This window comes from Ananas comosus, linkage group 15, assembly GCF_001540865.1.
Source record: "Ananas comosus cultivar F153 linkage group 15, ASM154086v1, whole genome shotgun sequence".
In the NCBI taxonomy this organism is placed as follows: domain Eukaryota; kingdom Viridiplantae; phylum Streptophyta; class Magnoliopsida; order Poales; family Bromeliaceae; genus Ananas; species Ananas comosus.
In genome coordinates this window covers 2,294,668-2,428,754 of record NC_033635.1, presented here as the reverse complement: position 1 = coordinate 2,428,754, position 134,087 = coordinate 2,294,668, and the positions used below count along the sequence as shown (strand labels likewise).

The 134,087-nt window shown below is 37.3% G+C and overlaps 19 protein-coding genes across 30 annotated transcripts; 11 read left to right on the top strand and 8 right to left on the bottom strand.

The window, feature by feature from the left end:
- Positions 862-14,461, top strand: LOC109721325 (glycine-rich domain-containing protein 1). Of its 3 annotated transcripts, XR_002219190.1 has the most exons (10): positions 862-1,012; positions 1,131-1,302; positions 2,656-2,773; positions 2,864-3,118; positions 3,629-4,084; positions 4,951-5,492; positions 5,671-5,869; positions 6,606-6,758; positions 6,844-7,554; positions 14,354-14,461. XR_002219190.1 is itself a non-coding variant. In XM_020248880.1 (9 exons), exons 2-9 carry the CDS (start codon positions 1,145-1,147, stop codon positions 7,468-7,470), a joined length of 2,508 nt encoding a protein of 835 aa, XP_020104469.1. In that variant the 5' UTR covers positions 862-1,012; positions 1,131-1,144; the 3' UTR covers positions 7,471-7,613. The 3 variants fall into 3 exon arrangements, 1 of the variants encoding a protein (XP_020104469.1); XM_020248880.1 differs by lacking the exon at positions 14,354-14,461 and having other exon boundaries at positions 6,844-7,613; XR_002219191.1 differs by lacking the exon at positions 862-1,012 and having other exon boundaries at positions 1,028-1,302.
- On the bottom strand, positions 8,221-10,460 carry LOC109721497. Its single transcript, XM_020249148.1, has 5 exons — positions 9,765-10,460; positions 9,585-9,675; positions 9,072-9,503; positions 8,569-8,997; positions 8,221-8,505 (listed from the first exon to the last, which is right to left on the bottom strand). Exons 2-5 carry the CDS (start codon positions 9,666-9,668, stop codon positions 8,221-8,223), a joined length of 1,230 nt encoding a protein of 409 aa, XP_020104737.1. The 5' UTR covers positions 9,669-9,675; positions 9,765-10,460.
- Positions 14,747-20,840, bottom strand: LOC109721454 (guanine nucleotide-binding protein alpha-1 subunit). 4 transcript variants are annotated; one of them, XM_020249104.1, is made up of 14 exons: positions 20,705-20,840; positions 19,694-19,864; positions 19,541-19,613; positions 18,998-19,035; positions 18,822-18,911; positions 18,541-18,669; positions 18,264-18,371; positions 18,042-18,143; positions 17,262-17,317; positions 16,726-16,860; positions 15,947-16,040; positions 15,800-15,859; positions 15,649-15,728; positions 14,747-15,209 (listed from the first exon to the last, which is right to left on the bottom strand). In XM_020249104.1, the coding sequence occupies exons 2-14, from the start codon at positions 19,787-19,789 to the stop codon at positions 15,032-15,034; spliced, it is 1,239 nt and encodes a 412-aa protein (XP_020104693.1). In that variant the 5' UTR covers positions 19,790-19,864; positions 20,705-20,840; the 3' UTR covers positions 14,747-15,031. The 4 variants fall into 4 exon arrangements, with proteins under 4 accessions (XP_020104693.1, XP_020104694.1, XP_020104695.1 ...); XM_020249105.1 differs by lacking the exon at positions 16,726-16,860; XM_020249106.1 differs by lacking the exons at positions 19,694-19,864; positions 20,705-20,840 and having other exon boundaries at positions 15,032-15,209; positions 18,803-18,911; positions 19,541-19,618.
- Positions 21,656-24,150, bottom strand: LOC109720960 (dihydrolipoyllysine-residue acetyltransferase component of acetoin cleaving system-like). Its single transcript, XM_020248337.1, has 4 exons — positions 23,434-24,150; positions 22,525-22,617; positions 22,346-22,413; positions 21,656-22,075 (listed from the first exon to the last, which is right to left on the bottom strand). Exons 1-4 carry the CDS (start codon positions 24,067-24,069, stop codon positions 21,946-21,948), a joined length of 927 nt encoding a protein of 308 aa, XP_020103926.1. The 5' UTR covers positions 24,070-24,150; the 3' UTR covers positions 21,656-21,945.
- On the top strand, positions 25,765-31,939 carry LOC109721597 (tubulin--tyrosine ligase-like protein 12). The gene is made up of 15 exons (XM_020249289.1): positions 25,765-26,104; positions 26,191-26,454; positions 26,634-26,758; positions 26,985-27,195; positions 27,407-27,532; positions 27,619-27,875; positions 28,568-28,675; positions 28,956-29,097; positions 29,171-29,342; positions 29,675-29,832; positions 30,289-30,612; positions 30,748-30,822; positions 31,074-31,143; positions 31,222-31,379; positions 31,593-31,939. Exons 1-15 carry the CDS (start codon positions 25,823-25,825, stop codon positions 31,740-31,742), a joined length of 2,622 nt encoding a protein of 873 aa, XP_020104878.1. The 5' UTR covers positions 25,765-25,822; the 3' UTR covers positions 31,743-31,939.
- LOC109721603 (germin-like protein 3-1) lies at positions 32,649-33,705 on the top strand. Its single transcript, XM_020249296.1, has 2 exons — positions 32,649-33,037; positions 33,169-33,705. The coding sequence occupies exons 1-2, from the start codon at positions 32,744-32,746 to the stop codon at positions 33,553-33,555; spliced, it is 681 nt and encodes a 226-aa protein (XP_020104885.1). The 5' UTR covers positions 32,649-32,743; the 3' UTR covers positions 33,556-33,705.
- Positions 33,812-37,060, top strand: LOC109721602 (pentatricopeptide repeat-containing protein At5g65570). The gene has a single exon (XM_020249295.1). The coding sequence runs from the start codon at positions 33,931-33,933 to the stop codon at positions 36,085-36,087; it is 2,157 nt and encodes a 718-aa protein (XP_020104884.1). The 5' UTR covers positions 33,812-33,930; the 3' UTR covers positions 36,088-37,060.
- Positions 37,420-38,224, bottom strand: LOC109721604 (60S ribosomal protein L27a-3-like). Its single transcript, XM_020249297.1, has one exon. It carries the CDS (start codon positions 38,124-38,126, stop codon positions 37,680-37,682), a length of 447 nt encoding a protein of 148 aa, XP_020104886.1. The 5' UTR covers positions 38,127-38,224; the 3' UTR covers positions 37,420-37,679.
- Positions 39,111-49,012, top strand: LOC109721387 (exportin-T). The gene is given in 16 exon segments (XM_020248982.1): positions 39,111-39,754; positions 39,757-41,178; positions 41,277-41,369; positions 41,460-41,549; positions 41,636-41,740; positions 41,991-42,050; positions 42,272-42,334; positions 42,694-42,789; positions 43,719-43,883; positions 44,691-44,864; positions 44,957-45,022; positions 45,111-45,209; positions 46,363-46,509; positions 46,798-46,986; positions 47,057-47,106; positions 48,407-49,012. Coding segments are annotated over 14 exon segments (2,952 nt in total). The 5' UTR covers positions 39,111-39,472; the 3' UTR covers positions 46,888-46,986; positions 47,057-47,106; positions 48,407-49,012.
- On the top strand, positions 64,900-71,318 carry LOC109721824 (serine/threonine-protein kinase RIPK-like). The gene is made up of 5 exons (XM_020249620.1): positions 64,900-65,461; positions 65,588-65,723; positions 68,500-68,636; positions 70,197-70,320; positions 70,540-71,318. Exons 1-5 carry the CDS (start codon positions 65,063-65,065, stop codon positions 71,052-71,054), a joined length of 1,311 nt encoding a protein of 436 aa, XP_020105209.1. The 5' UTR covers positions 64,900-65,062; the 3' UTR covers positions 71,055-71,318.
- On the bottom strand, positions 71,775-72,916 carry LOC109721825 (protein LURP-one-related 6-like). Its single transcript, XM_020249621.1, has 3 exons — positions 72,521-72,916; positions 72,189-72,431; positions 71,775-72,053 (listed from the first exon to the last, which is right to left on the bottom strand). Exons 1-3 carry the CDS (start codon positions 72,752-72,754, stop codon positions 71,922-71,924), a joined length of 609 nt encoding a protein of 202 aa, XP_020105210.1. The 5' UTR covers positions 72,755-72,916; the 3' UTR covers positions 71,775-71,921.
- Positions 77,644-80,622, top strand: LOC109721662 (guanine nucleotide-binding protein subunit gamma 3-like). 4 transcript variants are annotated; one of them, XM_020249384.1, is made up of 5 exons: positions 77,644-77,870; positions 78,801-78,853; positions 79,281-79,325; positions 79,402-79,446; positions 80,142-80,622. In XM_020249384.1, the coding sequence occupies exons 1-5, from the start codon at positions 77,712-77,714 to the stop codon at positions 80,434-80,436; spliced, it is 597 nt and encodes a 198-aa protein (XP_020104973.1). In that variant the 5' UTR covers positions 77,644-77,711; the 3' UTR covers positions 80,437-80,622. The 4 variants fall into 4 exon arrangements, with proteins under 4 accessions (XP_020104973.1, XP_020104975.1, XP_020104972.1 ...); XM_020249386.1 differs by having other exon boundaries at positions 79,398-79,446; XM_020249383.1 differs by having other exon boundaries at positions 78,801-78,862.
- Positions 80,950-84,899, bottom strand: LOC109720904 (subtilisin-like protease SBT1.8). Its single transcript, XM_020248255.1, has 2 exons — positions 82,737-84,899; positions 80,950-81,956 (listed from the first exon to the last, which is right to left on the bottom strand). Exons 1-2 carry the CDS (start codon positions 84,370-84,372, stop codon positions 81,292-81,294), a joined length of 2,301 nt encoding a protein of 766 aa, XP_020103844.1. The 5' UTR covers positions 84,373-84,899; the 3' UTR covers positions 80,950-81,291.
- On the top strand, positions 96,870-103,627 carry LOC109721175 (probable lipoxygenase 6). The gene is made up of 9 exons (XM_020248624.1): positions 96,870-97,415; positions 98,297-98,580; positions 99,655-99,892; positions 100,946-101,269; positions 101,361-101,446; positions 101,529-101,636; positions 101,738-102,042; positions 102,217-102,483; positions 102,564-103,627. Exons 1-9 carry the CDS (start codon positions 97,025-97,027, stop codon positions 103,327-103,329), a joined length of 2,769 nt encoding a protein of 922 aa, XP_020104213.1. The 5' UTR covers positions 96,870-97,024; the 3' UTR covers positions 103,330-103,627.
- On the bottom strand, positions 104,480-106,847 carry LOC109721176 (cation/calcium exchanger 4-like). Its single transcript, XM_020248625.1, has 2 exons — positions 106,766-106,847; positions 104,480-106,647 (listed from the first exon to the last, which is right to left on the bottom strand). Exon 2 carries the CDS (start codon positions 106,537-106,539, stop codon positions 104,605-104,607), a length of 1,935 nt encoding a protein of 644 aa, XP_020104214.1. The 5' UTR covers positions 106,540-106,647; positions 106,766-106,847; the 3' UTR covers positions 104,480-104,604.
- On the top strand, positions 107,707-111,181 carry LOC109721844 (protein STRICTOSIDINE SYNTHASE-LIKE 6-like). Its single transcript, XM_020249653.1, has 6 exons — positions 107,707-108,022; positions 108,539-108,754; positions 109,139-109,209; positions 110,093-110,329; positions 110,534-110,666; positions 110,752-111,181. Exons 1-6 carry the CDS (start codon positions 107,876-107,878, stop codon positions 111,016-111,018), a joined length of 1,071 nt encoding a protein of 356 aa, XP_020105242.1. The 5' UTR covers positions 107,707-107,875; the 3' UTR covers positions 111,019-111,181.
- Positions 119,763-121,658, top strand: LOC109720914. Its single transcript, XM_020248269.1, has 6 exons — positions 119,763-119,840; positions 120,074-120,152; positions 120,444-120,970; positions 121,067-121,229; positions 121,328-121,372; positions 121,473-121,658. The coding sequence occupies exons 1-5, from the start codon at positions 119,835-119,837 to the stop codon at positions 121,345-121,347; spliced, it is 795 nt and encodes a 264-aa protein (XP_020103858.1). The 5' UTR covers positions 119,763-119,834; the 3' UTR covers positions 121,348-121,372; positions 121,473-121,658.
- LOC109721691 (translation initiation factor eIF-2B subunit beta) lies at positions 122,675-128,273 on the top strand. 4 transcript variants are annotated; one of them, XM_020249430.1, is made up of 9 exons: positions 122,675-122,869; positions 122,997-123,151; positions 123,892-124,173; positions 124,378-124,504; positions 125,679-125,786; positions 125,933-126,035; positions 126,110-126,235; positions 127,018-127,211; positions 127,632-128,273. In XM_020249430.1, the coding sequence occupies exons 1-9, from the start codon at positions 122,817-122,819 to the stop codon at positions 127,720-127,722; spliced, it is 1,239 nt and encodes a 412-aa protein (XP_020105019.1). In that variant the 5' UTR covers positions 122,675-122,816; the 3' UTR covers positions 127,723-128,273. The 4 variants fall into 4 exon arrangements, with proteins under 4 accessions (XP_020105019.1, XP_020105021.1, XP_020105018.1 ...); XM_020249432.1 differs by having other exon boundaries at positions 124,375-124,504; positions 127,018-127,129; XM_020249429.1 differs by having other exon boundaries at positions 122,676-122,869; positions 124,375-124,504.
- LOC109720990 (SPX domain-containing protein 5) lies at positions 129,269-132,213 on the bottom strand. The gene is made up of 3 exons (XM_020248370.1): positions 131,816-132,213; positions 131,357-131,522; positions 129,269-129,905 (listed from the first exon to the last, which is right to left on the bottom strand). The coding sequence occupies exons 1-3, from the start codon at positions 132,038-132,040 to the stop codon at positions 129,517-129,519; spliced, it is 780 nt and encodes a 259-aa protein (XP_020103959.1). The 5' UTR covers positions 132,041-132,213; the 3' UTR covers positions 129,269-129,516.

Here is a 134,087-nt window from a genome sequence, read left to right as displayed (position 1 = left end):
CATCTGAAGCGTTTTGTATATTTAACGGAAAGTTAATTAAGATGCTGACAGAAAGAAAAAAATAAATCATAAAATACTAAAATAATATATTTATTTTAAACTATAGGATATAAAACTACAGTATTTGAATTTATTTTATAAAATATAATATTTTATTTTTCCAAAAAATAATTTACAAAATTTTAAAAATATACTATTTTCATAAAATTCAAAGAATTAGCCTTCTACAAAAGCATGAAAGTGCCACGGGAGGATTTTTTTCGAAAATAATCCTGTAAAATTTTGTATTTGCCAAACTAACCTCGTGAAATTTTTATTTATGAAACTAGCCCTCCTCTCGCCACGTGGGTGCCACGTCAGAAATTTATCAAAAAAATAATCGTTCACCGTCTTTGATATTTGTTGTGAAGGCGGTGAATGGTTCACCGTCTTCATAAGACGGTGAACCATTCACCGTCTTTAGTACAAATCTCTATACTGCGCAAATCTTTCCAAATCCATAATATGGTGTCCTTCATAGAAACGGCGGATTTGAGAGGCGGAAAGGAGAAAGGCTAAAGGCGGTGAATGGTTCACCGTCTTCTAAAGGCGGTGAACCGTTTACCGCTTTTACAATAAAAATTATAAAAACGGTGAACGATTTACCGTCTTTTTGAGGAATTCCTGACGTGATACCCACGTGGCGAAAGAAGGGTTAATTTTACAAATAAAAATTTCAATATGATTTAGTTTGGTAAATACGAAATTTTACAGGGTTATTTTCACGAGAAGATAAATCAGCCTAGTTGATTACTTCCCACTAAAAAAAAATAAAAAAATAAAAAATAAATAAAAAAAAGGGGAAAAAATAAAAAAAAAAAAGGGAAACGTGTTCCTACGACGAATCTCCGATAAAAGCACCAGGAGAGTCCCGTAGAAACCCATAAAAACGGAAAAGTCGAGTCAAGGACTACAACAAAGAAAAAAAAAAAAAAAAAATCTCCATTTCTCTGTTAAATCTCCGCCCAAAAAGGTTGATCATATCTATAAGATCGGTTTCTTTTTCAGATCTTCGTATATTATGTTAAAAATAAAAATGACGATGACGATGGTGTTATAGATTAAGCGACGCATTTGATCTAACATCGCAGGAAACGATCCAAAGATGAACGAGGAGCAAGAGACGGAGTGGGTCGAGGCGCAGAAGATCGTCGTCGGCGAAGATCTCGTCGCGGCGGCGCAGCAGCAGTTGGCGTTCTTGGCCGCCGTCGATCGCCGCCGGTGGCTCTACGACGGCCACATGCTGGAGCGGGCCATCCACAGGTATTAAGAATACATCCGATCTGATCTGCGAGCTCAATCTAAGTTCGAAATCGTTTGCTACTGTGATTTTAAGCATACGGTGAATTGCGACGAAGTTACAATTCAGACTATTAAGTTTTTGCGTTTTTAAACGGACTTTTTTCAAAAATAACCCTGTGAAAGTTCGTATTTGCCAAACAAACCCCGTGAAATTTTTATTTGTAAAACTAACCCTCCTTTCGCCACGTGGGCGCCACGTCAGGGATTCCTAAAAAAGGCGGTGAATCGTTCACCGTCTTTATAATTTGTTATAAAAGCGGTGAATGGTTCACCGTCTTTAGAAGACGGTAAATCATTCACCGCCTTTAGTGCAAAATTCTCCTTTCCGCCCTTTTCCCTTTCCGCTCTCTCAAGTCCGCCTTTTCTGTGCCCTCGAGAAGACGGGGATAGATTCACCGTCTTATCAAGGACACCATATTATGGACTTGGAAAGATTTGCGCAGTGTAGGGATTTGTACTAAAGATGGTGAATGGTTTACCGTCTTATGAAGACGGTGAACCATTCACCGGCTTCACAACAAATATCAAAGACGGTGAACGATTCACCGTCTTTTTGAGGAATGCCTGACGTGGCGCCCACGTGGCGAGAGGAGAGTTAGTTTCACAAATAAAAATTTCACAGGGTTAGTTTGGCAAATACGAAATTTTACAGGGTTATTTTCGAAAAAAGTCCTTTTTAAACTACAAACAAAAGATTAAGGAGAGTTGAGGTGGAATAATATTAGAAGCATAAACTATTCACTTGTTTCTCACTCTTCAACCCTTGAATTAGAAGCATATACTATTCACTTGTTTCTCACTCTTCGACCCTCGAATCCATATTAGTACAACCATCAACTAGTAAAACGTATCGCGCGCCCGCTAATTTTACCTCATACAAGAATTCATTAAGTTTTTTTTTTTTTTAAGATTAGAATCTAAAAATGATTTTTTAAACTCTAGAGTGACGGATTATAATAACCCTTGGATAGAGGCGATACTGACACATGACAGCTGATCGGGAGCTCCCCACTGATGTTTTTCTTTTTTCTAGTAAATTTGAGACGTCCGAGGACTATAAAGTATAAAGTTGGAAGCAAGTGAATAGTAAATGCTTCTAAAAGCATTCCAGCTTAGTTTTATAATTCCATGTATATTTTGCCGACCGTACTTTAAATCGCGAAAACTTATCATCTGAAAGCTATTTTGAAATTAGTAGAGTAGTAGATCAGTATTTGTAAGATCCCAGCCATTAAATTGAAGCTCTTTCTTTTTCATGGTTTCAATCTATCCTTTTTATTTCTTTTTTTGACATTGGATACTGTTGTATGTAAGGTATAAGGCTTGTTGGCTTCCACTGCTTGCTAAACATACTGAATCTGGGTTTCCGGAAGGCCCTTTGGTCGTTCCTCTCGATTGCGAATGGATATGGCATTGCCATCGGCTTAATCCGGTAGATACATCGTATTCTTATTTTACACTTCTTTTTTTCATTTAAGGGTGTAGAATGGTCCAGATCATGTTTTTGTCTCCTCTATTTTAGGTTCAATACAAAAAGGATTGCGAAGAAGTCTTTGGCAGGATCCTAGACAATAAGAATGTTTTATCTTCATTGCAAGCGAAATCGAAAGAAGAGGCTGCGGAAATGTGGGCTAAATTATATCCAGAGGAACCCTTTGAGCTCGAGTATGCCAGTCTTTCATCCGACAAGAGTTTCGATATGTATTCTGGAGCTGCAGGGAGTATCAAATATGATTTGGTGTCTGCCGTTAAAAGGCAGTCTTCTTTCTACTACCAGGTAAATAAGCAATAAGTTTGATACTTCCAAATATCTTGACAATTAGCTCTTAAATAACTTAATAGTCCACAGTTTTTCCCCATTTTAGAGCAGAGAAGCTTGTAGAGACGATTCTTATTTTTTTACAACGTCGTATTTAGAAAATATTTTGCTAGAACTTGAAAAAAAAAAGTTTATGTGGTGTGTACAAGTGAGAATCAAGTAGGGCTGTGAACTAAAAGAACTTTGAAAGGAGGCCAGCAACTTCCTGACAGATTATTTGTTATATTGATGAGTATGAGTTGGTAATTGGTTTTTGAATTATTCTTTTGTACTAGAGAATCAGATGATAACCATTTTCAATCAGTTCTACGTGTATGATTTATTCCATTATATTTCTATTTACTATCTATATGGATTGTAGTGTTGTTATACGTTATTAGTTATTATCTCTTATTCTTGAATTCTTCAATTTTCTCATATCAGCCTAGTCTAGGATCATCAGATACAATGCTCTTATTTTCTTGACAGGTTTCAAAACCAACCATGCGTGACCCTCGCTTTCTTAAAGCAGCAGTAGCCAGATATAAAGGGTTCTTATATTTAATCAAGAGAAACCAGGACAGTTCAATGAAACGCTTCTGTGTGCCGACTTATGATGTTGATGTCATGTGGCACTCGCACCAATTGCACCCTCTTTCTTACTGCAATGATATGAAACAACTTCTTGGGAGGATTTTGGAGCATGACGATACGGACTCCGATAGATCCAAGGGACAGAAACTTGATGTTAGTTTCTCTGAAACAACTAAGCAGTATGAGGACACTTTTGGTTTGAGATACTGGCGAGCAGGGGCGATGTACAGAGGCAGCTTGCCTTCTCCCTTAACGGAGATTCCGTACTTTCCAATTAATAATATAAAAAATGAAACAAATACTAAGAAATCCCAGATGGAGCTTCCCCTTCCTCGTTCACTGTTTGTAGAGGTACACTAAATACGCCTCTTCAGTTCTTTCCCTGCATTTCTATTGGCAATTTTTTAAGTTGACTTTGCCATGTACTTCACCCATGAAGAGAAAAGATACAGCAAAAGAAGCAAAATTTTCCTTTCTTATCTTTTGCAATATATTTGAACATCACCAAAGCAATAGTTCTGGTGATGTCTAATTCTAATGAAATGACATATACTTCCCTAAGGTTTGTTTTTGACAAGTCTTATGCTTCAGATTGTACAGCATGTAACATTTGAACTTGAAATTTTCTAATGCTTTTTTTTTTCTAACTTTTTTTTTAACACTGAAATTTTAAAGCTTTTAAATGTAGCTGGTTAATATAATAACTTAATTTTGTGGGGATAGAAAGTCTTGCATTCTCTAAATGCAAAATGCTTACTTATATTATATTAGAAATCTTCAAATAATATGTGTTTCTTCCATTAGATTTTTGGAGAGTTCTAATGAAATTCATCAAGCATTTTGGTTATAAGTATATATTTCTTCACGACAACATTACTCATATACATATTGATTTCTAATTTTGTGTTACACTCCTTTTTATACTCTTCTCTCTCATTCTCTAAATGCAAAATGCTTACTTATATTATATTAGAAATCTTCAAATAATATGTGTTTCTTCCATTATTGTGAAGGAGAGTTCTAATGAAATTCATCAAGCATTTTGGTTATAAGTATATATTTCTTCACGACAACATTACTCATATACATATTGATTTCTAATTTTGTGTTACACTCCTTTTTATACTCTTCTCTCTCCTTCACAATATATAATTTTCATCAATATATACCAGCTGCACATCCCGAATAACCTTAGAATTAATCAATTTATTTTACAGGTCCTTTTAGAGATTGTAGGAGTGAAAAATTTGCCAGACGGTCAGAAGGGAAACTTGTTTGTATCTTTTAGCAAGAAACAACCAGATTTGTTTTTCAGTGGTGGCGGCACTTTAGGTATATTATCTGAAACAGGAAACAGACATGTTGCAGGGTTCGAATGTGAACCTACTGGCGAGCTGGTTTTGGCTCTGATGTCCAACAATGGAACCTCCCACAAAGCCACCTCAAGGCCAGCAAAAACTATTGGAACAACATCAATTTCACTTCAAGAATTATTAAACGCGGATTCGAATCTCTCCATGGAGAAGTGGTTTGAATTGAATACAAACACTCGAAATTTAGATTCTGCTCCAATTTGTCTTCGTGTTGCTGTCTCTTCTACTGTTCCAGTCCCGGCACCTCTTGTGCTCAACATGTCTAGATCAAATCCCCTCTCTCTAAGAACATGTTTCTTTCCACTTGGTGGAGGGGGACACCAGGTCAGTTCTTGGACTCGTTTTGAGGATGATAATGGTAAGGAGGTCATCAGTCTTCATATTAGGTATGCATTACTTATTCAAACTTCAATGAACATTTTCTTGCATTCCTGTCACTTAAGCATACATCAGGAAAAAGACTTTGCTTATTTTTTATATTGAGAAGTATCTTGCTAGTATTACTGCCACTTATCATAGTCTTTGAGTTCTTTTGTTCATACTTCATACGTTTATTCACTGCAGAAATGCAAGGAAAGATGTGCATAGGAACAACTCTGTTTTAAAGGAGATACTTGGCATAACCAGATTATCAAGAAAACCACGCATCCTAGCCGAGCATGCAGAAAATGAATGGATCCTGAAGGACACTAACTTCTCCATCAATACCAATATTAAGCCAAGTCATGATGGATCTTTGTTAGGACTCAAAGGCGACCACCAGGTAAACAAAGTTTTAATTATATGTTACTGAAAAGTTTTATACATGATTTCCCGAAAATAAAAGGAATAGTAATCTTCCTGACAAAAAGTTGGCTTTTTGGGATAGCAACATACCGCCCGTCACTGGCTCTTTTAATGATTATTCTTAAGTTCATTCACACCCTCAGTGAAAAATGGCATAATCTTCTGTCTTTTGTCGAGAATTATTAATTTTGACAAAAGAACAGAAAAAATCTACGCTACAGGAGCAATATTAATTGATACACTTAAGGGGAAGCTACTTTTCAAGATTGCAAGGCTGTGAATTTAAATGTAGAAGCTTGTAACAAAGGATAGAGATAAACCATGGGAAATTGTAGAGACATTCATACTAGGCCATTGTTTGAATCACCGCCTACTCGTGGAAAGGAGAATTTTATTTAAATGATAGTGATCCAATCTGCAGTCTCTGTAAATACATATCTAGTACATTTGTAAGCAGGAATGATACAGATAAATAAATAAAAGAGAGAAAATTAGAGATTGGTTCCGTGAAATTGGCTTCCCCCTTTAGAATTGGAAATGCTGGACGGTTGAATGAAGAATATGAATACATAGACACATCGATTTGTGAAATTTTCAAAACCTAGTTTTGCATTTGATTTTTCTATATCCCTTGATTTGCTTTAGTTATACGTTTAACTCTTCTGGCCCTGTCTTCACCTTATGATCATTCTTATTTTTGTGATTGGATTCAGATCAAATTGTATTGGGGAAAAAAGCTGGAATATGAACGCAAATGCTGCAAGGAGCACAGAGAGGGTGCCTGCATGACCGTCGTTGAGTTCTCCACCGAGAACCCATATGGAAAAGCTTTGGCATTATTTGACCTGAAATCCAGATATATCAAGGTAGCAAGATACCGTTACTCTTTTCAAAGATTTTTTTTTTTTTCTGTCCTGCAAATTTGTATTGTAATGTTGCCTTTTTATTTAGGTTGATGAGGAGTGGTTTGTTTTACCTGGAATTGTGTTGGCATATATAATCACAACCTTGTTCCAGAAAGAACAAGAAAGATTTTTCACTCCCACTGATGAGGATGTCAAAGAGGTTATCAGTCCAAATGATGAAGCTGGCGAAAACATTTCAAAAGTGACCATCACAGATTCCTCTGTGCCAGTCGAAATTGTTACAGTTGGCGTAGCCAGTACAGCAATCACCAAAAAAAGTAGCCATGGCCATGAAAATGTTTCAAGTAATGCTAACTCTGGCGGCTGCGGGGGCGGCTGTGGCAGTGGATGTGGCGGTGGTTTGATGAAGACTGAAGAATCCGGTGGGTGCGGTGGCGGGTGTGGTGGTGGGTGTGGCGGCGGGTGCGGTTCAATGAAGACTGATGGATCTGGCGGTTGCGGCGGTGGTTGTGGCGGGGGGTGCGGTTCAATGAAGACTGACAGATCTGGTGGTTGCGGCGGTGGTTGCGGTGGGGGGTGTGGAAGCAATATGAAGAGCTCTCACTCTGGTGGCTGTGGTGGCGGGTGCGGCGGTGGCTGTGGCGGCTGTGGCGTGATGGTTACTCCCAGTGGTGCAAATGTAGTTACTCATCAAGATTTAGTCAGTGCTTGAATGAATTGCTAGCTGTGAGCTGCTTTGTGGTGTTGTATAGTAATAAAGGAGCTTTTGCTCTTCTTGGGCTTTAGCTCTTTGTAGGGAGTTTTTACCCAACTAGTCTCCTTCAACACTTTTATTTTAAAAATAGGCCTCTGAAATTTGAATTTGTAAAAATAGGCTCAAAACTGTCAGGTAGGCGGTGAGGTGGCGGGACTCCTTAAAAGCGGTGAACCATATACCGCATTCATGTGAAAGCGGTAAATGGTTCATCGCTTTCATGAGGATTTATATATCCCATGAAGGCGGTGAACCATTCACCGCCTTCATGGGCACCCACCCTGCCAAAGTTTATTAAAAGCGGACAAGGAATTCACTAAAAGCGGTGAACTATTCACCGCTTATAAATACGGTGAATAGTTCACCGCTTTTAAATGCGGTGAATAGTTCACCGCTTTTAAAAGCGGTGAATGGTTCACCGCTTTTAAATGCGGTGAATGGTTCACCGCTTTCAAGCTGTACTACAACAAAACAGCAGCAATAATGCAAAATTCTCACATTATACAAAAAAGCAATGTTTTCAAGCATTTCAATTACAAAAATAATTACATAAAATCATCTATACCAACTTCAACCACACTTTAATCAGATAAAATAAGCAATATCAACACATTTCAATATGGATAAATTTAGATAATACTACAAAAATCAATATAGAAAGATCTGAATATCAAATATACATAATAATCTCAAAAATGATAAAAAACATCAAGTCCCCTCCATCCCCCTCCTATGCTCTCGCCCTCGTCCCCTGCCACGTCCACGTCCGCGTCCACGACCGCGTCCTCGACTCCGTCCTCGAATATGTATGTCATGCTCCATCTCAGGCTGCACGGGCTCAATGACATGCATCTCATCAATATGCTCGATGGCGATGCCCTCGACAATCTGCTCCATCCCTTGCTCAACAGCTGATGGTAGTATCCCTTCCTGCGTCCCAATATGACCTCGTCGTCGTCGCCTACGTTGATATACAATATCATCGCGACGAACCTGCAACGTGGATGAAACGTTAGAAAGATGGATAGACGTGAATGAAATATCAAAATATAATACCTCTGACGTAGATGGAATCTCAAATGGAGGGATGGACGCCGACGGAATATCAAACTGCACTTCCGATGTCGAAGCGACATCAGAAGTCGAAGGGACATCAGATGGATGAATTGGGACAGATGTCGATGGAAAATCATACGCAGGCATCGAGGTGGAGGGAATATCATCGAAACCATATGTAGGCGCGGACGTGGAGGGAATATCACCGAAATCATATGCAGGTGTAGAGGTGGAGGGAATATCACCGTGAGCACCAAATGTCGGAGAAGAAACATCCGAATGTCCTGTCACGGGTAATGTCGGAAGGCTCTCTAACACGCTCTCGAGATCCCACCTTACATGTGCTAGAGCATCGATCATTCTAGTGGGCTCCGGAGGATCATCCATCAAATGACCGATACCGCTAACAGCATGCCGGATAGCATACACCTGTATAAACATATATGATTATATATAATGAATATCCTTATATTAAAATAAACTATAAAATAAAATAATCTTACCAATCGTCGCTCGACATTCCCACGCGGCAGAAAAGTAAGTGGAGGCCGCTGTACAGGACGAGAAATCCACCTCCGTGTGATCCCCCAATACCACTGCATGTATACAGAGGTAGCTCGTATCGGATCTGGATCGACGAAAGGACTCTGCTCCGCAATATGCTCAAGACGATCTGCCCAACGCTGAATATATGGAGCATGAAATGCTGCCCAGTCCTCGCCTGATCTACCCTGCGAGGTGATCCTCTGTATAGCTTCTACAGGATCCGGTATATGCTGCAGCAATCCAAACTGACGCAGAACTCTATCAGGTAAATGTAGCTCGACAATATGATAGCATATCAAACTAGTTCTCGAACGCCAGATTGCTGAGCCCTCAAGACAAAATGCAGGAAGACCGATCAAAACATCCTCCGTATAGGGCATCCATATAACCTGTACAAGTGTATTAAAAAAAATGAATGTAAGATTTTATAATGTTTATGCATGTATTTAATTTATGAAATCTATAAGTACTTGTGACTCTCTTTGCTGATCTAGCTCATTGCGATAAAACTCAATATCGGTCGCCCTGACATTTCCACGAAATCGCAATCCCATGTTCCACCTGCAGAAGTGATTAATAGTATATTAAATTATTTATCAAAATTTATTATTTTATTATATTATATTTTAAATACATTGATCTCGGACGACCTTTCTTTCTCCTGATTGGTGGTGGTGCCAGCGGTGGTCCTTGAGGGCGTGGCCAGCTTCTTTTGTCTGGGACAGGGTGAAATTGCGGGAAGTAAGCACGACGGTAATTCTCACATGTATACCATTCAGAACACAAACTATAGTAGTCAATGTTCATTTGACCATTACTGCATACAGCTAGAAGATGTGAGCATGGCAACCTAGTGAGCTCAAACTCATGGCATGAACAAGTCGAGCTTCTCCCGTCAAGAACCACCTTAAATTGTCCATTTCCGGTAGTAATTTGAAACTCGTTTACTCCGTAACGATCCACACGGTGTCCTCTTGCGATTATCATATAACTCTTAATTAACGCCTCATGTTTTGGTGTCAATACTGTAGTGTATGTCTCACCTTTATCACGCCGCTTAACAAAATAATTGTTCACCTTATAAAATGTAGCGGCCACAAATGCTGTGATAGGTAAACCACGTACACCCTTAAGCACTCCATTTAAACTCTCCGACCGATTTGTCGTCATTGTCCCAAAACGCCGTCCTCCATCAAATGCTCTCGCCCAATATTCCCTTTCCCCTTGGAGCTCGTGCACCCAAAGCCATGCCGCTGGATCCATTTCTTTCAACTGATCCTTATGCTCATAATATTCTTTTGCAGTTGCAGCACATCCTATGCCTGTATAAAATTTATTTAGCACTGTTTTATTTTTAAAACCGGCTTTTTTCATATTAGCCTGCATATGGCGGAGGCACCAACGGTGAGCATGTCCCTCGCTTCTCGGAAACTCCTCTGCAACAATCTCCTTTAACCCAGGAAAGCGGTCTGAAATGAAACAAATAGATCGATCACGTGTCACTAAAACCTTTAAATGTCGTAAAAACCAACGCCAACTAGCCGTATTTTCTCCCTCACAAATAGCAAACGCCAATGGGTATAACCCATTATTAGCATCTACACCTGTCGCAATCAACGCATGCCTTGATACTTTCCGTACATATGGGTTCCATCAATGCTCAACAATGGTCGACAATAAGAAAACCCATTAATTGACGGCCCGAAGGCCCAAAACACTCGCCCAAACTGCCTAACGCCATTTGGCAGGATTTTAGGATCAAGACGCCATTGAGTCCCGGGATTCACGCGCTGTAGTATAGATAGGAAGCGACCAAGGTCGGTGTATGACTCTTCCCAACCACCATAAATGATCTGTAGTGCTTTACTTCTAGCCTGCCACGCTTTCGAATAAGGTATGTCTACATGCAATTCATTACGCACCTTTTCTTTAATTTCCGCCGGTGTCAAAGTAAGCTTTACTCTCAATGATGAGAGAATATGTCGACATATAAGAGATGAAGTACAGTTTCGATGTACAGTGTTAAGCACCGGCACTAAACATGTATGTTGCCCGGCGTATTTTTTAACTCTAAAATAACTCACATCCTTTGGTACCGATGCATGTAATCTCCAAGGACATGAATCTACCATGCATTTAACTGTATACGCCTTTGTCGTCGATTTTATTACTTTCATTTGCACGTTGTGAGCAATATGCCATTCCCCCAGAGTGTGCAATAAACTTGCTTTATCAGGAAATACCCGACCAACCCATAAGTCATCAATAGTAGGAGGGGGTTGTTCAATCTGCGGACGATCATGCACATCGTTATCAGCCACATACTGGTCAATCCAATCATCATTTTCTACAAATTGGTCTGGATGATCTATATACTCTGCACCTTCATCTGGATAATCAACATATTCATTATTGACAATTGGATCATCACCCTCAGTATATATGATATCTGCGAGAACACCCAGTCCACCATCATGATCTGCATCATGATGATGAACTTCTGCCACAATGTTCTCATTTACGGCCAAATTTGAAGATTCATGTCCAACACCCTCATGATCAGTAGTGTAACCGTCTTCAGCTACTTCTTGTTGCACTTCCGCCCGATTTCCTATACCATCATTTTCGGTGCCCAATGGATACGATCCAAAGTCATGCACATCATGAGAGGTATGAAATCTGCAATATTTCGTAGTTAATCACTTTCTAACCAAATAAAATAGTGAATGATTAAATTAATTGTAGCGTATTCTAACCCTTCTTCACATGAGACGCCTTGCTCTCTACCCAGTGGGGCATGAGAACTAAAATCCGTGGCATGATGAATAGTACGTGGGAGGGGAGGAGGATCACCAACAACTACATTTGAAAAATCGTACTCCCTACAATTGATGGGAGAAGGCAATATAAATATTTTAATATTAATAAAATCTATATACAAAAGTTAAATTTTGCAATACTAACCTAGGTGCATTAGCTCCTCCTCGAATATCAGCACGAAAAGATTCTCTTTCAGGGCCAGGGGATAATACATCCACATTAAAGTCACTGTTTAACATTCTAGAATAATACCCCTGAGAAAGAACTAACTCTTTTTCAACGAAAATTATCAAACACGGAGGGTTTCCCGACAATGCCATCGCACCACACAGTGAGTCATCATCCGTAACTTCAACCACATCGAATTGATTCATCCCGGTCGAATATCGGACTTTAATAATTAGGCGATACTCATCTCTCGAAGTATCGGTCAATCTATATATTTTTCTCTCGAATTCTGTAAATGTAATATCCACTGGAATACTACTTAATTTCTTACGACCGCCAACGTACTTTGGATTGCTATCATGCGCAAATATTTCTCCATTCCAATGAACAACAATAGCCACATTACTACGCGACATCCTAACTTAAACAAAATATAAAATTTATAAACAAACATAATCATACCAAATTAAAGTGCTGAATTGAACAATTAGATTTTTCTCAAATACTTCATAAATCAACTATGCTTTATAAATCATACATAGGATGGTAATTAAACAATAGCATTTTACCATCCGATCGTTTGTTCGGAAAACTAAAACTGAAACTATAGGAGGGTAAAGAGCTATACTTTTGAATCAGAGTAGTACGCTGTAAATTTTTCTATATTAAGAGAGGCTATTCGAAAATGAGAAATGCTAATATATATTATTCCATTAATTGATAATTAATTGATTATTCATTTAACAAGCCCAAGAGGAGGATAACATTACTAACCTAATGGAACAATATCGTTGCAATGCTGAGGAGAGAAGGCACGGCAGAAGCAGTACAGTCAGCGCCGGCGACGGCGGCAGCGACGGCGGCGTCCGCGGCGACGGCGGCAGCGACGGCGGCGTCCGCAGAGTGAGTGAGATAGAGAGGAGTGAGGGAGCGTGCGGGAGACAGAGAGGAGAAGCTCCGGAGACACAGGAACTCGCTCGCGGGTACAGTCGGCGCCGGCGACGGCGGCAGCGACGGCGGCGTCCGCAGCGACGGCGGCCTCGGACTCGGGTCGGAGTGAGTGAGAGAGAGAGGAGTGAGGGAGCGTGCGGGAGACAGAGAGGAGAAGCTCCAGAGACACAGGAGCTCGCTCGCGGGTACAGTCGGCGCCGGCGACGGCGGCAGCGACGGCGGCGTCCGCAGCGACGGCGGCCTCGGACTCGGTCGGAGTGGGTGAGAGAGAGAGGAGTGAGGGAGCGTGCGGGAGACAGAGAGAAGCTCGCGCGCGGGTGAGAGAGAGAGAAAAGAAAGGGGCTCGGGCGGGTTATTTGGCTGATTGAAGGCGGTGAATGGTTCACCGTATTTAAAGACGGTGAACCATTCACCGTCTTTAAAGAGGGTAAACTGTTGACCGCATTTAAAAGCGGTGAATGATTCACCGCTTTCTGGCATTCCTACAGTTCGTAACTAAATATTTTTGGGGTCCCAGAAATGCGGTGAATGGTTTACCGCCTCTATATGCGGTAAACCATTCACCGTATATGTCGATTTCTACACCAAACGCTGACCTGGCCGATTTGGAGACTATTTTTACAAGGGGTTTTTTTGCAAATAGCCCCCTGACAATATTTTTTTTTTAAAATTGGCCCTGTGTAAAAATTATTTGCAAAAATGGCCCTGGCCCCGCCCCGTCAGCGCCACATCAGCGCCACGCGGGCGGGGCTGGGCCAAGTGTTTAAATTGAACACGGTGAACCATTCACCGTGTTCAATACAAAATTTTTGTATTGGACACGGTGAATGGTTCACCGTGTCCAATACAAAATGGCTAAGTGGGATATATTTGTATTGGACACGGTGAATCATTCACCGTGTCCAATACAAATAATTGGACACTGTGAATGGTTCACCATGTCCAATACAAACACCTACAACTTAGCCATTTTTGGCTAAGTCGGATGTATTTGTATTGGACACGGTGAACCATTCACCGTGTCCAATACAAAAATCTTGTATTGAACACGGTGAATGGTTCACCGTGTTCAACTTATACAATTGGCCCAGCCCCGCCCGCGTGGCGCTGACGTGGCGCTGACGGGGCGGGGCCAGGGCCATTTTTGCAAATAATTTTTACACAGGGCTATTTTCGAAAATAAAATTTTTTAGGGGGCTATTTGCAAAAAAAGCCCTTTTTACAAAAAAATTTTAAAGAGGCCTATTTTTGTAAATAAAAGTTTCAATAAGACTATTTATAAAAAAAATTCTCTTTGTAGTATATATTCCCAATCGGTGCATGATAAGACACTTTCTACAAAGCGTGTAATAACGTGTAAGAAGATGTTTCAATGTTTTACCTGCATTATCATCTCAGCTTTGAAGAAGCCAATGTGTACCGCATTCTCCAGTTACTTGATCTGTTAGGTGTTTCAATTAATCTCACACACCAGACGTGCGCTCACAAGAAAAATTGCTACGGACCCTAGGACAGCATTTGACTTTTAACTTTTTCGATCAAATTAAATTGCATTGTGAGCAATGCAAGTTAGGCTAATTGTGTGCTGTACTGACTCAGAGCCAAATGAATTTCTGGTCACCGATGCACAGTGACTGTATAAGAAATTAAAATTGATTCAGAAAATAGGACCCCTGCTTCCAATGAACAAACAGACGCAATCCACGACAAATCTAAAATATGCATGCTGGTTTAAGCTACAATGAAGTGGGAGAACCATCCAGCTGGTAAATAGTAGTAACAATCCTTTGCTGCAGCTGGAAAAATGGTCAAGTTCATTCAACAACTTAAACCAGTAAGAATCTGCAATCTGTGTAACAGTTACAGCTAAAGACATCTTTCCTCGATCAGAATGCACAAAATAAGGCAAAACAAGTTAAAAGAATTACAACTGCTTGCAAAAATGCAATCATATCTCATTATCTGAAAGATCCTGTGCTCACAACAATCCAGCCTCAATTAGGTTTCTCCTCCTCAGGGTCTCATCGACCAATTTGAATGTCTTCTTTACAAGTTTCTGATCCAAGGCGGTTGTCCTGTAGATCTTGAATACACGATCAACGCGGTCGGGCTTGCTGCTCTGGAAGTATAGCTCTTCAAACTTCTTTTTCACAAACCTGTTCAACAGGCACTTGCGAGTGAGAATTTTGTTATGCGGATTTCAAGTTAAACATAAGAAAGTCAGAAAAGAAGAATTGGACATGTCAAGAAATTTGTTATGTGATTACGATCTGCCAACTATGCCATTATAATCGGCCTCTGGATGACCATACTTGCAATGATGCCCCGAAAATCTCTAGAGTTGAGAAGGTAAAAAATTCTTTCTAAATATTCATAATATTATGATCAATATCTGGTAACGGGGGCATCGATATGTAGTACAGGGGTATCTAATCCAGATAATTAATGCAATAGAATGGATAAGATTCATATGCAGACCTCACTTCTACAGTTTTTGCCCACATTTGTTCATACGTATTTAGATGAATGTAACAGTTAGATTTATGAGTTTTTCCTAGTTCTGCATCACTGCTAATAGGAGCAAAAGGCACTCACTCGTATGCATGCTCAACCTCTTGCTTACCGGACGCCATTGGCTGGTAATCTTTAAACCACTCACAGACACTCAAAGGTACCTGCATAACACAGATAATCAGAAATTGTGTGTAAAGAAGTTTTTGATTATCGCATACTTCAAAAGACTCACTTTTTGAACTTTCTTCTCGAATATATCAAACTTGTTTAGGAACAACATGAACGATGTCTTCTGCTCAAGACAAGGAGCACGAGTTTAGACAGGCAGGCAAGAGAATTCAAAGCAACAAAATAAGATTTCCAAGAGCTACATATAGACCTCAAAGCATGCTTGATTCAAGACCCACTCAAATAGTTCTTTGGTATCCATCATTCGGTTCTTTTTCTCATCCTCGAAAGCCATCTGATCATACCTGAAACAACAGAAGTAATTCAAATTACGCAGAGAGTTAGGGAACAACGATCCTCAAAACTAACGAAAAAACAAAGATAGACTGCAATGCAAAATTGCCTCATTTGCTGACCTAGAGGTATACAAATTGCAAATTTATTTCCAAATGAAAATAAAGCTTAAATACAAGTACCTCCTCTGCACTTTCTCCTCTTTGTCAATTTCCCCCCCAACTACAATCTAAATTGCTTCAATTTCATACTGGCGCTTTATTCTCATTCAAAATAGGCCCAACGATTTGATTTAACCACTGAATTCGGAATGAAAACTTTACATAGATGAGTTGGCATATAGAGAGTGGGTTTTACATCTGAGCATCTAGGTTGTAGATGAAATAGTGGATCTAAAGCCAGAAAAAGAATAAATCTCCTCCAGTTAAGCTGCTTAAATTGGAAGCTTATTGGACAATTTATACAATTTGTGTGATTCGTTTCCATCAAGTATGATCAGTTTCATTTGCTAGATTCTTTTCATTAAGTTTGCAAAGGAATTTGACAATTGTCCGAAATTTTTGGGCCTACTCGAGAAAGAGTAAAACGGAAGGTTGAAATGAAAGCAACTTATAATCTAAGAGGTAATTTAGATGGGGATAAACAGTCAAGAGATCACCTTAGTCATATAACATCACAGGGGAATTTAAGACTTACTCGCTAATGGCAGCACAAAATATTACAGCTGTAACACCTTCAAATAGATGGATCCATTTTCTTCTCTCATTTCTCTGCCCGCCCACGTCATACAACCTATATACCTCGCCACTTTTTCTATTCTCGCCAACTGGGCTGCAGAACCAATTTTCCCTTATTAGATCTCATATCTTAACTGGTAAACTCTTTAATCAAGAATACACCGTTCAAAGAGCAAGAAAAGAAGATAACTATTTTACTTTGTGGGCAAATAAAAGGAAAATAGGCATTAAGAGGATGAAATACAGAGATAATGGAGCGGATAAGGTAAATAGGTTGACAGAGGACATAGTAACCAAACAGATTGACTTCATAATCCTGTTCTCTTCTCAGCCTTCATTAACTAACAGCTTGAATCATATATAGAGAGGCATCGACTAAAGAAATGAGGATGTCAACAACCAAAGTAAAATGTGAGGTGACTGTAGTTTGTAGAACATAAACAAGCCCAACACATAAAACACGTGTTTGAAAGTTACATCAACATGAAATGTCACCTGAATTGAATCTCTACAACACCAGTTGTTCGCACTCTTGCATTAAGAACATCATCCTGATGACATCCAAAATAGTGTTAGCAAAAAAGAAAATCAACAATTTGTATAAAAATATATAACAAGAATCATTAAGAAGCATACCAAAATTACATTGTTAGCAAACTAAGCTATGGAACCCACAACATTCGGGTAAAACTCAAGGGAAAAAAAAAAGGAGAAAAGACCAACTCAAAAGCCATAGCCTGATTGCTGTAACCGCAAAAGCTTCATACACGCAACAAGAAGGAAGGGATTTCTCAAAAGTAAAAGGCAAGATTAGTAGCTAAGAAGTGACTAAAACGTTAAAAACAACAGTCCTCAGTTTCAGAATCTAGCCGAAATTCATAAAAGCCTATACATCAAAATTACAAAAGTATCTATTTTATCCACCTTTTTATCAATGGAAAGGACCAGTAATGATAAAAGCCAGCAAATTCGTCACCTGGCAACTCTTTACTGCCTTACATCAATCAACACTCCCATCATACACTAAAGACTACTGCAGTATGCAAATCTGAATGGCTTCATTTAAATAATCCTACACAGAAGTGACAGGATTGGTAGATTCGGTAGAATGATAGTAATTTCTCACCCACACAGGGTAGAATGACAGTAATTTCTGACCCACAGGCTTTTGGGAACACGAACTAGAAGTTTTAGTGTCTGAATATAATGATCTGGCAAACATAGTGGAGTAAAATGGTGTAGAGGAGAATACAGGTCTAATAGGCAGACAGCAACCTTAGTTGGAACATAATCAACTTCGGATAATCGCTCCAAATTCTCCATGAAGTATTGAGCACAGTCAGGGACTTGCAGTATATTTCCATGAGAATAAGTTTCCTGAAACGGCATGTACAAGGATGAAACAGAATCACTTAGTCCACAGTCCTTGCAAATCAACAACATATACTCAAATATTAATTTAACATGGTTGGACGATCAACTCAATACAGAGCGAACCTGAATAGCAGCATCTTCCCATAGAATCTTTATCTCATTTGCAAGCTCCTTAGTAAGTAATGGATAATCCAATCTGCTTCCAATCTCTGATAGTTTTTCTCCTATCTCCTGGATTCAAGGATTAAAATTTACAAGGCATCAAACGGAAAGAAACTGCAGCAAAGCCGAGACAATTAAATTCTTAACCACTTGGTAAATCCTATATCCTAAACAGTACAAGACAACAAAAAAGCTGCATAAAAGAGATAAGAAGTTAGAAATACGCAAAGTTGCAAACCTTGTTCTCGGGAGATATTTCATACTTTGATGAGTTTGACTCGCTTTGTGGCAATTCCTTTGCTTCATCATACAATATTGATGAGTTTGACTCACTTTGTGCCAATTCCTTTGCCCCATCATACAATATCTGTTAATATTAAACCAGTTTAGCACCAGACGCAAAAGAAATATATGAAAGTCACAATAAAAGGAATCAATTCTTCCAAGTTTCTAACACTAAGAAATCCACACTATAAAAATAAGAGAAACAACAGACACACCCTTTTCAGTATTGCGTACTTTAATTGTCTGATAAACATTAGCATGGATAACTGATGTATAACTTCGAAGTTCAGCCGCATCAAAGCCATTTTGGAAAAGAAGCTTTATCTGAAGATAGATAACGAAAATATTAGGAGCGTTTGTGGGAGAACTATTTGCGAATCAGCAAAATACAATGAAGTAAATTACTTCACCTGCTTAAATATTGTAGATTTTCCTGATTCGCCCGCACCTTCAAATGAAAAGGTAATTAAGACCAGATAAATATTAGTAAAGTTTTTAAATTTCTAGACAGGATGAAGACATGGACACCAGAGCAAAATTTTCATTTAGTTTCAATTTATTCATCTTTTTAGGCAATCTACTAATACCTGATGATGCTTTCAACACTGAAAAGTTTAAATTGCCAGCATTATCGAGAATTTTCAAGAAATATAGCAAGAATTCTGACACAGGAATCAAGCATATATTTAATACAAACTGTGCTGGAAACATGATTCAAATAATAATGAACTCATAATCAGTCAAAAACAAAAGTTGTATCGGAAAAATCAAAACCAACAACTCGCGGATTGTTAGTAATACCTAAGAAGACCAAAGGAATGACACCAATCATATGGCATATACTTGCCAGTTCTTGAATACCTCTTCTAATTGAGACTTTGCTAATATTGTCCTCCAGATAAGAGGAATACGAGGTAAAAATAAAAATGAACAATTATTATGGGTAGGCATACCAAGAAGTAAAAGCTTATGGATGTGTTGCTCAGCCTTTGTTTCCTGAGCAATTCGGCGCTCAATTTCTGCAGCCTGCATATATTCAAAGAGCAAGAAGCATGAAATCAGTACTCACTTTTGGTTCTCTTGATACCAGGGGTTAAAGAGCATACCTGCACATTCTCTTCGGTATCAGCCTCGTTGAAAGAGTGTGGTCTGCTGCAGGAACAGCCCATGTTTTCCAGCAAAACGGCAAGAATAGACATCATACTATAAATACTTCATTTGATCTTCTACACGAGCCCGTAATGGATGACTCCATTTCTTTGAAATTCAGATGCCGCCTATTAATAGAACTCTAACTGTTACAAAAATGAAAGAGGCTCCGAATATGCATGTTCGGCGCTGTTTCTACCTCTGTTTCCATATCTGTAGCCACTCTGGTAGAGCATGTGGCTCTAAACATATAAACTAAAATAAAATAAAATCTAAGCCTTGTTTGGTGTTGCTCGTCTTTCTCTTTCTTTTTTCTTTTTCTTTTTCTTTTTTTGGTGTAAACACAAATTCTATGTGACTATAAAATATGTTAGAAAAAAAAATAAAATCAAACAATGGCACCAAACAAGGCCTAAAGCTTCTGTTGTGCAGGAAGCAAGAAGCTGCAATGAGATTCTGAGCTCGGAAAACAACTCCAAATTGGAGCTTCTACTTCTGCTGCTGAGAGAAGCTACACACTGCTTCTCCCAAAAGCACTTCTTCGAATAGCACTACACTCCACAGCAGGGCTAATATAACTTCATCTACAGCAGATCCGTGGAAGCAAGAAGCTGCGATGAGATTCTGAGCTCGGAAAAAAAAAAAAAAAAAAACTATAAATGGGAGCTTCTACTTCTACTGCAGAGAAGAGCTACACAGTGCTACTTAAATGGCACTTAATCGAACAGCACTACACTCTGAAGTAGGGTTAATACAACTCCATCTACTGTAGATCCGCGCATTCCCAAAAAGATCTAACGAAACAATGAATGCAAGCTAAAAAATGATCAGTAACACTACAACCTCAAGAAAAATTGAAGGAAAAAGAAGTGATTAGATCTACTAAATTGCCCAAAAATAAACTGTAAAGATCGGATAGGAGAGTAAAGCAAGAGCCGATCTGATATCGAGGGAGAGATCTGCTTCACCTGCTCGGAGAATTGAGAGGAGGAGAGCGCACGAAGAGGCGAGGAATCGAGTGGAGAGCGCTAGAGATAGATAGAGAGTGAGAGTGAGAGTGGGAAGGGTTCGGCGAGAGAGAGAGTTGGTTAGGGTTTGTCGTGGGCCGTAGTCGAGTCCAACCGGCCTATTTACGACTCATCTCGCTCGTTCGGATCGGATCGAATCGGACCCGGAAAGCAGGGGGTTGCATCGTACGGTTTGGTTCGATTTTAGCAGGCCAAGGTTTCTTACATATTTATGATTTTTTTTTTTCTTTTCCTATTTTAGTTTGGCTTCTATCATGATTCATGAACCTTCTCAGTATTTATTACATTATTTTATATTAGTTTTATCTTTTTAAATTTAGAATATTGAGGTATTTTAATAATAAAAATATTTATTTATCGATTGTCTCTAGTGCAAGTGGCAAAAAATTTTGATTCACATTTCCAGCTAAATTTATTTCTAAATAAAAATGATTCGGCGTGGAATTAAATTTGTAATTTTAGCCAAATTTATTTTATAACCATACAATTAAAAAGCACAAATTATAAAATAATAAAGTATTTCTTTTCACCATCCATGGTTTATTATTAAATATAGCACTACTTTATTACTCTTCCTAAGAGCGAATCCTTTTTAGAAAACAAAGGACCTTTTCGTAGTGGGCGACCAAATGTGCCCCATTAGCAATCTCTACGTTATGGAAAAGCGCTTTTGAGATTATGATAAACATGCCAGCAGTATAAAAAGGCGCGAAAAGATAAACTATAAGATGACAAATTACTGCACTTTGACCCACCCAATCCCAAACTAGAAACACACTCTACCTCATAAAAGCATTTTGGAATTTCTTCTCAAAAAAAAAAGATCTCGAAAATTTTGAAAAAATAATCACCAATTCAAAATTTCGACATCTAGCTGTAGCAAACTAAGAATAAGATAATTTAAAAATTAAACTGCTATAATTACTTCACACAGGTTTATTCAAACACCGGAGACAAACACTCCATTCAGGTGTGAATATACTAACATTTTCTTTTTTCTCCATTTTTGTTTGAAGTTTTTCATAAACTTCGTGCCTCAAAACCCTACGAAAGAGTTTGATACAATATATAATTCTAAAAGCAGATCCCTTTTCTTAACACGCACGATGAGAATTCGAATCCTTGACCTTTATAATTCCGACAGAGAAATAATTATTCAAGCATAAAATTTGTGTCGCAGTTCACAATGAAGGTCTCGGAGAACCCAGCAAGAAGTTGAGCAGAACCTTGTTAAATTTATTTGGACGCTCCATCTGCGGCACATGCCCTGTTCTATCCAAAATTTCCAACCTAGCCTTCTCTCCCAGGCATCTGCACTCGTATTTTTTAAGGGAAAAAAATCAAATACAAAAAATAGAGAGTGTTATCACTCGCAGAGTTAAAGGTTGTTTGCGAGTGGAAAGTCAGAGAGCGAGTAATTCGTGAGTTCTGCAAACTCGACTGTGCTCTCTATTAAACAAGCTTTAGATGAAATCGCGACTTCGGAGCCGAACAAACACCCAGGCCTATAACTTCCGAAGTTACGAATTCAACCTCCGAGATTATTAAAAAAAAAAAAAGAAAAATAAGATAGATCCTCACCTTTTCAACTCGAACGCCTTCTCCACCGGAAAAATTTGGTCGTGCTCCCCCCAGATGATCAGAACCTCCTAATAATAAATAAAAGAGGAGGATTTGGGGAGCGAAATAAAGACTCAAAATGAGGGAATTATAGCAAATAACTTAACGAGTAATCAGTAGTTATGCACGCAAATGGTCACCTGAGAGAGAGGAGTAAGCTGAAACTCATCTTTGCCGAGAGTTAGTCCCTTTATGAGTTCCATCTTTTCTTTGAGTCTGTCGCTCAAAAGATTCTGCACGATCGTCGAACGAATCAGCTACTCTTCGTTAGGAGTAACAAATGATTTTCTTTTTCTGTTTCCTTTTTGTAGACAAGTGATATTTATGTACTAAATTAAGAATTTTATACAACCAGATTAAGAAACTAACTAATAAATTAAAATTTTAATAAAAAGAATAAAATTGCTAGCTCCATGTCACAGTGTCCCGTAGTTGATCGTGGTTCTGGTCTCTGTACATTTTTAGCTCGTTAAAATGCCTGTCCAGATTAAGAGCTAAAATCTCGAGTTTTTTTTTTTTTTAAAAATAGGTACCATACTACCCGCTTCGTTTATTTTATTTAGAAATAAATTTAATTTTAAAATGTGAATTAATTAGGATTCGAATTTGGAACTTCGAATATCAACATAAAATACTTTGCCATTTACGCTAGGGATGATAGGTTACTCGATTCATTTTTATACTCAATGTTATGCTTAGTATAGCACAATAAGTCGATTATTATATATAAAAATATATATATTTGCATATGTTTTCACCTTAACTCTACTTATGTTTGGCATTGATGTTGACGGTTGGCTAATGATATTAAACGATAAAATAAATAATTAAGACAAAGGTATATGACAATATCGATTAATTGCAACGCAATACTTTTTTTATATAAAATAAAAAAAAATGATTCTTTAATTAATTGTTTTTTTTTTTTTCGGTTTTGTGTTGTTTAATCTACAATTCCAAATGTAGACTAATAAATAAGTAGGTAAGAATAATTACAAAGAACGAGCTTGTCAGAGAGCGGTGTCACGCGCGAGATCGGACGGACCTACCCGAATGACGTCGCGCAGCACGAACTCCGGCACGAATCTCGGCGCGCGGTAGAAGGCGAGGCCGACGAGGGCGCGGAGGCTCGCCGCGTCCCGCGGGAGCATGAGCTCCGCCACGCCGCCGACGCCGCCGCGCCGCGCCAGCTCGCGGTCGTCCGCCTCGGCCTTGAGCACGTCGGAGCTCGCGATGACGACCCGCTCCACCCGCTCCGCCCCGAGCGCCCGCGCCAGGTGGTACGCCACGAACCCCCCGTAGCTCGTCCCCGCCACGGCCACGCGCCCCGCGCCGCCCAGCAGCCCCAGCGCCTCCAGGAGCCGCGCGACCGCCGCCGCCTGGAACGCCTCGGACCGGAGCGGCGACCGCGTCGACGACCCGCCGAAGAATAGGAGGTCGGGGACGACGAGGTGGAAGTGCGGCGCCAGCGCCCCCACCTGCCACCGCCACTGCCACGTCGCCCGCGGCCCGAACCCGTGGATGAGCACGAGAGCCGGCTTAGGGTTAGGGTTAGGGTTAGCGCTGGGGATCCAGCAGTGGATCGTGGTTTCGTCGTCGATGGCGACGGAGCTGGGGCGGAGACCCGCGGAGACGTAGCATCGGCGGATGTAGGCGTCGATCAAGGGGACGAAGCTCAAACCCATTTTACTCGTTCGGTAAAGTGAACGTCGCAAATTGCGAAGAGCACCAAGCAATTTTACAATGTTACCAAAAAAATATATAAATAACAGTTATAATTAAGAGGCAAAGTTGCCTCGCTTACTTTATAGTAGTTAATAATATATTAGGTAGGTGAGACTTAGCGTGGACTTAATTAATTACATGCCTCTGTCTTTTTTGCATTAAATTAAATAAATGTGCTAAGATGTGAATGCCGTGAGGTAGCTAGCTTACTATCTACCTAAGTGTTGAAAATTTTCAAAGTGGATCAACGAAAATAGATGACCTATTCGTGCCTTTGTTTAATGTTCTATCAAATGAAAGCTCTAGAAAAACTCGGCGTTGCTGATTGCATGGGATGTTGGATTTGCGTCGGTCCATGATTTTGAAAGAGAGTTTTAGATCTACTTTGGTAAATATCTGTAGTGAAATGTTTAAGTTTTACTATAGCTTGTAATGCGATGCTCTTTCTTTAGCAACTAATTTGCTCAGGTAGTGACATCGCACCGTCCAATTAATAAGATTCTGGGGACAACAAGCGCAATTGGGAGACGCAGAAACGCACGAGAATGGGAGCCAAACGAAGATTATACGGGGCATTAAATTATCATAGAGTAAGTTTCATAGTACAAAGTCACGTAAAATACTTAAAACTGACAACGATCGGTTTGGTTTAAGGCATAACGAGAGATATTATCTATACACTTGTACGGAGTGAAAATTTTATATTTTCTCAACTTAGATTTAAAAAAGTTTTTTAGATATTTAATTTTTTGAATAGAAAAATGACAAAATTCAATATGAGCTTTTATATAAGAGAGCGTCAAAAATACTTTTTTATTTTTGCTGTACAAGATAATATTGTCTCAATTAAGAAATTAGTTCTCAAAATAGTAATAATAATGATAGATCGAGTAGGGGAGAGTGAAGAGAGGTATATGCTTAGTCAGCCGTTCGCATTTTTTACTGAATAAATTAGCAAAAATAATCAATATATTTTCTTTTTCTAAAACACCTATTTCGTTTTGGGCTTAATTACATATTAGTATACCATACTTTGGGGCTTTGCAATTTGTGTTCCACAGAAAGAGACTCCTCAACTACTATTTTCTCATCAATGTCTATAATATACTTTATGTTATTTAATTTTTACATTTTATTATTTATTTTTAAATGTATTACTAAGTTATTATCTTTTGACCGTCTCTATAAAAAATAAAGACTAATAGTTCAGTAATATAGCAGTGAAGTACAGGGTAGGCCCAATTTAGCGGGAGAGAAATAAATCCATTAAATTCTTTTGTCATATTATTCTGAATCAAATTGTTTTGGTATTTTAGATATTTTATTTTTATAGAGACGGTCAAAAGATAATAACTTAGTATCTAAAAAAGAGTTTATTAATTAATAATGGTGCAGAGATCGAAATATATAATAATTTAGTAATAGTTTTTTTGAAAGAAAATTAATCGAGCGTATCAAATGAAAAAAACGTCCCAAAGTAATATAGCAGTGAAGTATAATCAAAGTCTTTTTTTTTTTCTTTTTTTTTTTTATGGAATCAGACCAGACCAAACATGGACCGAACCCGAGCTCGAACTACACATAGCTAATGAACCGTTCATAGCTTTCCCGCTTCGACCCTAAACCCTCCTTTCTCCCCCATTCCACACAATAGTGACACTCTTACTCGCCCCTTCCCCGTCCTCCTCCTCCTCCTCTTCTTCTTCCTCCGCCATGGCGTCGTCTCCTTCCTCGCGAATCCGCACCTTCGAGGACTTCGCGAGGGTCCACGCCATCCTCCTCGCCGCCTCCGGCCTCCCTCCGTCGCTCCACCGCCGCCTCTTCCTCAAGCTCTCCTCCGACACCTTCGACGGCGGCGACTTCTTCGCCGTCGAGCCCTGCGACGGCGGGAGGCGGCGCCGCCTCGTCCTCTCCGCCGCCTCCCTCCCCGAGCACTCCGACGTCTTCCTCGTCGACCACGCCTGGTCCTTTCGCCTCCCCGATGCCCTCAAACAGGTCCATTTATCTTCCACGTAACTTCGCTTCTAGGGTTACGCGTTGTGGTTTGGGAGCTCGCTGTCGAGTTGTGTTTGCGTCTGCAGTTGCGGGAAGTGCCGGGATTGGTCGAGCGCATGGCGGCGTTGATGTGCGTCGATGTTGATACGGAGCCCGAGATCGAAGGGTCCGAAGCTGAAGATGAAGCGGAGGCGGAGAACGGAACCCGTGAGAGCATGTTGGAGATAGTGCAAAGAGAAGTGAGCAGAGTGAAGGAGAGGGGGAGCAACTCTGCGGCATGGTTGGAACTTGAGGAGCTCGGAATCGACGATGAGATGCTGCTGTCTCTGGATCTCTCTGCGAAACTTCCGGTTGAGTACTCTTTGGAAGTATATATGTTTGAATTAAAGGCCCGCATTATATTGTCTTTGTAATGCTTGTAGATGGATTTTATCGTACTTTAGATGTTAATTCTTAATAACAATTATTCTGTAATAAAATATTTTAGCTGTCATTTTACTGAGTTTATTTATTCTGCTTGTTGCATTAGAACCTTGTTGCCCTTAATTTGTGGGGAAACAAGCTTCGGGACGCAGATACAGTGGTGCAGGAAATTACCAAATGCGGAAGGTTAAGAGCTCTATGGTTGAACGATAACCCAGTTCTGCAAAGTGGGTAAGTTTCGTTTACTGTCAGATGCATTATATCTGCTTCTAGGGTGTTATCTTTTATTCGTTCTGGCATTAATTTTCCAGTATATCAATTATTTTTTGACAAATTCATCTATAGAAACACTTGTTATTTAAATTTTCAAAATGAAAGTTGAAATAACAAAAATATGCATTGTTGCTCTTTCTCTTTTCATTTCCGTCATCTGACATGCATCATGTGTTTTCTGCAGTGATCATTTTGGTAAAGCAATTCTTGATGGTATTCCGGGTTTGGAGATATTCAATTCGTGTTTCACTCGCAACTATGGCGAGTGGGCCTTAGGTTTTTGTGGGGGCATCATTGGAGCAGATAATCCTGATTCCTTTGAAGAGGGTTCTCTTTCATTCGAGAGCATTACCACTCTTGACCTTTCAAATAGATCTATCCACAACTTACATAAGGTGAAGTCTAGCTGAAACTGTTTATTCTGATACCTTAATGTCTGTTTTTCCCTTGTTCTGTGGACCTTATATTTTGTCAAATCGTATTTTATTTTATATATATGTTTAGACAACTCTCATATTCTATTTGAGCGACTTATTCTTTATCAACCAGAAAGAGAAAGTTTAGATTTTGATGGCTTTGTTAACACTTTTCCTCTGAACTTTTTAGGTATTTTCTCCTGCTAAAATGCCTGCCCTTTCACATCTGAATCTACGAGGGAATCCATTAGACGAAATACCTGTTGGTGAGCTTTTGAAGTTATTAGGTGGATTTAGCTGTCTGCAAGAGTTGGAGGTAATATTGAGCAGTTGGCTTCTTAAATGAGAATCTGCATATTTAGGCTCGTTGTTTAAATAAATAAATATATGTTTAATTTGCAGGTTGATATTCCTGGTCCTCTCGGAAACAGTGCAGTTAAAATTCTCGAATCTCTTCCAAATATTTCTTTGCTAAATGGTGTTAGTGCATCCATTATAGTTGAAAGTGGCAAGCATATAATTGATTCCGCACTTCAACCACGTCTTCCGGAATGGACACCTGCAGAACCTCTTGTTGACAGGGTCATTAGTGCAATGTGGTTGTATTTGATGACATATAGGCTTGCAGATGAGGAAAAGATTGATGAAACATCTGTCTGGTATGTAAGTTCCTTGTCAACTTGTTAAATTTTCTACCATAAAAAAATATTATATTTTTTGAGTCAATTAAAGGTACTCTTGATATGCAATGTACCGTGATGTGAATTTCTTATTATGTTGAGTATGGAGTTGCGTTTCAGAGTGACGGCGAATTTTAAATTTATGTTTCAAAATTTGATTGCTTCAAGTTTCTTCTCCAACATCTAGTCTTCTCTATAAATTTTACGCTATGAACTTCACTAAAGAACAGCTTAAGCATCTATTCTCAAACACCTGGCATCAAGAGCACTAAATGCTTCTTTGTCTTTGTGCGTGCTTTAATCATCATTGCTGTTAAAAAGATAATGAAAGATGTTACATACTGTGAGTGATAAAAGGACTGATAAATTTACAGATTTATACTGAAATATGTGGTGAAAAAGGGTTGCTTACTTGCCTCATTTTGTGCGAGGACATGTGCTAATAAGAGGTAAAAAGTTTATCGTATTATAAATTTAGGCTTTTCGCAACCATTTTTATCAGGAATGATAGGTTAAATTACAGGTTCATCCTTGTTGATCAATTGAGAGCCACAAGTTATTTCTATAAGTCAAGACAAAGTTGTAGAAGACAATAGAGGCAAATTTGTGTGTGTCCTTAGTAAATTTTACTTGGTTTGTCTCGTTAATTTCTTATTTGCTGCGATATGCAGGTATGTTATGGATGAATTGGGATCAGCTTTGAGGCATAGTGATGATGCAAACTTTAGGGTAGCTCCTTTCCTGTATATGCCGGAGGGGAAACTGGCTTCAGCTGTAAGGTGTGTCCTATTGCACCTTCCATAATAGCATCTAGAGTTTGTCACTTGTACATTGTATTTTCTTATTTTGTACCATTATTGGAGTTCGGTAAGGCATCAGAGTGAGTTTTTCTTCTCTTCTGAAGAAAAAAAAAACGAAGAGATTAATTAGTATTAAACTGTTAAATCATTGGTTAACACTTTTCAACCTTTGACTACTTTTTGAAGGTTGAGGATGCGTAATCTTTGTACTTCATATTCTTCTTGGTGATTTTATGACACTCTAGCACAATAATTTCAGTTTTTCAATTTTATGGCCAACTCGAGATGTTCACTGTGGAGAAGAATGTACTCGTGATTACTTGTTTGGTATTGGAGAGGATAAACAACGTTCTGCCCGGCTTACAGCTTGGTTCCATACACCGGAGAACTACTTTATCCAGGTACTGTTATTTCTTTTTCCTCCATCGTAAGTATGACTTGTTCAGTCTCTTACTTCTACACTTCTGCCTGCAGGAATTCAGAAAATACAAGCAACAACTGGAATCAAAAAGCTTTTGTCCTCCTACTCCTACTATAGAGGCCCCTGCAACCAAAAGTATACTTCCAAGTGATGGACGTGCTCTCCGGGTTTTTACCGATATACCCCAAGTAGAAGAATTTTTAAGACGACCTGAGTTTGTTCTCAGTAAGTTGCTTTTCTTTTATGTACATGCTTACTTTAGCATGGCCAGTATAATCTTCCCATTCATCAAAGTTCTAGACCTATAACTTATTCAACCCTTCCAGGGACATAGACCTTATCTCATGTATTAGCTCTCCACATCTGTCCCTCGTCTATTATATACTTATTCTTCATTTGCCTTTTTTGAAAGGTAAATTTGGAGAAAGTTTGTTTTTCTTTTCTTTTTTCCCCCTCGATATTAATCAATTTATCATTTTATTATCCAATGAAATTGTTGCTTCTGATTGCTGTGAATATTCAGCTTCCTCAGCATTACATTTTCATTCTGCTTGCAGCAACTGATCCAAAGGATGCAGACATCATCTGGACAAGTTTGCAAGTGGATCAAGAAGTGAGGAATGCTCTTGGACTAAACGACCATCAATATGTAAATCAATTCCCTTTTGAAGCTTGCCTTGTAATGAAGCACCATTTGGCAGAGACCATCCACAAGGTGACTATTTAAATTCTTCTAATAGTTGTCGTTGCTTCTTAAGTTATTATATCAATTTGTCCTTGTACATCCAATAACCTGTTTGAGAAATTAGTGTGATACTACTTATATACACTTTTATAAGATAAATTATGCATCTTGAACCACCGTATTCAGTATATCCATCTTCAATATATCATATGTTGGGGAAAACAGTGTGTTAGCAATTGTAATAGAATTTTGTTGTGGTTACCTTTAAATTTCTGATTGTTTTCATATCAGACTTGTTTCTTTGGTTCTAACCTTTTCAATCAGCAATGCCTCATTGGGCCACCATATTGCAATAGGAAAGCTATATGATCAGCAGAAGGAACTGGTTACCTTTAAATATCTGATTTTTTTTCGCTTGAATTTATAAAGCCACATGTGAGTTTATTCTGTTAGCTTGTTACCTATGAATATTTCATCTATCTGCAGGCTCAAGGCTCTCCTGAATGGCTCCAGCCTACTTATAACCTAGAAACACAGTTGTCATACCTTATTGGGGATTATTTTGTGCGCAAACGTGATGGACTTAATAATTTATGGATACTAAAACCATGGAATATGGCACGAACAATTGACACAACAGTTACAGGTGATTTGACGGCTATTATCAGACTTATGGAGACTGGTCCTAAGATATGCCAAAAGTATATCGAATGCCCTGCATTGTTTCGAGGGAAGAAGTTTGATCTTCGCTACATAGTCTTACTTCGCAGTTTGCAGCCTTTTGAGTTATTTCTTTCTCATGTGTTTTGGGTATGCTTTAGAATGTTGCAATCTTTCTTCTACTTTGAACCTTTTTCCAATTACAGTCTCTAGCTTGTTAATATCTTTTGACTTCGAGATACTTTGGCTTCTGACAGTTCTGGTGGATCTGACTGCTTCTTGTAGGTTAGGTTGGCAAACAATCCATACACCTTGGAAAAGAACAGCTTTTTTGAGTATGAAACTCATTTCACTGTGATGGTAAGTCAACTGTTTACATTATGAGGACCTATATACTTATTTCAGGTTGGTTTTGAGTAGAACTTGCAGTCAACACCTTGACTGCAAGCTCAGCTCATCTACCTTCTTGTTAAAATGACTGCATAAAAGAGCCTAAAGTTTTATCTCCAAGAACTTTTACTATTTACTTGGAAATTTTCTTTCGTGCTTCGGGTTTTCTTAGTCATCAACTCATCTTTATATTTAGCAGTTTCTCGGCCATTTTTTTTCAGAATTATATTGGAAGGCTGAATCATATGAACACACCAGATTTCGTGAGGGAGTTCGAGGAGGAGCATAAAGGTATTATAACCTATTAAGACTTTTCATCTTGTATTGGAAATATTAGCATACTTAATAATTAATGCTACTGTTCTGTAGTGAAATGGCGAGACATCCATCAACGAATCCAGGAGATGATCCGACGTGTATTTGAGTCAGCTGCAGCAGTCCATCCCGAGATGCATAATCCATATGCTAGGGCCATGTATGGGGTGGATGTTATGCTGGATCATCAGTTCATGCCGAAAATTTTGGAGGTAATTCATTTTCCCCTTTCCTTTTTCAGTTGTCTCGGAAGTGCTATTCAGCTGAATATTCTTTGCCTTTTCTTTTGTGGCTTAATCTGACATTCTTTTTGAATGAAGATATCACCTGATCTAGAATTTGAGTTCCGATTGAGTTGCGAAACATCTTAGGATTTGAACTGAAAACTTAATGTAGTTATAGCTTGACCTTCCTACTTCATGCAGGTAACATATTGTCCTGACTGCACTAGAGCGTGTAAATATGATACAGAAGCTATCTTAGGAAATCAGGATGTCATTAAAGGCCGCGATTTTATTAATATGGTGTTTGGTTGTCTCTTTCTCGACGAGTTAAAACATGTAACACCTCTGTAAACTAAGTTTGATCTCTGTAAAATGTAGTGTATACTTTCATATGAGCATTTGTTGTGAAGAGGCATTTTTGTGTTGAATTTTGTTGAGCACATTCACTTTGTTCGATCATACCCAAGAAGTTATTTTCGTATGTATCTTCGGATTTGGTTCTTAATGTTGTTGCAGATGATCCTCAGCTCACGCTTTTCCAAGTAGCATACACATAGTTACAAAAATTCCTCTCCTTCCTGAAATAACCAATTTTCTGATTGAATTCTTTTTGAGTTTCTCATTTTTAATATTCTGTTGCAGTTTGCTCAAACAAAAAAGGAAAAAAAAAATGCTCGAGTCTATAAATTCTCTTGTATTTTTCCGATCGTTTCTTCAGTATACAGTATCCTTAATCTTATGGACATGATATCTTTATTCTCTGTTTGTGGTTGGTATTGTGGCCCTGCTTGGACGCCGGACGGTAACTTATTCTGTATGAAAACTTGTTTTGTGGTTGGAAGTAAAAGAGTTTGACTTTTGTTTCTTGAAAAATTGACATTAATAATTTAATAAGATAACATATTTTATCTATAAAGTAATTTATCTTATTTAAAAAAAAAAGACTGCTTGCCAGAATAAGTATTCTATTTTCGACATTTGATTACAATTCTTCGTCAACTAAATACCATATGCTTGTTAAGTAAATCAAAATGATGTGATGAACATGATATTCATGCATCCAATGTGGACTCATATATTAACCCAACATATAAAGTGTAAAAACAAAGCAAGGTTAAAAAGTGAAAAATATAGCTCATGCTTAAAGATAACCCATTAGCCATTACTTTGCGCATATAGATTCAAACCAACCACATTAGCATGTCTTCAAGCAATCACCCAACCTCAGACCCTATTGCATCACTACGTATTCCCAACCAACTCAACACTACACACTTATAATCCCCAATTCTGGTTTCTTCTTACATCTTCTCCAAAACAATGCATTTCTCTTTCCCGCCAAAATCAAACTGATGAGAGCCAATCTCACCACCCTCCTCTTCCCAACCATCCTCTTCTTCCGCTTCCTCTCCCCTTCGAAACCCGACCCCGATCTCCTCCACGACTACTGCATCGCCGACACCTCTGCGGCCGCCGCTCAGTCCTTCCACCTCAATGGCCTGCCGTGCCTCGACCCCGCCCTTGCCCAGCCCTCCCACTTTGCCACTTCCGCACTTTCCAAATCTACCAACCCCGCCGCCACCCTTTTCGGCTTCAACGTAACCCTCACCAATCCTGCCACCTCCTTCCCGGGCGCCAACGCACAGGTCCAGTCACTCCGTTCTCCGATGTATCGAAAACGTCGCAAATATTTCACAAACTTTTGATTGCTCGAATAACTTGGAATCTGATCACTGAATTTATCTGGAATGCTGAACTCTGTGACTATACGCACTAGGGCTTATCCATGGCGCGCATCGACCTGGCGCCGGGGGGGCTCGCGCCGCCCCACGCGCATCCGCGCGCCTCCGAAGTGACTCTCCTCCTCCAGGGCACGTTGGTCCTTGTCGGCTTTGTCGACACGTCCTACCGCCTCTACACGCAGCAGCTGCGCCCCGGCGATGCCTTCGTCTTCCCGAAAGGTCTAGTCCACTTCTTGTACAACTTCGATCCAGTGGCTCCTGCAGTGCTGCTTTCAGGGCTGAGCAGCCAGAGCCCCGGCGCGCAGCTCGCGCCCCTCGCGACGTTCCGGACGGAGCCGCAGATAATCGAGGACGTGCTCAAGAAGGCGTTCAAGATCAACGGTCAGGACGTGCAGCGGATTCAGAGGAATCTTGGAGGGTAATAATAGTAAACATGTCAAGGATTGATCATTTGTTAGTTATACTTTATTAACTAATATTTGTATAAACTCTTTTTTTTTATTTAATAATAATAATAAGCATGAATGCATAAAAGAATCTATTGGCTACGATTCTAATTTCTTTTTTCCCAACTTTCCCAGAGTGGGATGTAAAGTTTTTTGTGACGTTCTTTTCCATCAGCTCTATACTTTGGATCGTGTTTGGATAGGATTTGACAAAGAACATTTTTCCCCATTACTTAAACATCAACACTGTTTTCAACACAGCACCAAACATAAAACTATATGAAGGTCCCTCTCTCCACTTGTTGCAAAGCACTTTTCTAGTGATGGTAAACGAAGCAGCAACAAAGCGCCATGGCCGCGTCGTCTCCCTTCAAAGGGAAACCCTTCTCTCTCCCCTCCTTCAACCTCCTCAAAACCCTAAAACCAACGTCTCCATCGTCGTCGTCGTCCCCACGCGCCTTCCGCTTCTCCTCTGCCGACGCTTACGCCTCCCTCCTCCGCCGCGTCGCCATGGATGGGTCTGTACAAGAAGCGCGGCGCATCCACCTCCACATGAAGCGCTCCTCCTTCCCCTACCTCGCCCTCGGCAACAAGCTCGTGGACGCCTACCTCAAATGCGGTGCCGTGGACGACGCCCGCGACGTGTTCGACGAAATGCCGAAGCCGCACGTAGTGTCCTGGAACGGTATGATATCGTCTTACTCGCGTCTCCGGAGGAGTAGAGACGCTGTGGCTTTGTATAGGAGGATGGGCCTTGAGGGTGTCGCCGCCGACGAGTTCACGTTCTCGAGCGTTTTCAGGGCGTTCGCCGATTTGGGTCTTGTGAAAGAAGGCCGGGGAGCTCACGGGCACATGGTGGTTTTGGGATTGGAGGCTAATAATGCCTTCGTGGGTAGTGCATTGGTCGATATGTATGCTAAATTTCGGAGATTGAAGGAGGCTCGAGCTGTGTATGATAGTATAAGCGATAAAGATGTCGTCTTGGCGACGGCGTTGATCGTCGGATACACCCAAAATGGAGAAGATGGTGCGGCGATCATGCTCTTTGCAGATATCATCGGCGGCGGCATTAAACCGAACGAGTTCACGTTCGCAAGCGTTCTGATCGCGTGCGGGAACTTGAGGGAGTTGATGAAAGGGAAATCGATTCACGGGGTTATAGTTAAATTGGGATTGGAGTTTCGGAATTCTTCGCAGACCTCGCTTCTTAGTATGTATTCAAAGTGCGGCCTCGTCGATGACTCGCTGAAGGTCTTCGAACGAATCGTGAACCCTAGTATGGTAACGTGGACGGCTGTCATCGGATGTTTAGTATGCAATCGCAGAGAAGAGCATGCTCTCTCGGTGCTTCGCGACATGATTCGTGGTTCAGTTGGTCTCAATGCGTTCACTTTGTCGACGGCTCTTCGAGGGTGTTCATCCCTCGCTTTGTTTGAGCAAGGGAAGCAAATCCATGCCTATGCTACAAAAATTGGATTGGATGGTAACCTTTATGTCGGTGCAGCTCTAATCGATACGTACGGAAAATGCGGACGCGTTAGGATGGCTCGGTCAGTTTTCGATGATCTTCCGAGTCGTGATTTGGTTTCGGTGAACACCATGATCAGTTCGTATGCACAAAATGGGCACAGCCTCGAAGCTCTTAGAATGTTCGATAGTATGAAGGGCTTAGGGTTGGAACCGAATGACGCAACTTTCATCGGCGTTCTTTCCGCTTGTAGTAATGCAGGACTAGTCGAAGAGGGTCGTCAACTATTCTCTCTTCTCGGCAATTCCTATACGTTCGGACCATCTCCTGATCATTATGCACGCATGGTTGACCTACTAGGGCGAGTGGGGAGATTGGAAGAAGCCGAAGCACTGGTAAGTGAAGCTAAAACCCCAGATAAAGTTTTGTGGCGGACGCTTCTAAGTGCGTGCAAACTACATGGTAAAGTAGATATTGCAAAGAGGGCTGCGACAAAGGTACTTGAGCTCGACCCAGAAGACGATGCGACTTACATTCTTTTATCGAACATTTATGCGTCTTCAGGGCAATGGAACAAAGTCTTAAGCATGAAATGTAGAATGAGGGGGATGAAAGTGAAAATAGATCCGGCCATGACATGGGTTGAGGTGAATAGAGAGATGCATACTTTCATGGCAGGAGACAAGTCCCACCCGAAGGCGGCGGAAATATACGAGGAATTGGATGGATTAATTGGGAAAACCAAAGAGACAGGTTATGCTCCAGATACAAGGTATGTGCTCCAAGAATTGGATGAGTTGGAGAAAGAAAGATCCCTATATTACCACAGTGAGAAGCTGGCTATTGCATTTGCCCTACTGTGCAGCAAAAGGAAGGAGATCGAATGCATCGCAATTTTCAAAAATCTTAGGGTTTGCGGCGATTGCCATTCCTGGATAAAGCATGTCACAAAGTCGGTAGGGAAGGAGATTATTGCTAGAGATGCTAAGAGGTTTCACCATTTCAAAGATGGAATATGTTCCTGCGGGGACTACTGGTGATTGCGAGATTAAATTTTAAAACCATTAACTGGATGTTGGGCCAATTTTTTGTGGAACATATCTATGCAACGATACACCGTCTCAAGATGACAAACTTTGGGTCCATCCGTTGCCGATGGCGATAAAGCTGTTGGATGACGATATAAGACATTTTCATTAAAACTACTGAAGCACAGACTCCCCGTTTTGCCATGCTATTCATCAAATGTGTTACTCTTCTAAGGTGGCATGTCAGAAAATTTATACAGAGAAATCACTGGGGATCAGAAAACACCATTTTGGGACCCGACCGAATAAGCAACAGAGCCCTTAGCATAGGCTGATGATGGAAACGATTGATTTCGATCTGATAGGCACATTGGCACATCGAAAAGCTTGGAATATATTGAAGTATACGACAGACGAGCATCAATCGATGTTGTAAAGTTTGGATGTTGGGATGCTACGTTTTGCTCTAATACTACGACTCAAAGTAAAACACTTTGAATAGCTCTGAGCATTATTGATACGATTGCTTCACTAAGACACTGCGTTCTGTTCATAATATCAAGTAGAAAACTGAACTACTATAAGTAGCAGGATTGGAGAAACTGAACTACTTTAAGTAGCAGGATAGGAGAGAAGCAATCGGTCGTCATCAGAAAGAATACAAACAATAACTTCCGAATGAACGAACAAAGTGATTTTCCGCACACACATTTATGATTATAACTAACAAAAACATGAAACGAAAACACAGAGATGAAGCAAAGAAGAGACTCTTCGAAGATAACATAAGCAAAGACTGCCTTCACCGTAACCATGAATGTACATGAGAAGCCACCCCTACTTACTTTCAACTTCTGCTGTAAACAACAAGTGAAGGGCATGTTTGTATGCCTTTAGTTGAGCACACGAAAGTTGCGACTCTCACAAATTCGACTTTGCACCCGACCAGCGCCGTACAAGAACTCAGAGACTTCCTCTCAGCGCACTTGGTTTAAGTCCGGCTTTTGCCGACCAACCAAGTTCGGAGCACGTGGTGCGGGATCCAAATGTCCCAGATAAACAAAGAGATAATCAATAAACTGCTAAGTAATAACTACTAAAATATACCCAATATGAAGTAGCCTACATCCTTAAAGGAAATGTATTGTATTCTTCGTGGTCCCGAAAAATTTATCAAATCCCTCAATTTCTAAACATTGTAATATTGAGGGGTGAGATGCGAGAAGTTGAAATTCACCAGCTTATTGTATCTTATCATTTCTTTAAGATGTTTCCCCACATCATAAAAGCGAACCTCCGTGCAGAGAACCACGTCTGGGATTAGTAATTCAGAGCATGATAATATGTAGAACACAAATAATAGTATTCCATGCCAAAAAAAAAACGATAGCAAATATCATAAAGCACAAACTAATTCAAACTAAAACCTATCTTCGAGTAAATAATTGACGACAGAATCCGAATTTTAAGCTGATCGATTCAAAAAATAGTCGTTCGACAACCAAAAAGAGAGTCCACATGATCGAGATCAAATGAAGCATAACCGAGCATCAAATTAAAAAACCTAATTTACCGGATCTAGATCTGGACGGATCGAGGTGAGATCAGGCGGTGAGGACGACGGCGCCGCCCGCGGCCTTGATCTTCTTCTCGGCGATCTTGGAGATGAGCTTGGCCTTGACGACGACGGGGCGATTGGAGGGAAGAGCGCCCTTGCCGAGCACCTTGAAGTACCCGAACTGCGTGACGTCGACGACGGGGGCGGCGCCGTCGGAGGCCGCGGCCTTGGACTTGGCGTCGTCGGGGACGAGGGACCAGAGGCGCTCGACGTTGACGACGGGGCAGTGGAACTTGTTGCGGAGGCGGTGGAAGTAGCGCATCCCGACCTTGCCGAAGTAGCCGGGGTGGTACTTGTCGAAGAGGATGCGGTGGTGGTGCATCCCACCGGCGTTACCGCGGCCCCCGGGATGCTTGCGGTGCTTGCCGATGCGCCCGTGCCCCGCGCTCACGTGCCCGCGCTTTTTCCGGTTCTTCTTGAAGCGGGTCGTCATCGCTCTCTCTCTCTCTCTCTCTCTCTCTCTCTCGCTCGCTCGCGCGCCTAGGGTTAGGGTTTTTGGCGGAGGGGGAGAGGAGGAAGATGAAATGGGGCGGGATAGGAGAAGCCCTAGCGCTGGAGCTCGTTTTATAGGGAGAAGGGATGAACAGTGGCCGTGCGATTGAGATTCAACGGATCGGATACGGTTAGTTGCTTTTCTGGTTTAGGCCGGTTCCGGCCCACCAGAAAATTTATATGCTGGACCATCTTAGAATTGTATGGGCTAAGCCCAATCAATTACAACTACGCGTAAACCCGTTTGCGTGTTGGTTGGGCCGTATACGGGCTGGGCCAATCTGAACCGGATCGAATCAGGTCGGAGTAGGTGAGCAACTGATTAAAATTTGGGTTAGATTAATGAATTTGAATTTTCTCAAACAAATTTGGAAACAAATTTGAATATCAATTCGAAATTGACATTCTAGTTTATGCCTTTATTTTGGTGCGGTTATGCACTCTTCAGGCAGAAACTTGAAGTTAATTTTAGAAAAGATCATAATTATTGAACAAACAGCTCAAAATAATAATAATAAATTACTTCCCAAATCAAACTCTTTCTAACAGTAAAATAATAAAAATAACTTAATAAATAAATAAAAATTGTGAAAAACAAAAAATGATAGTTATTATCAAATAGTCTCTGTTCGTTTTACAGCCCCGGGAATTGTGGCCACATGCTTCGCTGCACGTGCCCCACCCCCACGCACCAAATGCAGAGTCCCCCCACTCCCCTATCTCTCTACTCGGCCCACTAATTAAATCGCTAATTGATTGATTAAACTGACATGCGGGGCCCACACGTCAGCGCACCGACTCTCATAACAAAATTTTATCTCGCTAATTTGAAGATAATTATTATTAAATATAATAACTATTATTATAATTATAAATATAAATCCCTCCTCCGCTGTATATATAAATTATAAACCCTCCCTCTTCCCCTATTGTGTCGTCTGTTTCTTCTATCTCATATATCCGCAGCCTCCTAACAAATCAAAAAAATAACCAAATCTAAATAAAAAAATAAAAATAAAAAATAGAAAATAAAAGAACGTGCTCATCTCCCTTCTCCGATCTCTTCTCCGCCACGGCCGATCGTGAATGCGAGCGAAATCTTATAACTCACCGATCTCAGCAGCGGACGTTTTTATATTTATATTCGAAAAATATAGATAAAGAAGATTTATTAATAATCTTGTTAGGGTTTCTAGGGTTTCTCGTCTAGGGTTTTTCCCCGTCCCTTCGATCGTCGTCGTCGTCGTCGTCGTCCTTCTAGGGTTTTGCGGGTGTCACCGGGGCGCCATGGACGACCTGGAGAAGGCGATCCTCATCGCCTACGACCCCGACGCCGGCGCCGCCGCCGACCCGGCGCTCCGCGCGCAGGCGCTCGCCTACTGCGAGGGCGCCCGCTCGGCCGCCGACGCCTCCGCCGTGCTCCGGCTCTGCTTCGACCGCCTCGCCCGCTCCCCCCTCCCCCCAGTCCACTTCTGGTGCCTCCAAACCCTACACGACGCCGTCGCCCTCCGCTACCCCGCCATCCCCGCCTCCGACCTCCCCTTCCTCCGCTCCTCCCTCCTCGNCAGTCCGCCCCCCCCCCCCCCCCCCCCCCCCCCGCCTCGTCCCCGCCCTTCCTCAAGAACAAGCTCGCCCAGGCCCTCGCCGCCCTCATCCGCCGCGAGTACCCCGATCCCTGGCCCTCGCCCTTCCTCCACCTCCTCCCCCGCCTCCCTTCCGCGGGCCCGCACGCCGTCGACATGTTCGCCCGCGTCCTCTCCGCCCTCGACGACGATCTCCTCAGCCTCGACTACCCCCGCTCCCAGGACGACGCCGCCGCCGCCGCCCGCGTCAAGGACGCCATGCGCCTCCAGTGCGTCCCCCAGATCGCCCGCCACTGGTTCGACGCCGCCGCCCTCTACCGCGCCTCCGAGCCCGCCGCCGCCGCCGCCGCCCTCGATGCCGCACGCCGCTACATCACCTGGATTGACATCACCCTCATTGCCAATGACACATTCCTCCCTCTCCTCTTCGACATCGCCCTTGGCCCCGCCGACTCCCCCGACCCTCTACGAGCTGCCGCCGCCGGGTGCATTCAGGCCGTCGTCGCCAAGCGGATGGACCCCCGGATGAAGCTTGCTCTCCTTCGCAGCCTGGGCATCGGAGGCCGCCTCTTCTCAGCCGACCCGGAGGTGGTGCTGAAGCTCTCGGCCTTGGTTATCGGCTATGCGGCGGAAGTGCTCGAATGCTACAAGAAGCTGGGCGCCGATGGGGCCCGCGCGCTAGACCTACTGGAGGAATCCTTTCCGTCGGTGTTCTTCGTAATGGAAAGCTGCCACGAGGATGTGGATACGTGTAATGTGGTCGAGTTCCTCTCAGATTATGTCTCCACCATGAAGTCGCCGGCTGAGAAGCAGCTCGGCTATCTGGGTCAGATATTGCAGGTGATTCATGCACAGATATCGTACGATCCGGCCTACAGAGCCAATCTTGACATCCCAGATAAGATCGGGAAGGATGAGGAGGATGAGATGGGCGAACACCGCAAGGATTTTCTCGCTCTCTTCCGCAGCATATGCAGGGTGGCTCCCGATGTGGCTCAGTTGTTTATAAAAAACCTGTTAGTCGCTTCTCTCTCTTCACCTGAGTCGAATGTGGAAGACGTGGAGGCTTCATTAACTTTATTCTATCGGTTGGGTGAGACGGTGAGCGACGAGGCAATGAGGTTAGGAACTGGGCTGCTTGGCGAGTTGGTCCCGATGCTTTTATCGGCGCGGTTCTCATGCCATTCTCATCGGGTGGTAGCTCTAGTTTACTTGGAGAGTATTACAAGGTACATGAAGTTTGTGCAGGAAAATACTCAGTACGTGCCTCATTTACTGGCCGCCTTTCTCGATGAAAGGGGAGTCCACCACCCAAACGTCAATGTGAGCCGAAGAGCCAGTTATCTGTTCATGAGAGCTGTGAAGCTATTAAAATCTAAGCTAGTGCCCTTTTTAGATACCATTCTGCAGGTATTCCGCTTGGTTACTCCTCTCCCTCATATTTTTTTTTTGTTGACCTTTTACTTTGTCTGTATAGGGCTCATGCTGTTTATTTTATGCTTTAGCAGAGCCTACAAGATACGGTAGTCCAATTTGGTTCAAGTTGGACAAACAAAGAGTTGAAGTTCTCCAGCTCTGAAGATGGAAGCCAGACATTTGAGGTATAACTTCTTTATGTTTGTAAATTGATTTTGCACTTATATGAGCCAGTTGTGATGTAAATATTGCATGCTTATCCCGTGCAATTCCAGGCGATTGGTTTATTAATTGGTATGGAGGATGTGTCACCAGAGAAACAGTCTGATTATTTAGCGGCATTGCTGAACCCTCTCTGTCAACAGGTGAGGTTGTTTTTGTTAAGCTCTTTTGCCTTTTCAGCTTTCCTCCTTCCCAGAAGATTAATTAAAATTCGGCTTGAAATGCCCAGATCAAGTCACTTCTCTTAGATGCCAAACTACGAGGGCTAGAAGAATCTTCCCCAAAAGCTATCGCACTTCAGCGGATTATTGTTGCATTAAATGCACTTAGCAAGGTTTGATCTTCGCCTTAAAGCAATGCAAATTCCATTTTGTTATGTTAAAATTACTCCTTTATTGGCTTTTCAGAAATCTCAGTCAATTTGCACATATTACATTGACAACTTTTAGCAAGTGTTTTACTGTCACTTCCTGTCTTCAATGATTCAAGCATAACTTGGAATTTATATTTCTGAATAAGTGATGTTATAATTGGATGATATGGTCAAACTTTTTATTCTTATTTATTTCTGTTTCATGCATTAGGGCTTCAGCGAGCGGCTAGTCACAAGTAGTCGTCCAGCAATTGGTATTATGTTTAAGCAGGCAAGTTATGCCATCATTATTTTTTTTTAATTTCTTAAAAACTTAATAATACATATGGTTGCTTGGCTTGTGAGTTCTTGAATGCTCATTTAGGCATATATGAGGTGATTTTGAACCCAACATCTTTTAGACTTGTTAAACTTCATGAGAACTTGAAGGATTTGATAATTATATTCTATTTTAAAATTATCTAAAATATTCTTTTCCTACTGGAGTTTCAGACCTTGGATGCAGTTCTGCAAGTTCTTGGAATGTTTTCTGCAATCAAGCCTCTACGAAGTAAGGTGATGTCTCAGCTATTGTCTCGTTTTCGAAATTTGTTTTTCAGATATACAATTTGAAAACATTTAGTTGCATATATTCCTCTTAGGAAGTGAAAAGTGGGATTCTTTGACTACTTTTTTTTTAATTCTCCATGTAAACCCACCCAAAAGTCTGAAAGATGTGTACAAGATACATAATACTTGAGATCTTGAAATTTGCATCAACAAACTTGTGATTATGCCAGATCTTCTGTAAGAAAGTGATATTGTTTCAAAGGGGTATATATTAAGGAAAATATTTTTTCCCTGCCGATCTCTTTTTAGCTTATTTGCTTTAGCTGTAACTTTTCATTTTTTTTTTATCACTTGCACACCTGCAGATCACATCATTTCTTCATCGCATGATTGAAATCTTAGGGACATCTATATTTCCTTGCCTTCCAGTCGCACTAAAGCAGTTGCTTGTGGAGAATGAGGTACTTTTTATTTTGTGCAATTCTTGTTATCTATCTGTTGCTGCTATATTTATATCAATGCCACATTGAAAAGAGCAAGGTGGGTTGTTTTCCTTCCGTCATTTCTTTTTCCAATTTTATCCCTAGATTCTTCCACCATGTCCTCTGGACTCCCAAAACTAATTAGTGGCCACTAAATCCCTTTATGTCTTGTGATTTTTATATAATGAGTGATTGATTGACTGCGTAGGTGATTTGTCATTCTTATGTTTTCGTCTGTTGAAGACATAAATACCTTTTCTGGCATATAAGCTAATTGACTTGAAGCATTAGGCAAGTTTGGTTGTATGTTTCCATGCTACCAGTATTCTGCCTCAGTTGGCCTTGGTCCTTAACGTTATTAGATTTTTGATCTCTTGAAAGCTGGACAAATTATGGATAAGATGTCTGGTCACACAATCATGAAAAGTTAGAAGTCGTGTATAACAGTAAGCTACTTGCTCCTACAAAAAATGTCTTCACTTTGAGGCATAAAAGCATGATGGTAAGTCATAGTGGAAAAGATTGAAAGATATGAAAAAAGCAAGGAATAGATCCATGAAGCTGTATTTGGGGAATATCTAAAGGAATGACTCTTTTCAAACAGCTGATTTGGATTTGTAGAAATAGGAGCTCGACACCATGCTTTTAGGAAGCATGGCGAAGCTTGTGAGCTATGCTAAAAGTGTAGTATAAAAAGATATGTATAGACCTTACCAATATATGCATGATGAATCAAGTTTACTGTTAAAGAAAGTGGTAATTCTCCTTGAGTAGCTGCTGTTGTGTCTATTATCTCAGTTACATCTGGGTCATGTTGTTCTTGCCATTTATCTGGGTATAACATGCAGTTCTTGTTACATTTCTCTTTCTTTTATTTATTTTTTAATTGAAGCCACTTTATTTTGCAGTCAAAAGATATGGTGGATTTCCTCGTTCTAATCAATCAATTGATTTGCAAATTCAACACTTCTGCTGGTGGCATATTAGAGGATATCTTTCCTGCCATTGCAAGCAGATTGTTTGATATTCTTTCTCGTGATGCTTTTCCTTCAGGTCCTGGGAGCAATAACGAGGTGAGGACTGTTATTCACGCAAGTCACACCCACTTTCCATATATGCATCATTATATGCTTATATTATATGTACCAGTTGGTATAATTGGAAAATTGTCTTTCTTGGTTCCAAATTACTACTGTCAATATGTAAGTACTTGTATGCAAACACTTTTCAAGAACTTCCCATGTGACTATTGTGGTGTGGCAATCTCTCTCTCTCTCTCTCTCTCTCTCTCTCTCTCTCACCTGGCATATCCCAATCTCCTTACACTTCCATGTGAGATTTCAAATGCTCTACAGCCACCTTGTTGTCGCCTTCACTCTTCATTGAAGTAACAGACTCTGCACACACTTATGCCACCCAGCATGATTATTTCTAAGAGTGTTTTTGACATCTTAGTTCAGTAGCTTCTGCCGCTTAATAGAACAGACGATTAATATCACAGTTAAATACTTTAGTTATTAACACTAATATGCTTGTCCTTATATATTGGAGCACTTAGCTTTGGAGACTTCTGGATCGTGATACATTTATTCTTTGTCAGCATGACTTCAAGATCTTGGTCATTGTAATTTTATTCTTGCTTATGTAGTTATTTCTTCTGTTTTTTAATATCATCTGATTAAAGCAAGGAACATTGTCTGATGACTCTGATCTTTCTTTGTTGAAGCCTTAATTTCTTTTTACCAATTTATCATGAATCAGAAAAAATCTGCAATAAACCCTCAATTCTCCAAGAATAAATTCAAATTTATTCTGGCAACTATTCATCAATTTTTATGGTCATCATCATTCATCTCATTCAATGTCTTTCTGAGTTGTAGGAAATACGTGAGCTGCAAGAACTGCAGAGGACATTGTATACTTTTCTTCATGTTATTGCAACACATGATCTCTCTTCAGTTTTTCTTTCCCCTAATTCTAGGGATTACTTGGAACATATCATGCAATTGCTCTTGTATACCTCATACACTCACAAAGATATACTTCTTAGGAAGGTATGCGACACAATTTCACAGTTTTTGTGGTTTTGTGATTGAAGAATAGCGTGATGATCACTGACACTTGGCTTATGGCATGTTTGAATCAGTTATGTGTGCAAATTTTCGTCAGGCTCATTAAAGATTGGTGCACCAATTATAATGGCGAAGATAAGGTATTCTTTTGGATACACGTAGGTCGTGTATGATGATGATTTCTACTAAGCAACTGAATATTTGATAATGGTTACAACAATTGTTCAGCTTCCTGGATTCCGGAGCTTTGTGATCGATAAATTTGCACCAAATTGCTGCTTCTACAGTGTCCTTGATGAGTCATTTGATTTTCGTGATGCCAACACGGTATATCTCTAACTCTACGTAATCAAGTCTTCTGATGCTTATTTAATGATGAGTAATTTGTGGACCATGAACTGAATCAGCGATCAATCTTCACTTTGTTGTGAAGTAATGATGCCAGTGAACTACTCAAATGCAATGACTAAATAGCATTTTTCACAAGTCTACTGGAACTTATTTTCTTCTTTTTAGTTTTTGATATGCCTTTGTTATATTTGGCAGTTGTTTAGTCATTTTAGTGGTTGAAAATATAAATATTATTTCTTAACATTAATTCGTTTAGTCGTGTTAGTGGTTGACTTTGGGCTTTTATGATTGAATCATTGGACAATAGAGCATTTCTAAAATTCCATGGACTATATTAGCTAAAAAGTTTGTCAAAAAAAAAAAAAGAAAAAAAGAAGCAACTACAGACGTAGTCACCTCGTAGAGTTCTTGTCACTTCTTAGGTTCATTGTTATAAGGTTCAATTAGGAGATAACAATGGTAATTGAATTATATTTGACCGAACACGAAAGCTATCACTGTTATGAGATAAAAATGGTAATTGAATTATATTTGACCTAACACAAAAAGCTACCATTACTAAACTTCTTTACTGAAGGAAGTCATATTTGTTCGAACACAAAATTATCATTAATGAACTACCAAGTTTCTAGTAGTATTCATTCCATGACCATCAAAGAGAGGATTGTACAAATAACTCTACTTAATTTTATGAATTTGAAACATCATAATGTAAATCCTCAGAAAATCATCGGAACATGACAATGCCATGTTACCAATAAGAAACATTTATGATGCTGATAATGTTACGAGTACAAATATTCACAATGCTGATTAGTGATCACTGTGGACAAATTGATGCGACTCAAAATATCCTCTTAATATGTGGAGATAGCAACAGTCAACATATTTAATGAATGTTTCTGAAGACGTAATTTAGTTTTAGGGTTCTCAAAATGGATATGCACTTTGTAGAGCCATACTGATCTTTCTCTAAATTGCTGAATTCTGATACATCGAAGTAAGAAGTACCTTGATTGATAGCATTTTGAAAATTTAGACTCTATCCAACTAGTACTATAGTACTGACCTTTGCATGATTGATTACATAAATTAGTTGTCTAACTAATTCGCTGTTCCTTTTTTATAGCTTCTTCTCTTCGGTGAAATTGTAGTGGCTCAAAAGGTCATGTACGAGAAGTTTGGTGATTATTTCATCATTCATTTTGTGTCAAAATATCTCACAGCACCTCATTGCCCCCAAGAGTTAGCAGAACAATACTATCAAAAGTTACAGGTATAGCACTCTCTGATGTGTTACATCTGGCTGCATTAATGTCTCAGCTGTTTGATGTCCAAATACACTTTGCATAGGTTATGCAACAGGAAGTTGCTGTGAGTAATTCGAGTGAATTAGTGAACTCAATCCTGAAGTAATTTTGACACTGGTCCTCAATGAACAAATACAATACAGGAAATTTAGCTTAAGTACATTAAAATTACTTTACAAGCTAGTCTTGTTCTTTTCTCCTTATTCTGCTTGAAATTACTTTACATTAAAATTACTAACCCTCTTTTCTTTCAGGGCAATGATATTAAAGCTTTGAGATCATTTTACCAATCTCTAATTGAGGACTTACGGCAACAGCAGAATGGAAGCGTAGTTTTCAGATAACATCACGACATCTCTTTTCAGTCTTGGTGTTACTAAATGGAGTTAATTTTTTAATTTGTTCCCATTTACCATGCTGATCACCAAGGTGGTTCCATGCAGGTAATTTTTCATTCTTTCATACCATATCATTTTATAAGCTTTTGTTTTCTTAATTTATCAATTCCTGCAGGGCAGTTCTCCTTTGTATATAAAGATTACGGTATTCATTGAGATGACAAGGTACATTCTGCTATTCACGTCCTCTTGAAACTTCCTATATACATGTGCTTTATGTATAGATGCATGAGAAATGCTAAGTCTACAACACAAGAGGGGTTGGAATCCTACAATCCTCCATCCTAGGGTTGAGCTAGTCCTTTTTGTGTTCTAGTATAAAAAATTTTAAAAAAGGTTGATAAGACTAGTGTATGAAATTTAGCCTTTAGATGGCCTAGTTGTAGGATTACACCCATTTTTTGGGTTGTAAACCTAGTGTTGCTCATAGATACATATACATATGAAGAGTTTACTTCTTTTCACTTGTCCATGTTTGGTTTCTTTATATTTTTGAAATCTATTGCGATTCCATTCTTCTTTAATTGTTACTTTTCCTGTTCAAATATCTTGTTCTAGTGTATGGGTGTATCTCAGTTAGCTATTTTCTACTTGAGATTTGTTTTGTGTAAGAAGGTAAGTTATTGATTAAAGATTAACGGTTGGTTCTTATTACAATGTTGAGTACAGTCCAAAATGTTCATTTTCATGAAATATCAAAACCACCAAGTATCTCATGGCGAATTTTTGAGTCAGGAATTCTTAAGCTCTCGATCTATTTCATATCTGATGAACGAGGAAATGTAGAACTTCACACAAGAACCGCATTAACATGTCAGGCTTATTATTACTATTTCCCAAGTGCAATGGCATTAGCATTTCCTGAAGGAGCAATAAGGTGGGTCTTTGTTCGCTGCAAATGACTTGTTAGATCTCACAGCAGGGTAGCTCTGTTTCACGGAATTTCTTGGGATGATGATTCAATGCCCTATTGCATATAACAGTTGCTCTGAAGGTTAAAAATTGGAATATAGAATTGCCAAATTTTGATGGTTCATATTTTGATACCTGATGCTTGGAACTCATGTTGATGTTGCAACTTAATTTGATAAGAGTGCAAGTTGAGATATAGTGTATTAAATAAATGATCTGTAGTAAAACACTCAATGTCTGTAAGATTCAAAATTTTTGGGCTTACAGATACCTGATCCACTTGATAATGGCTGTATTTAAAGGCCGGCAAAGAGGGGCTTCTATTTCTAATTAGATGTAATCTTTTCTCAATTTTCATATTATTTAAAGATCTTCTGAGGATATATGTTAATGGAGATAGGATTTACCTTTTCATTACTGTAGAACAGTCATTTGTCTTGTATTTTTTTTCTCTCTCTTCCTTTATGTTTGATTCCATTTTTTTAGCAACAACTTTCTTGATTGCTAATGTGTTACGGTAAGTTTATGACTCTTAATTTTTACCTTAATGCAGATGTATATTGCGGGAATGCTTTTTAGACGGGCAACTGAGCTGCTATCTATGGAGTGGGTGCCTTTTGAGTATGGATTTGTGATGCAATAAGCAGTGCTGTTTGTTTTCCATAATTTTTTGTCCATCCCGGTGAGATGAATGAATTTTGTCATTCTTATACCTTTCCGTTTTGTATTTTTGTCTCAATTTTGGTTAACTTATTAAGTCTTAAATGTCCATAACAGTTTTTTGTGAAATTGGATGTCTACAGGGACGTCTTAGAAGAAAGAGGCTTTCATATGGTTCTTCAAAATAATTTTTTAACTGCTTTATTTTCATAAGTTAATGCAAGTGCTTTATTTTTGTCGTCAAATACTCAAATGTTTACTGGAGATATCCTTGTCCCATTTTCTGAATGGGACTTCCTGAAGTAACCATGGAATTTCCTTGCAGTCAGTTAAATAGTCTTCTGATGATTGCATCCACAGATTACGACATTTTTCCATCCTGACGAGGCTTTTGACGCTCTTAAGTGATGTAAATAATTGTGTCATGCCTACGTATGGCACGAAAATATGTACATGTTTGGATGTGTTTGTGTATGTATGCATGTATGTATTTTATGTATGTTATCTCTGCTTCCGGTCGTTGTGTACTGTGATGGATGGATGATGTAAGAGGACTAAGACATCCTACGTTCGACCGATGTGTTTGGTTTTGCTAAGAAAGAGATCTCCGGGCTCTTATTTTCTCTTTCTTTTGGGAGACACTCGGAAAAGGTAAGATTCGGAGAGATCTGTTGCCTAACGAACTCTCGTTTCACGTGTGGACTGCTGCAAACCTATTTGTGTACGCAAAATGGCCTTACCATTTCATTTTTGTGTTTGATTGGTGTCCTCGAAGAATTTCTTCCTGGTTAAGTACAAATTCAAAGTCATGCGGCCGGAACCCCGAAGGATCAATCTCCAGGTGGGAAATCGGTTTTTTTTGGAAGTTTTCTCCTCTTTGAGTCCTTTTGAGCCTTTTCGTGAACCAATTTGTTTCCTGTAGGATCAACGCATTTCTCTATTTGCCTTCAATAGATAATGGTTTGTGATCATTGACATAGGAGTTCTTCATCTGGGTGCCTTGCATCTGTGGGTTCTACCTAAATTTGAAATAGCAGAGGATGCATTGAAATGTACAACCTTGTTTTTAAGAAAAGTGTGTGAACGAAAAGCCCAGGAGACTTAGTTTCAGTCCTGCTTTTGTGCAACATAAAGTGCGTAGGCCCCGCAGCGTGATCCTTTTGGGAACTACTTTTGATGATTAAACAACTAAATTCTGGACCTTTAACTCGAGTTCGATTTCGAATCAAAGATTGAAAAGGGGCCATTCAGATAATCAGATATAACTTGGTTACGCAACAAGATTATGGGCTTATATCTTCACGTGAACATTTCTCGAATGGTATGATGCAAAACAATGTAATGGGTTAAATGTTATGAGTAGAGGACTTTGGAGCAGCTTAGTCTAACATTATCAACATTTACGTGTAAAAACAAGGACGAATTCGGTCTTGTCTCCCTTTTGACACATACAAAGCACTAATGCAACTTGGCTTTATTGTTCATATACAAAGTCCAAGATGCTTTAGGATTGATTGGTTGTGATTAATACCCCATTTTGAAGCTTGTCATAGGAAAGCAGTATGTTCCAAACAAATCCAACGATTGATAAAGATTCGACAGCAGCACGACGCCATAAGTGCGAAAAAATTTCGAGGAAAAACTTAGCATGAATTGTATACCATTTGAAGTTTAAAGAAAGGTCTCTTTTTTAGGCTTTTGTGGTCTTGATTGTTTTAAATTATTACTCAAACAGGACTACATTGTCACGCATTGCTTGTTGGGGGACCAAACTCCTCTCTATTTAGTGACCTGATTAAGACTCGTATTTTAGGGGCCTTAGAATTGTAAAATCTAAAGATAGTAGGCTTTGAAAGGTGACCGGAAAATACCGTGTAGATAATGGAGTCGTTCCATCAGAAGGGATCAATTCTTAACCTACCCATTGATGTAGACTCGGTCCCTCAATAAGACACTGATTTTGATTTGTAGGTTGTGGAGAGTACATAAAAAATGTTTCTTTTTGTTTTTTTTTTGGTTTAATAAATTTTTAAGTAAAAATCAATCAGCCAATTTAAAGAAGGTCCCTCAACTTTCATTTTGTCTTTCATTAACACTTTTTAAAAGTGGTTAGGATAAACTCTGATCGAATCTGATATCAGATTTGATAGGATGCAAATCTGAGCATCAAAATTTAGCATCTGACACATATTTATATGCGAATACACATTTGAAAAAAAAAATGGATGTGAATGTGTTTTTTTTTAAAAAAATATGACTGTATTCGATAGTTTTTACCCGTAAGAGATAAGAAGGAGATAAATATGTATTATAGGAGATAAGGGGTTTCTATTGTGTTTTACGTTTATTTTACTATAAATTTAATGTTAAAATTGCATTTATATTTGTAAAAATATTAAATTTTATTAAATAAAATATAGGTATAGAAAGTTTGAACATGAATGTGAACTTTTAATTGCATTGGTGCTAATTTTAGTTTATATTTATATTTGCATACTAGAATATATTACTATCAGAATAATATCTAAATACAAATTTAACTTATATCTTAATCTGAATCCATTTTAAGCGGATATGGTAACAAAAAATTTAGCATTCGATATATATCCGCATTCAAATTCGCATCCAAAGAAAAATATAGATGCGGATTTGGTTTTATCAAAAATCCAACCATATTCGACTGTTTTCACCCTTAGCTATAGCTTTTATATTTTCATTTATTTGAGTTATTCTAGGTCGTCATTTTTTATGCAAGTTTTTATTTACTGTGAATTAATTAAAATGATTCAATTTTAAGGTGTCTACATACATTTTTACCTAAATTTTGGATGGAGACAACAAGAAAGGTGTGTAGGAAATTCGACATGAAAAGGCTTGTTGAAGAAATTTTAGATGGTGACAAAGAGAGGTCTCGAGGAAATTCGACACGAATTTAACATCTGGTTAATAGAATAATTAAACCATATTTTGAAAAGCTACATAAAACTTTTATTCCAAGTACATGTTGAAAAAAGTTTCTGAATTGTTTACTAGATCTCATTCTTGAAATGGAAAGCATGCTAAGGACACTTTAATCATCCACTGAGATCAAAACAATTGAAAGAGTTCTAAGGAGACCAATTTTTAAGTGAATCTTATTCATTGAAATATTGTTCAGTGGATCTTATTTGTTGAATTAATTCTGGTATTAGAAAGAAAATTTGTGGGGGTTTATATTAGTGCACTAATTTTTATGATTATAATAGTTTTTTTTTTTTGAGAAAAATTTATGATTATAGTAGTAAAAGTGCAAAAGGAGGGAGTGCTTGCTTGACTTGGCCCAAGCTTCTATGGAGATGAGATGCTTCAGAATTTAAATACCGTGACATGAGATCGTGTTGAGAATTTGGTGGCAGGGGACGGCACTTTACATGCCGTATTGCGTCGTGCTATTATGTGCTGATCACCAAAATACTTATGTAGATGCATACTATGATGTAAAATTTTTATTTATTAAGGATTAATATATTTTAATTACTTATTATGTATATTTACTAATTTTTTTACATTTTATTAAAATAATTACTTGCTAGTTAAGAGGACGTAGAGTCGTCTCGTCAGCATAGAAATTTTATTATGCTGATGTCTTGTCAATACGGTACGGCACGATAGACATGCATATTTATTTAGCTTTTTCAAGTAAAAAAAAAAAAAAAAAAGCTCATTGCTGGAGCTTCAGCTTCTCCTACCCAAAATCTTGTTCTACATTTTTGGTGAAGCCAAAAATTCCCATGTAGGCTCTCTACCTTATCTAGTCCTCTCGAGTGAAGAAGCTATTCCATTGGGTGCGTCAAACATGTACCGATGACTTATAATACAACATTTAGGATCGGATTTTTGGGTTTAGAGTTTAACATTATTTGATAAATTGACTTTTTATAGTGCTCTTAGACCGCAAGACGAGATTCTCCTTAATTTGAAGCGGATGAAAAAAAAAAATTCTAAATAAAAAATTTTACTTTTAAAACTTGAAATTTTATTTGAGAAGTTATGGATTTTTTGCGTTTTGTAAATACTTTATTGTAATTGATAGATGAAGCAAAAGCTAGGCCAATCAAGAACAAGTTCAATAGATCGAAAAAGTGATAAAAAAAATTAGAAATTAAAACGAAGAGCTTCAATTATCATCTTCTTTAGTAGTTATAGGTTACATCCACCTTCTAGTAGGATCTAGGAGAACTAGAAATAAAGTAACACACACACACACACACACACACACACACACACACAAATCTCGACCAATCAAGAACAAGTTCAGTAGATTGGAATAAGTGATTAAAAATCAGAATTAATACAAAGAACTCCAATTATATATCATCTTCTTTATTAATTACTTCTAGGATATAGGAGAATATATATATATAGTGGGCAGGTTAATAATGCTATAACACCTCTACAACAACTATGACCAAGATCATATTCCATGAACAAGGCATATAGTTTAAGCTAAGCTTTTAATGCAAAGAAACTGAAATTCAAAACACATGGAATCATAAGAATCTGAATTAGTCATATTTCACACCTATAAGAATTTATATATATAGTCTCCTCTACTTGAAAGTGACTCTTCAATTAATTCATACTAGCTTATTTCATTAAAGCAAAGTAAATTCCAATCTAGCTAGGGGAGTAATGAAATAGGGAAGGCTAGGGAGTTACGAACCCAAACATGTTATATATCTAATTAACCCTGTTATTTTTTCCAGCAAATATTTATTGCTGCATAATAATTTCAAGTTGGTCCTCAAACTTTTTCGTGCGTCATTCGAGACATCACATAGCTCCTCATTTTAGAAGAAAATTCTATTGATCGCGCCTCGCTAAACAGAAAAAAAGACTGCAGCTAATTACCAATAGGTGGTATGATTAAAATGTGCGATAGGGTTTAGGGTCAATAGATGCACCGTGCATGAGCATTGCGCATATATGTTGTGCGCACACATCGCGGTAAATAAGAAGCTTAAATTCAAGCGTTTTAAAAAATTTGGAATGTTGAATGTGGAGTTTTTTTTTTTTTTAAAAAAAAAATCATCCAAAAAAGGATTCATGCAAATATGGAAGTTGGTATGAACTGCGAAATGAGTAGCCTTCGTAGAAGGTTACGGCAGGCCAACTGCAGCTGTTGAAAACCACTCCCTTGCTAACGTCGATCTTGACTCCATTGCATGGTTATTATATTCGTAAAATAAATTTCATAATTAAAAAAATATTTAAAATTAAATTATATTTTATTGTTATTGATTTAAAGAGGTTAGTATCATATCCTACGACGGAAGATCGGATTGGACCGAGTTACGTTTGAAATGGTGTGAGGCTAGATTGGACCAAATCATATTCGAAATGGCTTGAGACTAGTTAATATGAGTCATAATCGTAATCTGTGGACGTTGTATCGGTACGATTTACGTGAATTAATTGTATATTTCTAACAGCTTGAATTTTTGGGATTAATGGTTAGCATCAACAATCTGACAATTAGTATTAGAGCCAGAAGTCATGAATTCGATTTTTTCATACTGGAGGGGTTGTTGGCTTAAAAGGACAAGTATTCTGCCCTATATATGATCGGAGGCCTAAGCTGAGTAACAATTAAAATTCGTGGATGGTGTGTATTTGTACGCTTTAAATAAATTAATTATATATTTTTAACAATTGGAGTTTCTAAATTTATAATAAGCTTCAATAATCCAACAGTTGTGATTTTCTTCTGTTTCTCTTGCCTTTACTTTAGTACGTGAGAATTATCATTATTATTTTTGACGAAAATTTTATGGCCTTGTTTTCTCCCAACTTTTCGAGAATCTCCAGCAGGTTGCTTCGTTTATTCCTTCCTGAGTTGACTTTAAAGCAGTTTCTTTACTTATGGGTAAAGCTTTCCAGCTTTTAAAAAATAATATACATATATGTTGCTTTTTGATTCGTTCGTAGAATACATATATGTTGTTGGATGTGTAAAGCATTATTTCTATATTTTTTATTGAAAAAAAAATTCCATTATGAAAAACGAGAAGCACTTCTTCAAGTAGCTCTACGCAACTTTATATGCTCTTGTAAAAATGCACATAACTAGTTTAAATAGGGGTATGATCATAGGCTAGCCTCTAAGAACTCATGAAATGAGAAAGTTAAGAAAAATCAACCAAAATTAAATATTTAATGAAATTAGATTTCCATGTTAAGTGTTTAATTAGCACAATTTACAAATTATTCTAGATATAGGACTTTAAAAAAAGTTTTTGCGATAAGAAACATCTAATGCAAATTTGTAAAATATCATAATTAAAGTCCTTAACTAATTAGGAGCTCATATTTACTTTCATATATACCTTGAGAACATTTTGAACCATTTTTATCAGGCAATGCCTTTGTAACAAAATATTATCAACATAAAAGATAACTAATTTAGAGTCATGCATGCAAGTTTGAAATAACAGCTAAAATATGATCTCATAAAATATATATTGTTTATATATGTAGAAACACTTCTACTTTACACTGCATGTTTCACTTAATGCAGGGTTTTTTTTTTAATTATAAATAAGTAGAAGAGGGTATGATGAGTCAAACCTGGTAATTAAGCAAGGTTTAACACAACCAGAAGGAAAAACATACACATAAATATTAAAGTTGGTATCAAAATAATATATTTTTGGCTTTGGAAAGATATGGCAGGCCAACAAGTTTTGAAAACCAGTACCCTGCTAACCAATATTTTGACTACAAGTATTTTTTTGAAGAATAAAATCTACATAGTTCTTATAAATATAGATTTAAAGTGTCGCTGATGTACTGATATTGATTAAGACACACATTTAAACTAACCAATGCGTGTTACATATATGCTCGTGATTACTAGCACATGCATCAATCATTTTTGAAGGTACCTGATATTGCACTTGCTTTTCAAAGTAATAAATACAATCCAAAAAGAGCCGTAGCTTAGTCCAGTAATTCTTATTACTTTGGGAGTATCTCAAAGGCAAAGGATCGAACCTTTACATGTGCATAGTTACGGAGTTTGATAGGGCCTTTCCGGCTTCTAGTAGTAGCTAGGTTGTTTAGGGGTGGGTTTGATTATGGGGCCTATTTGCATTAATCCCTTTTTTTTTTTTAAGTTCCAAATATACAAAGAGGTAGAGTGTCTTATGTTCTCTTGGAATCCTAGGGCACTTTCAACATATCCTATAACTTAGTGGCTTAAACAATGAAGTGGTTATTGATGATAGGTGATGTTTATACATCATGCATGTCATTATATTGTTATGATCTAGAGTTCCCATCTAAATGATGCTCAAATGCTTTAATGAAATTTAAACAGTTGTGATTTTGTGCAACTGTTTAATTGGGTTGGTCGCAACTGCCTTTTGATCTTAAATTTAAAATAAAAAGATGTTGGCACCCACCACTCTTCCTTGGCCCTGGTTCAGTTATTGCATGAGCCTGGACCACCACATCATCAGTGAACCGCCCGTATATACTTGTTCCCCACCATCCCATTTCAAGTTCCATATATACGAACCACACCAAAACCTAGTTCTTTTTACTTACAAAATCAAAGAAAATAATCAAGATAACTCACTTACCAACCAAATTTACAACACTGTTAATTATAAGTGGTAATTAAAGTGAGATGTATGTTTCGGATGAAATATTTACGGTAAGTTTTATTAGCGCATCTTTTATCTGAGCCAAACTCTTGTTCTAAGAAACGTAGATTTGATTTGAGCAAAAGTATGATAGCTGGTACAACTGGGTGTTGCTCGACAAATTAATCCAAAGTTAATCCATTTGGAGAACTTTAATGATTATTTCCTCACCTAATATAATCTTATTATTAGGTCAAACCCCATGTAAGGTTAATTATTACTCTGCTTTAGTTCACGAGTTTGCTACCAAAGTTTGATTCCAGTTTAGACGCCACCAAATTAAGTCAAATTGACCAGCTGATCACCCAGAAATCTTAAATTAGAATAGTTTGAGCCTAAGTTTATTTCCCACTTTGATCCAAATGAATTGAGTAATTGTATTTTAAGACTATTTTAAGAGTCTTAATTGTGATGGAATAGATCTTTTGCAAAATGGAAGTGTTGTTCACACAGAACTGCTCAAAGATATATGGATAAACTTATAATAAAAATGCAAAAATTAGGCCAAATTTTGTAGTATTATTGCTTTTTCTACAGAAAAAATCTCTCACTCTCTCTCTCTTTGCTAATTAGCAATGATCTTACTGCTACTTCAATAGTAGGAAAAAAAAAAAAATCGCAGGCAAAACAGATATATTGTTTAGTAGGCACAAACTTAAAATAAAAAATGGAATTACACACAAATATATATATATAATCATATTATGAGTTGGGCAAGATAAAGTATGGTACAAAAAAGGACTTTTTTTATAAAATAACCTTTTAAAATTTTATTATTTGTGAAATAATTTTGCCAAAATTATATTTAAAAAACTAATCTTTTAAAAACGGTGAATGGTTCACCGCCTTCACCGGTTTCTTAATTTCTTAGAAAAGCGGTGAATCATTTACCGCCTTTCACTTGTTTATTATTATTTTTTTATAACCTTAACAACCACATAAATATTTTAACAAATTATATATAATCTTAATAACCTGAAAATTCTAATAATCTATCCATACAATCCTAACAATCAAAAAAGATCCTAATAATCTATCCATACAATCGTAATAATCAAATATCACATATAATCTTAACAAATTGAAAATCCTAATAATATATCCATATAATCCTAACAATCAAAAAAATTTTAATAATCTATCCATATAATTCTAACAATCAAACAAAAATTCTAATATTTCACACACAATCTTAACAACCTCACTTTTTTTATTCCCCATATAATCTACGTACAATTTTAACAACCTCATCTTTTTCTCTTTCCCAAAAAATTATGAAGAAGACAGTGAATGTTTCACCGACTTTAAAAAAGACTTTCAGAATGCGATGAATGATTCACCGCGTTTCGAAAGTTAATTTGCTAAATACAAATTTAATAAGGTTATTTCACAAATTATAAAATTTTAGATGATTATTTTGTAAAAAAGTTCTACAAAAATTCCATCCCCAAAAAAAAGTAGTGGGAATTCTTCCTCTTCCCACCCATACATAAGTTGACGACTTAAAAAAAACTAATTAAATAAAAAAAATCCAATCTTTTTTTAAATTATTTTTTATAAGATAGTGCATGCATTCATTTCAGAAAGAAGGCAACTACCTTGACTTGTCATAAAAAAAAAAAAATCTCACAAATGAAGAAAAGCTCATAAAGAGGAAGAAGAGTACAAAAGAAGAGTCCATTGACACATGTGGACCACCAAAAATACAAAAGAATATGTAAAATAATATAATATTTATATATATAGAGAGAGAGAGAGACAAACCATATGGAATCAAATTTAACTTCCCTTTCATGAACCCATCCTTGTTTTAAGATAGAAGAATGGAGGAAAAAAATTATAAAAGAGAATCCTCCTTAAAAGTGTCGTAAAGTATAAAACATAAAGTCAAGATCTCTTTTGTTTAAGTATTGGTTATTTGTACTTTGCAATTTTGTAGTTCAAAGTGTAGCACTTTGTCTCTTCGATAGTTCTTATTTTGATTTTATATAAAAATTCAAGACTAGGGATACTATATTCTTATGAGCATATGTACACTCTTTTATATTTATAAGTTTTCGGCTATTGAATTAAAGGATGTGCGGTTAGGATGATAATGGTCCATGATTAGAATGATAGTAATCCCCTGAAGTTAAGTAGATGGTTGGTTGAATAGTATGATCTAACATGTAGAAATAATCAAAGAGATACATTTAACGGTCGAAAATTTATGACCATAAAAAAAATTATACTTATAAAAATATAGTAACTGTACTAAACAAATCAATATACATCAAGAAATATAACAAAATATTTCTTACACTTTATCATCATATAATTTCAAAATACGGTACAATATTGCATGTGCATCCTTTTTTAGGAAAATCTATTATGAAACACATATAAGACAAATTACTATAATTCAAACTATAGGATAATAAACTACAAATACACTATATTTTAAGAAAGTTTTATGAAGTTTCTCGGAAACAATATATGCTCCCTCTTTTGCAATCATAAATAATGTATTTTACGAGCACGAGCACAAGGACAAGTTCTAGAAGCCCCAATTTTTTATTTTTGTCCAAACACCTCAAGCAACTATTAAAAAAAAAAAAAGGATGAGAAAAAAACTCAAAGAATTCATGAGAGACCATAGACATTAGGGGCTAAAACACACCATTGGGCCAAATAATATGTCAAGGTTTCCTTTCCTTAATTTGGAGCACCTAATCCCCATATTTTTGTATATTAGGAAAAGAAAGTGGTGAGGTGTCCAATTTCCCCTCCCTCAATTTCACGAAAAATTCTAAAATATAACGGGTATATTGGTGACGTGGCGTAACAAACCAATCAAATGTCTCTTTTTAAGAGTATATATCCCATCATGATTATAAAAAAATATTTTTATTATATTTTTATTTGAAAAGAAGAAATATGATTGACTTGTTATTGATGACGTGGTGCAACAATGTAAAATTCCTCTAATTTCACACTCTGGATGGGTGTGTCTTTATTGTGCCACGTCAGCACCAGACCGGAAAGAAGGTTCTATTTAGTGGTGGCCTGTCTGGTTCTCCAAACTGGCGATGATGGAGCCGGCTGCAACTTCACTTGATCAGTTGGATTTGTTTCTGTACTTTTTCTCCAACCAACTTTGATAAAATATTATATATTATTAGTGTTACAACTTTATTTTGCTTCTTGTTCATTAGTTGGATATATATATATATATATATATATATATATATATATAATTGAATATAGAGTAGGGCTATTATATATACTCTTATGAGTATAGAGTTTATTGTATTTGTAAGTTATTTTTAATTATGAAATTTAATTTTTAAAAATTTCAAATACGTTTAATTAAGTTTAACGGTATTGATTGTCGATTCGAAAATTTTATAATAAAAAACGACATGTGAGTACGAAGACGATCATACTCATAAAATTAAATATAATAGTCAAACTCTCTCTCTCTCTCTCTCTAGAGTCCGGCTACTATACTCTTATGAGTACGATCGACTTCGTACTCATAAGTTGTTTTCGATGATAGAGCTTCCGAATCGACGATCCATACCGTTAAACATTATCTAGAGCATTTAAAACTTCTAGAAATTAAATTTTATAATTTTTCGATATCATTTACCCTAAGATCAAAAGCTCACAAAATTGACAATTTTTAACGACCGGTATGAAATATTTGCTAGTTTAGCGGTGTAAAAGAATCAGAATAGGTTGATTTTTTGATAGAAAATTCTATTCACTACCTAAATAAAGATCAATAACTCCGATCTTAGATTGAAGGATCCGATCATTCATTTTTAGGATGTCGTTCAATTTTGACCGTTCACTTTATACCCGCTTGATGGACTTTATAATGATTTCGAAAAATTACGAAATTTATTTTCTAGAAGTTTTTAAATACTCTAGATCATGTTTAACGGTGTGAATCGTTGATTCGAAAACCCTAACATCGAAAACAACTTATGAGTACGAAAGGCTCTAGGGTGTGGTTAGGATGATGTGGTTAGGATGATGTGGGCCCCCTAGGGTTGAGTAAGTAGTTGGTTGAAAAGTATAATCTAACGGGTAAAAATAATCAAAGGGTTAAATTTAACGGTGGAAAACTCGATAGCACCAAATCCTTGGTGCTATCGATAGTATCCCAGCCGAACTATATATATATATATATATATATATATATATATATATATATATATAGTAGGGCTACTATATTATTATGAGTATAGAGCCTTTCGTACTCATAAGTTGTTTTCGATGTTAGGGTTTTCGAATCGACGATCCACACCGTTAAACATGATCTAGAGTATTTGAAACTTCTGAAAAATAAATTTCCTAATTTTTCGAAATCATTGTAAAGTTAATTAAGCGGGTATAAAATGAACGGTCAAAATCGAACGACATCCTAAAAATGGATGATCGGATCTTTCAATTTAAGATCGGAGTTATTGATCTTTATTTAGGTAGTGAATAGAATTTTCTATCAAAAATTCAACCTATTCTGATTCTTTTACACCGTTAAACTAGCAAATATTTCATACCGGCCGTTAAAAATTGTCAATTTTGTGAGCTTTTGATCTTAGGGTAAATGATATCAAAAAATTATAAAATTTAATTTCTAGAAGTTTTAAATGCTCTAGATAATATTTAACGGTATGGATCGTCGATTCGAAAGCTCTATCATCGAAAACAACTTATGAGTACGAAGTCGATCGTACTTATAAGAGTATAGTAGCCGGACTATATATATATAGTCCGGCTACTATGCTATCGGTAGCACGGAGCGCTCTGTGCTACCAAGTTGTTTTCGATGATGCGGCTTCCAAATCGACGATCGGCTCCGTTAGACTTGATCTACACTATTGAAAGTATTTGAAAACTAAATTTCAAATTTTTTCGACATCATTTGACTAGTGATCAAAAGATCTCAAAATTGACAATTTTAATGGCCGATGTGGTGTGTTTGTGAGTTTAACGGTGTAAAACAATCCAAATGCGATGAAAATTTTATAGAAAATTCTTTTCACTATTTAGAATAAGATCAGTATATCTGATCTTGAATTTAAATCTTTTATCATCATTTTTTATGAGATTTTTATTTTCAGCCGTTCAATTTTAGACTACTTGTTTGATAGGTAAATGATATCGAAAAATTATGAAATTTAGTTTCTAAATACTTTCAATAGTGTAGATCAACTCTAACGGAGCCGATCGTCGATTTGGAAGCCACATCATCGAAAACAACTTGGTAGCACGGAGTGCTCCGTGCTACCGATAGTATAGTAGCCTAGCTCTATATATATATATATGTATCTTTGATCATTGATGGAATCGAAGTACATATAAAGTGTCTGCTTGCATCCCCTTCTATTTATATTTTTAGTAACCATAGTTTTGTTTATCATTTGATTAAAACATAAACAAGTCTAAAGGTTTTGCTACAACAAAAGCAGTGGAAATTACATTCGATCCAACTCTAAAAAAAGGAACTTCAATTTTTTATTTTTTATTTTGAGTGGGGAAGAGAGTGATCCACTTTATTCATTGCGATTTATGAACTGAGCAATATAAAAATAAGACAACTTGGCCTCAGAGAAAAAAAAGAAACAAAGAAACAAAAAAACAAAGAAAATAAAAAGACTCCCATTCGGGCATGGCTATACACTGACAATATTGAGACACCCCAAGTTCTGCACTAAATAGTATTGAACCCATGACTTCAAAGGCGCTTGACATCTCTGAATACTAAGGAGTCAGTTTTTTTTCGTTGCTAGAAGATACTGTTGTTACCGACCATCTCTAGAGCAAGTGGCAAAGGGTTTGGTGGTTGGTATCCGAGACTCAAATTCGAATTCTAGTTGATTCATATTTTCAGCTAAGTTTATTTCTAAATAAAATAAACGAAGAGGGTAACGTACTACCTATCTCTTAAAAAAAAAAGAAAAAAAGAAGATACTGTTGTTTCTCTCAAGTCAGATACTCCACCAACATCCAGCTAGTTTAATTAGCACCAAAAACTTTCAATTTTATAGTACGAAATGAGGATATAATACTGTGTTATTCTCACTAATAACCTTGTATTCTCACTAATACCGACCGTCCCTAGAGCAAGTGGTAAAAGGCTTGGTGGTTGGTACCCGAGACCCAAATTCGAATCCTAGTTGATTTATATTTCCAGCTAAGTTTATTTCTAAATGAAATAAACGAAGCGGGTAGCGTGCTACTTATCTCTCAAAAAAAAAACCTTGCTCAAATAGTCCTTAACACAAAAACACGCTCCTTATTTCTAGTTAGATAACTCTTACTCAAAACACACTTTATTATCCATAAAATGTGAAAAATTAGTAGGATTTGTCTTCCTGACAATAATTGTAATTTCTCTAACGCAAAAGCATTTTTTACTAAATTCTATATATCAAACCTAAAGCCTAAAAAAGGACCCTCTATTTACACTCACACGGAATAGTTTGGACACACAAAGAGAATGAAATGCAAATATGTTTGAGCATTCGTTTGCTACTTTGGTGTGCACTCTTATTGTTATGTCTCTTTTTGTTTGCACATGTTACATGGGCAAGCTAGAAGAAAGGGGGTTAAAAAAAAAAAAAGATATATAAGTAATTTTTCTTAATTAAGACAGGAATTCCTTGTTGATCATGTAATATTATAAAGTATCCAACCATGACACGTTCTTACTAATTTATTGTTGTAAATGTGAAAAAAATTACTAAATTTACATTTGAACGTTTTTATATAAGTGTTAATATTTAATAAAACGATTACGCACCATGTACTTTTTTATGCCATATATATATATATATATATATTACATAAGCGATAACGTGTGCCCAATTAATAAGAGAGTAATTCTCGGTAAAGGAAGAGGCTTTTATAAGGGAGTCAAATACATTAATCTTTCTTAAAACAAAATAAAAAAAGAAACCTGTTTTTGTGGCCTAGCATTTAAAGAACACAACATTTTCTAATATGTATGCTTCAAAAGATCCCTGCTTAAGTAAGAAGCTGCGACTAATGGAGTACGTGGGCGTGATTCATGACGAAATATACACATTGATATTACGTTGTAATATAAAACATGTAAAATTGGTTTGGACAATTTATAATTGAGGTAAATTAGGTTCGTATTCTTATCCTTGAACTATTCCTCCGTTTGGTTGGGGGTTAAGGGGTGGAATAACCCCTTAACCCCTATTTTAATCCCAAATACTTCTAAAAATGGGTGGGGTTAGCTAACCCCAGCTAACCCCACCTCAAATGGGTTATCCCGGGTTAGCTAACCCCACCTAACCCCACCAAACCCTAACCAAATACTCTTTTCTATTCATAACAATCCACTATCCTTCTTATCCCACCTATTCCAACCAAACATTATTTTTTACTATCCTGACTTAATTCTAACCTCCAACCAAACACAAAAATACTTTAATCCCACCTTAACCCTAAACTTAATACTATTTCTGAAATAACTAATTTTTTCTTAACCCTGAAGCAAATGGTTTTTACTTTTCTTTGTATTCACACACAATGTATTCGTACACAGTAGTAATCATGTGGGAAAAGTGCAAAACAGCTTCACATTGTAGAGTTTTCGAATTGAAACTCTTCTTTTTAGAGTCCAAAATAGAAAAAGCAAAAAATCTTTAGATTTTCTTTCTTTTTTTAAAAAAATCATTACTTGTTTGATATAATTATGACTTTGGTTTTTTAAGATTTTGTTTGTTTCCCGTAAGTGACTTCGATTCTAATAGGTCTAAAATTACTTCCACTGAACTACAACTACAACTCTATAATAATATTAAATTATTAAATAGAAAATAAAATTAAAGTTTTTATAATAACTTTCAAACAAATAAACAATCAAATGAGAATAATATTATTGATGACTCCACTCATACGTAACTAGAAAGGACTTGCTTGAGCATGTTAATCATGCTAATTCCTTAATAATGAATCATGTTGGATACAATTAGGGCTTATAATAAAAATAGATGAGAAAATGAGAGATTTTAGCTGACATATCCTCACTAACCGTATTAGCGCAAGTGATAAAAGATTAATAGTGGGTGTGAGAGGTTCCAAGTTTGAAACTTAATTATCTTATATTTTCAGCTATGGGCTATTTGGTTTGTTGAGAAAAGTGTGGATTTTTTGTTTTTCATTTGTTTGGTTATAAGAAAAAAAAGTTTTTATAAAAACCTTTTTTATATTTTTTGGAGAACTAGTACATGTTTTCGTTTTCTTAAAAAAAAAATGGAAAAACGAAGATACTAGTTTTTCATGAAATATGAAAAAAAGATTTTCAAATATACTTCTTTTTCTTGAAACTAAGCAGAGAAAAATTGGAAAAGGAATAATTTTTTGAAATTTTTTTAGACTTTTCCGAAGAACCAAATAAACCTAAATTTATTTCTAAAAAAATAAACAAAATGGGATAGCGTTCTATGTTTTTCTCTAAAAAAATAATAGTACATTGCTCTCTTTAAAAAAAAAAACAAAAAAAAAGAGAGACAAACTCTGAAATCTCCAAATCTCTTATTTATTTTTAATTTTTAAATATTCTTTTTTTTTTTTCCCTCCTCTCCAACTCACCCTATAATAACAAAAGTCAAGGGTCAACTTTGACATTTCCCACCCCAAACGACCCATGAAGAACCCGTCCATATAATTCGGTACATATAGCAGTGGTTGGTGAGCTGTGAATAATCACCTCTCTCTCTCCCCTCTTTGATCCCTTCCACTATCTCCCCTCTCCCTTAAAAACCAAACTCCACATTCATGTTCCCATAAACTATAAACCCAAGAGATCGAGCTCCGGGACTCCCTCATCCCTACCAACTATGACTAAGCAGTCGTGGCGGTCCCTCCTGACGGGCTGCTTCGGAAAGCGGGTCGCCAACCGCGGCCCGAAGGTCCGGTCCAGGAGGGGGCAGGTCGTCGCGAAGCAGAAGTCGCTGCAGAGCCGGCTGTCGTTCTCCGAAGTGAGCAACTCGACGGGCCTGCTGTCGCCCGAGGACCTCTCGATATCGCTCGTTGGGTCGAACCTCTACGTGTTCACCCTCGCGGAGCTCAAGGCCGCCACGCAGGGGTTCTCCATGAGCAACTTCCTCGGCGAGGGCGGGTTCGGCCCCGTCTACAAGGGCTTCGTCGATGAGAAGTTGAAGCCCGGGTTGAAGGCCCAGTCGGTTGCCGTCAAGCTGTTGGACCTCGACGGCGCGCAAGGCCACAAGGAATGGCTGGTACGTCGCATCAAATTCGCACGGACGAACAGACAGATAGACAGTCACAGCGACGAACTAATATAATTTTTTTTTTTCAGTATATATGATTTTTTATCATCATTATTATCATTTTTGCATGAACAGGCCGAGGTAATATTTCTTGGGCAATTGAGACACCCTCATCTCGTGAAATTGATTGGATATTGCTACGAAGACGAGCACCGGCTTTTGGTCTATGAGTTCCTGGCGCGGGGAAGCTTAGAGAACCATCTTTTCAAAAGTAAGTTAATTATTTTACTTTGTTTTTTTCTTTTTGAAAAAAAAAATCATTAATTTTCAAAAGACAAAATTAAAAAGAAATGGTATATTTATGTGATCACTTTGAACTTAAGATATTTGGGACTACAAGCTATTATTGTTAAATATTTGGTGAGATATATATTAATCTTGATGTTGATATGACTTGTTAACTTACACCTTGGAGCTTGTATAAGAAGCTCATATCATTATTATTATCTTTCAGTACTTAAAATGACTCTTCTTTCGAATATTCCACTTTCCATTTTTTATTAAATAAAAATGTACAAAATTTATCTAAAATATGGATTATTTTGAATTGCATACTCAATCTTTCCGAGTTTTGGTTTTACTATCCAACCTTTCAAATCGTTTAATTTAAGTGATTGGCCAACAGTACTTTTGACTTTAAAATTTGAATGCAGCGCTTATTTTTACAGATTTAGTTAATATATACTTTATATAATTATCACAACTATTAATTAAAAAAATTAAGTAATTAGCTTAACTTTTGAAGACGAAGTATTGTTGATTGACTCAAATCGAACAAATTGAAAAATTGGATAGTAAAATTAAAATTTTAAAAAGTTCGATAGCTAGCTCAAATTCGTTCATAGTGTAGATAAATTTTGTATGTTTTCACCTATTTATCATTCCGTATGTGTAGTAGCTAAACTTTGTAATAATGAAAGAAAATATCGTTTTCATTATCATTATTATGCCAAAGCGTTGTTCCTTGGTAGGTTTACTTGCACCGAAAACATACTTTGTCGAAAATACTTATATAACAACATATGAATATTCTCTTTTTAAATAAAAAAGAAACAAACAAATTTTCTGATATATGATTTTTGTACATGATAAAAATGAGTTTCTAAATTAAAAAAAAAGATAAAAATAAGTTTCTTTTTGTTTTTTAAAGATTTCGCCAAAATAATTTTTTTCTGTATTTTGGAAAAATATTAATATCAATAAAGAGATAAACTCAACAAAAATGATGATAAAACAACACATCGCAAGAGAGATATATTATTTCATTTTCGTTGTCTTTTCTCTCATTAATTGATGGTCTTAAGTTGATAATTCACCCTAAAAGTTTTTACACGTGATATGTAGAATTGATTTCCTTATCCCAAATAATGACTAATCATCCCATCTTAATTAATTAATGAGATATAGTTGGATAGTCATGGCCTTCATTAATTAATTCCCATTACATTTTTCTCTCATTTATAATGCTTTTCTATATTTTTCCAACCACTTCAACTGCTTTAGTGACTTAGTTGATTTGCGCTCTATTTTATGCTCCAAATAAACTAAAAAAATTAATAACCCTATCAATCTAAATCATCATAGTACTTTGTCAAAGTCTTTCTTAACCTTTCCCCACCACCTATTTCCCTCTTCCGTTAACTTGTACTCAAAGTCCTTTCTTGCAGGGGTCATCTTAACTTAAGCTTTGTCTTAAAACTATAAATTAATTAATTAGGCTAAATTGTACAATAAGTAGTACATGTACTATCCTAATACTACAAATTGATTTTTGTACTTTTTCACTTAACTAATCATCGCTTTTTGTCTTACAATGGCTTTTTTTATCTTGTTTTGGTCAAACTAATTAAAATAAGTTACGTAGTTTACTGAAATAATATGTTTTGACAAAAGTATAGAAACTAAATCGCAATATCAGAATAGCAAAGAAACAATTTATACATCTACTTTGTAAATTATGTACTAGTGTATTAGTAGCTAACAAAAGTAGAAAAAGTTAGGGCTGTGAACAATCACATGGATGTCATGCAGAGATACTTTTGGCCAAACAACTAGAACTACACTTCATATCATTCTTTTCTTTTTATTAGGGGTTAAGTTGTCAAACACTTGTATATAGCAATTTTAGTGAGATCACCATCATCATGTGTATGAAGACTAAAACATATAATATGCCACCTTACCTACTTCACTTTAAAGATTACTAAAAAAAAAAAAGAAAAAAGGAGGGACCATGGATTAGGGGATCATGGATTAGCACCTATAGGCTATATATACTCCAAATATGCTAAAAACATGGATATTAATAAGGGTAAACTTCAAATAACATTCCTGTGGTTTCACACTTTCTTACTTTAGTATCTTATAGTTTAAAGTGTGTTAAGTTAATGTCCTGTAGTTTTATTTTTATCTTTTCGTCAGCTTTTTCGTTAATATTTCGTTAAATTATATACAAAAAACTTCAGATATCTCACTTAGATTTATTGAATATTCACTTTAGTACCCTTTAGTTTTAACTTTGCCGCTGATTTAACAAAAAAAATTAATGAAATCGATAATCAAAAGATAAAAACGAAACCACAGGACACTAAATTGATACACTGTAAACCACATGGTATTTCATTGAAAAAGTGTGAAACTACAGTAGTCGTATTTGAAGTTTTCCCTATTAATTAATCGCCTCGGTTGGGCCGGATCGAACTTGGGCCTTATTTGTGCCGAGGGTCTACGGACCGGCCCAGTCTCATAAATTTAAAATCTTCTTTTTCTTTATTTATTAAATAAATTATTGTAGTCCAACAAACCCCTTTTTTTCCTTTCTTTTTGTAATAATTTTAAAAAAGTAAAGTATATAGAAAGACTCTCAAATTTTAAACAAAAATGATACTTGATTTTCAACAACTCGATCAGGTTCATTTATTATGCAATATTTTAGACCTTGACCTAATACATTGCTTCTTTTTTTTTTTTTTTTTTTTTTTTTGCAGGGTTCTTTGCTTCGTTGCCATGGTCAACACGCTTAAAAATTGCGGTGGGAGCCGCCAAAGGCTTGGCCTTTCTCCACGAATCCGAAAAGCCGGTTATCTACCGGGACTTCAAAGCCTCCAACATCTTATTAGACTCGGTAAATTATTAATCCCCCTTACTAATCCCCTCTCCTTTTTTATTTTTCTATATATACTCCTCTATCAACAAGTACATTTCATATGTCATCTCTAATTAGAGCAGTGGGTATGTATTTTTTTTTCTGAGCAACATAACCCTCCGATTGAATTCTGTTAAAAAATGAAAAAATAAGAAGAATGATATGTAAAGCTACAGGGATTTCATTTAGGAGAAACTTAATAATAAAATTATAACACTTTCATCTTTTCCTAGTTTACTACTTTTCCTAGTGGCATGTTCTTAAAGAAAAGTAATATATATCGATGACAAGGGAGTTAATAAATACCACACATTTTGAACATGCAAACGCATGATGTTACAATAATATATTTATTTTTATTACTATTATTACTTTTTTTTTAAAAAAAAATGTTTACCTACAACCGATGTTACATTTCTTATCTGATTAATAATAATAATCCGTCCAAGTTGGTGATGAAAGGTTCTAAGTTGGCGAATAGAGTCCATGATGGTTGGCTGGTCCTCTTTCAATTGGAAACTTCTATAAACTTTGAGAATCTTAGACTAATGATAAGTTGATAATGATGGATCCCAACTTGACCAATTAAATTAAGCATCTTCACCAGTGGTCAATCTAGTTATCATTTTTATAATTATTATTATTGTTACGATAAGGATAAACTTAATACTCTGCCATCCTCTCGTTCAAAAATTATACTTAACTATTATGTGGTTATTACAAAATTTCACGTTGTTATCCTAACTCGATAACAATTTTTTTTGGATACAATCACAGAATAGTTAAGCGCAACTTTTTGAACTACAAAATAATAAAGTTAAAACGAGCTAAATCATTATTATTATTATTATTATTATTATTATTATTATTGTGATGTTCCGAAAGAAATTGTTATCGCATATAATGTATAAATTTTAAAATAGTAACAAATGATTGAATTGAATCAGATTGTCCCCACATAAAAAAGCTGCTCAGATAAATTTTATTGGTGACCTAATCTCCTTGTTGTTGCTTGTGGTGTAGTGGTTAGGAAACTTTAGTGCTCAACTCTTAACCATTTGCAAGAGATAGGTAGGGTACACGCGTGCTGGCCCCTAGATTGGCCGTTTGATTTGCTTCACATTTAAAAATTTAGAAATATGTGGATCACAAAAAATGTAACCATACCAAATAAAGTATTAACAAAACGTATCGTAATTGTCAATTTTTAAAATGTATATATAATATAATAAATTTAATTATTTTATGCACATATTTTAAAATATCATACATGTGCGTGGATCGAATCTCGTAGTGAACATCGTAATAATTAGATCAGGGTGTTGTGCACCCTACGGCCCATGAAAGAGAAGGCCTGGGCCGTTTCATAACTGGCAATGCCATTAGGTGGGCCCAACCTGGGCCGCATTATTATGTTTCATATAATGCGGTAAAACTCTTTTCATATTATTTTAAATAAAATACGAGTTCTAATTACTTCGTGAGAAAAAAAAAGGGAAAAGAAAAACACACTAACGTGAACTCTGATTAAATTTGTAGGACTACAAGGCGAAGCTCTCGGACTTTGGGCTCGCAAAGGACGGCCCCGAGGGAGACGACACCCACGTCTCAACACGTGTCATGGGCACGCAGGGCTACGCCGCGCCAGAGTACATCTTGACTGGTACGGTACAAATCATTCAACACCTTCTCTACACTACCAATTTTCTTTTTTTTTTATTTTTTTATTTTTTTTCTCTTTCCAATATAAACTTTAAAATTGAGCACAAGAATTATGATTTAGTAATGCAGGATACTAAAATAATACATACAAAACTAACATCTGTAATTTATTTTTTTTTTTACTCCCTTCCTAATTTTATATATACTTTTGGCATGTCAGGTCATCTGACGGCAAAAAGCGACGTGTATAGCTTCGGAGTAGTGCTGCTGGAGCTGCTTACGGGCCGGCGGTCGGTGGACAAGAGCCGGCCGACCCGAGAGCAGAATTTGGTGGAGTGGGCGCGGCCGTGCCTCAACGACGCGCGCCGCCTGGCGCGCGTCTTGGACCCCGGCCTTGACGGGCAGTACTCGGCCCGGGGAGCCCAGCGCGCCGCCGCCATCGCCTACCAATGCCTCAGCCAGAACCCCAAGTCCCGCCCCCACATGTCCGCCGTCGTCGACGCCCTCGAGCCGCTCCTCGACCTCGACGACGTCCCCCTTGGCCCCTTCATCTACACCGTCGGCCCCGATAACACCAACGGCGACGTCGACGCTGCCGCGGCGAAAGCCGAGGACAAAGAGAGTAATGCGTCGCAACAACAAAGACAACGGCACAAGCTGAAGGCGCCCCGGGAGCTGGGGAATGGGGTGTATAAAAACTCGCCCAAACACCGCCACAGAGAGAATGGGACGTGACTACGTGTGTTTTATTCACGAGTACATACATATCTTTATATATGTATTTACATATATATGCATCAAGTGTGATCACTGTGTGTAGGTAGATTAGAGATGTATTACTCTTATACGGTGTACGTATCCTTGCATCCATGATTCTTTGTATGGGAATCTTAAAGTGGGATGTACATGGTAGAGTTCCTTGTGGGCTATGATACAATGTGTACGTAATTGATCGATCCGAGTAATTAAACAACGTAAACGCTTTAACTGCTAAGGAAACATGCATGTACTGCGTAGACGTTACAATGCGCTGAAGCTGAGCATGAGTGTGCTCAAAAGGGAAAAGAAAAAGAATAGAGTTAAGTTACTAGGATAGTGCATGTTAGTATACAATTAATTCACATCCTAGTATAAACATTTTCTTGCTATTGTGCCCGAGAACTTGTACCGTACGTACGTAACATCCATCCACAGTTTAACTTGAAAGTTGAAACTTATTTCCCAATCAATTGTAGAACTACGTAATTAATTAAACAACTAAATAAAACAATTAATTAATAAACCCAAAGATACTGTTCCATCGAAGGAATTCATGATTACACACTTCTTTCAAATATACACGAGGATTCAGTTTAATTACATCAAACAATACAAACAGGAAAGAACTATTTATAATATATACTACCTAGCTAGTATAATAAAGCAATTTGTCACGCGAAATTTCAAAGAGAAACATTTGACAAACAAATCTGTTCACCTACCCATAGGAGAAAATTCTTGCTAACAAAGTCTACAGAAAACATATGGATCACTGATTATGAGGATATGTTCTCTACTAAATCAACTAAGTGTGAACAACTCAATACACCTTATAAATTTCCATTAACACCTTGTTGCCTCACCATGTATGTTATCAAGAATTGCTACCACTCCGATCACAAACGCTTGATCGTAGCCCGGTTGCATGACGACATAGTAAATATCCTTCCTTGTCATCATGTCCTTCGCTCCCATCTATCAAAATCAGAAAAAAAAAAAAAAAAATAGCAACAAATTAAAATTGTAAATTCGATAGGCACATTCTCATGCGGGGTGGTCTCCAAATACAATTTTGTGCTCTTTGTTGGTTGATTTGTGAGATCTATTTACCTGTGCTACGACGTTGCCTCTTCGATCTTTTATAGTGCAAGCCCTCTCAACGAACGATCCGACCACCTCGAAGTCCCAACCTTTTACACGCCCTTTAGGTTCTACTAATATCCGAACCGCGTTCTTCATTGCGAGGGGTGATTTTGGATCAAGTAAGCTAAACACTAGCTTACTTGGTTCATCGTAGTCCATTAAATAGCCTCTCCAATGGTTGTAAATACTTAGTGCTTGAACCACACCTCCCTTTAAAGAGTAAACAAAAAGTTATATGAGAAAAATAGATGACGAAAAGAACGAGAAGGAGAAAAGTTATCGATTGATCAATAGATTACCCTTTTGTGAATGAAAAGTATTGCAGTTCCATCGCCATCTCTTACTATTAGCTCTCCCATAGCACCGAGAATTCCGCAGCCATCGACACTAAATACCACCTTTTGAGTACTGTCCGTGACCACGAGACCGCCTCCATTCACATTAGGAGGCCTCTTTCTCACCATCAACACCGCCTTTGACGAAGAACAATAGATCTTGCTAACAATCGGTTTTAAAATCGTCGATCCAGCCATGAGTACCTTTCTGTTTAATTAGTCCTTTTCATTCGGCTCCCCTTGAGATAGCATATACTTGTGGAGTTCAAATATATAGGAATGGAGACTCTCCTTGTTCGAGCATGAAAATGCATTCATTATATAGAAAAAAGAAGGGAATAAATTTTGAGTGTGGAGAACTCTTACAACCAAACTTGTGGGCTTTGTAGAGGTGGTGATTGTTCTTTACAAGTTATGTGGTGTGGAACTTGATGGCTCATAGAAGAGAATAAATTCTACAAGTAGAAAGGTGCAACTCATATATAGAAGCATCTTTGAATGGAAATTGCTTCAAGGTAGTGAATTACTCTTGTTTTAGGAGTAATGCATGCCCAAGCTTCATGTACACTACAAGCTACCACCAATCATCACCTTTTTCCATGTGTTGCATGTGGAGAAACTCATGTCACTTTCAAGCAGATTCTTTTGAGTACTAGTAGTTTTCCATTGGTGCAAACTTATATACGTCCACCCTATATATGATCCTTGATTAGATTACTTGTACTCTTTTTTGAGTACTATTGCACAAATTAACTAGTAGCTGCATCTTTTATATATTATCAAAAATGCAACTTGTACATCTATAAATTAATGAGATACAAATCTTAACACCTAAATCATTCAAGAGTTGGAGACAATCTTTTTAAATTTTTAGTATTAAAAAAATAAAAATGTAAAATACACTAATATGAGAAAATTAAAGAAGCTCTTGGGGGGGTTGCTTACAAGAGTTATGCTTACCTTTTATATGTACAGATAGCATATCTCTTTACTACAACTTCACTCATAGTTGCTCGATCTGTACTGTATTACGCCGATCATCTTGAGTATAAAATACTAAAATCATCTTCAAACCACTCTCTTTTGTCAACTAAAATTTAAAATACGTACGAAAAATATAGAGTAATGTGAAAAAAAATATCATACTCCCTACTGTTGGCTTTGATCCCAAGGAATCTGAGCCGTTGATCAGGTTCCATGAAAACAGGGTTCGCGCCTACAGATGGGCTATACTTGGGCCGTAAATGGGCCTTGCTATGAATCAGGCATTGGGCACAACAAGTGCTCTTAACTGGGCTTTAGAATGGATCGAGAGTCTAATTACTGAGTGTACGGGGGACGTTTTTGGGTCCACGAAGCATTGCTCGCTTTGCCAACCACAACCGACCAGCCCGACGTGGTTGCCACGTGCTATCTACTGTATCCTCTGCCACTGCGAAATTTTGCGTGGACCTTGTCCATCATGAACCGACCTTTTCCAGCCACATACAATATTTACACAAAATATCATGTTAGTTTAATTTTTAGAAGATAACCATTATTTCAATAAACAGAGTTCCAATTATGTAGGCTCCTAGGATATATAATTGATTTTTTTTATTTATATTAAGTTTGCGATTAAATATAAATATATATAAATATCGTTCTATACTAGCTTGTGTAAGTTTTTGAAGAATACCATTGTTTCATAAAATTTAATATATTGACATTTCAGACTATAATTGACATTTCCATTTGATAAGTAATGATCATTTTTATTTATGAGATGGTAATAATTTTAGAGACTCCGACCATTCTTAGCGTCTGTAACAAATGATTTGATGGTTAGTATTCAAGGTTTTAAGTTTGAAGCCTAACTAGCTCTCATTTTTTAGGTAGGTTTACTTAAAAAAAAATAAAAAACAAAGTGAATGTTTATTTAGGTATGCGTAATACAAATATATTTTATTCTATTATATATATTGGCTATTTAAGAATTGTAAATTATATTTATTAGTAATGTAAACGGTAAGAAACAGATCGATTTATCAAATTCATTAATATTTATTGACTATTTTATTCGTATAAACACAATAAAAAATGACTCTTGACTTGGCAAACCACTAATGTAATAAGATATCAAGACGAGAGTTGAGGACTCTGGAACATAAGTACAGCATGATATTCTCTATTTTATAATGTTATTCTTATACATGTTTAATGTATAGTTGTGTATATTTTTTTGGGTTAATTACATACAGTTCTCTGTAAATATATTTATATAAAATTTAACTTTTCAAGTATACTACTTTTCAAATATACCCCTACTGTTAGGATCCGTTAGAAAAATACAATTAACAATAAATAAAATACTAAATCCTGATTAGTTAATGAGGTAAATAGACCTTTTTATTCTTTTTATATTATTTGTGATCATAGAAAAAAAAAAGATGAATATTTGAAATTTTTAGAAAACTTCTGCACAATTCTAAACGTTGGGAGCTTTTGGAAAGACGTATTTATAATGGCAAAAATTTTATTTTATTTTTTTATTAAAAAATAAATAGTATTATAATGGTAATTATAAATTGAAGGGATAAATATAAATATCATTTAACTTTTACAGAAGTAAATATAAGAAGTTAAACTTTATAAAAATATATTTACTATTTGATATATTTATAGGGAGCCATATGAGAGATTAACCTAAACTTACCAACTGATCAACTACCTAGCAGGGTGCTAATCATGCTACCATGCAAAACCCAAAATAATTTTCTCTTGGGGAAAAAAAAAAAAAAAAAGGACAACTTCAAATACCACGGTGTGGGTTCGAACTTTCTCACTTTGGTGGTTTAAAGTGTATCGATTTAGTACGCTTGATTTTATTTATTTCTTTTTATTATCCCTTTTATTAATTTTTTCGTTAAATCAGCAGTAACAAAGTTAAAACTAAAAGATAATAAAGTGAATTTTCGATAAACATAAGTGGGATATCTAAAGTTTTTTTTGTATATAATTTAACGAAATGCTAACGGAAGCGCTGACAAAACGAGAAAAATAAAATTATGGAATACTAAATTGATATAATTTAAATTATAGAATCTAAAATAAAAAGTGCAGGAACACTGGGGTGATATTTGAAGTTGCCAAGAAAAAAAAAAGTTGTGTTTTGGCTGACATGGCGGACCAGGTCCACCCCAATAATGTCTCTCTCTCTCTCTCTCTCTGCTCTGCCACGTTTCTCTCTCCTCTGTTTCTGAGTAGTACAGAGTTTGCAGAGAGAGAGAGAGAGAGAGAGAGAGAGAGAGAGAGAGAGAGAGAGAGAGACGACGATATGAAGAGACACCCCCCCGCTGCCACTTGCTGCGCACGCGTTCTCCGTCACTCTCCCTCTCTCTCTCTCTCTCTCTCTCTCTCTCTCTATTTGTACTTTGAATTCACTGGCCCATTTTCGGAAACTCTGATATTCTCACCCCTTCCTTTTTATCTCTTACCGCTCTCACCTCCATGATGATTGTTTTTGCCAAATGCGGCAAACTTATTAAATACCACCAGGCGAGCGAAAAATTTTAGAATGCAGCAGGTATATTGGTGACGTGATGTAATAAATTAATTAAATATTTTTTTTAAAAATATATATTTTATTATAATTATAAAAAAATATTTTTATTATATTTTTGTTTGAAAAGAAAAAATGTAATTGAATTGTTATTGATGACGTGGTACAAGTATGACAGTGTAGAATTCCTCCAGGCGAGCACGCGCGGGAGGTGAGTTTACCTTTCCAGTTACTGTACTCTCTTTTATTATTATTGTGTTAATAAATGTAAGCCTAATAATGCTACGTAACAAACGGATGAGGGAAATAAATGCATGCTACTATAATCTTTTTTTTTGGAATTTGGCATCGAATTACTAATTTTGATAATGATAATGCGCAAAATGAAGGGTGGGGTATTATGAAGTTGCTGCGTTTGTTAATTTGCTATTTGTATAAAAAAAAAATAACATAAATTTCGCGTTTCAAATGATGAATGGATATAGCATTTCAAAAATATTCGAAACTTTTTTTTTTATTGAAATTAATATAAAAGGTTAAAATAATATCAGGCATTTGATAAGATTCGAAATCAAAAATTTTTGCTTTGACACTATTTAATTATTATACAACTGTTGTTTTTATTCTCATTTATATCAATATATATGAGTGGCGTCTCACTATTCATGATGTCACCTATTTTAAAGCTACTTTAATTTTAGCACACTTAATCTCTAAAATATTATAGCTAAATTAAAAAATTTAATTATATTATATCGCATATATTGAACTATACAAATCCGAAGTGTTATATTTTTTTCATCTTTTAAGCTCTGACGTTCTCGTCAAACTTTCAGACATATTCGCAAGCACCAGAGAATGTGAGACTTATCTCGCTAGTCATAATCAATCTTGTGCAAAGTCATGCTCCACCCAGCCAAAGAGCCACGCTCTGCTCGCTATATAATCTTGGCTCAATCGAAATTTATTTCACACTTTCGATTGTGATTAATTCTGAAACCAGCTGTGACGCTCCACTTTTCAAGACACCATTCCTCCAGCTATTCTAGAACCATTCTAATTCGAACATGATAATAGACCCTCTTAAACCTCTTGAATTTAGTCACCGCCAGCACTACTATAGCAGATTAAAAAAAATTATCCTATCATATCTCATAATCTATTCTCTACTGTGTCACAATATAAACATACACGAATGGTATATAAAAATAAATCAATCTGTCAAATATCTTGGGATCATACATGTAAATACATCAATAATTTGTATATACAACACCGACCGTTCCTAGCGCCAATGACAAAGGATTTAGTGATTGGTATCTGATGTCCCGAGTTCAAATCCTTATTGATTCATATTGTCGGTTAAATTTATTTCTAAATAAAATAAAGAAAGTAATTAGCATGCTATCTATCTCTCTTAAAAAAAAAAAAAAAAAAAAATTGTATATACAACAGTTTACCAAAAAAAAACTGCATTTCCTTTAATTCTACTCTTATATACTTTAGAAATCTCTGACACAGAGAACGGCACATTTAACATCTCCTGATATAAATACCTCTCCAGGTATCGCCTGCAGACCCATACATTTCCATTCTCGGTTGGGATCTCCGGCGATGGCGGCGGCGGAGGGCGCAGTGGCTCCGCCGCCGACGGCGGCGCCGCCACCGTCGCCGCCGCGGCCGAAGTCGCCGCCGGGCTACCCCGACCTGTGTGGGCGTCGCAGGTTGGGCGCGGCGGTTCAAGTACTTGACCGCGAAATCGCATCTCTTGAGGTACGCACATGTACATTCTCTCTCCTTTTTCTTCATTAAAAGTTAATGGATTAATGAATAAATAAACCAGATTAGAGGGGTTTATTAAGCACGTGGCAACGCACATACGGTTCTGTGACAATGTTGGTTAGTGTTGTTGTGGTGTGTTTTGATTAGATCTCATGTTTTGTGGAGCGCTAAAACATGCACACTTGATTGAAATAAGCACACGTGGTTTAGGCACCTTCGTTACATTGTTAACATAATCGTTATATTTTTCTTTAAGAGCTTTTATTTATTTATTTATTTATTTTTTTATGGATAGAAAGTCTCAATGTGATAAGCTTTGGGTTAAAGCATTTTGTGTATTTTGATTCCAAATTTAAGTTTAATTTGGTGATGAAAAAGAAAGGGGCAAAAAAAAGATAAGAGTTCATGCCTCTAAGACAAGTGGGCATTTTTTTCTTTTTTTCTTTTAAGAATGCAATAAAGGTAAATGGTGATTATTAGCAATTTTTTATTTGATTTTTATTATCTTTGTAGTCAGGATATGGCATATGCATTTACAGCTCACATGTCACATTATCTTCAAAAAATACTTTATCAGGAAACTCTGCAAGCTCTTCTCTTTCTATTTTTGTAACCTCTCAATGGAATTGAGGGATGGTTATTGTCAGATGAAGAGAAAGTTGGGGCATGGAAAATTTATAGCCTTTTGTACTTATAATTTCAGTACAGCGAAAAACTGATTTTTAAGATACCGCAAATATTTAGAAATATAAAGTCGAACACGTTTTGTGAGTTTAATTCAACAATTTTGGAGTTAAATTGCCGAGGATCGCAATCAGAATGATGCAAATGCACCTGTTAAGATATGCCCTTTATATTCTGTGCTTTTGGTTAGTTGTTGGTGAAATTTTGAGCAATAATGCGGAGGATTATTTTACGCAGGCGGATTTACAATCACTTGAAGGACTAGAATCTGTTTCCAGTTGCTGCCAAGAGTATGTTCGGTTAGCCAATTTTAGTCTGCTTCTTAAGAGAACGTCAAATGAGAACGAAAGTTGTTCGAATGTAACCACGGAGTTAATTCAGCAGTCGTAAAATTAGTCTTATGGCCAATTTGAAAAAGAATGTCTGTCCCTACAGTGGATTAGAATTGCTGTCGTAGCTTTTGAAACCAAGAATTAGCCTAATTGGTATCGATTCTGATATTCTTTTGATTCAATTTCTGACTTGCGTTGCAGCTTAGTTGCTCTACATAGCTAAACTTGAATCTAAGAACTTCCCTTATAAACAACATTCGGAGGTTTAAAGAACTTCTAGTAGAGTTATTTGATGAACAATTTTGAAAAATGCTAACCCAGTTAGGCATGGCAATTTTTGCCATCTCATTTTCTGATAACTATGAAGTGCCTGATACTTTTGCAGGGTGAATGAATTTGTTGGCACGAATCCGGATCCATTTATACATACGTACGATCTTACACCTTCAAACTTTATATTTGTCTTATGAAGAATATGAATATCTTATATTTTCTTCCTCAGGCAGAACTGAGAAGCAAAAGGAATCGCACCAGGTTGGGAAGCGGTTCCGGTACTTTTCTTACCCCCACCCTTGCTGTTCAGAATAAGGATTTTAAAATAATGTTTATCATGTGACAACTTAGTTCCAACATAATGCTTAAGCTTGTTACTGAGTAATGCAACGAGAAACCTTGAGGTCGTGAACTACAGCAAAGCACAGAAGGGAATAAACCAAAATATTGATAAAGGGACTCTGCAGCTCCATACTATTTGTTCTTCCTTTTCTTTTCTTTTTTTCCCTATGTGCTTCATATCGTAGTCCATAACTTAATAACAGCCATACTGTATTGTGATAATGGGTGATGCGTAGCTGAAGCTTGAGTCATTTGTAATACTACACTGGCAACTATCACTCTCAGAGTATTCAGTACATTGCAGAAATAAACAAACTCATATGAAAACAATAGAAACATAACAGTGTTATGAAGTATACAAAGAACATTCTTTAATATGTTTACATGAAGACAGTTGTTTCCTCAAAAATGTCCTCCTGCAACCTCTTGAATATTTCCCTGTAATTTTCAACTTTCGGTTAACTGCTATACCACGCAATCGAAAACTACATTATTGTTGTACATCACTAACTTTTCTTATTTAGATTTACTACGTTCAATCCTCCTTGCAAATTCTGAATATGGATGGTGAAGTTATTTACCTGTTCATACATGATAAGATGTGAAAGGTTAGACAAACATTGTTCTACAGGATGTGTTTCAACTTCCAATGGATTTGCTGCTCCAATGGCTTCCCTCCAAAGGCAAAAAGACCAATTTGCCCTTTAGGACAACTGAAAACCTTATGTTGCCGCCGCTGTCACGGTGGATGCAATTGCTGCAGCTGCTGCGATCTTTCTTGCTGCAGAGTTTTGTGTTGTAGCCGCCCGAGTTGCTCGTGCCCAGAATTTTCTTGCGGTTGCATCTGTTCTTGCTCAAAATTTACAGAGAAATGTTCCAGGCGTGGGTGCAGTAGTACTTCTTGCATCAGCAAGTGTCTGTGTTGACTGAGGAAGTTTTGATGCATTCCATCATGCTTTAACTTTTGTTGCGAGTTCCATGTGATTCTATTTTGGATTTAAATAAGACATTGCTGATTAAATTTTGTGCTCATTCTAATTTCATTTACTTGAAAACTTGGAGAATTGATAGTTTGAACTTTTCATACTACTGAGTGCATCAAGAGAAGCAAATTATAAAAGTTGTTGTCGCTTTTTCATCAATCTCTGTTCTTTCACTCTCATTATTGAACTGCCATAAGCCAACATGCTATAGCAAATAGACTCTGCATGGTGAAATCTGCAAATTAATAGAAACTTAATTTCTACTACTCTTCTATACTCTGTTACATCTTTTGATTTGAAGTAGTTAAAATCGAACGGCTGGATCAAGTAAGAACTTGCTTGGATATAACATGACGAAAGATACCAACAGTACAATTATTAGAAGGGCATGTCGAATTTTCTAATCAACACAAACATTGATGTGCCTACATGTAAGCATATTGCAAATCTTCAATGAGTCACACAAAATAGAAATTAACAAGCAGTTGCTCAATGACAACTAAGAAAGTCACAAATAACTTCAACAATTAAGCACCATCCATGTCTTGATGGATGCATAAACCCCTGTAAATCTCTGTATTTAAAGTCAATCAGTGCCTAAGCTTCACATTTATTTTCCCTGTGAAGAAGCAAAAGCGCTATGTAAGCATAAGTTCTTGCTAATCGAAGAGAACAGCCGTTCTCCTGCATCACACTCTTCAAGCGGCAAACAGAGAGAACTCAGCATGAGTTCCGCAGACAAAAACATTCACGAAAAGAAAAGGCAAACAAGAAAAAAGAAAAAAAAGCACTCAGTTCTCACATTTTCCATGTAAAAGCAACCGCGCTTTGCGCTATGTGATGCTCATTACTCCAAGTTATCCATCCAAACGCCGCGCCTGTATGGTTCGCGCCTTTCTTACAAGCAAATGTAACGCGATACTTCAGCTTCTGACCCACCTTCTTGAAAACAAGCTTAGTGGGCTTCACCGTGACACTTACGCTATCAGGAGCACTAACCTTCACGGTGTAAACCGACCCAGCCGCCCCAACATTCGTCAACTCCCGGCCATACTTCACAACCCCTCTCGCTTTCTTTCCAAAGACAACAGAAAAGGATGGATAGTTAAGGTTGCCCGGGTCCGAAAATTTTCTCGAGCAGGATACATTGGCCTTCTTGGTAATCACTTGGATGTGTTGAATGCTGTAGTTGAGGGCGCAGAGGAAAGCGATGTAGTCGTCGGTGGCGATGTCGTAAATAAGGCCCGGAGAAAGGGCCTTCTGGGGATCCACATGGCCAGCCCCATAGGAAAGCGGGGTGGCGAGTGAACCACCTGCAGCATCTTTAAGGGGGGAATTCGTGTTGTCGACGGTGTATGCGGTGGTCATCAGCGCAGATTTTATGGCGGCTGGGCTCCAGTCGGGGTGCGCAGCCTTGAGGAGGGCGGCAATACCGCTAATGTGCGGGCACGACATAGATGTTCCTGCAAAATCAAGAAAAAATAAAAATAAAAAATTGGCGTCGTAATTACGGCAACAAGGGCGACATACATCGTATTCGAGAGCTATTTGGAAAGGTTGAGAGGAGTTTATCACAAGAGAGAAACTACGGAGCCAGGAGTAATTACAACAAAGCTATGTACTCTGCATTTTTTGTTACCTGTTGGTGAAAGGATGCGAATTATACATGAGCAGTAAAAGCTAAGAAGAAGAAGAAGAAGAAGAAGAAGAAGATAATATTAAAGTGTCAAAAGTAACAAAAGAATGGGTACTAATAAAAAGTTTATCAGATTTAGCCTATGTCTCAATACATAAAATGGCAGCTCTCATTTCAAAATTCACTGCATTTGAAGGCTTGGAATACATTTAGCTGGGGTATCAAACCATGTGAGATCCTTTTTTTTAAAGACAACACTACATTCTCAACACTAAAATACTAATAGACATGCCTTTTAAATTAATTACAACAACAGCAGTCAAGTGTAGATCCAAACAGTCCAACCATGCTAAGACTAGCATATATATAATTCTACCAATAGGGTATTCAAGAATATGCAGGGAATATCTTCACATGCGGAGGAATGAAGTCCTTTTGATAATTCATCATCTGAGAATAACCCTGTGGTTGTTGTGGGTGCTCAAATTATTATGTACACAATTAGGCAAAGCAAGAGAGGATGTTGATTAGATCCAGAGTCGACAAGGAGTGTTGATTAGAAGAAGCTTGCAACCTATTGAGTCGAGAACAGAGATCGAACACGTACCGGAGAGGATGTTGAACACCGTCCTCCGCCGGTCCTTGACGAGGCCGGTGGGGCCGACGGAGCCGGACCACCCGGCTAAGATGTTAACCCCGGGCCCAATCAGGTCGGGCTTCAGAATCTGCGGCACCACCGGGTTCGGCCCCCGCGAGCTGAACGCAGCCACCACCGGCGAGGGCCGCACCCCGAGCACCGTCCCTCCGAAGCTCAGCGCGGCTGTCGGCTTCCTGCTGCTGCCGACGTACTGTCTGATCGCGTCCCCAGCCTTCCTGCCCACGGCCAGAGCCGGCAGCAAGTGGCTGTCGGCGACGAGCTCCTCTCCGCTGGCCGCCGTGTTCGCCAGGATCATAGCGGCGCCGCCGGCGGCCTTCACGACGGCGCCCTTCTCGACGCGCGCGCTCACGCCGCGGTCGCAGAGCACGACCTTGCCGCGCACGCGCGCCGGGTCCAGCGTGCCGGCGAGGCAGAGCCTGCTGGCGTTGTCGGCGCCGCCGCCGTAGAGCAGAGGGGCCATCCGGGCGCCCATGCCCTTCCCGCTGTAGAGGGAGACGCCCGCGAGGCGCCTGCCGGAGCCGAGACGCGCGTAGGCGGGGAAGTCGCGGTCGAGGGTGCCGGCGCCGACGGTGGCGATCCAGGGCGCGGCGTTGGCGACGGAGGCCGGGCCGGGGCCGCTGTTCCCGGCGGAGCACGCCACGAAGACGCCGCGCGCGGCGGCGCCGAAGGCGGCGACGGCGATGGTGTCGCGGAAGTAGGGGGCGGCGCCGCCGCCGAGGGAGAGGGAGAGCACGTCGACGCCGTCGGCGACGGCGGCGTCGATCCCGGCGAGGATGTCGGAGCCGAGGCAGCCGGCGGCCCAGCAGACCTTGTAGGCGGCGACGCGCGCGCCGGGGGCCATGCCGCGGGCCGTCCCGGGCGCGTAGCCGAGGAAGCTGGCGTTGGCGACGGCGGCGCCGGCGGCGGTGGACGCCGTGTGCGTCCCGTGGCCGTCGCGGTCGCGGGGCGACGCGAACTCGGCGGCCCCCCCCGCGGCGCGGAAGCCGCGGGAGAAGCTGCGCGCGCCGACGAGCTTGCGGTTGCAGAGGGAGGGGGCGAAGTCGACCCCGGCCTCGCAGGCGCCGCGCCACCGCGCCGGCACGGGCGGCAGCGCGTCGCCGCTGAAGCTGGGGCTCTCGGGCCAAACCCCGGTGTCGAGGACGCCGACGACGACGTCGTGGGCCGCGGCATCGAGGGCTCGAAGGGGCGCTGAGGCGGAGGCGGAGGCGGAGGCCGAGGAGGAGGGGACGAGGCCGAGGAAGGAGGGGGAGCGGGTGGTGTGGAGGCGGAGGAGGGGGTCGGGGACGAGGAGGAGGACGGAGGGGTGGCGGCGGAGCAGCGGGAGGTGGCGGGGGAGGAGACGAGCCGCGAAGCCATGGGCGACGGCGGAGTAGGAGTAGAGGAGGCGGCGCGAGGGGTCGATGGAGAGGGACTGCAGCTGCGCCTCGTACCACCGCGACGCCGTCGGGTGCACGGCCGGGCGGTGCGCCGGGTTCATGTACACTATATACGTCTGGTTACACGAACCCCAGCCGAAGAACAAACAGAAGCAGCAGCAGCAGAAGATCAAAAGAAGAGAGAGAATACCACCACCACCACCACCCATGGTTATGGTTGGGGGGGGGGTGGTGTTAGAACTACTACTTACTTAGAAGCACTACTAGAGATTGAGATTGAGAGTTGTTAAATGTGGTGGATAAATTAAGTTAAAAAAGGATATGCGAGTGGAACGAGAGCGAACATGGTATTGGTGGGGGAAAAGGTAGCTGGAAAGAAAGAAAGGAAAGATAAACAAAAACAAGAAGAGGGGAGAGGAGAGAATATTTGAAGGGCGAATGGTGGAAAAGGAAAGGAAACGGTACTTTTATTGTTGTCGTTGTTGTTGTTGATGTTGCTGGGGACTCTGCTCTGTGTGTGTGTGTGTGTGTGTGAGTGGGGAGAGTGGTGGCAGAGGATAGTGTGGAAAATTTTGAATCTTCTGCTTCTTCCGTAACGGAAAGAAAAGAAAAAGGGAAGGGAAAGGAGGGTAGTGGTGGATTTGTCGGACTGGTGTCAGTTAATTAAAACGGGCGGAGTAATTTAATGCAGAATGATGGCCTCAATTCCGGGGAATTAATCATGCTCGCTGCAGAGGTGGCGTCCAGATAATAAAGATATATAGAAAAAACATGCTTCGATACTATTTTACATATTCCAGTTTTATTTGCTTATTTTATTAGTTTTTTTTTTTGCTGCTAAAAATCTAAAAATATTTTTAAATTTTTGGAGGGCTTTTTTTTTTTGCAATTAGCTTCCTGAAAAAAAAAAATTTCCGCCAAATTTAAATTTATAAAAATGGCTCTGATCTTGTCATGCAGGCACCACATCAGCGCCACATGGACGGGTTGGGCTGTTAAGTTGAACACGATGAATTATTTACCGTGTTCAAACATTCTCCAGACACGGTCAACCATTCACCGTATTTAAACACGGTGAATGGTTCACCGTGTTTAACTTAACTATCTGGCTCAGCCCGGCCCACATGGCGCTAACGTAGCGCCTACATGGTAAGACTAGGGTCATTTTTGTAAATTTAAATTTGCTGAAATTATTTTTAAAATAATTATTTTTAGAGGGCTAATTATAAAAAAAATCTATTTTTGGATGATGAAACGCAAATATACATTATATAATACAACGAACACGTCATTTTTTTTTCGTAAAAAATGCATATGTTCCTAGAAATATTATTCGCTCAATAAGTAAAAATTGTAAATACAAACATGATCTGTTCAATAGAAAAAATATATATAGTTTGATCAGAATTTATATAAAAAAGGATCATAACTTATGAAGCTGATGTAACTTATGTAATCTTCTTAATCCGTCTAAGATTCAAAAAATTCCAGGAGTACAGAATTTTCACTACTTTTACCCCCAAAAAAATAATTTTAGGCAAAATTTAAGTACACGAATAAGATACTATTCATCGGTTCAAAATTGGGATAACCCATTTAACTCATTTAATATTCATATATCTACCAGGTATAAGAGCATATAAAACTCCGGCCATTTGTTAACGTTTAAGATATATGTACATAAATCTTGATTGGGCTTGGCGGATCTAGCGGGTTAGGCTCATTGACCCGTGTATAACCCATTTAATAAACAGATTCGGCGGATCAATTTATTTGCAACCCAAACCCATTTAGACCAAACCCAAACTCATAAAATTCCCTTCGGAACGCGTCTGATTATCCGATCGTGTCGAAAATTGCCAACCTTAATGCTCAGATTGCTTAGTTAAAAACTATTGCCAGTACATAAAAATATCATAAAAGAGGTGTCGAAATTAAGATTTAATTTATTGAACATTTAGACTTATTAGTTAATCTCCTTACACATTCTTCAAAGGTGCCTTTTAAAATATATTTTTATAAAGTTAGCCCACAAAAATCAGACATTCAATTAAGCCTAATTATAGACCTCACTAATATGCTCAGTAAAGCTACATCACCATTACTAAACTTAGAGAGTGTATACATAATTACTAATATACAGTAACAACGTACTACTCTACCGACCGTCCTTAGCGTAAGTGGCAAAAGGGCTTGATGGTTGGTATCCGAGATCTAAGTTTGAATCCTAGTTGATTCACATTTCCAGCTAAGTTTATTTCTAAATGAAATAAACGAAACGGATAGCATGCTATCTTTCTCTCTCAAAAAAAAAAAAAAAACAATGTACTACTCTCCCTCAAGTGTACGTTAAGCGTGTAAAACTCTTGGTCGATCTCGAAGATTGTTTCTCATTTGGTCCCACACTGGACCCAGGTACGAATATCGCGAACTGACAACGTCGTGCATGGGTGCGTGCATGGCGTGCAATGCCTGAGTTTGATCAACGAACTCGGGAGTGCGATGGGCTGTAAACTTTGTATGTACCAAGCACGCCCTAACTGAATCTGCAAAGCGACATTGCGCGGCTTCTACTGCTCGTACCGCAGCGATCTAAACTCTAAACAATGATCCGTGCATTTGGTACCTTTATCGCTGGACTAATAATACCTACACGGGAGGACAATGTGGTCCATAGGAATGTTCAATTTTATCATTTGATGGCATCGGCGTGCGACACTGAGTAATTGCTTAAGTGAGAATCATAATTTTCAAAAGTACTTTTCTTATGTTATGAATTAACACCTTTAATTTTTGTGGTTGCTGCAACTAGTATGGATCGGATTCGAATTTAAACTGCAACGGAAAAGGAGGTGTAGATCATTAATTAAAAGGTTGGTGGAAGGTTTAAAAAGCCTTTTTTTTTATTTTTTTTCCTGCGAATAGGAAGAGGCCATTCAACATGCAGGGGTTGTAATGGTGCATCCTTTAATGGTATTAATAAACAACACTATGATGATCATTGTACTCGAGTGCGAGCTCTAGTTCCTGTCCCTTTGATGGATGTTAATTGTAGTGGATCTGCTGTAGCCCTAGCTATATATTTGCATTTGGTACAGGATTGAGAATACATTTTGAAACAGGATTGAGAACACAAAAGTGTGAGATTGTCAAGCAATATGATCCACAAATCTATCGACGATCGGTGTAATATATACGAAAGCACATCAATCGTTCGTATATATAGGACCCGTAGTAATACTCGATATATAAACTTAGTTTAGGTCTAGTTCTGAACTGCTTTTATCTAGATCGAGTTCAATAATGTCCATCAAAGAGGATTAAGTTCAAATATTCAAAGGCTAGCATTAATAGTAATCCCATTCTGGATTAAATTCGATATGATTCGTTTTATATTATACCCAATCTACATATCTGACCTTGCACAAATATTTGTTGCGTTACATACACAGACATATGAGTTATAAGTTAAGATATAGATATTTCTTAATTTTTTTTTAATACTATATACTTTCAATACTCACGTCTTGATTTTATGTGCTAATGATCTGGAAAATCCAAATTAACATCCATGAGGGGTAATTAATGTTTAAAAATATTTGGACCCTTTTTCCCCTCTCAAGAAATAATTTAAGCTACTCAAAATTCAAATTGTAAATAATTTTCCTAGAAAATTATCTAAAATTTATTTATTGAATAAATTATTTATAAAATTAATATAAAAAATTAGAAGTTTAGAAATTTTAAACAAATTATAAAAGTTTAAGAAAAATATAAAAATAGGCTTGCTCATGATCCGGCATGGCGTGGCGCGGCCCAGTCCAAACTGGTTCGGGCCAAGAGCTGGGCCGAATCATTTTCCGAATTCCACGCGACTCGACCAACATTACACCTTTCTATTAGAGACTTCTGGACGATCGGCACGGGATCTGATTTCCTACTGATGATAATTATCCGCCCTAAAGTTGCAACAATTGTATATAATGATCTAGAACCTTAGTAACGATAATCAGACTCAAACATTTTGAGCCAATTGGGCCAAACGAGTTATTTTTATTAGCGGGTCGGGTCGTTACATTTCGAATCTAACCCGAATGTTAGCCAAAAGTTTAAGAGCTGAGTGTTATATAGAATAAAATGCTATATCACGGATTTTGCGAAAACCATCTCTTAAAACTGCAAGAGCCAACTCTAAAAACTTATCACTTTTACTACGTTTGTTTTTGGTCGTCTATGTGTCTTTGTCTGCATTCACGCAAACTCCTCTTGTACAAATTTTCTTATTGCATAATGAATCATAGAAAAGTTGGTGAATCAAAGAAGAATAGTGCTGGGGCCACAAATCAAATTTTGTAAACCTAAAAATAATGCACTTTTTTTTTTATCCCCTCAAAAAAAGAAGAGAAAAGAAAAAATAAAACTAAAAGTGCACTTGGCATGTTGGGCTGTTGAAGGGTTGTTCCTTTTTCATAAGAATGTATGAACCAGACCCAAACTACAAATCCGATCCGAAACATCAATGGTCCATCATATGGCCCGATCCATTTACTTTTTCCTCTTTTTTTTTTTTCTGATGCTACGTAAAATGGTTCAAGAACATGCAATGACAAGTTCAAAAGTCGAGTATGTCAACAAATAATTAGGGGAAAAAAGAAAATAAAAGAAAAGCAGCTTAAAAGTTTTAGGGTAAACTTTAAATACTACCCTTGTGGTTTCATACTTTTTCACTTTAGTTTCCTGTAGTTTAAAGTATATCAATTTAGTACCTTATGATTTTATTTTTCTCTTTTCGTCAGATCCTTCGTTAATATTTCGTTAAATTATATATAAAAAATTTCAAATACCCCACCTATAATTTATCGAATATTTACTTTAGTATCCTTTAGTTTTAACTTTGTCACTGATTTAATAAAAAAATTAATGGAGGGAATAAAAAAAAATTTTAAAAAAATCACAGAATATAAAAGTAATATACTTTAAACTAAAGTGAGAAAGTGCGAAACTACAGGGGTGGTATTTGAAGTTTTTCAGAAGTTTCACAACACCACATGCAAAGATATACACAATGCACATGCAGTTTCCTCTTTCTTAGCAATGTCTTGTCTCATTAAAATTTAAATGTCCCTAATAGGTTAAGCAGTTTTTCTAGGAGTGTCAATCCATTTATGCACAACTCCAATAAAAAACCAACTAAATTCCACTTGAGTAAATTTAGTATAACATTAATTTAGAGTTATCTTTTGGATCAAAATTATTGTCTAACCAACAATATCACTAGACGTTAGAATTAAAAACTGATCAAGCATTAGCCATTACAAGATCAAGAGGTTCGAACTTCAGAATGACTCGCCACTAAAGCACATATATTTGGCTGTTAGTGAATAGTAAAATTATCCCATGTATACTAATTTTTGCCATATATGAGTAGCAGAGAAATTACAAATTTTTTAGGGTAAATTTCATATAAGTCCCCGCAAACATAATGAATAGTAAATTTATCTCTGCAAAATTTAATTTTCATAAGTTATCTCTATAAAAATCCTAATGTATTCAGATATGTTCCTCTGGTTGAGATCAGTTAGAAAACTGTTAATTTTTTAACAACAGATGTGTGAAATGATAATTTTACCCTCTTCCTCTTCCTCTTCCTCTTCCGGCTTGGGAGTGGACGGCGGCGGCAGTGACGGCGACCTTGCGGAGCTTGTCGGGGTTGCGGCCAACGGAATTGCGGAGCTTGTTGGGGCTACGGCGTGGCCGATGCCGTCGGAGGCGCCCGTGACGATGGCCCACGCAGGCACCACGACGGCGACGACGATTGGATCATCGACGACGACGACGAAGAAGAAGAAGATGGAGAAGAAAAGGAGGAGGAACATGAAGATACGAAGAAGAAGAAGAAGCAGGAGAGGAAGATGAAGAAGGATAAAAATATCATTTTACCTTATTAACTGACCATGATTAAGTATTTTAACTGTGGTTAATTAGATTTGTCTAACAGAGATTAGCGGTAGGAACATATCTGAATATATTAGGATTTTTGCAGGATTAACTTATGAAAATTAAACTTTACAGGAATATATCTGTTATTCACTATGTTTGCAGAGACTTATATGAAATTAACCTAATTTTTTATTATTATACAGCATTATTACTGATGCGGCGAAAGAATCTCTTTCAAGGACCACTATCCAAGCCAGGAGGGTGCAATTGCTTTGTGCTCTATATATTGCGTGGCATTACTGGCATGCATAAATTTTGATAAGGACAATTATCAATAAAAGACAATTTTATTAATTAATCATCAAGTAAATAATATAGATTTTAAATCTAGGGAAAATTTTTTGTGCCCCCCTCTAAAAGCACATATTTATATATATAAATGCCCTATAAAAATTGAAACTCAAAATATAGAAAACTTTTAAAAATATTCTTCAAATAAATTTCTGTTAAAATTCACAATAACGGCAACCAAAATAACAATTTTATCCTTTTCAAAGTTGTCATTTTAAATGTTCCAATTATTAGTAAAAGTTATAACTTTTGTAAATGCTCTATAAATTTAAAATTTTCATAAATTTAAATATCAGCTTTTACTATAATTATTTAGGCTTACTTATGAAATCTGTATATGTTATTTAGTTAGATTTTTACATTGATTTCTGTAAGATTTATATATATTATTGATGTTTATGAATCTTTTTGAAAGGAAGAGAGAAAAGAATAAAAAGCTGAAAATTACAAAGTCTTTTCTTTAACTAGATTTGAGTTACAAAGTTTTATAATTAACTATAGAGTATAAAATTGCTTACTAGATTTGAAATTATAATTAAAATATTCAATATTATTTACAAAATTTTAAAGAAAAACTCAGATTATCTGATAAAATTTTATAATAAAGGGTGGCGAAATGCAAATATACTAAACAACAAAGTGGCTAATTAACGTTTATTAATATTTTAATAGTATTTAAATTGAACCCTTGTACCTTTATCTAAACTAATTATTAGTGAGGGGTAGTTTTTAAAGTTTATTTGTTATACATTTCATCATATTAAAGTGCTATTTCAAAAAATTTTAAAAAATTTAGGATAAAATAAGCATTTTCACTAATCACGATAACCTATCTAAGATAGACTTAGGTGGAGGGGCGGAAGTTAACGACGAGAGCATATTTATAAAATAGCAAGTATTTATATAGATATTTGTTGTATAATCAAATTTATAAATATATTCATGATATTTTGAACGTTTAGAGGGGTATAAATGAAATTAACCCCTCATTAGTAATTGTTGGAACATTTGAAAGGACAATTATGAAAAATGGTATGTTAAAATTTATTCAGAAGGATACTTTGAAATTTTTTTATATTTATAAAAATATTTAAGATATTTTAATTTTATAGAGATATTTCTATAAATACGTGTTTTTATAGGGACACATAGAAAATTTTTCCTTAATTAAATCTATGTGAACGACAGATACAGTTGTCTCGAACGTTCTTTTGTTTTTCTTTTTTGTTTCCCACCCAAAGAAGCTTTTTTTTTTTTTTTTTTTTTTTTTTTTTTTTTTTTTTTTTTTTTTTTTTTTTTTTTTTTTTTTTTTTTTTTTTTTTTTTTTTTTTTTTTTTTTTTTTTTTTTTTTTTTTTTTTTTTTTTTTTTTTTTTTTTTTTTTTTTTTTTTTTTTTTTTTTTTTTTTTTTTTTTTTTTTTTTTTTTTTTTTTTTTTTTTTTTTTTTTTTTTTTTTTTTTTTTTTTTTTTTTTTTTTTTTTTTTTTTTTTTTTTTTTTTTTTTTTTTTTTTTTTTTTTTTTTTTTTTTTTTTTTTTTTTTTTTTTTTTTTTTTTTTTTTTTTTTTTTTTTTTTTTTTTTTTTTTTTTTTTTTTTTTTTTTTTTTTTTTTTTTTTTTTTTTTTTTTTTTTTTTTTTTTTTTTTTTTTTTTTTTTTTTTTTTTTTTTTTTTTTTTTTTTTTTTTTTTTTTTTTTTTTAAGGAATTTTAAGGGGGGTTCTTGCTGACGTCAGCAACCCACCATTTTAGTGTAGCTATTTTGTCCAAAACCAGCGGCCACTTTGGACGCCACGTACCCACCTTGGTCAACGCAGATCTAGGAGTGCTCATATGGAAAATAAAAATAAAAATAAAATAAAAAATTTTTAAAAGATTCCCAAATTTTAAAAAATGCCACGCACTAATCTAAATAAAAATATTGAATAAAAAAATATTTTAATGGGATGTTCTCCAGAGATTGAAAGTTAATTAGTATATATATTTTAAGCCCTTGTAACAGTGTTAGCTTTACCTTGAAAAACACACTTTACTCCAAAAATTCTGCAGTTAAAATTTAAATTAAATTTGAAGAGTGTAGTGTTTGTTTTAACTTTAAAATTCAATTCCCCATAAAAATGAAAATGGGGAAAAAAAAAATAAAACATGACACATTTACTAGTGTAATGATTTGTTTCCCCCTTCCTTTAGCTTAATTTATGGATATGGGTTTTTACTTCAAGATATAAAATGTCTAAAGGTTAGGATTTTTTTTTTTTTTTTTTTTTTTTTTTTTTTTTTTTTTTTTTAAGGAATTTTAAGGGGGGTTCTTGCTGACGTCAGCAACCCACCATTTTAGTGTAGCTATTTTGTCCAAAACCAGCGGCCACTTTGGACGCCACGTACCCACCTTGGTCAACGCAGATCTAGGAGTGCTCATATGGAAAATAAAAATAAAAATAAAATAAAAAATTTTTAAAAGATTCCCAAATTTTAAAAAATGCCACGCACTAATCTAAATAAAAATATTGAATAAAAAAATATTTTAATGGGATGTTCTCCAGAGATTGAAAGTTAATTAGTATATATATTTTAAGCCCTTGTAACAGTGTTAGCTTTACCTTGAAAAACACACTTTACTCCAAAAATTCTGCAGTTAAAATTTAAATTAAATTTGAAGAGTGTAGTGTTTGTTTTAACTTTAAAATTCAATTCCCCATAAAAATGAAAATGGGGAAAAAAAAAATAAAACATGACACATTTACTAGTGTAATGATTTGTTTCCCCCTTCCTTTAGCTTAATTTATGGATATGGGTTTTTACTTCAAGATATAAAATGTCTANATAAAAAGGCAATGGTCCTTGTTGCACATGATAAGTTGAATAAATTTTGCAATTGATCCAAGTAGTGTTCATTTAAAAAAGGGTTAATTACATACACGTCCCTGCAAACATGATAAATTACAGATATATTTCTGCAAAGCTCAACTTTCGTAAGTTATTTCTGCAAAAATATAAATTAACCCTTTTAATTAATAATGTAAATTAACAATTTTGCCCTTCTTCTTTCTCTTCCTCTTATGCTTCTTCTTTTTCCTTTTCTTCTCCATATCCTCCTTTTCCTCCTCCTTTTCTCCTCTTTTTTCTTCTTTGTCATTATCGTCGATGATTCGATCGTCGTCGCCGTCGTGGTGCCCATGTGGGCCGTTGTCACAGGCGCTTCCGACGGCATCGGCCTCGCCTTCGCTTTCCGCCTCTTCCTCGTCCTCGTTGGCCGCAACCCCGACAAGCTCCGCAAAGTCACCGTTGCCGCCGCCACCGTCCGCTCTGGTAACCTGAAGAGGAAGAGGGCAAGAGCAAAATTGTTATTTCACAACTATACTGTTAAAAAATCAACAACTCTCTAATGGATCCTAACCAGAGGGATATATCTGAATACATTAGGACTTTTGCAGGAATAACTTATGAAAGTTGAGCTTTGTGGGGATATATCTGTAATTCACCATGTTTGCAGGAAAGTATATGCAATTAACTCTTTAAAAAATGATAAAAATAACAGGTATTGCACATCTCATGATAAAATCACAGGTACTTGCACATTTCATAAGTTAAAGGGCTTTTTTTGCATTTAGTCCCCTGACAAATTTTTATTTTAAAAATAGCCATGTCAAAATTTAATTTGCAAAAATGGCCCTAGGTCTGCCACGCAGGCGTCACATCAGCGTCACGCGGGCGGGGCTGGGGGCGGTAGTTAAGTTAAACACAGTGAACCATTCACCGTGTCTAAACACGGTGAACCATTCACCATGTTTGGTACATATTTTTTGTATATTGAAAAGAGGAATAGGAAATTTGTATTCATTTTCCTCTCTTTTTCAAAAATCCGAACCCGAACCCGAAAATCAAATTAAAATCCAAACCCGGATCCGAACCCGACGGATTTTAAAAATTCATACCTATATCCTTATCCGACCAAAAACTCGAAATTCGAACCTGAATCCAGCGATTTTTAAAAATCTATACCGTTGAATGAAGATCTAAGAAATAAAAATTATTAAATATTTTATATATTGTATAAATAAACAAAAAAAATTATGTATATATATATATATAATTTATTCGGGTTTGGATTCGGATAATATTTCAGATATCCATTACTCTTGACATTCCTACTCCCTATTCCTCTTTTCAATAAAAATACGTACTAAACACGGTGAATCATTCACCGTGTTTGAACACGGTGAATAGTTCACCGTGTTCAACTTAACACACGGACCCCGACTCTGCCTGCGTGGCATTGACGTGGCGCCTGCGTGGGAGGCTCAGAGTCATTTTTACAAATTAAATTTTGACAGGACTAATTTTAAAATAAAAATTTATCGGGGACTAAATGCAAAAAAAAAGCGCTAAGTTAAATAAATGATTCTTAAATTGCTCCAAGCGTTGAACATAGTTACAACGTTTTTTTATTGTCTTTTTTCCGTACTTTGGTAGAGAGTACATTGAATTGAATCACTCATTAATTTTTAAGGAAAGAGAAATGAAGCGTCGTGACAACTACAGTACCGACTATGAATATGAGGAAGTACTTCTAATCATGCATATGAGAAAAAAATAGAAAATTAGAAAAAGGAAAGAAAAGTGAACAAATGAGAAATATCTCTCTTTCGGCGGTATACGGTTCAAACACAGTGGCTAAAATGGAGAATCTTCAAGAAAAAGTTTATATAATCAACATAATACAACAAAAAACAGAGGAAAAAGGATGTGAAAAATGAAGTTTCGCCTCTCCACCCAGTTGATGAATTGGTCCATAGATAGGGAGAGGCACGACAACGAAAGAGAGTTGTTTGAAGATAAATTAACTTGTTAAGAGTAGTGATAACACCAAATATATTTTTTTGAGAAATAAATAGCACGCTACCCGCTTAATGGAGGCGAGCGGAACTTAAGAATATATAATCTCAGGCAGGTACTAAGTGAAGATAACACCGAATTTTATATATATATATATATATATATATATATATATATATATATATATATATCCTTTTCTCCTTATTTACAAGCAAAGTTAATATCAACAAATCTGGTTCATAAATCGATATAACTAGAATGTTATCGTTCCACTATGTCGAAGAACGTAGAAAAATTTTGGTTGTGCTTGCCTTTTGAAGTAGTGAAACTACTTGATATGTAGAACCGACTAAACCGTCATCTTAAATCTCGTTTCACCGAACTAAAACAAAAGTAACTCAGATTCGTCTTTCTTAAGTTGTTCCGAATCAGTGCTGCGCGAACCATTTGGCTAGTAGAAATATTTGCACGAAAATGTTGAAACTCTTTTATCGACCAAACCAAGCACCAAGACTTTCTTATCTAGCCCTCTCTGCTTCGATCAAATCAGAAAGAGCTCGATCTTAGAATTGCTATACAAGGCTCACATCAAATTCGGCCAACCAAAATTACAAAACCTACTAAATCTAACCTGATTTTTTTGTCCCAATCCACGCTTTGCTAAGGTTTACTTTACTCATAAGCAAAAAAAAACATAAATATTTTTGAAAGAAATATAGCATATTACCCGCAACGCGAATCAAATAAGTTTCAAATTTGAGACTTAAAAAATTAATTATCAATTTTTTTATCATTTGCACAAGAGACAGTAAATATATATAAAAAATAAAAATTAATTAAAAAAAGATAAAATTGCAAAAGCTGAAGCCCCACTACCAGAAAAAGATGGAGCCACCAATTAACCCACCATAAACAGCTAACCACCCCTAGATTTCTCCCGTGCAAGGACACAAACACATGCGGCTAAAATATATTAATCCCTCAGCTTCAAAAATCCCCCACCACCCCCTCTTCAAAAAAACTATAATGAAAAACGTGCGGCAACTGGGCATGACTAGTGAGGAAACCAGTGCCCACCTTCCCCTCCTCGCAGAGAAAGTCATGTTGTGCTACACAATACAAAAATTCACACATTTTTTTTTAAAAAAATAATAAGTTGATAATTATAGTAGATCTATAAAATTAATAAGGTGATAATATATATTTTAATATGCGAGACACGTATACCCGTGGAATTCACAGATAATAATTTATTTTATTCTTGAACCTTTTTTTCTGCCTTTTTTATTTTTTCGCGGTATATATCACTAAGTTCTATAGGCCTGTGACCTACATCTCATCCCGTATAAAAAAGATAAATTAATTTTGATTGACCAAAAATATCCTTTTAATTATGATTTTTTTTTTCAAATATATACTGGTTCTGAACTTAACTGTTTACTAATGAAATTGATTTTTAGAAAATTATTGTAAATACTGAGGGATAACTTAAAAAATTTTAAATAGTAGCGAGAGGTACATAAACACAATTTTTTAAAAAATAAAATAAAATGAATCTAGTCGTATATATTAATTAATCCACTCTCTCATTCCGCGCCTCCAATTAGATCACAACTCTCTCTCTCTCTCTCTCTCTCTCTCTCTCTCTCTCTGTTTTCAACATCAACCTCCTCCCTCTATTATCCCCCTAGCGCTCTCTAGAAGCGCTTCTCCGCGCAGCAGGAGATCGATCGATCGATCGCCATGGCTACATCCCGCGCCGAGATCATGCGATCGTCCTTGCTCCCGGCTCCCAGAAGCGCTTTTCCCCGAAGCCGATCGGTCGCGATCGGCTTCTCCGTCCCCGGCGTGCTGAATCGGAACCATCGTCAACATCAGAGGATGAGGAGGAGGAGCTCGAATCCGGGCGTGGTTGTGGCGGCGATCAGCGAGGAGGCGGCGGTGAAGGTGGCGGTGGAGAAGAAGGCGGCGCCGGCGCCGGCGCCGGCGAAGACGAAGGCGCGGGCGGCGCTGACGGTGCGGAGGAAGAGCAAGGAGGACTTCAAGGACACCATTGCCGGCCACCTCGACGCCCTCGCCGACATGATCGGCCGCAACATCGTCTTGGAGCTCATCAGCACCGACGTCGATCCCAGTGAGTCCAATCCCATCCTACAAAACCCTAATTGGTTCGCAATCCAAAAGGGGTTCATCGTAATGCTCTCTACAATTTAGTCAAATCCCTTTTTCAATTTTTAACTTAAAAAAGTTACATTAGTATATAAGATTAGTATATAATAATTGTGCTGTAGAATTACAACTCATTTCTTTTATATTTCGCTATTTTATTCCGAATGATTCTTCTATTTTTCGGGTTTTGGGATGTGTAAGAGGTTTAACTCCTAGGACAATTGGAGTAAGTTTTTGAAATTATATATTTAAGTCCTCGAAAAATTTTTAATGCATTTCTATAAATTTTTTCACGCTTATTGACTGTTATTAGTTGACTGCTATAGAAATTATTATATTGTGATAAAATATATTTTTTAAATTTTAAATTTGATACTTATGTAGAAGGACAAAAGAGTTAGAGTTAAAAAAAAAAAATCAAAAAAAAAAAAATGAAAAAATACGCTCAAGATATATTCATTAAAAAGAACAAAGTTAGTTTTAATTGGTCAACCGACAGAAAATGTTAGGACATGCATAGACAGGACAGTTAATATTTTTGAAACATAAATTTGATCGAATAAGTGCAATTAATCTTAATTCATTTGGTGTCAAGTTAACGTTAAATATATTTAAATAACATGTACCATAATTATTATAATAATAGGTTACATCTATAGTATCGGATTGATTTTTGAATAAATATTAAATTATATGAAATAATCGTTATTTTTAAAAAATTTTAGTAGAACTTTTGCTCCGACACAATATTAAATTATGTAAAATAATTATTATTCTTCGAAACTTAAATCGGTTAGAAAAACAGTGCTTTTAATATTTATATTTAACATAATTTAATTGGAATAGAGATGAAGCGGGTGATGAGGAGCGGGGAGGTGGCGGTGAGGGACTGGTGCGAGAAGAGGGGGGTGAAGGGGGAGCACGTGGTGTACACGGCGGAGTTCATGGTGGACGTGGCAGCGTTCGGTGAGCCTGGAGCCATCACGGTGGCCAACCGCCACCAGAGGGAGTTCTTCTTGGAGAGCATCGTCGTCGAGGGCTTCCCCTGCGGCCCCATCCACTTCTCCTGCAACTCCTGGGTCCAGTCCACCAAGGACCTCTCCTCGAAGAGAGTCTTTTTCACCAACAAGGTCCATCATCTCTCCCTCATTTAATTCTTTGCTGACTTCGGTGCATACGAAATTTCTGTTCATTTCAGATGAAATGTTAGATCAGTGGCGTATATGTGTTTTCTTTGCAATATGTGAGAAATCTATGCCCAAAAGTAGTTGGTTGTTACATATGGTTCGAGCTCCTGAATTCTTTTCAGGTCGCTCAATTTTTTGAGCGAGAAGTCTATGGACAAGTACAGAAATTTTTTTTAAAAGATAATGTTATATATGTATGTTAAAATACATTCTAGAGTATGCTTATTGAGTCGAATTATACCAAAATACTAGTTAGTAAGGAACGTGATTTGAGTGGAACTTTTAAATCACTTGAGTTGGTAATAAATAAAATATGTATAAAGCTGATTTATACTATGATTTAGTTAATGTTATGCTGGTTGGGAGTCATTATCAATTAAGGCTTTTGCTAATCTGACTTTCTACATGCCCGCCAAAGGAAATGGGGCCCAGAGACATTGCTTGAAAGCTGGATCATTTTTGTGGTTTGGTAGGACCACATATTGCATTTATGGATCCGGACTATAATAATATCTTTATTATCCGGTGCTTGTTGTTGCCTTGTTGGGTCATTAGTATACTTGGGTCTCGCGAACTATATTTGTAGCATTTTGCATAGAAAACTTAGTAGTTGTTAAAAACACTTTCAAATTCCTTTTAAAATTTATCTTGAAAATTTTGTTGGACAAATATTCGCCTTTTTGCGTCTTGATAAGTAAGCTGATCCAAAAGGCGGAGCTAACATGTATGTAGTTGCATGAAAATTTTATGCTTTGTTTTCTAAGGTCAAGTTGGGTGCCTTAAATCAAAAATGTAAGTTAGACTTCGTTGCTCAATCACACGTAATGCGAAGATATAGAAGAAAAGAGCAATTCGCACACGATTTTGACCACTCTTACCATTATTCTAGTAAATTTAGAAATACAAATCCTATAATATAAAATACTTTCGGTACCCTATAAATTACATTAATGTAAAATATTCTGTTGTAAAGATCAAAGTTATCTTCAAAATAACCTTTTGTTTAACTTCGTGCAGCCGTATTTACCATCAGAGACCCCTCCGGGGATAAGAGAGCTCAGACAGAAGGAGCTCAAGGACCTAAGGGGAGATGGCAAAGGCATTCGTAAGTCATCCGATCGGATCTACGACTATGCAACTTACAATGACTTGGGTAATCCTGATAAAGGATTCGAGCTGGCTAGGCCAACTCTTGGGGGTGAGAAGATCCCCTATCCTAGACGATGTCGGACGGGCCGCCCCCCAATGGATACTCGTAAGTTATAATCTTCTCTTTCTTTCTAGTATACTTTTTGGTCTAGCTTGTCGATTCCTTTTACCGTACTATGAGAAGCAATAGTCAGATTTTTTTGTCCTGTCCAGAATCTACATAATTCCAAACTTACAAGTTTAAGCAGCATGGTCGAACTATTAGGAAATCTTTCTGTAAGCAATGTTAGCACATTTTTAAACAGCTTTATTCAAATACAACTTCTACATAAACACGAAATTGGACAAAACAGGCTTAGACCCTCAATCTTTGGTGAATGGCTTGTAGCTTCTAGGAATCTCAGTTAGGTTTGACCTGTCAAATGTTCCTTTAGTTAGTCAAACGAGCTCTTGGATTTTGACCGCGAGGACTATTGACTTTGAAAAGTTCAAAGGATGAATCTCACCATACATTGGTTAACGACAATTATAGGATAAAGCGCGTCCTGTTTAAGTTTGTCAATAGACCAAAATAGTTGAATACTCCAAGCACCATCCTTTTCCAAATGTGTCACCTTCATCTACAACCGGACCATTGTGTTAGAAGTATCATTACTTTGTTCATATGTTATGTTTCATAAGCTTACCGCAGTAATATTTTCTTTACTTGAAATCCAGTTATCTTGAAATAGATAAGTTTTACACCATCTTTACCATTCCGCCATTCTTAAATTTGACGAGTTTAATAATTCAAAGAGGATGCACGATGGCATGGTTGTGTTGACCTACAAATTACGTATCTTCTCAAATGTGTTCAAGTACATAGGCTTAGTTGGCATGGCGAGAGCCACTGACAAAAGTGTTATTTCGGTAAAACTACTTGAGAAAGCTGTAATAACCATTTGGTAGAAAACTTATACGCAGGGGTTACTGTGATCAGCCCCCAACACTTTATGTTCACATTTAATTTGCTCAGTTTAGAAGCTATAGATGTTTCTTCCTGATTAAAATTAGAGGAGTTACTTTAGAAATTGAACAAAGGAAAAACCGAAAAGTTGAATCCAATTTGTTCCTTTTAGTATACAAAAAGAAAATATCACTAATGCTGGATATTACGCAGACATGCTAGCGGAGAGCCGGATAGAGAAACCGCATCCGATATACGTCCCTCGTGACGAGGCATTTGAGGAGCTGAAGCAAGGGGCATTCTCGGCGGGACGTCTCAGGGCAGTGCTGCACTCTTTAATTCCGTCCCTCATCGCCTCGATCTCAGCCGACACCCAAGACTTCCAAGGGTTCCACCACATTGACAATCTATACAAGGAGGGTCTCAAGCTCAAGCTCGGCCTCCAGGAGCATCTCTTCAAGAAGATCCCCCTCGTCCAGAAGATCCAAGAGTCCAGCGAGGGCATGCTCCGATACGACACTCCAAAAATCCTCTCTAGTAAGTTGCAGATCGGTCGTTTCACATGATATCGGCATTTTTTGACTCAAAATGCATTGTATTCTAACCATCACGTGATGTGCATTTGCAGAGGACAAGTTCGCGTGGCTCCGCGATGACGAGTTCGCGCGCCAGACCGTTGCCGGAATAAATCCGGTCAACATCGAGAGGCTTAAGGTAATTTTTCCCCATTTCCAGGGGTACTTTCGGCAATCGATTTCTCGAGGGTAACTACTGAGAGGGGCATTATTGTCCGCAGGTTTTTCCTCCAGTGAGCAAGCTGGACCCTGCAGTTTACGGCCCACCGGAATCGGCCATTACGGAAGCCCACATTGCAGGCCACCTTAATGGGCTCACAGTCCAACAGGTATTTGTTTACTCATATAAATTATTACCATTAAAAATTCGTATTTGTTCTGCAAGCAAAATATTATATTAGCTAATCTTTGTTTTCGCGTATTAATGAAGGCCATGGATGAAGCAAAGTTGTTTATCCTCGATTACCATGACTCATACCTTCCATTTTTGGACCGGATTAACGCAATTGACGGCCGTAAGGCGTATGGCACGCGAACCATCTTCTACCTGAACCCGCTCGGCACGCTGAAACCCGTGGTGATTGAGCTGACACTCCCCCCGGTCCAACCCGGTGGGCCTCGGACCAGCATGGTCCTGACACCGCCTTGCGACGCCACTACACATTGGCTCTGGATGCTCGGCAAGGCACATGTCTGCTCCAACGACGCCGGCATCCATCAGCTCGTCAACCACTGGTAACACTAAAATCTTTTCTATGCGAAAGGAAAGATTACATGGGGTTAGTCTAATTCACCGTCCATCACTTGCAAGGGGACGGCGAATCAGACTGTCTCGCTATGATCGAGTTTGATTGCCGTAGACTAGAGTACTGATGCTTACTCTGCTGGCGACGGAATTTGATTCATCAGGTTGCGGACGCACGCGAACATGGAGCCGTTCATCCTGGCGGCGCACCGGCAGATGAGCACGATGCACCCGGTGTTCAAGCTGCTGCACCCCCACATGCGGTACACGCTTGAGATCAACGCGCTGGCGCGGCAGAGCCTCATCAACGCTGAGGGGGTGATCGAGTCGTGCTTCACCCCCGGCCCCGTCTGCATGGAGATCAGCGCCTCCTACTACCGCACCCACTGGCGCCTCGATCAGGAGGGCCTCCCCGCGGACCTCATTCGCAGGCACCTACTCTTTACTCTTTGTATGACTACATTATTCGATATAGATTATATATATATAACGAATTGATGAACTTTTGCAGGGGTGTTGCTGAGGAGGACCCAACACAACCCCATGGCCTGAAGCTTCTTATCGAGGACTACCCCTACGCCAACGACGGCATGCTCTTGTGGTCGACGATCCGGTCGTGGGTCGAGTCCTACGTCGGGCTCTACTACCCGGACGCAGCCCGAGTCCGGTCTGATCCAGAGCTGCAGGCGTGGTACCACGAATCCGTCCACGTGGGCCACGCCGACCTCCGCAGCGCCCCGTGGTGGTCGCCGCTCTCCACCCCGGACGACCTCGTCGCCCTCCTCACCACCCTCATCTGGCTCGCCTCCGCGCAGCATGCCGCACTCAACTTCGGCCAGTACCCGCTCGGGGGCTACGTCCCCAGCCGCCCCCCGCTGATGCGGCGCCTTCTGCCGGACCCAGCACGAGACCCTGTCGAGTATGAAACTTTCCTCGCCAACCCGCACCGGTTCTTCCTCGCCGCAATGCCCGGCGTGCTGGAGGCGACCAAGTTCATGGCGGTGGTCGACACGCTGTCGACGCACTCGCCCGACGAGGAGTATCTCGGGGAGGAGCGGCAGCAGGCGGCCGCATGGACGTCTGACGCAGCGGCGCAGGTGGCATTCAAAAAATTCTCTGCAGAGGTGCGCCGGGCTGAGAAGGAGATAGAGAGGCGGAATGCCGACCCGGCAAGGAGCAACCGGTGCGGGGCCGGGGTGCTTCCGTACGAGCTGCTGGCGCCCAGCTCGCCGCCGGGGGTCACCTGCCGGGGAGTGCCCAACAGCATCTCCATATAATAAAGCTTAAAAAAAAACAAAAATCGGCGAGCGCGCTCTTTTTAAAAAAAATCTTTTTGTAATTTTTATTTATTTGTTTAATTATTATTCCTCTCCGTGAATGAAGTGGCTATTGATCTGCTAATGTTGATCTGCTAATGAGAGTTACATGAGAGAGTTACTGAGGTAGTAAGCTAGGGTTCTGTGTGTTAGAATTAAAGATACTCGGTTGTAATTATGTAAAAATTGTATCGTACTTGTTTAAAGGATTTCTAATTTTCTAATTAAAGATTCTGCAAAGCAGTGAATCGAATGCGAAGAGAAGAACATGCATAACTATATTTTTTGATATAAATTTTGCACGGAGATAGAGACACAAGATACAAGTTTTGTTGCCACAGCTTTAATATCCTCTTATTGAGCAGAAAAATAGAAAGAAACCCCCCAGCAAGAGGGCTCTCTGTATCAGTATTAACTTCATTGACAGTTACATCCAGAGAGTAGTTTCTGATGAGGATAAATAACTAGATTACTGAACCTGAGATTATAAGGACAGTTCCTATCCAACTTAGAAGTACCTAACCAAACACTACAGAAGCACTTTCCAAATGCAACAGCAGCTTTAGGAAAGTTATACAAGAATTATAGTGTGGCCAAATTACAGCCAAATTATAGTGTAGTTTGATGTAAATAAGCGCGCGCCAAATCAAATATGGATTGGTAAATGGTTTGGTAAATGGTTTGGTAAAATTGGCATATAAACAACAAGTTTTAGGCCACTTATCTTTGACAATCTGCAACGATGGTGCCAGAAGAAAGGCAGAGCTCCGACAGCATTCTCCTGCTATCACACTAGATTTACTTAAGAGTATGAATTGCAGCAGTTATTCACAGATAATAAAGAAAGGAACCATATACAGGAATGGAAACTCCAGAAAGTAAAAGGTTTTCATACAGTAGTCAAGTTCATGGTAATCTGGTTAGTAGGAGAGGAACCACCATATACAGGAAAAACTACTACCTTGTAACAGAAATCATGGAATAAGCACGAAAATCACCGATTAGACAACCTCTAGGAGAACGAGCTCATTCCGCAATACAAACCATCCTCAACAAAATCTTATGATTACAAAAGCACAGATAGTAATTGAAAGATAAAACAGCTAAAATGTAATATAAAAAATTAACTCCAAATATTATTGCTCTACTTGAGTGTAATGGAATCATTGTATACAAGGCTCTACAAATCACTAACCATCCTTTTTCAAATGAATTACTTGAGAAAGATAGGTGTATTCATTGCAAGCCAGCTAATGGCAATATCCCAATAGCATTGCCGACCCTAATTGAGAGGAAAACCGAATAAAGAGTTATTAGGCCAATACCGAGCATCCTGTTAGGGCGCATATCACTTCGCGGTAATACAATGAGAGCCCAGATAAGTCCAGATAAGAGGAAACCAATGGTATAAACAAGAGACGTGTCTTGCGGGAGCACATAAGAAACTGGCGATTGAGACCATGCTCCAAGCAACATCGATATTCCCAAACCGGCGAGCGTGTTAAACATGGGCCCTGCATAGCATCCCGACATGGCAATCTGCACTCCATCTCCACCATTAATCGCCAAAGCAACATTCGACATTAAATCGCCCATAGAATTTCCCCAAGCCAAGACGGTCAATCCAAGAATTGATGGGTTGATCCCCAAAATTACACCAAATGCCACCAGAAGAGCGACTAACTCGTTAGCCACAATGTAGAACCAAATGATACTCATCACAAACCCTCCTAAAACCCATGGGAATAAAAACCTCCGTGGTGGACGATCTGAACTAGTGTACATGAAAGCAAGAGTAGCAAGTGCGATTCCAATGATGACACTTACTATATAGGCAGCTACACTAACCTTAGAGCCTTCACTTTCTTGGCTATTCCACAGAAATGCCAAAAGAATAGGTGCCAAGCAACAACTAGCGACAGCATATCCTTTTGACCACCTCTCTTCTTCGACGAGTGGAATAGTTAGCCTCCTCGGGATAGTTAACGGAATCTCCATGAACACAAAGAGTTTGGAACAGGATAATGATGAGACATCGTCGTCTGCTTCCTCGCTCCAACCCCATAAAGGCCTAGAGTTCGGAGACAAACTTCCTCTATTCCCCTGATTTGAATATATAGCGACATTCGAAGCCCACATCCATTGAGGCAAGGAATTCAACTGAGGCACCTCGCCATCGGTATCCTCTTCAAGAAAAGAGCTGTAAATGGATTCATCTTCTTCTATTCCATGAGAGAAAATGCTTCCTCTAACGGGCAATAATGGAGTCACCACACCCAATTTCAACCTCCTAGCCTGCTTTCTTAGGATCTCATTGGCGGCCACAGTGAAGGCATAAACTACATAAATAGAGACGAACATAACTGCTCCCCACACAGTCACCTTCCCGACAATCAAGATAACGGACAAGGAGACCAAAGTAAGCAAGAAGAAGCTAATATCTCTAATGAAGCATTTCCGATCAATTTGAACATTCTTCTCAGCAACAAAGAGAGACACTGTCCCGACAACTATACAAGTAACAAATACTGCTCCACCCAATACACTATTAAGTCCAACCTCACCCGCCCCAGTCCCGACGAAAGCCGCGATGCTAGAGAAAACGTCGGGAGCACCATTTCCGAGCGGAAGAAGGGTGACTCCGGCAACAGTGGGCGGCAGCTTAAGTAAAGTGGATAGCTTTTCTAAACTACAGCAGAAGTAATCGGCCGCCGTGTTCCCCAACATATAGAACAAGGCTGCTAGCCAAAGACCAAGTACGGCGTAACCCAAAATCGGAAATTTCGAACAGCTGCAGTAGAAAAAAGTGAGGTAATCGAAGAATCCGCCGGAACTACACTGAGGATGAGCTCTCAGGAACTCGCACCGAGTGGAAAAGCCCTCGTGGCGGCCGATTCCGGCACACGCTACAGAGGGATTCTCCAGGGCTAAGAAATTTCCATCCGACCGATCAATTTGCGCCGACCCATTTGTAGAACTGGTGTAATTGAGCTCGGCGATGCGCCGACGAGGGAAAGAATCAGATTTCGAACTCGAATTATGGGGATTTTGATGTAAAAAAGGGTTCCCATGAATATACGGCTTGCTGTAGAAGAAGAAGAGCAATACCACGGCGCATAAACCATTGAAGAGCGCACGAAATCGACGATGGCGAGTTGAAGACGCATCCATTACCCTAAGCTTCACTGATCCCTTCGATCTCCCTCAAAAGTTAATCCGATTTTGGGGATTTATGGAGATAAGATCTAGGGTTTAGGAACCGGATCATCGCCGAGATTACTACAGCAGTTTGTGATATCAAACTACGCGATTAGGGGTTAGCGAGACGAGATCCTCGGATACGAATTGGATTTTATCGAAAAATTTAGGGTTTTGGGGGATCGAAGGGGAAGAGTACCTCTGTGAGGGTCGACGATGAGAGACGAAGCTTCTTCGTTCTCCGACATGCTTCGCGTGTAAAATTATAGAGAGGGAGAGAGAGAGAGAAGAGAGAGAGAGAGTAAGAGAGAGTCAATATATTATGGGCCGGGCTTATACTTTGATTAGACCGGCCCATTTATGGGCCGGGCCTCTGTTTTACATGTTTTATGAACATATGTTATGGGCTTGGCCTGTGTGTTATCAAACCGTGCTCACACCCTAACATTATTTTATCGAACAACACTGTCTAGTATAAATAAATACTTCAATCTTTTTTCTTTTTTTTATACTAGAAAATTACAGTTGCAAATTTTATCCAAAAAATATGTAGTTGCATGCTTTTTTTATGACTGTTGCAATCACAATTTTAAATTATTAGGAGTTGTTTGGTTTCTCGAAAAACGGTATGGAGAAAATAATTTTGTGAAAAAATATTTTTTTACAAGAAATCTTTTTTTTTTTCAGCTTTCCTTGTATTCGGTTCTAAGATCAAGTAGTTTTGATGAAATAAATTTTTTTTTTCAAACTAGTATTTTCATTTTCTTGATTTTTTAGAAAAATAAAAATATTACTTTTTCATGAAATCAGAAAAGAAGCTTTTCAAAAAAGCTTGTTAATTTTTTTGAAACTGAACTGACAAAAAAAAAAAAATTGAAAACAAAAAAATTCTCTCTAAAAAATATTTTTTTTTGAATTTTTTTTTAACACTTTTTTGAAAGACCAAACAGTTAGAGAAAAGATTATAAGAGCTTCTAAACTTTTTAAAACGTTTCGTAACATAAAAATAATATTTTTAACTACCGCATTAACGAATTAGGTAGGTCTAAAAGTCTAATATTGGGTGTAGTTTTTCCACAATTTCGTGCATATATATAATTTTTTTTTAGCTCACGGAGGACTCTGATACAATCGCCCGTGTCCAAAAAAAATCTCTTTTTTAGGATATTAGTAAGGATATTGTTTGTCAGTTTCCTAAAATCCGAATTCGTGCTACAGCCTCCCTAGTACAATCCCCAGCTTAGTGTTATTTCGTCAAATACAAGGAGATCAAAAATAATTTTAGTAAAAAAAAAAAGAAAAGAAAAGAATGGGGAGCTTGTTGTTCATAGCCACGGCGGTTCTCGCCGTGGCACTGGGCCTCGTCTTCCACGTCGCCGTCAACTCCCCCATCTCCCCACTTCCTCTTACTTTTCCCTCCTCCACCTTACAATTCCCTTCTAATGATCTGCTCCAGGTGATCTCTCTCTCTCTCTCTCTCTCTCTCTCTCAATTGCTTTTTCCAGTAATGAATGAATTATAGATGTGGTTTTTAACATAATAAAGAAAAAAAAAACATTTAGTTATGGTTTTGTTAGTATATATGAATCGAGTTTATTTTTCTCGTGTTTGCATGTATTCATGGATCTTTTCTATTAGATTGATTTTTTGAATAATATAATATTTGAAGTGAAAATTTTTACAATAATTGGAGATAGGGAACTCGAGCTGCTGCTTTAAAATTTTAGAAATTTTATAAACTTTAGAAGCCTGTGATTATCTTTTATTCCAGCCAAAAAAAAAAAAAAACTCAGCATATTTAATTTGCATGTTAATTAGATGCTAATCAAAAAACTTCCACTAATCATTACTTTAATAATTAAGAATATTTTTATGTAATTGATTATTTGCATGGGAAAATTCTCTATCTTTGATTTTTTTAAAAAAAATGAAAAAAACAAGAAATAAAGAATTATTTATGTGGTGTGTGTAGAGGGTGGATAAGATGGGGGAAGGTGTATTGGAGGGTCCAGAGGACGTGTGCGTCGATGATGAGGGTACACTGTACACCGCAACGAGGGACGGTTGGATCAAGCGGATGCACCCAATCAACGGCTCCTGGGAGAGTTGGACGCTGATCGGAGGGCCGTCGCTCCTCGGGCTCGCCATATCAACGGCTGGCGATCTGCTTGTTTGTGATGCTGATATGGTCCGTCGATTTCATATTCCAGATCTAACTCATCTTAGTAGATTAGAAGAGTCATATATATAGTTCTATATATAGTATCTGAGACAGCCATATATAGTAGCTGAGTTTAAAAATATCCGGTAAATTTATAATGCAATAATAAAAAATTTTGCAACACAATCTATATCAAAGACGGACAACTGCAAATAATATAAAGGATGATAATGTTTAGAGAAACACTTTTTACAGTATACTGTGAAAATGTTCTCCTTACGACAGTGTAGAACGATTACAGTTAATTACACAAAACATATAAATTTTGGTGTAAAGAAAACAGTAATATTTAATGAAACTGATGATCCCTGTGCTCATGTTAACACTTTCCATTCCATTTTCTGAGAACAGGGGCTGTTAAAGGTGTCAAAGGATGGAGTGGTGACTACTCTTGCTTCTGAAGTTGACGGTGCTAAGATCAGGTAAATATAATATTTCCCAGTTTTTTCCACCTGTAATATTTTTCATATTTTACCGACCATTCCTAGCGCAAGTGGCAAAAGAGCTTGGTGGTTGGTACCCGAGACCCAAATTCGAATCCTAGTTGATTCACATTTCCAGCTAAATTTATTTTTATATAAAAAAAACGAAGCGGGTAGCATACTACCTTTCCCTCATTTGACACTGCAATTATATTTTAACCTTTTTACTACTCTCCTCGTACCTTTTTTTAGACATTTTTTCTTCTGATTTTATCTTCTCTTGAGGCCTCTGCTGCCTCACTCTATGTAGCTAAATTCATTATCTGAATAAATAAAGCAAATAGAGTGCTACTTTTTTCTCAATTTTTTTTTTTTTTTCTAGAAGAAGATTTTGTTTTTTTTTTAAAAAAAAAAAAGAGTAGGTACATACTCAAATGAAAGCTAAGATTTCTTTTCTAAATAGTATTGCGTGTAAGAGGAAATTTTACAACAAAATTATCATGTTTAACTTTTATTGAATCCAGTTTCATCACTTTGACTAGTTTGGCCCAATGAAACCTGACCTTGACCTCAGCTTTCACTTCGTTTTCATTGAATTCATCTTGTTGGGTTCAAATCCAACTAAACTTGCTCTAAAATTTTGGGTAGGATTAAGGTCTAATCGGACTTGACCTGTCCCCTTGTTTGCTCAAATCTCTACTCTCCCTTTCCTATGTATCAATTGTTCCTTCTCGAACAATTAAACTGTTATAAATTTAAACCACGCCAAACAGGCACTAAACTTAGTATTGTAATGCGTAAACTCCATTTTCTTTCCTTTGTCGTGCGAATGTATTATCGTAGAATGTAAAAGATTGATCATTGGTCTCATTATTCGCCGTAGATTTGCCGACGAAGCGATTGAAGCTTCAGATGGCAGTGTGTACTTCAGCGACGCTAGCGACAAATTTGGGCTCGACGATTGGTTTCTCGACGTCCTTGAAGCTCGACCGCACGGCCGTCTCCTCAAATACGACCCGATCGCCAACAAAACTTCCGTCGTACTCTCTGATCTGTGCTTCCCCAACGGCGTCGCCCTCTCTGCAGACCAAGATTTCTTGATTGTGTGTGAGACTTGGAGGTAAAATACTTAAATTGTTCATAATTTTCTTCTAATCACCTCGTTTGAACTTTAAGCGAATTGCGTTAAAATTTAACCGAGTTATTAACTTTAACAAAATTTTCGATTATGATTGACTTTGTATATTACTTGGAATCAAAATGAACCAAAAGGTCGAGTTTAGTTCACTTTGAGGGTTTGGTTTCTCTCTTTGGCGGCGCGCAGGTTCAGGTGCTTGAAATATTGGCTAAAGGGAGAGCACAAAGGCGAGACCGCGATTTTCATCGACAACCTCCCCGGCGGCCCCGATAACATTAACCTGGCGCCGGATGGATCATTTTGGATTGCCCTCCTCAGTGTATCCAAACTTTTCAACTTCATACAAACCTCCTACATTTTCTCTTTCGCGATCACTTAAACGTAATTTTTCATACTCTCTTCAGTTGAGATCGAAGGGGCTCGATTTGATCCACCGATCCCCCGTGGCCAAGAGAGTACTTGCAATGTTTCCGACACTACGAGAGCGCGTAAAACCGATGGTGAGCAGAGCAGCGGTTGTTAACGTCGGGGCGGACGGAAAGGTCATAAGGATGCTTGATGATTCGAGTGGAAAAGTTTTGTCGTTCGTCACCTCGGCAGTGGAATATAAGGGTCATCTGTTCCTCGGTAGCCTATCGACGAATTTCGTAGGGAAATTGCCTCTAAAATGAGGTCATATTACTATACAAATATCATAAATATGTAATATAGAAGAAACCTTTCTATCAGAACGTACTTTTTATATGCATCATTTCCTATGTTAAAGTTTATTTTACGTGAATTGAAAGGACCATGAAGTAAAATCCAACAGCAGAAAATAAGTTGATCTTGTAACTTCTTCCAATGGTTGTAAACTGGAATTTTCATGCTAATGTTTAATATAACAATAAAAATGTAATTTAAAGTTAAGAATAAACCGATCAAATATTAAGCTAACCAGTCTCTTTTATGTTTTACAACCAAAACATAGATGAATTCAAAACCCTAAACAATCTCTTATACTACAACTTATAAAGCCCGGTCCATCGGAAACGTTGAGCCCAGTTTATTGTGTTTCCACCAAAACTGCAGTGAGCCCAGTTTGTAAGATCTCTCTTCTAGGAATCTGGAGAGAAAGAAGGAAGGTAAGAGATAATGGAGAGTTTTTTTTCAACTTTGAGTTGATTTATACTGCACTCTATTTTTTTGGACCGAAGGGTAATTACACTCTATTTTTAAGATATTTATTTTGAAGTATCAAAACACTTTATACTAATTTTTTTTTTATAGAATAGTATAGTTATCCCACCAAATATTAATTATTATTTTATAGAGAAATGCTACATGCTACCCATTTCATTTATTTTTTTTAGAAATAAATTTTAACTGAAAATATGAATCAACTAGGATTCAAACTTAGAATCTCGGATACAACTATTAAATCTTTTGCCATTTACACTAGAGACCGTCGGTGCTAAATATTAATTGTTGTCACATCAATTCTTAATGGCAGTAAGAAAAAGTATATAAGAAAATCTATAGGGAGAATATTCACTTAATGCTCTTTTTCTTTTGGTTTCTTAAAAATAACTAACGTAATAAACCACGCAATGCGACAGATAGATAATTGAAAAAAAATAAAAGACATCAACAAAAAAGGAAAATGATGATTAAAAAAATGATGATAAGAAATGGGATTTATTTTTTGACGAACAAAAATAACAGTCGAAGGAAGAGAAAAATGATGAATTTTAGCTTGTTCCAGCGGAGTCACACTCAATAATAAATGAAAAGTTGTCATGTGATAATTTTAAGAAAAATAATGTATAGATATAGATATAGATATAGATATATAGATGTATAGATATGCATTAAATTAATGATGTCACTGCTTAGGTTAACTTCGTCCTTTGTCCATTTTTGAAGGTTGCATTATAATAATTTGAACCTGTGATAAAGGTTATAACACGCCATGTTTATGTAGAACGAAAGGATAACGAATTTTTTTTAAAAAAAAAAATTTCCAAGTACAGTTTTAATTTTCCATATAAGGTAACTATTTCTTGGTGCAATCTATGAATTTTGGTCCCCTAAATAGTCCTCAATAGTTGTTTTCGCAATCACATCACATGGGCTTTCTTTTTTAGCTTTTCCGCGTAGGTTGTGGTGCCAAATTAAAAGCAGTGCTTATTCCAAAAGCACTTTTCTTCTTTCACTCGACATGCATCTCGAGGGATTAACTATTTTATTCAAATTGATGGTAGAAGCTTCAAATTAATCTTGGTTTTAGAAAGGTTTAATCGTGTCATTAGTCTCAAATCTTATCTAGTTTTTTTATTCTAATTACTAACTTTCATTTTTCTCCATAATCGATCAGATTCATAATCTTTATCATTCGTTTCAATTAAGTCTTGTCGCTAAATCTAACATAACATATTATGTACATTATCGCCAAATCTTGTCACGAGGTAATTTTATTTGAGTTAGCAGTATTTTTAAATTTTAACTGTAAGAACTTCATTGAAACAGATACTAAAGATTAGAATGATTGCAATAATTAAAAATTTGGAATCAAAATGAAATATGAAAAGAGAAGTTGGAACCAATGGTGTGATTAACCCTTTTAGAAAAGGGTTACATTTTCTTATGCTTTTAAAAGAGAATTTTTTATCATGATAACATTCACACTTGTAATTATTCAAACCTTCTTTACACCAACACTTCTAAATTACTAGCCATTGTTGGGACCACTATATATGTAAAGTATGCTTCAACTCTTCCAACAATATTGGAGCAGGATTTAGTTATATTGTTTTAATACATACATTATATGGATTATTGATTAATTAATGGAACCAACAATTATTTACTTCCATTGATTAGCAAGATATCGAATCCTAAATATTTGTAAATTATGCTACTTTTATTGCATTTGGGGGAATTAATTTTCTCTTTCTTCAGACCATTAGATTCACATTTTGGTGTAAATTGTGAAAATCAAATATAAATGACCTAAAATAGCAATAAAAATTTATAAATTTTCGAATTCTATGTGCTACACATAGAGAAATTTATACTCGCAATAGAAAACAATTGTGTAGCTTACACTTGCTGCTATGTGTGCTTATATTGGAGTGCTTAGTGTGAGAATCTTAATGCGCATCTATTTCATCAACAGAGTACACGAATCTTAATACAGATACAATGTGCAAAAAGTTGATCATACTTAAAGTTTGTGTCTCTAAAAATATAGCAGCCCGCGTCCATTCATACATGACAAACTTATGAACACTACTACATGTGGTGACTTATTCAGTTATTCCCGACTTTTAATCTATGTATCTTTCTCTTATTATTTGGTACATCGGGATGTCACTTTTGTAACTATATTGGTACATCGGGATGTCACCTTCATGACTTGTTAGTCAAAAATATCGCATGCGTTTACTATCATATTAATATTGTGAGTATTCAAAATTATTTTTACTAGTAAAATCCTTTCATAAATCTAGAAGGAGCTCATCCCTTGTGTTATTATAATTATCTATCTATTATCTATTACTTTACATTATTTCTCAAAAAACTTGCCACATGGCAACACAAGCTTCAATGTTGTTGGGTGTGGGCTCCGCCGGTTCTTTTCCTTTAGTTGAACCAAACCGAATTGTCTAGTATGAGTCCCATCCTGAACCGGCTCAAGTCCTCCAAATAATTTTACCTTTTTTTGCTTGAACCAAACATGGTTGAGTGAGGCCTCTATACTAAACCGGTTCCTGTTCCCTGTTTTTTGTTTGCCTGAACCAAACCGGTGCCCTCTTTCTTTGCTTGAACCAGTCTGCTTTATTAGACTGAACCAGACCAATTGATTCATATCATTCATTATTCGGCAAACTTGCATTATATGTTAATTAATTATAATAATTCGAAGAAAAAAAACTTCAATTATCAATCATATATATTATTTATTTATTTATTTATTTATTTATACATTATTTTTTCTAAAGTTGCCACATGGCAACTTTTTTTTCATTTTTAAGTGTGTGCTCCACCTGAACCAGCTAAAGTCCTTTCTCTTCCTCTTCCTTCAGCTGCTATTTTCGTTCAACGGCAAAATGAATCCCACCCCTCATTATCGTTTTTTTTATCGCTGCTTTCTTCTTTTTTTTTTATCGATACTTTCTATATTTTCTCTAATTATCTATCCGTCGCATCGCACGGGATACTACGCTAGTATATATATATTTATCTAAGCATTTGTTGTGTGCAATGTGTGCGTTACGTGGATTCAGTGTAAACGGCATGAAATTCTCTAATTTAATCGACATTGAGAATTGAGCTCCCAATGTTTGACTAATTAATCCTCTCTAAAACTCCTGGGGCTAATCTATGAGATAAACGAAGTAATCCTCCATTAATATAAACCAAAAATGAAGTAACCATTAATTAACTCCAATAAAATCGTGATTAGTATGATGTCTCCCAATATTGAGCGCTCCTAATGATTATTAACTCGAGATCCAACACCACACAATACAGGTGTCGGGCCGACAAAATGAGATTAGCCCAATTGCCCCGTGCGGTGACACGTGTCCGCACCGTGAGCCCAATTGGGGCCTCGTATTTATTTTATTTTATTTAATTTATTTTTTTTTGAGCCCTGGGGAATTGTGAACAGCTGGATTGGAGTATATTGCAAAATTAAATTCTCATTGGGTGAAATTTAAAATGCGCGTCTTTACACGCCGTCAACATTACTTTCCTTGTAAATAGCACTCAATATTCCTTTTTTATTTTTTTTTCATTAGATAAATTGAGAATTGGTGACCCGCTTGTTTAATGTTTAGGTACTAATTAAGTTTTTAATTTTAGAACAGTACTATACATACACTCAGAAAAAAAATGTGTGATGTACATTCCACTCATTCTATAATATAGATTATTTTAGGAAAAACTTCAAAAATCCTCCTGTGGCTTCATATTTTATTATTTTAGTATTCTGTGATTTAAAGTGTATTACCCTGTGGTTTATCACTTTATCACTTTAGTATCCTGTGGTTTAAAGTGTATCAAGTTAGTATCCTGTGGTTTTGCACTTTATCACTTTAATACCCTGTGGTTTTAATTTTGTATCAAGTTAGTATCCTGTGGTTTTTAAACCAGAGGGTACTAAAGTGATAAAGTGAGAAACCACATGATACTAAAGTGATAAAGTGCAAAACCACAGGGTACTAACTTGATACACTTTAAACCATAGGGTACTAAAGTGATAAAGTGTACTAACTTGATAAAGTGATAAAGTGATAAACCACAGGCTACTAACTTGATACATTTTAAACTACATGATACTAAAGTGAAAAAAAGAAGTGAAACCACAAGAAAGATTTTTGAAGTTTTTTTTTGTTTTTACTAGTTATATCGATGTGACTAGTAAAAATTATTCCGTTCAAGATAAATAGTTTAAGAGTGTACAGATAAATTTTCTTTCTTAATTTAATAAAATTTTCAAATCACATGACTCAGAAAAGTGCAGAGTAAACAATATTAAAATATGAAAGGGTGCCTCTATTTATTTTATAGGGGTTATTCATAATCCAAGTGGTAGATACATGGAGAGAGTATACATCTGAAGGGAGGAGTCTACACTCTACACCCAGCTGGTCCCAATGGCTTCTTCCTCATAACCAGGCAACAAATCTGCTATTCCTAGATCTTGCTTCCTATTTCCTGTGAATAAATCTACTTTTGGAAGTGCTTTTTCTAAAACCATATTCTTCAAAAAGTTATTGTTTTGTCTAATAGCTCGGTAGTCTTTATATATTCTTTTGATGCTATAAAATAGTGGTCAACTTTTAGATTCTAGATACTTTTTTCTTTTGATTTTCTGCTCGAGAAGATTCTAGATGTTTCTTTCGATGATGCAAGAAAAATAAAAATTTGCCCGAGAAGATTCTGGATGATTCTCTCGACCGCTCAACCAAAAAAAAGGAAAACCATTTCTCCCCACCGATTTTCTACTAGAGAAAATACTCAACACGTCGGTAATGTTGGAAAAACAACGCTCAAATTACTTTTGCATTTTTCTTTTTTGTTCGTAGAGATTTGAGTATTAAAGTAGATAGTACAGAAAAACATTTTCAAATTAGACCATAATTTGTTTAAAAAGATGAAGCATTTTTGTTCTTTAACCATTATCTTGCTATTAAAGATTTGTTTAGATTCAATATGCGGGATAAATTTTGCTCATGTTACTTCAAATTCATATTAATCATCGTTTTCTATATTAGTTATGAGGATCGACTTCTAATAGGTTTCTCTAGGGCTAATAACTCGCAAGCTCCAGCGATACCGAGATCTAGACTTCAGACAGAGAACGAGGGAGAACGAGCCGAGGTCACCTTCGATATATATATTGCATCCAGAAGTCGATGCTCCCGCTCACGAATCATATGTTAAAAGCTTCTTAGACATTCCAAATAGAAATGGAGATCGGGTTGGGTCGAATCATATTCGAAATAGCGTAAGGTTGGTTAGATCGAGTCATAATCGAAATTCGTAGGCATTGTATCTATTCGTTTTAAGTAAATTTATTGTATATTTCTAATAACTCGAATTTTTGAGTTTAATGGTTAAAATCAACGATCTGACAATAATTACACATTATATTACCCTTTTTGAATATGAATCTTTTAGCATTATCTTACTATTTTGAAAAAAAAAAAAAAACTTTACTATGCTATTTTAGACATTTGATTATACTTTACTAGAATAAGATATCATAGTATAATTTATTCTAATATTCAAATATGGTCTAATTTTTATAATTATAATAAAATCAAAACTTAGGTGGTCTTTTGTGTAGTAGTTCAAAAGTTGCACCACATTATTAGTGTCTTCAATCGATTAAATCTCTCATTATAGTTACTATATTTTCGACTACATGCACGTACGAACTAAACGATCCTAGCTAAATTTGATTATTTTTTATTTTAAATTATGATTAACACTAATGATACAACAAATGCTACCAAAGTAATTTAGTCAAAAGTTTTAAATTTTTAATTATATTTTTGTTTTCCAGATTATTATTATATGTTGGCGATGAAGAGGTTGCCACGTATCCGTCGACTCAGGAGGGCGTGCAACGCGTAACGCGATGAAGTTGCTGCACCATGCGAAAGAAAAATAAAAATTTTAAAAAGTTTGAAAATTGGGACAAGAACGTGTTACGCAGCTCGTGAACGTAATGAGGGTATTTAATTTTTTTGTTTTTTATATTTGTCAATAATTTTAAATTTTAAATTATTTGACGAGTTGGATAGCATTTGAATTAAGTAATATTAGCCAGCGAATTTTTATGTTATTATTAACCATTATCAAATAAAATATCTGCAAATTTTTTGTTAAAAAATGTGAAATATTTATTTGTCTCTAAAGACCAAGCTATTAAATAAAAGTATATATTTCTATATTGTATCTTCAACACTTATCCTCACCGTATAGATATGATTTAAATTAAATAGGAGAAAATTAATTGGTCACGGTTTTAACAACAACACCAATAGAAAATAACATTAAGGACGGGTTTGGTTCCAGTTATATAGTATTACAGAGTATTTTGATATATACAGGTATTTTGAATTTCTAAATGAGATTACTACTGATGCTACATCAGCGCATTTGGTTTAATGCAATAATATAATGTTGGATTGTATTGTTTATAGCATTATCATGTTTGGTTCAGTCTATAAAATTCAGAAATTTTGACAATAAAGTATACTCTATTTCAAAATTGCCTTTAGTCATATTTGGCAAACTTTTTTTTTTACTGTTTACAAATAATATTTTTTACAAAATTTTATTTTAAATAATTTATTTTTTAAAAATTTTAAATTTGAACAAAAATATAAAATTTAATATTTTAATTTAAAATATAGATATGAAATTTATAAATTTAAAATCTACAATTTAAATATAAATTTTAATTTTAAATTTAAATTTTAAAATTTAAAATTTAAAATTTAAAATCTAAATTTAAAATTTAGAATTTAAAATACAAATTTGAATTTTAAATTTTAAAATTTAAAGTTTAAATATTTAAAAATTAAAAATTAAAAATTTCAAAATAACATATTGAAAGGGTTTCGAGAGTTGGAGGAGTAAACTTGTAATATATAACACGCAAGATTAGCCGTTTTCAGTAATCTAAGATACACACCCTCGGTAATATTTTCGCACTACAACAGAATTAGGTTATAGGAACACATGTTTGGGACACTTTTGAGTAAGTGTCCCATTTATTCTAAAACTTAAAAAAACATCTACTAATGCCTAAATATAAAGCCCAATCCAACCAAAAATAAAAGATTACTTTACTCAACCCACCACACCCAGTCCATTTGGCCCGATTACAAACAGAAAAGAAAAAAAAAAAGAAAAATCAATTACCATCTTTTCTTCTCTCTTCACTCAATTCACTGAAATTCTAGACGAAAAGCCTTTCCTGTCGTCCTCCTCCGCCACCGCAGCCAACGAGATAGAGTTTCGGCGGTTGCTAAATGCTTAAATAAGTGTTGGTAAATTAGCAGCACTCTTTTAGGTTATAGCGACACTCTTTAACTGTCACTATATACCTAGCGACCCCACATATAGCAACACTTTTTAAAAGTGTCGGTAATTTTAGCTAGCAGCACTTTTTTGACATGTAGCTATATTTAAAAGTATCGCTATAAACAGTTTTTGTTGTAGTGTCGGTGTAATTTTATACATACCAAATGAATCAAATATAGTAATTCTCGCAGGATTGCCTGTAATCCTGCTAGGGTAACTCAAACCAAACCACCCTTAAATAGGACAATATAGAGAGTAATATTTATCATCTATATATAAAATGATAAAATTTTATAATTGCACTTAATAATTGTGCACAATCAAACAAAATATTTATAAATATTACTATATTTTCTACATCCAGTCAACAAATAAGATCTATGTAATTATAACTATCACACTTCTAACTACAGAAAATTTGATCTATAATGCATTTTTAATTACCGACCGTCCCTAGTGCAAATGGCAACGGGTTTAGTAGTTAGTACCCGAGGTCTCAAGTTCAAATCCTAATTAATTCACATTTTTAGCTAAATTTATTTTTAAATAAAATAAACAAAATGATTAGCTTGCTACTTATCTCTCAACTTTGACCCGTAAAATGTGCCTTTAGACTCGTAGAATTTTTAGCTCATGTGCCTCTGAACACTTATCCTATCCTTCTATTTAACCCCCAATTGGCTATACTTAGTAAAGGACTCTCATAGACACACCTGAGTTCCTTTTCTTTATTGCATACTCTTTATTTTGAGAGTTATCTCACTTGTTAAGGAGAGCACCATCTTCTCACACTGTGACCAAGTACTAGCTATACAAATGAGCTACATTGGCTACACATTGATATCAAAAGTTTCTTCTTAATCCCCCCATCTCTCTCTCTCTCTCTAGATTGGTGGAAGCTATGAGGGTAAGTACTCTTAACCAATCACTACAAAAAAGATTTTCATTGGGCACAATTTCTTTGCAACCGTATGAGAATGAAAATTATAGTTACGTGATAATTCTGCTGCTCATCAGTGACAAATTGCATTTGGGTTGTCTGTATTGGACGGTCTGAATACAACCTGTCATTTATGAGCGGCAGGATCATCGTAAACTATCATGGCTATTTTAGTGAATTATGGCTAATGTTTGATGCAGATCTTAAATTGGGTCCAAAACAAGCTCAATGGAAAGCAAGAAAAGAAGAGATGCGAAGCGGGCGCGAGCTTAGCTCGACGTAAGTTATCATCATTTGTTTTCAATTCATTAATATTGTGTTATGCTTCTATGGTTCTGCTCAATCCTCCCTTTGTTTTCTGAGCCTTTTGCATAAAATCTTAAAAATTATATTGCCCAGTAATTTTACTATTCAATTTCATATTCAATTTGGCTAATCACAATTAATTACCATATAAAACCAAGTACAAGTACTGTTTCTCTTTTATTCATTTTTTATTCTGCATGAATGTAGCACCATTTGAACATGAACTTAGCAGCTCTTTTCATCACTCATTACATTCGTCGCCAGATCCTTGTAAACAAGAGTTCAACAATTGGCCACAAGCTTTGCTATCCATTGGGACATTTGGCAACAAAGATCTACGCGAAGAACCGAAAAGAGACGATTTTTCTCACGATCTATGCCCCTCGCAAGATCTACCGGACTTCACCCTCGAAGATGTGAAGAAGTTGCAAGAGGAGCTGACAAAGCTTCTCCGTCGCAAGCTGAAGTCTAAGAGGAAAAGTTCGGAGAAAGGAGAGGAAGAGAGAGCCAATCTTCCACTAAATAGATTCCTGAATTGCCCCTCAAGCTTAGACTTCGATCGGACCGTTCCTCGATATTTACGCGACGGTTTCGATAGCAATGAGAATGGAGGCCTCTCGACGAATACCGAAATCATCTTCAGCGAGGCAGGAGATCTGCTAACCAACAACTGCAGTGCAATTCAGCCGAAATCTCTCACATTTCTACTCAAGAACTTCTTCGTGTGTAGAGGTGGCTTCGTGTCGGGGCCAAACTTGAGGGATCCGATACCCGAGTCGAGGATAGATAAGGTAGAGGTTTATGAAAGTATGTAAATTTGCTTTATCATCATTACGATCGGCTATGGTTTTGTTTTTCTTACTCCTATGTTGTTCGTCGATTTACAGATTTTGAGGATGATGATTCATAAGAAAATATATCCTGGATCCTCCGTTTCGACGTCAACAAAGAAGTACTTGGAAGATAAACATATGGAGAAGGTGCAGGAGAGCGATAAGGGGGAGGAGAGAGGAGAGGATCGATGTAAATGGGTCAAGACCGATTCGGATTGTAAGTTCACCTATCCACAGTTTAAAGCGCGCCAAATAAATTGTTCAAATTAATGTGCTCATTTAGTTCCTTTTTGTTGATTTTCCTTTCGTCTCCAGTTATTGTTCTAGAGATGTAAACACCACGGCATCGAGATTGCTACGGTGAGACATCATACTGAACTTCTCTTTATGTTCGGCTGTTCTTCAAGAAGGTTTTCTGTAAATTGCAAAGACGCTGATGATCGCATCGCATAATGTGCAGCTACCTCGTACTCGTGATTCATGTTTTCGTATTCATCTAAGGGCTTCAAAGAGATTGCGCATGCTACTTGACGGCACTGGGAATTATCCGATACGTCAATCGTACGATACGTAGCAGACCGCGACGCAAAGGAAGTCGTACTCGTTGCATGTAATCCGAGGAGTCTCGACACCATCGTAACAAGAGATCGCGCTTCTAGTTGCCTGAGCTTTGGTTGTTAATAAACAACCTCTTCTTTTGTCAAACACTTCATATCATTCTGCTTTTCTGTTGAGTACTTGCTGCATTATGTAAGTTGAGAATAATTTTGTAGTGGCTACTGGCTACCATATATATTCTGCAGAGTGAGATTCTAATGGTGTCAGCTTTACCTAACAAAAGAGTGAGATCCACTTTTTAGAGAAGTGCTTTTGGGCACTTTAAAGGACAAGCTTTTGCTTATGATGCTTTCCACTGAAGCAGAAGCAGTACAAGCTTGAGGTACAAGCCACTGACCCCTAATGTTGAGCAGCTTGAGCTACTACACAACATAAGTCTAAAAATTTGTGCAATGCATTTGGGGTGGTGAGGGGGCATGAGAGTGTACACAAGGCAAAACCACTAAACTTTGGCAAATTAATGCCAATGTTCATTGCTTTGTTCTTTGTGAGAGCTAAATGCCAGTGTGCTTTTGGTTAAAGATGTTGCTTACTAGACTTAATGACTCTCCTTTGATGCATGAGCAGATCAGTTTGATTTAGCCCTTGTTATTATCAAAGTGTTCAGCAAAATGGAGTTTTTGAGGCTTGCAAATCAGTTTTCTCTATTCCGAAAAACAACGATCATAGTAGAAAACTCGAATGAGCTCATGATCCCGAAATGTAGAAGCACTGATTAGAAGCTTCTATTTTTGCTATGGGGAGAAGCTGTTTCCATAATTTCAATGAGAAAATTGTAAAGAATATAGTTTGACTAAAATGGTACTTGAACAGAAACTCCAATCACCAACGCACCTGAAGGTCCTCAACGAAGCACCGTTCCGGGTCGGGTGCAGGTCAGAATTTAACCCGCCTGAGAAAACCGGACCAATCGAACCATATTGGGCCTAATCCGATGCCGGCCTAAATTAAATCATGGGCCGAGAGATAATGCTTTGCGGGCCAACTATGCGTAGGCCCATACGCCACTCTGTTGTCCCCCTTTCCCTTCCGCTTCGAAAACCCTCGTCGTCGTCGTCGTCGTCGTGCATCTAAATCCTAACCCCTCTCCCTCTCTATCTCTCTACCCCCCTGGTCAGTCGCTTCTCCTCTTTCTCCCTCTACGAACCCTAACTCCTCCATCGTCTCTCTCCCCTACGAGATCGCCATGCCCGATGTTCAAGCCCTCGTCAACGACTTCGTCCTCAAACTCAAGCGGAGGTGATTAATCTCTTCACCGTCCAATTCAACGTCTCCTCGTGCAATTGCCCCTCAAAATCTCGATCATTCTAGTTTCTTTTTGTTGTGATTTTTTTTGTTTTTTTTTTTTTTTGTGAATTTATGCTAGGAAGATCGAAGGATCGCATGCGACCGCGAAGCAAACGGCGGAGATCCTCCGGTCGGTTGTTTCGCAGCATCGGATGCCGTACACCAACCAGGCGGCGTCTCTGATCGATGCCGTGAGGGCCGTTGGCGAGCAGATGATCGCCGCGAACCCCGTAGGTGGGTTTCCGCACTCTTAAATTCTCTCTCTCTCTTTTTCTGCTGAGTTTTTTTGTTTGTTTAGCATCTTTTTAATTGATTGCAATTGCATAGTTAATTAGAATTTGATCCGCGTGCATATGAGTAGTAGATGTGCTGATGAGTTCCTATTCTGTCAAATTCCATATAAAGGAATTGAAGCATGCTTATCTAGCTGTTCAGTCAGGTATCGTGATTTGACACTCCGATAGCTAGGGTTTATGGGTTTTAGCGTTTATGGCGAACTGTGATTTTTCGCATGTGAGATAAATCATCCTATGTAGATCGCAAACGGCACATTATTACCACTATCAGAGTGCACAGCTAGATCAGCATTTTTGCCAATATCGTGCTCCACACTACAATTTGGGAACACACCACGAATTTAATTATTAAGTAACGTCCAGTGTGCACGGTGGTAGTCTCCGCCCATTGGCATGGTTTGACAAGGTCACTTAAATCCTTGCTTCGGACAATGAATAATTTAAGTTTATTGGTTGAACCACCTAATTCATTATTTTAAATTTACTGGCACAAAACTTCGTTGTGAAATGTTTATCTGCAATACTTTCCTATGATCTGAGAGGAACTATTACGCGTAATCTTTCAACATCTAACATATTTGTATCTTTGTTAAGCTGGCAATCAGTTTTGAACCAAAGATCAGCTCAGATAACAGTTTTTCTTTTTTTAGTTTCTCTAATTCTGAATGACTGTCACAGAGCTTGCTGTTGGGAACATTGTGAGACGTGTTCTGCATATAATCAGGGAGGAAGATCTTTCTTCGACTACAACGGCAATCGAAGGCCTTGGCTTATCCGACGATGATGTTGATGGTGATGAAAATGAAGATCACCCTGCTTTGTCTGCTGCTGTCCTTGCTGCGGCTGCCAGAAGTACTCTTAGGGCTCCCTCATTGCAAACCCTTCTTGAAGACATACCTGTTTCTGCTGCTGCTCCACCTAATTCTTCCTCAGGCGGTGATTCTGAGGGAAGAAGCAAATGTATGATCTCTTCAAATTCGTTGCTTTTCTCTCTGAATCAATTTGTTCTTACTAAGAAATTTGTTTTTCTGAATATTAGTTGGTCATCTTGTTACATATCTTTGGGATTTCACTTTTTTAATCTCAAATTTTAGTTTTGTAAATGTATATTTAGATGATCATCACAGAGTGTAATTTTTGTGGTGTACTTTGATCTTACAGCAGCAGAGAAGAGTTCAAGAAGCCGGAAGCTAAAGCATGATGTCATTGAGGCTATGAATGAACTGATACAAGACATTGACACTTGCCATGAACAGATTTCTGAACAAGCAGTAGAGCATATTCACCAAAAGTAACATTTCTCTTGGCCAACATATATGTATATATTATTCTTCTTATTAACCTACCTGAACTGATACATTTTGCATATATATAATTATTAATGACAAGTTAACTTAATTAGTTAATTTTGAATTTTGGGCCATGATCTGGCTGTTCTGACTTGGTATTAATTAGTATGTCGGTCCATGTGAATTATGCTTAGGTACTAGTATCTTATGTAAAGTTTCACGTCAGACCATACTCTTGCTTTTCTTCTACTTCTTTCAATGTGAAAAAGCAGTGTTAGCTTAGAAGACATCAGAATTGTTGTGATGATAACAATAATCTAGGTATAACCTCCCAGTCATTAAATTCGGCTTGCTTTGCCTACCTCAGAATTAACAGTTTGTGAAGTTCAATTTGGAGTCACCCAATCTATTAGAATAAATGAGCTCTGGTTAAACCCAATATGGTTGGTCTCCTTGTGGACCATCTTAGTGTGGGCTACTTATTTCCTTATGGTGGATCAATGGAATGTCTCCTCATGCTGGTATACAACCTTGGATGTAGAAGCATTTTTTTATAGGTGATAAGAAAATTGTGTGTTATTCAAATTAAACAATGCCCTTGGTCCTAAATAGGGATGTCAATGGGCACGGATACCCAAAATTTTATCCGAAACCGAATCCGAACGGAGCGGATTTATCCGATGCTAAACGGATATGGTTTCGGATATAGATATCAAAAACAAAAACCCGACGGGTATGGATTCGGATATAGATTTTGACTGTACCCGACCTGAAATCCGACTCAAACCCGACCCGAACCTGAATTTATTTTACGTTATATATAATATGCATATAAAAATTCGATGGTATATTTGAATTTGTATTTTAAAAATTTAGATTTAATGTAATATATTTTCAAATATTGAAAAGGGAAATAATTGTTTCGGGTTCGGATTTTTGGGTTCGGGTTTCGGATTTTTTGTCAGGACCGGGTTTGGATATGGATTTTTAAAATCCGCCGGGTTCAGGTTCAAGTTTCGGGTTTGGAGTCGGGTTCGGGTTTTTGAAAATCCACCCCCGCTAACATCCCTAGTACTAAATGAAATCATGGTTTGTTTGAATTCTAATAGTGTTATATGTTAGATGATTTTCCTATTATAGTTATACGCTAGATGATCGTACAAATTCTTCTTGCAGCGAGGTCATTTTAACTTTGGGCCGTTCAAGAACAGTAAAGGAATTTCTCTATGCGGCAAAGGAGAAAAAACGAAGCTTTCGTGTATTTGTTGCAGAGGGTGCTCCGAGGTTTGTACGTCTCTTCATCTAACATATTTGGAACCATCTTCTAGGCAATGAAATTTGTACTTTCAGCGCTTTAGTTAATGAATTTTGTACCAGAGGTTTCTTACATGGATTTATGGATTTATTGTGGCATTATTGTTTTCAATCAGGTATCAGGGGCATGTTCTTGCAAAAGAGCTGGTGGCAAAAGGTTTACAAACCACTGTTATAACGGATTCTGCAGTTTTTGCAATGATTTCTCGAGTTAACATGGTAGGTTAACGATTTTTTGTTTTTGGGTGTATGTAGAGAATCTTCTTTCTATTTGACCTGAGCTTATTATGAAGGTGATAGTAGGAGCTCATGCTATCATGGCAAATGGTGGAGTGGTTGCACCTGTAGGCATCAATATGGTTGCACTTGCTGCTCAAAAGCATGCTGTTCCATTTGTTGTGGTTGCTGGGAGTCATAAGGTCTTTATCTTATTTCTACTCTTTGCAATTCTTAGTCATTTCTCATGTGTAATGTAAGAATTTAATTCTTTCATTGGATTCCACAATATTTTGCTGTCCCATTCACGTTGTCTTTTGATGGATGGTTGGAGTGTGGTCCTATTTAGATTTCTTATAGATTTCTGAAAATGATGCAGACCAACTGCTGTTGTGACTTGTTATTGCTGAAACAGAACCCCAAAAATATCTAGTCATCTCTGTTTTCCACATCCTGATCGTTCAATCCCTTTTGTTTCTTGTCCTTTTAGAAAAGGATCACAATGATGTTGCAGGAAGGAGATGGATGGGAGGAGAGGGTGAGGATGAAATAATAGTTTGTTGACTATTGATAATGTAGATGGGGCAAGGGGCTATGACGGAGTATAGGAAGATAATTTATATATTTATATATGTAAACATTTGCAATTGTGATTGTTTCCCGTGCTAAAAATAAAAGACACAAGAAAAGAGATACATAAGATATAAAGATTTTAATAGGTCTTATTCTAATGACATATGCATTCTAATGGAGATATGGCATTGAAGGAATATGCCGCAATATGTGGCGTAAATGGCAGTTTTGGGGAATGGAATGTATGCAACAATCCTAAGTAACTGGTGGCCAGAACTTTCTGACTTGTATAACTTATTCTCGGTTGCCTCATGTCATTGTTTTTCTTTTTTCGCATATGTTTTCTCTGCTATATGTTCATTACCTGGAAGAAGTCGCGTTCTTATGTTATTCTGCATGCTTTAAATGGCAGTTGTGTCCCTTGTATCCACACAACCCAGAAGTTCTTTTGAACGAGCTCAAATCCCCTTCCGATTTGCTCGACTTTGGGGAGTTCTCAGACTGTATGGATTTTGGCATTCAAGGTGGTTCTCCTCTTCTTCATGTAGTCAACCCCACATTTGACTATATTCCTCCAAAGCTTGTCAGCCTTTTCATCACTGATACGTAAGTTCTGTTTGTAGTTTATCTTCAAGTATCTCATCGGCCATAGCAGAAGCTTACCTAACTAATTTTGCTCGTCCTTTTATGTTTCAAATCATCATTGATGCTTGGTGAATTAAAGATAGGCGATTAATTGGATCCCGGCTTTTGTGCACAGTTATGTCATAGCTCCAGATGATAAATGCAAAACTTGTCATGTTATATAGTGATGAGTGGAGCTCTTTCTAACAATTTCCCATTTAGATATGCCTTTGATGCTCCAAAAAAACGAACAATTGCTTCCTTATTATAACTACTGCTGAGAACAATGCTGATGATTTTTCTAATATGTTTGAGAAAGACTAATCTATTATCTATCTATTATCTACTAGGCCAATGTGGTTGCTCGATGTTATATTGAATTCATTTCTATTCTGTCTGCAGAGGAGGGCATAATCCATCATACATATACCGGCTGATAGCAGACTACTATTCGGCAGATGATTTGGTAGTGCAAGGAAAATCAACATCTTGAGATGGATTGAGACACTCTTAGTACTTGGCGACTCTTATATTATAGTTTGCTATCCAATTGTAGTTGCTTCTCACATTTTGCTCTCAACCTCTGATACGTTGCAGCATTCTGATTAGTTGAGAATCACTTTCGCTTCTAGGAGAATCTTGCAATGAGTATCAATCACTGAATCCATGAAGAATACAAAATCTAGTACACCATAAACCAGGTAGTAAACTCCCAAGCGAAAAGCAAGATTGCCAGTTGATTGTCGAGGGCTTTAAGCGGATCAACAAGCTTGAGTTTATATGTTTCAAAAATTCCAGGAAGGTGAGTTCATGTGTAAAGATGTGAACATTTTGGGGATGCTTCCACTTCTACTTATGTTGTGATTGGTCTGTAAACATATAGGGTAATTTTGTTTGAACTGATCCGTGGATTGAGAGGTTGATTTGACCAAGTTGTTCATCTAATCTTTCAGGGAACAACTCCCTTAATTGTTTTGCCCAATAACTTCTTGATACTGAATCAGTTAATTAATTGGTTATCGAGATTTCAGTGTTACCCAGATATTTAAAGGTTTTCCCTGTAGAAACTTGATGCGTTACATGTTTTACTGTGTCTCCTCTTTGCTGCTGTAATCTTCTAAAGTAGCTGTGCTTGTGACTTTTAAGAATATTGTTGTGCATGAGATTTGGTTTCGAGTTAAAGAGGACTTTTCTTAGAACAGTTGATACCTGCTACATTTGCTTTTTCTTCTTTTTTCCATTGGACTTCAGGCTGAGAGACACAAATTCTGTGAGGAGCTCCAAAAAGGATACGGAAAGGGCTGCCTTTTTTTTTTTTTTTTTTTTTTTTTTTTTTTTTTTTTTTTTTTTTTTTTCTAGTTGTTATTATGCTTCTTGGGGCCTGTTTGTTTCACTGAATTGTTCAAGTTGAAGTAAATTTTTAGATAAATTAGTTTAGGTGAAAAATACTTTCACCTTTGCTCTCTATATGTATAACTGCGGAATTGAAGTTTTTTAAGTTTTATTATTTATTTAGTAGAAAGTGAAATAAAAAGTGTAAGAGATTAACTAATATTTATGACTAATATTCATTTTATTTTATTTTATTTTATTTTTCATAATTGACTTTAGTTTTGGGTGGATTAAAATTAATTACGTTATTTTGAAGAATTTGGATTTCAAATAAAGGTGAAATTAACGCAATGGAACAATGAAAGTGGATATTTATGGTGGAAAATTATTTTTTCTCTCCACCTCCTCCTTATGGATGGTAGTACAAGGAGTTATATATCTATTTTCATGATTTAATGTGATTTAATGTAAATAGACGTAGTACAAGGAGTCTATTCTCTAAACCGTCTAATCGACGGCATTGGCCCAAATATTGAAAAATGATAAAGGAAAAAGTAGTAAATTGGAAAAGTAGTAAATTATTTCCCATCTCGTATGATCCGCAGATCCATTTGTTTAAATGATGTAGTTTCATTTCGTATCTTCTTACCAAAATAGAGAGAGAGAGAGAGAAACAAAAGGGACAAGGAAAAAAAAGAAAAAGAAAAAAAAAAAAAAACGCGTAGAAAGAGAAATAAAATTTAGACATAATCTGATCCGTGGCATTTAATTGCTAACGTATCCTTCCATTCTACAACACTGCTTTCGTAGTCCTCGTAGGTAGCTAGGCATGATAGATAAAAGCAAAGATTACAAGAAACAAAATCTCTCGGCAAATTTTTTACTGAATAGTAATAACTTAATTAAGCTGCTCCTTTTGCTCATAACCCAATGCAAACAACTGTATGTATATGTTTCATTGGATTGGAATTGGAGAAGGGAGCTGCAACGACTGCAGCAAGTCGGAGTCCGGAGAGCCCAGCGGCGGCAGCGAGAACTGCCCGTAAGTCGAGCTCCCGTTCCGGAGCTCGTGCATGGTGACGAGCGCGGCGACGGCGTTGCGAAAAATGCTCTGCTCTGCAGCTGCCACTGCAGATTCTGCCTCTCTCATTTCTGCTGCCTGATCTGCGGTACCACCGGCGGCGGCGGAGGGGAAGACGGAGTCCATCATGTCCTCGCACTCCTTGACGAGCCGCGAGATCAGCTCGGTGGTGAAGAAGGGCTGCTGCAGAACTTTCTCGATGAACGGCAACCGCAGCACGGCGCCCGTGCGCTTGTCGTATTTTTTCAGGATCTTGGCTAGGCCTGCACATAACACCACCCAGTTCTTCACTACGATTGGATTTTGTTTCTGTTTTTTTTGTTTGTATTCGTCAAAACTGAAATTTTGAGAATCAAATTTAGCATTTCAATGAAATTAGAGTCAAGTTTTGGCGCAGACAAATTTGAGAATAAATTTGAAAACATAGAGAAGCAAACAAGGGGGACGAAATTTGTTATAACTGAAACTATACCCGACCCGCTAATAATAATGACTCGTTGGATTCAAACAATTGGCTCAAAATGCTTAAGCGCGGATAATATTGTTAGCGTGCAAGGCTTCATATAATTAAATTAGAATTATTTTTTCATCCAATGTGAGACTATTAGTGCGTTATAAAAACTCCGAGGACGAAATCGAAACCGGAGTCATACTCTAAAGGCTAATGATCAAAGTCAAAGATTTAAAAATTGACGGTTTGAAAACAAAATTACAAGTAGATCAAGCACCAAGGACAAACTTACTATAGTCAAAATTCAAGAGGATGAAAATAAATTGGGATCAAACTTAAATAAAAAAATTTGTAATTAACGCTTCTTTCTATTTTTATTTGCACCAACTTGAATGGTGCTCAAAAACCTCAAAAACTTCTCTTTGGCACCAAAAACTTTCATTAAATACCATTAGTTTGACCGGGTTATTAATAATTCATTTTTTAAGCAAAAGTCAAGTATTTGGTATACAAGTGGTCTCGAGTTTCTGACTGTCGTTGAACGATAAAATAGACATTAAAATCTCAAAAATAAAAGCTCAAAGTTTTTTCTCATAACGACGACGAAACCATCTGGTGAAATTTAATGTAACCACAAAAGATTCCAACATAAAAATATTTAGTGTGTGCCAGCAGCTTTCTTTAAAATCTCTACTCATATACTATTATTGAAGTAAGCTCTAAGTAGACCAAATATGCTCTAAAACTAAAACTAAAACTCGTCAACTAGTTTTTTCTATTAAAGTTAAAAATAATATAAAAGTTTTAAGTTAGAGCATGTACTTTCAAAAGCTTCCATTTTAGTTTTTTACTGTAGTTAAAAACTCTAAAATATAACTGACCGTTCTTAGAGTAAGTGGCAAAGGATTTAGTGGTTGGTATCCGAGACCCAAGTTTGAATTCTAGTTGATTAATTCACATTTCCGACTAAGTTTATTTCTAAATGAAATAAACGAAGCGAATAGCGTGCTACCTATCCCTCTCAAAAAAAAAAAAAAACTCTAAAATATAAGCAATACTTTCCTAAAAAAAAAAAAATACTAAAGCATATTATTGGCATCTCATTACATAAGATATCCCTCCTGATATAAAGGGCACCCTAAGCCACAAGCTACAACAAGGATATATATTGGAGATTAGATTGTGTGGTGGGATCCCCAAATTGTGTATAGAAAAAAACAGAACAAAAAAAGGTTGTAAATAAAAAAAAAGAAAAAGAAAAACCTGTATAATTGATGTTGCTGTAGTTGACAAGTAGTACCATCTCTCCATGGAAATTAACAATCTCTTTTCTTATCCTCGTCATTGCTGTCGTATACTCCGCTTCTGACGGTCGGCTCCCCGCCGGCCCAAAAATTTCTGTCACCATCTTTATCCTCTCCTGCAATTCCTACTCCAACCAAAAAAAAAAAAAAAAAAAAATTATTCATATCCTCGTACAAACTCAAAAATTTGAACTCAAAATTTTAAAAACTCTCCCGCGCGCATTATATACAGCTCAGCATTCTTATTTCTATTCAGTGCGAATCTTATAATATTCTTAACAAAATAGCATGAAACTACGTACTATAACAGAATTTTAATACGTCGTAATCCAACACCTCGTGCTCTGCTATCATATAAAATAATGTGAGACGACTGTACATATTATTAATTTGTAATATTTTTATATTCAACACTCGCCTTTTTCCTGATGACGAACTCCTCCTCCTGCTCCACGAAGAAGGCGTTGAACTTGTCGATTTCGGAGTCGAGAAGGCATATGAACTCCGACTCCGCGTCCGGCGACGGGTGCGTCGCCGATATCAATCTCACCAGCTTCTTGAGATCTTTGTAGGACAAGAACTTGTCCCTCCACTCAGGGAGTGTCTCCTCAATTTGCTTCTTCAGCCTCTTCCCAAACTTCATTATGTTATTTCTCTCCTTAGTATCCCTCAATCTTAATGCTCTAAATTATTATGAGGGGTATGTTATTGTTGGGATTGTTTATAATAAGAGGAGAGATGTAGGGGGGTGGGAGAGCATTAAAAGAGTTGGAACTTGGGAGGGGAAGAGAGAGAGAGGGGGGAGGAATATTTGAAAGCATATGCTAAGCGTAAGGAGGGAGTAGGAGTGGAGAGAGAAAGAAGAGAAGTGTTGCATGCACCCTGTGCACCATAAACCTAATTCCTCAGCCTTAGCGTGTTTTATAATTATTTATAGTCTATATATGTATATATATATATATATATATATATATATACTAGTGAAAAGTCCCGCGCTTTGCAGCGGGTAGAAACTGTAGTAGTAATTAATAATAATAAAATATTAAATATTTTTTTGTGTATCTCACTTGGTACATCTACCAACGATGAAGAGAGAGTAAAATAGCTCATTCTAAATAAAAATTAAATAAGAGAAGAGACGTATGTTGAGAGAGAGAGAATAAAATGGGGGAGATGAGAAGACGTATGTTTGGAGAGAGAAAGAGTAAAATGGCTCATTCTAAATAAAAATTGAATGGGAGAGATGAAGAGACGTATGTTGAGAGAGAGAGAGTAAAATGACTTATTCTAAATAAAAATTAAATGGGGGAGATGAAGAGACGTATGTTGAGAGAGAGAATAAAATGGCTCATTCTAAATTAAAAAAATTTCAAAATTAGGAGGTTATGACACATCAGCTTAAAACATTGGGGATTCATAAAGAGTAACAGATAAAATAAGTTTAGAAAAATACAATTTGACTGGTGATGCTACTTAAAAAAAGTATAAATACAATTTGAATAGTGCAGGTGCCACAAACTAAATTCGATCAGATTGAATGAATCTGCTGTTGTTTCTTATAAAGTCAATTATATCTCTTCATTTGTTGTTAGTTCTCATACTATTTTACACTAGGTAAGTATATTTATTATACTCTTTTACATATATATATATATATATATATATATATATATATAATTGAATATAGCTACTAGGGCATAGGCAATGTGGTGCACTGGGTGCAAGCATAGTTTCAGGAAACAAGGAGGAGAGAGAGAAAGAGATAGAGGAGGGGGCGGAGATTGAAATAAAAAAAATCAAAGTGAGAGGGAAAGGGAGAGAGAGAGAAAGAGAGAGAGAGAGCATATTCGGTGTTAGGACAAACTCGCCAACGACTTTTCCTTGGATTTAATAATAATAATAATAAATGTATTAAATAGTACCCGGGAAGGAAAAACGGTGGGACAAGAGGGTATGATTCCATGGAATCTTCCTGTGTTACTATGAAGGATCCTTCTACTGTTCTTTCTTCTTTTTTTTTTTCAGCATTACTGTCGGAATCTCGTATGGATATTTTAATATATTATTAATATGTTGATAATATTATAATTTAATTTAAAATTTAAATATTATAATAAAATCATATACATCGTAATTAGACTTTAAATTTTTCGTGTGGACATATGAACAGTATAATAGGGTATACAGTGAGGAAATAAAAGTTTTTTTTTTTTTTTGGGTAGTTATTATTTGTCACAGGGCCATAACTCAATAATTATGTGAGACGGTTACTTTCATAGTTTTTCTAGAACACACACAAAAAAAAAAAAAAAAAAAANAAAAAAAAAAAAAAAAAAAAAAAAAAAAACCAAAGAGCCGGAGAAAAGGTTTGGGTTTTATTCCGAGAGTAGAGTTATATTCTCATGGAATGGAATTATTCTAAAGAGGGATATCCGTGAAATGGACCATCGTTCTAGAGCTTATATCATCATATGCTTGTGACTTGTGTGAGCATATACTCTATTATAAACACGCAGTGAGTGTTTATTTTTTCATGATCCGATGTTGTCTTTTAATGTGTTTCTTTTTTCCTTTTGTTTGTTTGAATTTTGATTGTCCATGTTGTCATGTTCTTTGAAGTTTGTTGGGATTTGATGAACCAATATATATATATATATATATATATATATATATATATATATATATATATA

Excerpts from the sequence above, each read along its gene's own strand:
- LOC109721454 (XM_020249104.1), bottom strand. The coding sequence starts at position 19,789 with ATGATGTCTATTCTTGCCGTTTTGCTGGAAAACATGGGCTGTTCCTGC. Across the intron at positions 18,144-18,263 it reads GGGAAGATGCTGCTATTCAG|GAAACTTATTCTCATGGAAA; the intron begins GTTCGCTCTGTA and ends ATGCCGTTTCAG. Across the intron at positions 16,041-16,725 it reads TTTTGTGCTGCCATTAGCGA|GTATGATCAGATGGCTTTCG; the intron begins GTAAGTCTTAAA and ends CTGTTGTTTCAG.
- LOC109721175 (XM_020248624.1), top strand. The coding sequence starts at position 97,025 with ATGGCTACATCCCGCGCCGAGATCATGCGATCGTCCTTGCTCCCGGCT. Across the intron at positions 101,447-101,528 it reads TCAACATCGAGAGGCTTAAG|GTTTTTCCTCCAGTGAGCAA; the intron begins GTAATTTTTCCC and ends TATTGTCCGCAG. Across the intron at positions 102,484-102,563 it reads CCCGCGGACCTCATTCGCAG|GGGTGTTGCTGAGGAGGACC; the intron begins GCACCTACTCTT and ends GAACTTTTGCAG.
- LOC109721325 (XM_020248880.1), top strand. The coding sequence starts at position 1,145 with ATGAACGAGGAGCAAGAGACGGAGTGGGTCGAGGCGCAGAAGATCGTC. Across the intron at positions 2,774-2,863 it reads ATTGCCATCGGCTTAATCCG|GTTCAATACAAAAAGGATTG; the intron begins GTAGATACATCG and ends CCTCTATTTTAG. Across the intron at positions 3,119-3,628 it reads AGTCTTCTTTCTACTACCAG|GTTTCAAAACCAACCATGCG; the intron begins GTAAATAAGCAA and ends TTTTCTTGACAG.
- LOC109720990 (XM_020248370.1), bottom strand. The coding sequence starts at position 132,040 with ATGAAGTTTGGGAAGAGGCTGAAGAAGCAAATTGAGGAGACACTCCCT. Across the intron at positions 131,523-131,815 it reads AGTTCGTCATCAGGAAAAAG|GAATTGCAGGAGAGGATAAA; the intron begins GCGAGTGTTGAA and ends TGGTTGGAGTAG. Across the intron at positions 129,906-131,356 it reads CAGCAACATCAATTATACAG|GCCTAGCCAAGATCCTGAAA; the intron begins GTTTTTCTTTTT and ends TGTTATGTGCAG.
- LOC109721176 (XM_020248625.1), bottom strand. The coding sequence starts at position 106,539 with ATGGATGCGTCTTCAACTCGCCATCGTCGATTTCGTGCGCTCTTCAAT.
- LOC109721603 (XM_020249296.1), top strand. The coding sequence starts at position 32,744 with ATGAGAGCCAATCTCACCACCCTCCTCTTCCCAACCATCCTCTTCTTC. Across the intron at positions 33,038-33,168 it reads TCCCGGGCGCCAACGCACAG|GGCTTATCCATGGCGCGCAT; the intron begins GTCCAGTCACTC and ends TATACGCACTAG.
- LOC109720960 (XM_020248337.1), bottom strand. The coding sequence starts at position 24,069 with ATGGGTTTGAGCTTCGTCCCCTTGATCGACGCCTACATCCGCCGATGC. Across the intron at positions 22,414-22,524 it reads AGCTTACTCCTCTCTCTCAG|GAGGTTCTGATCATCTGGGG; the intron begins GTGACCATTTGC and ends ATTTATTATTAG. Across the intron at positions 22,076-22,345 it reads AAGGCGTTCGAGTTGAAAAG|ATGCCTGGGAGAGAAGGCTA; the intron begins GTGAGGATCTAT and ends ATACGAGTGCAG.
- LOC109721825 (XM_020249621.1), bottom strand. The coding sequence starts at position 72,754 with ATGGCTGGATCGACGATTTTAAAACCGATTGTTAGCAAGATCTATTGT. Across the intron at positions 72,432-72,520 it reads TACTTTTCATTCACAAAAGG|GGAGGTGTGGTTCAAGCACT; the intron begins GTAATCTATTGA and ends TACTCTTTAAAG. Across the intron at positions 72,054-72,188 it reads GAGGCAACGTCGTAGCACAG|ATGGGAGCGAAGGACATGAT; the intron begins GTAAATAGATCT and ends TGATTTTGATAG.
- LOC109720914 (XM_020248269.1), top strand. Across the intron at positions 120,971-121,066 it reads CCGAGTCGAGGATAGATAAG|ATTTTGAGGATGATGATTCA; the intron begins GTAGAGGTTTAT and ends GTCGATTTACAG. Across the intron at positions 121,230-121,327 it reads GGTCAAGACCGATTCGGATT|TTATTGTTCTAGAGATGTAA; the intron begins GTAAGTTCACCT and ends TTTCGTCTCCAG.
- LOC109721691 (XM_020249429.1), top strand. The coding sequence starts at position 122,817 with ATGCCCGATGTTCAAGCCCTCGTCAACGACTTCGTCCTCAAACTCAAG. Across the intron at positions 124,174-124,374 it reads TTCTGAGGGAAGAAGCAAAT|CAGCAGAGAAGAGTTCAAGA; the intron begins GTATGATCTCTT and ends TTGATCTTACAG. Across the intron at positions 126,036-126,109 it reads TGATTTCTCGAGTTAACATG|GTGATAGTAGGAGCTCATGC; the intron begins GTAGGTTAACGA and ends CTTATTATGAAG.
- LOC109721844 (XM_020249653.1), top strand. The coding sequence starts at position 107,876 with ATGGGGAGCTTGTTGTTCATAGCCACGGCGGTTCTCGCCGTGGCACTG. Across the intron at positions 108,755-109,138 it reads TTGTTTGTGATGCTGATATG|GGGCTGTTAAAGGTGTCAAA; the intron begins GTCCGTCGATTT and ends TTCTGAGAACAG. Across the intron at positions 110,667-110,751 it reads TTTGGATTGCCCTCCTCAGT|TTGAGATCGAAGGGGCTCGA; the intron begins GTATCCAAACTT and ends TACTCTCTTCAG.
- LOC109721497 (XM_020249148.1), bottom strand. The coding sequence starts at position 9,668 with ATGGGATTGCGATTTCGTGGAAATGTCAGGGCGACCGATATTGAGTTT. Across the intron at positions 9,504-9,584 it reads ATCAGCAAAGAGAGTCACAA|GTTATATGGATGCCCTATAC; the intron begins GTACTTATAGAT and ends ACACTTGTACAG. Across the intron at positions 8,506-8,568 it reads AGATTCCATCTACGTCAGAG|GTTCGTCGCGATGATATTGT; the intron begins GTATTATATTTT and ends TCCACGTTGCAG.
- LOC109721602 (XM_020249295.1), top strand. The coding sequence starts at position 33,931 with ATGGCCGCGTCGTCTCCCTTCAAAGGGAAACCCTTCTCTCTCCCCTCC.
- LOC109721824 (XM_020249620.1), top strand. The coding sequence starts at position 65,063 with ATGACTAAGCAGTCGTGGCGGTCCCTCCTGACGGGCTGCTTCGGAAAG. Across the intron at positions 65,462-65,587 it reads AAGGCCACAAGGAATGGCTG|GCCGAGGTAATATTTCTTGG; the intron begins GTACGTCGCATC and ends TTGCATGAACAG. Across the intron at positions 65,724-68,499 it reads AGAGAACCATCTTTTCAAAA|GGTTCTTTGCTTCGTTGCCA; the intron begins GTAAGTTAATTA and ends TTTTTTTTGCAG.
- LOC109721597 (XM_020249289.1), top strand. The coding sequence starts at position 25,823 with ATGGCGTCGTCTCCTTCCTCGCGAATCCGCACCTTCGAGGACTTCGCG. Across the intron at positions 26,105-26,190 it reads TCCCCGATGCCCTCAAACAG|TTGCGGGAAGTGCCGGGATT; the intron begins GTCCATTTATCT and ends TTGCGTCTGCAG. Across the intron at positions 29,343-29,674 it reads ACGACCTGAGTTTGTTCTCA|CAACTGATCCAAAGGATGCA; the intron begins GTAAGTTGCTTT and ends TTCTGCTTGCAG.
- LOC109720904 (XM_020248255.1), bottom strand. The coding sequence starts at position 84,372 with ATGGGTGGTGGTGGTGGTGGTATTCTCTCTCTTCTTTTGATCTTCTGC. Across the intron at positions 81,957-82,736 it reads GGTGTTCAACATCCTCTCCG|GAACATCTATGTCGTGCCCG; the intron begins GTACGTGTTCGA and ends TTGATTTTGCAG.
- LOC109721662 (XM_020249383.1), top strand. The coding sequence starts at position 77,712 with ATGGCGGCGGCGGAGGGCGCAGTGGCTCCGCCGCCGACGGCGGCGCCG. Across the intron at positions 78,863-79,280 it reads TGCTGCCAAGAGTATGTTCG|GGTGAATGAATTTGTTGGCA; the intron begins GTTAGCCAATTT and ends ATACTTTTGCAG. Across the intron at positions 79,447-80,141 it reads CAGGTTGGGAAGCGGTTCCG|GATGTGTTTCAACTTCCAAT; the intron begins GTACTTTTCTTA and ends ATTGTTCTACAG.
- LOC109721604 (XM_020249297.1), bottom strand. The coding sequence starts at position 38,126 with ATGACGACCCGCTTCAAGAAGAACCGGAAAAAGCGCGGGCACGTGAGC.